The 121,896-nt window shown below is 37.4% G+C and overlaps 7 protein-coding genes and 1 pseudogene across 10 annotated transcripts; 2 read left to right on the plus strand and 6 right to left on the minus strand.

Moving 5' to 3' along the window:
* Positions 1 to 56,175: 56,175 nt before the first annotated feature.
* On the minus strand, positions 56,176 to 61,107 carry LOC306880226 (gap junction alpha-1 protein-like). Of its 2 annotated transcripts, none has more exons than XM_079433602.1 (2): positions 60,988 to 61,107; positions 56,176 to 58,967 (listed from the first exon to the last, which is right to left on the minus strand). In XM_079433602.1, the coding sequence occupies exon 2, from the start codon at positions 58,949 to 58,951 to the stop codon at positions 57,809 to 57,811; it is 1,143 nt and encodes a 380-aa protein (XP_079289728.1). In that variant the 5' UTR covers positions 58,952 to 58,967; positions 60,988 to 61,107; the 3' UTR covers positions 56,176 to 57,808. The 2 variants fall into 2 exon arrangements, with proteins under 2 accessions (XP_079289728.1, XP_079289729.1); XM_079433603.1 differs by having other exon boundaries at positions 56,176 to 58,981.
* Positions 61,108 to 61,564: 457 nt separating this feature from the next.
* On the minus strand, positions 61,565 to 66,320 carry gja13.2 (gap junction protein alpha 13.2). 2 transcript variants are annotated; one of them, XM_079433608.1, is made up of 2 exons: positions 66,059 to 66,320; positions 61,565 to 62,731 (listed from the first exon to the last, which is right to left on the minus strand). In XM_079433608.1, the coding sequence occupies exon 2, from the start codon at positions 62,700 to 62,702 to the stop codon at positions 61,866 to 61,868; it is 837 nt and encodes a 278-aa protein (XP_079289734.1). In that variant the 5' UTR covers positions 62,703 to 62,731; positions 66,059 to 66,320; the 3' UTR covers positions 61,565 to 61,865. The 2 variants fall into 2 exon arrangements, with proteins under 2 accessions (XP_079289734.1, XP_079289735.1); XM_079433609.1 differs by lacking the exon at positions 66,059 to 66,320 and adding an exon at positions 65,523 to 65,593.
* Positions 66,321 to 71,205: 4,885 nt separating this feature from the next.
* LOC306880145 (gap junction Cx32.2 protein-like) lies at positions 71,206 to 71,943 on the plus strand (the record flags this gene model as incomplete). Its single annotated transcript, XM_079433475.1, has 1 exon — positions 71,206 to 71,943. One exon carries the CDS (start codon positions 71,206 to 71,208, stop codon positions 71,941 to 71,943), a length of 738 nt encoding a protein of 245 aa, XP_079289601.1.
* Positions 71,944 to 73,226: 1,283 nt separating this feature from the next.
* On the minus strand, positions 73,227 to 76,138 carry gja12.1 (gap junction protein, alpha 12.1). The gene is made up of 2 exons (XM_079433610.1): positions 76,072 to 76,138; positions 73,227 to 74,654 (listed from the first exon to the last, which is right to left on the minus strand). Exon 2 carries the CDS (start codon positions 74,618 to 74,620, stop codon positions 73,865 to 73,867), a length of 756 nt encoding a protein of 251 aa, XP_079289736.1. The 5' UTR covers positions 74,621 to 74,654; positions 76,072 to 76,138; the 3' UTR covers positions 73,227 to 73,864.
* Positions 76,139 to 77,003: 865 nt separating this feature from the next.
* On the minus strand, positions 77,004 to 79,136 carry LOC306880230 (gap junction Cx32.2 protein-like). Its single transcript, XM_079433607.1, has 2 exons — positions 79,059 to 79,136; positions 77,004 to 78,322 (listed from the first exon to the last, which is right to left on the minus strand). The coding sequence occupies exon 2, from the start codon at positions 78,298 to 78,300 to the stop codon at positions 77,440 to 77,442; it is 861 nt and encodes a 286-aa protein (XP_079289733.1). The 5' UTR covers positions 78,301 to 78,322; positions 79,059 to 79,136; the 3' UTR covers positions 77,004 to 77,439.
* Positions 79,137 to 80,094: 958 nt separating this feature from the next.
* Positions 80,095 to 80,991, minus strand: gja11 (gap junction protein, alpha 11; the record flags this gene model as incomplete). The annotated part of the gene is made up of 1 exon (XM_079433606.1): positions 80,095 to 80,991. The coding sequence occupies one exon, from the start codon at positions 80,989 to 80,991 to the stop codon at positions 80,095 to 80,097; it is 897 nt and encodes a 298-aa protein (XP_079289732.1).
* Positions 80,992 to 85,691: 4,700 nt separating this feature from the next.
* Positions 85,692 to 88,088, minus strand: LOC306880228 (inactive hydroxysteroid dehydrogenase-like protein 1). Its single transcript, XM_079433605.1, has 4 exons — positions 87,677 to 88,088; positions 87,109 to 87,554; positions 86,492 to 86,710; positions 85,692 to 86,401 (listed from the first exon to the last, which is right to left on the minus strand). Exons 1-4 carry the CDS (start codon positions 87,894 to 87,896, stop codon positions 86,306 to 86,308), a joined length of 981 nt encoding a protein of 326 aa, XP_079289731.1. The 5' UTR covers positions 87,897 to 88,088; the 3' UTR covers positions 85,692 to 86,305.
* Positions 88,089 to 88,108: 20 nt separating this feature from the next.
* LOC306880387 (protein broad-minded-like) lies at positions 88,109 to 120,932 on the plus strand (annotated as a pseudogene). The gene is made up of 25 exons (XR_013785890.1): positions 88,109 to 88,455; positions 89,019 to 89,216; positions 89,307 to 89,467; positions 90,196 to 90,373; positions 90,529 to 90,600; positions 90,676 to 90,801; positions 91,916 to 91,929; positions 91,962 to 92,019; positions 92,141 to 92,202; positions 92,305 to 92,455; positions 92,758 to 92,761; positions 95,196 to 95,333; positions 95,434 to 95,523; positions 96,360 to 96,486; positions 97,201 to 97,326; positions 97,705 to 98,003; positions 99,444 to 99,487; positions 100,280 to 100,368; positions 106,014 to 106,136; positions 106,332 to 106,420; positions 107,870 to 107,982; positions 113,525 to 113,668; positions 115,031 to 115,171; positions 117,785 to 117,973; positions 120,432 to 120,932. The product of XR_013785890.1 is annotated as a protein broad-minded-like (transcript).
* Positions 120,933 to 121,896: the final 964 nt, after the last annotated feature.

A 121,896-nucleotide genomic window follows, 5' to 3' on the forward strand; every position in this document is an offset into this window, starting at 1 on the left:
CACAGGAATGTTTTTTTTTAAACTATATTAAAATAGAAAAACATTATTTTAAATGATTATAATATTTCACTGTTTTCTTCCTTTTTCTTTCTTTTTCTTTTTGGATTTTGGTCAAATAAATGCAGCCTTCACAAGCATTAGAGACTTATTTAAAAAAAAAAAAAGTACTTATCCCAAACTTTTCAATGGCAATATATATATATATATATATATATATATATATATATATATATTTATATACATATAATCTATATATTTATCTACAGTCGTGGTCAGAATTATTGACACCCTTGGTAAATATGATCAAAGAAGGCTGTGAAAATTAATCTGCATTGTTAATCCTTTTTATTTTTATTTCACAAAAAATTCACAAAAATCTAACCTTTCATTTGAGAATAAGAATTTAAAATGGGAGGAAATATCATTATGAAATAAATGTTTTTCTCTAATACACATTGGCCACAATTAACGGCACCCTTTTATTCAATACTTTTTGAAACCTCCATTTGCCAGTTTACCAGCTCTACATTTTCTCCTGTAATGCCTGATAAGGTTAGAGAACACCTGACAAGAGATCAGAGACCAATCCTTCATCCAGAATCACTCCAGATCCTTCAGATTCCCAGCTCCATGACGGTGCTTCTCTTCAGTTCACATCACTCATTTTCTACAGGGTTCAGGTCAGAGAACTGGAATGACCATAGCAGAAGCTTGGTTTTGTGCCCAGTGACCCATTTTTGAGGTTTGTGTTTGGATTATTGTACGGTTGGAAGATCCAAACATGGCCCATTATAAGATTTCTAACAGAGTCATTGGTTTTTTTTATCTGTTGGTATTTGATAGAATCCATGATGCCATGTATCTAAACAAGATGTCCAGGACCTCCAGCAGAAATATAGGCCCACAACATTAAAAATACAGCAGTATCTTTTATTGTACACATGGGGTACTTTTTTATGCCTGTGTTCACCAAACCCATCATGAGTGTTTGCTGCTAAAAAGTTAATTGTTTAGTTTTATCTGACCATAGAAGCCAGTCCTATTTGAAGTTCCAGTCGTGTCTGACAACTGAATATGCTGGAGTTTGTTTTTGGATGAGTGAGAAGAAAAAAAAAATAATAAAAAAAATAATAATAATTATCTGTACTGCGTTAGGCTAACCATGACTTGTAATAGCACTTGCACGTTATTGCTCTTTTGTTGGTTTTGATTGCTTCTTATGTCCTCATTTGTAAGTCACTTTGGATAAAAGCGTCTGCTAAATGACTAAATAAATAAATAAAATATTTTTTTCTTGAAACCCTCCCGAACAACATGTGGTGATGTTTGACAATTTTTTTAAGGTTTTCTGACCCCGAAGTTCAACCTTTCTCTACAATTCTCCAGCTGTGGTCCTTGAAGAGTCTTTAGTCACTCTAATTCTCCTCCTCACCGTGCATTAGGACGATATAGACACATGTCCTCTTCCAGGCAGATTCATAACATTTTCTGTTGATTGGAAATTCTTAATTATTGCCCTGATGGTGGAAATGGGAATTTTCACTGCTCTAGCATTTTTCTTAAAGCCACTTCACTAATTTGAGAAGCTCAGTTATCTTTTGGTGCAAATCAGAAATATATTCTTTGGTTTTTCTCATTGTGATGGATGATTAAGGGAATTTGGACTTTGTTTTCCCTCCTATTTATATTTCTGTGAAACAGGAAGCCATGGCTGGGTAATTTCATGTTCATAATCCCCCTGGAGTGCTCAAAATTGTAAATATGACTGGAAATATACTTCAGAGATATTTTACTCATAAGAATTTCTAGGGGTGCCTATAATTTTGTCCAATGTGTATTTGAGAAAAAACATTTATTTCATAATGTGATTTCCCCCCCATTTTCAGTTGTTTTAGTTCAATGAAAGGTTAGATTTTTGTGATTTTTTTTAAATAAAAGATCAAAAGGATTAATAATGCAGGTTTATTTTCAGAGCCTTCTTTGATCATATTTACCAAGGGTGCCAATAATTCTGACCACAACTCCATCTTTCTATCAATCACTTTATCCTTCCTTGAAAATGGCTTTGGAAATCAAATCATGTAACTCAGCTATGCATAAGAAAAAGGGCTTAATTAAGTGTATTGTGTAGGTTTCACATTTAATTAGGTTCTAATCATGGTCATTTCCAGTCAATCAACAGCTATTTAAAATGCGCAAGTGTTCCTCTCTGTCTTATGGCGCCTGGCTTTTAAAGTTAAAGCCTTTGACTGAGCTAAAGCCTATATTGACCCACATACTGTACATGGATGTCATGTGAGTGTAAATAAGGCCTAACTGCAGGGCCAAGGTCAGTATAATGTCTCACAATTATCCAGCTCTAGATCATTAAAGCCTCCTTAAGCCAGACAGGCAATGCTAGGAAGGACTTCACTAGGGCTGGCCCCTGGGATCTCTCCAGCAACCTGACAGCCCAACTCCACTCTCTCTAATATGTGCTAATTGCATTCCCTCTTACTCACTAGATGAGAAGAATGTACATGTTATTTCGGCACCAGGGCCAATCAGCAGATTCCAGCTTTGAAAGTAAAAACATAGCTGGTTGAGTCAGAAAGGTGAAGATAAGGTGCACTATAAAGCAATATCTTGTTGACTTTCTGTATTACTTTCTTTTTTTCTTTTGAACATAAATGAAGATATTTTGAAGTCCCCATTGACTTCCAGAATATGGTTTTAAAAAAATACTTTGGAAGTCAATGAGGATCAGCAACTGGTTACACACATTCTTCAAAATATCTCCTTTTGTGTTCAGTAGAACAAATTAGTAAATGACGACAATTTTCATTTTTGGGTGAACTATCCATTTAAGGTTTCAATAGAGAGATACTGAACGGTAATATTGTATTATCAATTATGGTGTTACGGGGCTGATGAGACGTGAGACATGCGGATCCATGTGCAAAGCTTTATTATAAAACATGGTCATACAGGCAGGGTCGAGAGACAGCAAACAGGTATGGCAGAGGCAAGACAGAGCAATCCGTGGAGCAAGCGTGGGTCAACGATCGGCGTACAAAATCCAGACAGGGCAAGGCAGAGAGAATAATCCAAGAACTCGGGCAGGGTCAGACACGGAAAGGAAAACAAGGCAAGGCAAGACTATGAAAACTAGGAACGCTTTGTAAGGTAGCACGCTAACAATACTCGGCCCTGAGCTAGAGCAAGTCCCAGGTTAAATAGTGTGTGTGATGGGGTGATCAGTGAATTCAGCTGTGTGATCAGTGTAATCAGCTGCGTGTCGTCAGTGCAATGGATTGTGGGTATTGCAGTCCAGAGAAGTGTGGTGTGAGAGTCAATGTGGTGAGTGAGTGACATCTGGTGGTGATTGTCCGGAAGAGCATGGACCAGATTCGTGACATAGCCCCCCCCCAAGGAGCGGCTTCCAGACGCTTCCAAATAATCCAGGAGGGCGGTGGAGCGGAGGCGGAACAGGGGGAGGGACGGAGGGCCAGGTCCGTGAGGAAGTGGGAAGACCGGGGACTGAGGCAGAACCGGCAGAGCAGGACACCCAGGCGGAACCGGAGACCAGGACAGAGCAAGAGCCCACCAGGGCGGAGTAGATGACCACCAGACCGGAGTAGAAGACCACCACCAGACCCGAGCAGAAGACCCCCACGGCGGAGCAGACGACCAGCAGACCCGAGCAGAAGACCACCATGGCGGGGCAGACGACCACCAGACCCGAGCAAGAGCCCACCAGGGCGGAGTAGACGGACCAGGAGCCCACCAGACCGGAGTAGAAGACCACCACGGCGGAGCAGATGACCACCAGACCCGAGCAGAAGACCACCATGGCGGGGCAGAGGACCACCAGACCTGAGCAGAAGACCCTCGCCAGGAAGCAGACTGGGCAGGAAACCATGGCAGAGTCTGAGATCTGGGGGAAACAGAGACAGACAACACAGGGAGAGCAGAGACATACAATACAGGGAGAGCATTCATGATCTCAGGGGGCGTGGCAGGGCAGGACGAGGATTCATAGACTGCGTTTATAGCCGTGACAGGACAAGGCGTGAGCTCACAGACGGCATCTTTAGCCGTGACAGGACAGGGCGAGAGCTCACAGACGGCCTCTTCGGCCGTGACAGGACAGACAGTGAGTTCAGGGGAGGCCTTCATGACCGTGACAGGGCAGACAGTGAGTTCAGGAACGGCCTCCATGGCCGTGACAGGGCAGACAGTGAGTTCAGGGGCGGCCTTCATGACCGTGACAGGGCAGACAGTGAGTTCAGGGGCGGCCTTCATGACCATGACGGGGCAGACAGTGAGTTCAGGGGCGGCCTTCATGACCATGACGGGGCAGACAGTGAGTTCAGGGGCGGCCTCCGTGGCCGTGACGGGGCAGACAGTGAGTTCAGGAACGGCCTCCGTGGCCGTGACGGGGCAGACAGTGAGTTCAGGAACGGCCTCCGTGGCCGTGACAGGGCAGACCGTAAGTTCAGGAATGGCCTCCATGGCCATGACAGGGCAGACCATGAGGTCAGGAACGGCCTCCGTGGCCGTGACAAGGCAGACCGTGAGTTCAGGACCGACCTCCATGGCCGTGACAGGGCAGACCATGAGGTCAGGAGTAGGTGCCACCACTTCGGGAGGTTCTGCAGCGGAAGCCGCCACCTCTGGAGGCACTGGAGCAGACTCGTGGACAGGAGAGGCCTCAGCAGTACACTCGTGGACAGGAGAGGCCTCAGGAGCACAGTGTGCAGCCCACACACTCAAAATGGCAACCGCCATAACGGGAAGCACTGAGGTCAGGGGAACGGTCTCTGTAACAGCCAAGGTTGAGGCCCTGGGAATGCCCGCTACTCGCACCGACATCAGTGGTGGGTCCAACACACTGGATATCATAACTCGAAGGACTGACCTTGAATCTGTGGTAACAGACTCTGGCTGAGGAGCTGAGGCGTGAAGTGACTCTGGCTGGAGCACTGAGACGTGGTGTGACTCTGGCTGGAGCACTGAGACGTGGTGTGACTCTGGCTGGAGCACTGAGACGTGGTGTGACTCTGGCTGGAGCACTGAGACGTGGTGTGACTCTGGCTGGAGCACTGAGACGTGGTGTGACTCTGGCTGGGCAGGCATGACGTGAGCAGACTCTGGCTTGGCAGGCATGACGTGAGCAGACTCTGGCTTGGCAGGCATGACGTGAGCAGACTCTGGCTTGGCAGGCATGACGTGAGCAGACTCTGGCTTGGCAGGCATGACGTGAGCAGACTCTGGCTTGGCAGGCATGACGTGAGCAGACTCTGGCTTGGCGGCGACAACGTGAAGGGGTGCTGTTGCTGCTGCCATTTTGTGAGTGAGTGAGGTGTCGCGTTCCTCCGCGACACCCACAGTAAAAGAGGAGCCCACACACAGTAAAGCATAGTCCATAAATTGACTGAGAGATGAGCGGGGACCCTCGCGGATTAACCTTGACTGGAGCGGCTGATTAATGCCCTCGCAAAAAAAATCTATAAGTGCATAGTCCGGCAGATCTGAAAAATAAGCGAGGTCTAAGTACTCCTGAACATACTCCTCGAGCGGTCTCGAACCCTGCTCGAGGGTTAACAACAGTAGTGCAGTGTCCATACCTGGCCAATGTCTATTAGAAAAGCCGCTGGATCCTCTTTTGGCCGAGTATTCTGTTACGGGGCTGATGAGACGTGAGACATGCGGATCCATGTGCAAAGCTTTATTATAAAACATGGTCATACAGGCAGGGTCGAGAGACAGCAAACAGGTATGGCAGAGGCAAGACAGAGCAATCCGTGGAGCAAGCGTGGGTCAACGATCGGCGTACAAAATCCAGACAGGGCAAGGCAGAGAGAATAATCCAAGAACTCGGGCAGGGTCAGACACGGAAAGGAAAACAAGGCAAGGCAAGACTATGAAAACTAGGAACGCTTTGTAAGGTAGCACGCTAACAATACTCGGCCCTGAGCTAGAGCAAGTCCCAGGTTAAATAGTGTGTGTGATGGGGTGATCAGTGAATTCAGCTGTGTGATCAGTGTAATCAGCTGCGTGTCGTCAGTGCAATGGATTGTGGGTATTGCAGTCCAGAGAAGTGTGGTGTGAGAGTCAATGTGGTGAGTGAGTGACATCTGGTGGTGATTGTCCGGAAGAGCATGGACCAGATTCGTGACATATGGCTTCGTTCATGGCATGGTTAAAACTTTTTAAAAGCATTTGAGTGTGATATAATCATCCTTATATTAAAATATGACTTGAGTAGTTCACCCAAATAAATAAATACTGTAAATAATGATATTTCTCTGAAAAACAATCAATGCATTATGAAAAAGAGGTTATTTATCATATCCAAGTTGCTATGAATTGGTTTCCAGTTCATATAGACTCTCTCTCTCACTTACACACACACACACACACACACAAAATGCAATTGCGATTTATATATTCTTAATCGCGATTTATGTATTCTTATTACTATTACTTTAATGGATTTTTCTTAGATTTTTTTCTAAATCACTTTGACTTTCAGTGCACAAGGACTTCCATTAAAGTTTGTTGAACCAGGGCAATTGAGCTTCACAGCAGAGGGATTTTCCAGTTATTTAACACATCTGGCTTACCTGACTCCTGGATTTACAGTAAAAGGTTTAAAGATCAAATTTAGATCAAGGGGTAATTACCTAAAATCATGCCTTTGTTGAAGGTAGGCTTATCTGGTGAAGGAAAGTATAATCACAAGCTTTTGTGATGTTAAGGCTTACCTACATTACCATGTTATCATGGCTCATCATGATGTCACAACATATAAGTGCTATGTTGTGTTAGAATTAAAGATATGACATGCTTCACTTTTAATGATGCCTAAATTTGTAAAGCTAATTTTAGTGAAATTAGTGGCCAAATATTTTTTTTTTAAATTGAAGGGTGGTCCCCACCAGTGACGCCTTTGTTTCCTAACAACCGAAGTCAACGTTAACTCTTATTCTGGCCATTTTAACATAATTACAGAATTTTGGTTTCTTAATTAAGTTTCTAGTTTCTAATTATTTCTTATTTTGTCTACCATGGTTTGGCTCTCATCTTCTGCTGATTTGTCAACAGGATGTGGGAGGGTTTGTCATATAAAAAAAAAAAGCAAATAAAACTGATTTGCCAACTTTATGACTTTCATAAATGTCCAGATGAGCACATAGCGTTGTCGTAAACTCAGAGAATAAAAGGATTTCTAGTAATAAACGTTAAATACAGCCGCTTGACATTTAAACAGACTCCCACAGTAAAACAGTTTTGCGTCTTTGACCAGCATGGTGCCATATTTTGTACTTAGTGATCCAGTGCACAAACTTTCCTCAATAGCAATTTGTCCAAATGAAACGCAAGTTTCATATTTTATTTTAGGCGAGTCTCGCTAAATTACAGACTGGTCACTGGTGCTGAAACAAAAATGCTGCTTTTTGTGTGGTAGCTGATTTTCTCAAACCTCTGTTGAAATGCTTTGCAGTTTATCTAATCTCAGATCTCTGCGTGCTTTCTCCAATCATCTAAGTGAGTGATTTGTACATACGCCAGTTCATTCAACTTCCCATGAAAATGTTTACTGAGCCATTGCTAATCTTTGTTAGGTGAGTGAGCTTTATTTAAAACTTGGAAAAAGCAGTCCTGAAACTTCTGAAGGAATGTATTTGTGGATATATTGTTCATGGATGATTTATATTTTGTAAAAATGGAACATGATAATCTTCTTCATTCATAGCTGTGTCATTATCGAGTGAGAAAGTATGGTCATTTACATACATTGTGACTGCAATAATCAACCATAATGTTTCTCAAAAGTGAAATCAAAACAAAACCATTGTCTGAACGCCTGCTTAAACATCCCTGAATGCTGAGTGCATTGTTTTCATAGCATGGATTTGTAGGAATCACAGAGCAGAAGCTCTTCTTAGGAGAGAGGATTAGAGGAAAAATGTGATGGCATTCCAGAGGTGTTGCTGTAGAAACCGAGGAGTTGGCCATTGTAACGGGTCAGCAGCTTCTGGACAGGTGATGTGCTCACACAGCAGCGAGGCCCATAGAGACTCTGAATCCCAAAGCACAACTAGCTCTAACAATGGCCCACAAATTCACGCTTTTACCACAAGATGCACAACATTTCTGTGGAAACCATCATACGTTTTTTGAAAGATTTGAAAGTTGGTGTTCTTATTATTTTAATTTTTTATATTATTTTATCCATCACAAATCACACTTTCTGTCTTAAAATATGAATTTTTATATTTAAAAAAAATTGAATTATTTAAATTTTTGTACTCTGATAATCTAAACTAAAATATTTATATTATAAATATATATTATTTGTTTGTTTGCTTTTTTCTGCATTGTCAGCATGCTGAAATATAAATATAAATAAATCAAGGTAAATTTGACACAAGAACAGAATATTTTTGTTGTGCATTATTTCAAGTCATTTTGTCAAATTATGAAAAAGTGTGAAAATATTATTTAAATTTGTGAGAAATTATGCTTTGGTTTTAAAATGGTTTTAATTATAGTTTAAGTTTTGATTGTAGTTGACTATAATAACCCTGATGATAACTATAAAATTAGACCAATGGAGTCCTATTTTATTATGACAATTTTTAAAATGTAATTTCCACCACATATGAAATATGGTAAATAGTTTGAGATATATTGGAGTGACATTTGTTAGTTTAGAAAAATGATTTAAAAAATTTGATAAATTTGGTGGTTTATTGGTATACAAATTAAATAAATTAATGAGAGAGTGTAAAAAACATTTCCTAAAGTCCACATTTCTAGTAGTGCCCAGAGTTGAGGGAACACCCAGCCACTTTTCACTGAACAAGAGAAAATGTCAAAGAGAATAATCTGGGATGGGTGTAGGAGGGTGAAGATGAAGGTGGGGGCAGTAGTTTGGAGTGGTGCACAGTCTGTCCTTCCTGGGAATTAATATGGATTGGTGATTCCCAGTATTGTGCGCCCCTCTGGAGCTAGAAGATTAAAAGTGTCCTGCTCATTCAGCTACCGCTCAGGAATCGAGAATAAACAGTAACACACAGCTGAGTCAAGAAGAGAGAGGAAAAGAGTGATTACACTTTTACGGGAACTCGACTCTTCAACCTTTTGTTCTCACAATGAAACTCTGCCTCCTAAGGTCTGTACTTGGGGGTCCGGGAGATGGAGGGAGGTACCTGGAAAAAAAAGACAGTGTATCTTGGCTAGCAAAACAATAATGGGAAGTCCAATGAGGTTGTCCCTGTTAGGGGTCTTTTTTACAGTACCAAAGACAAGGGCAAATAACAGAGGAAGTAAATTAACTTTCGCATACTTCCTGGTGACAGCTTCATATACATTCTAGATTGATTTGACTGCGAATATGATTCTTAACAGTGAGAGCAAAAGAAACAATGCTTCTTTACTGGAATTTGCAGAAGGGCCGACAGCTCACAGGAAGCCATTGAGGGTGTTTCGACAGCCACCAGAGTCTGATTCACCATTCCCACGCAGTCAATTGCTTAGGTGGGAATGTAGAACGCATAAATTTGTTCCTAAGTACCTTGACATCAGCATTAATGGCCCTTGGCGTATTGCATACTAAATTGATATACTTGAAGATCAAAGGTTGACTGGAGGTGTAACACTCACGCTGTGGTTTTTGCAGAGAGTTGTCACTAATGTGACAGTGACGTCCGTACCGGAGCTCAGGGGAGCAGTCAGGCCTGCTTATGTTTAGCTTCCTCCAGTATTGTCTCGATTGTGTACTCATAAACATGTGCTGACAAATAGTCTTGGCTCTGGATAAATTTATGGGCGGTTTGTAGCATTTTATTATAAACAGATTGAAGATGTTTCTAACAGATCAGGCTGAAAGAACATGGAAGGTCTAGAAGGGATGCACATAAATAAGGTTTAACAGTTGTTTGATTTATTAAGCAGTAGCCCCAAATGTATTTGGAAAAAGTCCACTTAAATCACACTCACACGCGAACAAATGACGCTAGAGTTTTCTCAGAGCTAGCTTGAGTTTTTAGAGACTTTTTTCAACTTTTAACTGTTTAACTTACTTATGATTTTTAGTGGATGTATAAAGTCAGGATGTGGATGTGTAGTTCACCCCATGGGTCAACTGTGGACATTTTCCACTAACATTTAACCATTAAACGGTAAAAAAACATGTTGTTTAAAAGGGGTGCTTGTGCTATATTATTCTACAGATAAATGTCACATGATTTAATATTTTATTATGTAATGCAGTCAAACTGAAGCACTATCATTAACATGTTTGGAGTCAGAAAGATTTTTGAAAAAAGACTGAAGACTGCATTTATTTCACTAAAAAATACAGTAAAAACAATACTATTGTAAAATACTATTAGAATTTTAAATAGATAATTTTCTGTAATATATTTGAAATGTAATTTATTCCTGTGATGGCAAAGCTGAATTTTCAGCATCATTACTCCAGTCTTCAGTGTCTCGTGATCCTTCAGAAATCATTCTAATATTATGATTTGCTGCTCAAAACATATTTCTTATTAATATTGAAAACAGTTGTGCTGCACAACATTTCTGTGGAAACCATAAATTTTTTTGAAAGATTTTTTTTAATGAATGCTTTGTGGCTGATGCTGCTGTTGATGTTCTTTTGTACCTAACATCTGAAAGATCATCTTGTGCTCTTTTTTTTTGTTGTGTGTGCCAAGGTTGACTGCAGTGGCCTTCAGAGTGGGCACAGCATTTTTTGAAGGGATTTACAGGGAACTGCAGGTGTCATGGGCCTGTGGGCTGTATGGTACTATTGTGAGAGGAACAATGGCGCAGAAAGCTTGGGAACCGCTGCTTTGCTTTGTTCTCGGCTATTGTCTGTTCCCAGGATGTCCTTCAGGAAAATGCCAAAAAAAGGTCAAGCAGCTGACACTCTACATTACCTTCACAAGACGATGAAATGATTGGCAGGGGAAGACAAAGGAAAATCTTGATTGGTTAATCTCACACCGTCAAAAATTTATGAACGTAAGTTTTATGTCTGAGAGAGATACACTGAAAAAATTGGGTGATGAAACAATATTTACACAGAATTTGCTAAATTGTAAATGTCACAAATAATTACAAAGAGACAGCAAGTAACACATTGAAAAATATATAATTTATTTATTTTTATTTTTTTTTTAAGTAGGAAGACCAAACGTTTCTTGTACAATGTACTTCAATAATCTTTGTTTTCTTTACAACTTTGGAAAGTCTTTTTTACAGTGATTCCCTAACGTTAATAATGCACTTTAAATGGAAATGTGAGTGCTGCTTTCCTGGACAAAACTTGCTGTGATGCTGCAGGTTTTGTGGAAGGTTGCCAGGGTGTTGCAATATGGCTGCTTAGGTGTTGTCTAAACTCAAGAACCCAGTCTGTCGGATTGAACCAATACACAGCTTCACTGAAGTGGAAGATGTGATTGAATCAGCCAATCATTACTTAATTCACATAAGGTTGCTAGGATGTTATTTCTGTGCTTTTCAGGGGCAGTCAGACATTGCAAACACACATACCAAAGCTGTACTATATTAAATTGATCAAAACTAACAGTAAAATATGTTTTATAATATTTTAATATTTATGTTTTATATTATTTTCAACATTGACAATCAGCATATTTGAATGTATACATGTAAGGACAAATGCAGCATCCCTTAGTGTGACACTGAGAAAACCCTCTGAGTGTCCTTGCTTTTGGAAGTACTGAGCATTGTTAGAAGACCTCTATTTATATTTTTTTCTCTTTTTTTTCCAAGGGAAATTATGCTTTTCACTCGTCAAAGCTATTTATAATTAGGAGTGACTGTTGTATGTTGGGAAGGCAATTACAACAGGATGTGACCCGTTTCCACGTTTACAGTTTTCAAAGCAGGGCAGAGAGAAGCTCAAATGAATCAAAACAGTCCTCCCCAGTAACAAGTGCCTGAAACCAAAGCACAGAAACTGGGATTGGGGTCAGAGGTCAGATGTTACAGTAAACAAATTTAAGAAGCTCATTATGAAAGAAAATGATGAAACATCAACTTCTGACAACAGCTGACAGCACACATTTCTCAGCATTTTAGTACGGGATATGTTACTGGCTGTTATTTGTCCCATTTAATCAGTTTATTAAAGTAATAAATTAAATTGATTGCTAAAAAGGATTTTTTCTTAATTAGTGTGTTTGTCCAAATATCTAAACCAAATATCTATAAAAGAAGATAAATTTTGAAGCTTAAATTTAAATTAAAAGCTTGCTTTCAAAAGAATCTACTTGTAATTTTATGTATAATACAGATGTAATTTTTATATATATATATATATATGTATATGTGTGTGTGTGTGTGTGTGTGTACGTACATACATACATACATACACACGCACACACACACACACACACACACACACTGTATGTATTCTATACAGTTTATTAAATGAAATTATAGGCTTGTTTTAGAGAATACATTTTTAAAATATATTTTTGATATGAATATGAAATTGAATTAGTGTCTGTTCTTTCGTTTGATCCCCCATAACAATTTAAAAAAAATCATCCAAAATGCTATGTGTGCATGTTATATAATGAAAGCTTGTGTAAAATTTGGTAGCATCTTTGAGTTAATGAATGCTTTGTTTTTTTAATTATACAGCTCCATGACCTTTAGCCCATATGCACATTGCTGTAGACCAAAAAATGGCTGCTGCTCCTCAAAACGTTCCTTATTCAAGCACAAGTCATAAAACTGAAAGACAAAACAAACACAAACAGTTGTGGGCGACTGACCTTGCCAAACTTTTAGGGAAAGACAGCTGGAACAGTAGGCCTGTCGTTTCAACAAAACGCCTTTAATTAGAAAATAGCAGCCTAAGAAACTGGATGGGGACATGGAACGTGAGCTTTGTTTGTTAAACATTGCCTCATCGTTTATTTATTTTTGTACATTTAGTAGCGCTAGATATCTTTTCATAATTGAAAGGAAGGCTAACACGACAAAAGCACAATTCCCTGGTGAAAATTGATGCTTCGGCACCAAAGAGTGATGGGAATGCTGGGACACACACCTTCGTCTAAGCTCTTGTTTGTGTCTGGCTATCATCAGTATCATTACAGTGCTAATCTGGGTGTGGTTGGCAGGAAGAGACTCGGCCCAGTGTACCCAAAACAAAGACTGGAGCAGCGAACCCAGAGCTTCAGCAACTACAAAGCAGAAATCTGTGCGGTTGATGAGTTTACTGTGAGTTTTTCCAAAACATTTTCTTCTGTACGCTTAAAAATAAAGGTTCCTAAAGGGAGGTTTCACAGTCGTGCTGTAGAGTAGTCATTTTGTGCTCTCCAAAGAACCTTTCAGAGAATAAAACTATTTCCTCTTAGTGTGAAGAACACTTTAGAACCTTTTTCCACTGTAAAGAACCTTTAGTTTAATGGAAAGTTCACATGGATGTTAAAGGTTCTTCGTGGCACTACCCAGCAGGCACAGGATGCCAATATAACGTCAGGTTGATGTTGGACATGACTTCGTGTTGACGTCAGTATTTGACCTCAATTTGATGTTGACTTTACGTTGGATTTTGGTTACACAACCTAAAAACAACAAATATCAACATCGGCTGACATCGGTATTGGACATCAATTTAACATTGACAATAGACGTTGAATCGACATTGAATTTTAGTCTTACGACGTTGTGTGCCTGCTGGGTATGAATGCCATAACCAGAACCATAAATAAGGACCTTTATTTTCAAGAGTGTAATGAACTAGGAATAAAGATGCTAGCCTCAGTGAATTCAGAGCATAGACACAGTTGCACACAGCTGGGTTGTATTTTATTATAAGATAAAATGGTAAACCAGTATAAATGCTGAAAATAGACAGGGAGAGGAGTCTATTGCAGATGTGAGATAAATGCTGTTCCTCTCAACGGAACCCATGGGATTAAAAGAGAGACATTTCTGGTTTGATGGCAGAGCCAAACCCTCAGAGACAAACAGCACTCCAAAGAAAATCTGCAGCCTGTTGCACTTACTCTCAGTCTTTGCAGTCAGAGGATGAAGTGAAATTATGAATTGAATTTATGCACACATTTTACATTTCAACCTCATAAATCTAAAGTATGTTCTTTCTGACATTACAAATGTATTTCATATCCTGTTTTCTCATCTTTGACCTTTCTTTTCCTGATTTTTCAGCGATTCATGTCACATCAATGATGTATGGAGGCTTGGTTCCACAAAAACGGTAACTGTGATTTTATTTCTTTTATTTGCACCTTTATATTTCAGGATTTTGACTTTATTTCTCATAATTGTGACTTAACATACTTTTAGTACTTTTAAGTTAGTAAGTGACATTGTTAGGAAAAAATATTTATTTAAATGAATGCAGTTATTTTGAACTTCAAGGAAGTATCAGTTTCCATATAAATATTAAGCAGCATGTTAAAAGGATTTCTGAAGTATCATGTGACACTGTAGACAAATAGAAAATTATTTCTGAAGAGAAATACATTTTAAATATATGAAAATAGAAAATTTAGTTTTAAATTGTAATAATATTTTACAATGGATTTTTAATCAAATATATTCAGCCTTGGTGAGCATAACAGTTTCATAACAGTTAATTAAAATTTTTTTACCAAGCACAAAGTTTTGAACAGAATCACAGAATTACAACTCGAATGACAACTTTGTTTCTCTTAATTGTGATTTTATATCTTTAATTTGTTCTTCCTTTTTCATAATTGCAGCTATATTATTGCGACTTATTTAAAACATATTTAAATCTCTATTTTATCTCACAACATCTTCTATTTTTTACTCTTGAGGCAGAAATAGGCTGCGCTTGTTTCTGATATCACAGAATATCTTGTTCTCTCCATAGAGTTTTTTTTTTGTAAGGTTGTGCCATTATAAGCAGACTCTTCTTTTTCCCCTGTTCTTACACAAACAACTCACCTATCAACTTCATATCAGGAAGTTCATATCCCGACAATGTGATAGCTAATGATATACAGGCTGTGAGCACTTCTATCCTTACCCATTTGTGATTGTTTTCAGTATGATACTACTAGAGGATAAAATATGTTTCCCTCTGCTTTCTTTACAATAACAGCGATAACACTGTATCAACATGATAACATTGACATATTGGATGTTGTGTCACCCTAGGGAGGCATGAATCAGATGTCGTTACATCCAGCTACATGAGTCCTCTACCTTGGAAACCTGCCCTGATGTATCGCACATCATCGGTCATGGCGTTCACTTTCATTTGTCTTCATGAAAATAGTTTAGACATGAATTTGCCAAACAGTTATGAGGGCTTTAGAATCATCTAAAAGATTTAGCGCCACACTGAGAGAAAATACCTTGAAAGAACAATTTCAGTCCGTACCGATCTACTAAAATGACTTTTGGCAAACAGGGGTGTGCTGTTTTGCTGTGAGTTGTGAAAACAGTGTGTCACTGATGGGGTCTGGCCGTGATCTGACATACTGGGAACAACAAAATCCTCTTAACGTCATAATTGCATTAGCTCTTAATGGGCCGAATTATGCCAATTACTTATGGAACAAACGACAAAATAAACAACGCAAGGTTCTTGGTGGTAATATTAGCGCACTTAAGACGTCATGTTATTGTGCTATAAACAAATTGAAAAATAATTGAATTTAGATTTTATCTGTGAGGAAAACTTGTTCTCACCCTACTATCTCATTTCTAGCGCTGATCTAACTTTCCGTTGTGATTTACATGCGGCCAGGAATGATTAAAATGAGTAATTCTCGAGCAAAAGTCCTGTTTATTTTATTCGAGTGTATTCAGAATATGAAATATGAATGGGATCAGGGCTATTTTGTCATGGAATTTTAGCTCAACACATAACAGTAGTGTAAGCTCTTCCGTTTGATGCTTGTAATGAATGCAGAGCAGACAGTCACCAAGTTGTGCTCACCTCTTATTGAATCAGTACATTTCTGTGTAATTGGCAAGAAGGGACAAGCAAAATATGATTACATGATTGAAAATTAAATCATACAACATTTCTTGGCTCCGTGGTTTACGTAACACTTCCTACAATGGTATGGGAAGTATCCTGTACAAACATTACATAATGATTATTTGAATTTAATCATTTTAATCATTTGAAGTTTAACACTGAGTGTTTTTTTTCTTATTTGTTCAGTGAAATCAAGATAAAATCATGGATGGATGGATGGATGGATGGATGGATGGATGGATGGATGGATAGATAGACACAAGTTCATTTATTATTTGCAGAGTATTGTTCTCATTGCAGAGGGTTTAAAAAGCACAAACTTGTTCAATAACATGATACAACATCAACATTATTTGGCCGATTTTCACACACAAACACTAATTTAATTTTGCTCACTTACAGTAACATGCCATGAGAGTTTTCCTAGCACATCAAATCTCAGAGTTTAATGAGTTTATTCCTCCCACACTCTCTCTTTCTTTCTCTGTTTATGATCGCCGGTCAGTGCCGTGGAGCTGTGTACATACAAATGATTGATGTGTGGTCACACACACACACACGCCCCAAACATAGCAGAGTGTGTCTGTTTGCTGTGGCGAGGGAGCGCTGACGTGTGTGGCACCAGTGTGTGAAGGCCGGTGGGCTGAGTGTGGCCGTTCCAGTCAAATGCGTACGACTCTGGAAAGGTAATGATGTGTCTAATTGGTGTTGTGTGTCTGTGTGTGTGTGTGTGTGTGTGTGTGTGTGTGCAGTCCAGCACGTTTAATGTACATTGTCTCAAGTGCACTCTTCTGCACAAGTAGTTCAACTTCCTGTGACTGCTCCTCTGTGGGAAGAAAAATAAAGCCCTGCTGCAGAAAAGGACATGGGATATGTCGGGGTTAAAGACAGACCTTTGTAGGAAAGGTTGTTTACACATGCACAAGTATCAAGGCCAAAAGAAGGCAAATGCTAAACATCTGAAACTGTTCTTTGCCAATTCAATCCCCCAGTTCAAGTATTTGTTCATCCTTTTGGTGTTTTTTTTGCAAGCTTTCAGTTAGCCACTTTCTTGTAGTGGTATTTTTGCACAGCAGAGTTTGAGGTTAAAACTAATTACTTGTCTTGAATTAATTTTGCTAAAAGAAAATAAAGCCTGATCTTAGGAACTTTTTTTTTTTTATGACGCAAGTATTTTTGCATTATGGTACTAATTTTTGTTCTGCCCTAATTTTTGTTCAAATTTATATTTTATTTTAAAATATTGTAGAAGATGAATGAATGAATGAATGAATACATGATTAAATAAAAATGTATTGTTTTGTTTGGTTACACTTTACAATAAGGTCTCATTTGTTAACATTATCTATTATGCATTAACTAACATGAACTAACATTGAGCTATATATGCTTGACAGCATTTATTAATCTTTGCTCATGCTAGTTAAAAAAAATACAGTTCTTCATATTAATTCATAATGAATTAAGTAATGTTAACCGATACAACTTTTGATATTAAAATGCATTATTCAGTGTTGAAATTAACATTATTAACAATATAAACACTACACTTTTATGTTGTAATAAACATCAACAATATAAACAACAATATAAACATATTTTTTTCTGTTGTAATAAATTAATTAACATTAATTACATATTAAATGGGAATCTGGATTTAGAATAATGGGAATTGCAATAAATAAATGTAAAGAAAATTTGGCTGGATAATTGCCCTGAAAATAAATTAATGAATTTTTGCGCAGCAAAGTTTTAGGTTATAGTTTGTCTTTTTTTTTTGTTAACAACTGTTTATTGAATTTTATTCTGTGGAACAGTAGAACAAAACAAAAAGCAGCTGTACAAATTTAGAACCCACCCCAACCCATCTCACCCCCTGGTAGACTTAAAAAGAATAAAATAGATAAATAAAATAAAATAAATAATAATAAAAATATATTAATTAATATTAATAGATAAACAAATAACAATAAAATAATTTTTACAAAGATTTTAGAAAAGAAGACAACATTAAAAGCTGAATGCCATGAATTAACAGTTTTCACGTTAGATCCATGTATATGAGAAGTAGAGAGTTCCATTGAGATAATGTCCAGGTTCGTCTGTCCATTGCGTGAGGAGGATTACAACGGTTGACCAGCAATTGTTTTGCTGCTGTGAGAGCAGCCAACAGTAAAGATCTTTGTTGGACCGACAAGGTGAAGTCCCAAAAGTCATTCATGAGAAAATGGTGCAGAGTCAAACATATCTCAGTACCCAACAAATATGATAGGTCCACTGATAGTCCAAAAAAGTGAGAGAGAGGGGCACTCCCCCCCAAAAAATGCAAAAACGTGCCTAAAACTCCTTGGGAACAGAGATTACACTTAGGAGAAGACGACAGATTCATATAAAAATGTTTAATTGGAGTCAAGTAAACCCTATGCAGCAATTTCCAATGAATCAGAATCAGAATGAACTTTATTGGCCAAGTATGTTTACACATACAAGGAATTTGTTGTAGTGACATAAGCTCCACAGTGCAACAGAAAGACAGCAACAGGACAGGACAGAAAATAAAAGAATAATATACAAATATCCAACTATGTATGTATAGGTCAAGTATGTGTAAATTAGAAATGAGAAATAAAAATAAAATAAGTGAGTGAGTGTGGTGAATGGATAATGTATTATAGTTGTGTGTTCCACATTTATTGTTGAGTGTTCATAAGATGGATTGCCTGAGGGAAGAAACTGTTCCTGTGTCTGGTCGTTCTGGTTCTAAAAACGCTCTGTAATGTCGACCAGACGGTAACAGTTCAAAGAGGGAGTGTGCTGGATGTGAGGGGTCCAGAGTGATTTTACCAGCCCTTTTGCTCACTCTGGATAAGTACAGCTCTTGGAGAGTGGGGAGGGTTGTACCAATGATTCACTCAGCAGTCCGGACTACTCTCCTTAGTCTTCTGAGGTCAGATTTGGTAGCTGAGCTGAACCAGACAGTTATTGAAGTGCAGAGGATGGATTCAATGATGGCGGAGTAGAACTGGTTCAGCAGTTCCTGTGGCAGGTTGAACTTCCTCAGCTGGCGAATAAAGTACAACCTCTGCTGGGCCTTTCTGACAATGGAGTCTATGTGAATATCCCACTTCAGGTCCTGAGAGATGGTGGTGCCCAGGAATCTGAATGACTCCACTGCAGTCACAGTGCTGTTCATGATGGTGAGTGGGGGGAGAGCAGGGGGGTTTCTCCTGAAGTCCACAATCATCTCTACAGTTTTGAGCGTGTTAAACTCCAGGTTGTTAAGACTGCACCAGACAGCCAGCTCCTTAACCTCCTGTCTGTAAGCAGACTCGTCACCGTCCTGGATGAGACCGATCAGTGTGGTGTCGTCTGCAAACTTCAGGAGCTTGACAGAGGGGTCTTTAGAGGTGCAGTCGTTGGTGTAGAGGGAGAAGAGCAGTGGGGAGAGTACGCAGCCCTGAGGAGCTCCAGTGCTGATGGTACGAGTGCTGGATGTGACTTTACCAAGCTTTACTAACTGCTGTCTGTCTGTCAGGAAGCTGGTTATCCACTGACAGACGGAGGTGGGGACGGAGAGCTGGGTTAGTTTATTCTGAAGGGTTTCCGTGATGATGGTGTTAAAAGTGGAGCTGAAGTCCACAAACAGGATCCTCACATAAGTCCCTGGTCTGTCCAGATGCTGCAGGGTGAAGTGCAGTCCCATGTTGACTGCATCATCCACAGACCTGTTTGCTCTGTAGGCAAACTGCAAGGGGTCCAGTAAGGGTCCGGTGATGTCCTTCAGATAAGCCAAAACCAGTCTTTCAAATGATTTCATGGCTACAGACGTTAGGGCCACAGGTCTGTAGTCATTAAGTCCAGTAATTTTGGGTTTCTTTGGGACGGGGATGATGGTAGAGCGTTTGAAGCATGAGGGGACTTCGCACAGCTCCAGTGATCTGTTGAAGATCTGTGTGAAGATGGGGGCCAGCTGGTCAGCACAGGATTTCAGACAGGCTGGTGACACACCGTCTGGGCCTGGTGCTTTCCTTCTTTTATTCTTCCTGAAGACCTGGCACACATCTTCTTCGCTGATGCACTGACTACCTCGTCGTGTGCCAGCTCCTCGTACATGGAGGCACATTAACAGAGCGTGGCTACCCGCGCCCCACCGAGGCGGGGTCTGGGTGGCAAACGCTCTGGGTCGGGGACCGCTAAGGCTAAGCCGGATCTGCGGACCGTACTTAAGTCGAAGAGGTCCTCGGCCAAGAAGCCCTGACGAGCGTGGCTCCGGGCTTACGAGGGCAGACCCCTCGGGGGCAGAGTGGGTGTCCGTCTTCCCCCAGTGCCCTCGGGAGACCAGTCTGCCAACCCTGCCAGGGTTTCAGGGCCCAGCTGGCTCCAGCAAGCAGTGTTCTCAGTTTCTTCCACCCCGAAGTGTAGCAGAGCTGAGAAGCTCGCCCCCCCCCTGCGGGGGTCTCGAGAGCTCCTCATGCCAGCAGCTCTGAGTACATCAGAGGCCAGTCTCGAGAGACTGGTTCCCTTAGTAAACCATCTGGCAGCATGGAAACTACTGCCAGATGTATCTCAGTGGGTCCTGGGTACTGTAGAGAAAGTCTATCGTATTCAGTTCGGCACTCTGCCGCCGCCTTTCAACGGGGTGGTTCCCACATGCGTGGGCCCCGAGCAGGCTCTGATCATGGAACAGGAAGTAGACACTCTCTTGAGTAAGGAGGACATCGAGGTGGTCCCTCCTCACGAAAGAGAGTACGGGTTCTACAGCCGGTACTTCATTGTTCCAAAGAAGGATGGAGGGCTCCGTCCCATTTTAGATCTGCGTCAGTTGAACCGCTCAGTCAGGCGACTGAAGTTCAGGATGCTTACACTCAAACAGGTCGTGTCTCAGATCAAGTCCGAGGACTGGTTTGTCACGATAGATCTAAAAGACGCATACTTCCACATCTCCATTCTTCCCACTCACAGGAAGTTCCTGAGGTTTGCATTTGGGGGCAAAGCTTACCAATATTGGGGCCTTCCTTTCGGCCTGGCACTCTCACCCCGCACTTTCACGAAGGGTGTGGATGCTGCTCTGGCTCCTTTGTGACTCCAGGGCATCCGAATACTCAATTATTTCGACGATTGGTTGATCCCAGCTCAATCGGAGCAACTGGCGGTTCGGCATCGAGATGTCGTTCTCGCACACATGAAAGTGCTGGGGTTGAGGCTGAATGCCAAGAAAAGTGGGCTTTCTCCAGTTCAGAGAACCTCTTATCTAGGCGTGGTGTGGGATTCGACCACGATGCAGGCACGTATGTCTCCTGCTCGGATCGAGTCGATCCTCACCTCAGTCAAGAGAGTGAAAGAGGGTCAGTCACTCACTGTGAAGCAGTTTCAGAGACTGCTGGGGCTCATGGCAGCTGCGCCCAACGTGATACCTTTTGGCCTGCTGTACATGAGACCCCTACAGTGGTGGCTCAAGACCAAGGGGTTCTCCCCGAGGGGAAACCCGCTTCGCATGATCAAGGTCACGCGGCGATGCCTACGTGCCTTAGACATGTGGAGCCAAGCTTGGTTCTTGTCTCAGGGCCCGGTGTTGGGAGCTCCTTGTCGCCGCGTAATGCCAGCGACGGACGCATCCCTCACCGGTTGGGGAGCGGTCATGAGTGGCCACCCTGCCCGCGCTCTGTGGAGCGGTTGCCATCTAACGTGGCATATCAACTGTTTGGAAATGTTGGCCGTGTTTCATGCACTCAAGCACTTTCTCCCAGACCTGAGAGATCACCATGTGTTGGTGCACACCGACAGCACAGCGGTGGTCTCTTACAACAACCACCAGGGAGGTCTGCATTCGCGCCCCTTATACAAGCTGGCGCACCAGATCCTTGTGTGGTCCCAGGGCAAATTTTGCTCGCTGAGAGCCATCTATATCCTTGGGTATCTCAATGTGGGAGCAGACATTCTGTCGAGGCAGGGGCTGAGGCCTGGGGAATGGATGCTTCACCCCGAAGTGGTGAAGCAGATATGGAGAGCATTTGGCCAGGCTCAGATGGACCTTTTTGCGACTCAGGATACAGTGCAATGTCCCCTCTGGTTCTCTCTAGTTCCTCCAGCTCCTCTGGGACTGGACGCTATGGTACAGGCTTGGCCGAGGCTTTGTCTGTACGTTTTTCCCCCAATCGCTCTGCTCCCGGGAGTTCTGGCGAGAGTGCGCCAGGACGAGGTCAGCCTACTGCTAGTAGCACCGTTCTGCCCAGGCCGAGTATGGTTCTCGGACCTGATTTCTCTCCTAGACGGCTCCCCATGGGAAATTCCCGTCAGGAGAGATCTCCTCTCACAGGCGGGGGGCACTATCTTTCACCCCCGCCCGGAAAAGGCTTGAGCATACAGTCTAAAATTAGGGAAAGAAAGACCTGCATGTAATCTACATCGTTGTAAGGTAGTCAGTTTAATATGAGGACATTTCCCATCCCATATATACCATGAAACACATGCATCTAGTCTGTTCCAGTAGCCAACCGGTGGAGCGAGAGGAATCATGGAAGAAAAGAAATTGATACGTGGGAGAACATTAATTTTAATCACTGAAATACGGGTGAAAGAAGTAGGAAGACGAGACCAATTTTCCAAATCTGAGGATACTTTGGCTAGAATACCATTATAGTTTTTTTAGATTATTTCCTGCAGGGAAGGAAAAACATCTATCCCCGAGTACTTAAAGTTTTGAACCAATGGAATACATATAGAAAGGGACATGGAATCAATTTTATAATTGAGGGGAAGTAAACATGACTTACTCCAATTAATTTTAAACCCTGAGAGAGATCCAAAATGGTCAAATAAATTCAGCACATGAGGCACAGAATGTGACGGCTTCTCCAAAAAACAATAAGTTATCATCAGCAAACAAAGAAATATGATGATGAGTATTCTGCATATTTATGGGAGAAATAGTTTCAGATTGTCGGACCGCTTAAGCTAAGGGTTCCAAGGATAGGGCAAATAACAGAGGAGACAGCGGGCAACCCTGACGAGTACCTCGATGTATAAAGAATGGGTTAGAGTGAACAGAACCTGTGAGAACTCTGGCTGCTGGATTGGCATACAGAACTTTTATCATATTTATGAAACTCGATCCTAGACCCAGATGCTGTAGAACCGCCCATAAATACAGGTACATCTAAAAAAAAAAATAGAATATTGTGAAAAAGGACAATATTTTTTGTCACTCATTTCAGAAAGTGAAACCCATATATTATATAGATTCATTACACAAATGAAATATTTCAAGCCTTTATTTCTTGAAATTTTTATGATTATGGCTTACACATAATGAAAACCCAAAATTCAGTGTCTCAGAAAATTAGAATATTACATAAGATCGATAAAAAAGGATATTTTAAACAGAAATGTCAGGCTTCTGAAAAGTATGTTCATTTCTATGCACTCAATACATTGTTGGGCCTCCTTTTGCATGAATTACTGCATCAATCCGGCATGGCATGGAGGCAATCAGCCTGTGGCACTGCTCAGGTGTAATGGAAGCCCAGGTTGCTTTGATAGCGGCCTTCAGGTCATCTGCATTGTTGGGTCTGGTGTCTCTCATCTTCCTCTTGACAATACCCCATAGATTCTCTATGGGATTCAGGTCAGGCGAGTTTGCTGGCCAATCAAGCACAGTAACACCATGGTCATTGAACCAGCTTTTGGTACCTTTGGCAGCGTGGGCAGGTGCCAAGTCCTGCAGGAAAATGAAATCAGCATCTCCATAAAGCTTGTCAGCAGAAGAAAGCATGAAGTGCTCTAAAATTTCCAGTGGACCAACACCGGCAGATGACATGGCAGTCCAAATCATCACTGACTGTGGAAACTTCACACTGGACTTCAAGCAACATGGATTCTGTGCCTCTCCACTCTTCCTCCAGACTCTGGGACCTTGATTTCCAAATGAAATGCAAAATTTACTTTCATCTGAAAAGAGGACATTGGACCACTGAGCAACAGTCGAGTTCTTTTTCTCCACAGCCCAGGTAAGATGCTTCTGACGTTGTCTCTGGTTCAGAAGTGGCTTGGTAGCCCTTTTCCTGAAGACGTCTGAGCGTGGTGACTCTTGATGCACTGACTACAGCTTCAGTCCACTCCTTGTGAAGCTGTCCCAAGTGTTTGAATTGGCTTTACTTGACAGTATTCTCAAGCTTGCGGTCATCCCTGTTACTTGTGCACCTTTTCCTACCCAAATTCTTCCTTCCAGTCAACTTTGCATTTAATATGCTTTGATACAGCACTCTGTGAACAGCCACTCCTTTCAGTAATGACCTTCTGTGACTTACCCTCTTTGTGGAGGGCGTCAATGTTCATCTTCTGGACCATTGCCAAGTCAGCAGTCTTCCCCATTATTGTGGTTTCAAAGAACAAGAGATACCCAGAATGTATACTGTATGGATGGTCATTTATTGAAACTAAAATGTAAATATTCAAATATTTTGAGATACTGATTTTTGACTTTCATGAGCTGCAAGCTCTAATCATCAAAATTAAAACAAAAAAACTTTTGAAATGTTTTACTTTACATGTAATGAATATAAAATATATGAAAGTTTCACTTTTAAAAAAAAATAACTTTCCATTCTAACTGGTCAAAAGCTTTCATTGCATCTAGAGATAATACTGCGCAAGGAGAGGACAAACTATTCTATGTTCTTAATTAATAATATGATATAACCTGCGTAAGTTATCCAAAGCTGAGCGAGATTTAATGAATCCTGTTTGGTCATGATGAACTAGCCTATTCATAAATTTCTCTAGACGACGAGATAGTACTTTAGCATATAATTTAACATTAGTCCCTATCAAAGAATGTGGCCGGTAACTAGAACAGGAAGTCGTATCTTTATCTTTTTTTAACAAGAGAAAAATAACAGCTATATTAATGGATGGGTGAAATGAGCCTTGAGTAACTGAAAAATGTATCATATCTAACATGAGGGGGCCTAAATTCAACCAAAAAGTATTATACAATTCAATTGGAATGCCATCTATGCCTGGGGATTTCCCCTTGTTCATAGATCGAATTGCTGACTCCAGCTCCTGAAGAGAGATCGGTTCAGCCAGGTATTCCGAATCCGAATCTGACAGCCTAGGTAAATCAAGGTTGGACAGAAAAGATGCAAAAGAGTCAGGGTCACCATCAGTGGAAGAAGTATAGAGGTTAGAGTAAAAAGAGTGAAAGGCCATATTAATGTCTTTTGGGTTTGTCATAATGAGCCCAGATTGGGATTTCACAGCTGAAATATTAGCAAACTTTTCATTGTTGCGTAATCTTAGGGCTAAAAGGTGGCTTGGTCTACTCCCTTGAAAATAGTAATTCTGCCTGGATCTTTGAATCAGGAATTCAGCCCTGGATCTCAGTAATGAATTGAGTTCGGACCTAACCGCCATGATTTTACTGAGTGTATTGTCTGAGAAACAACGCTGATTATCTCTAGTCAGATTCTGGAGCTGTGATTCCAGTTCAGCTATCTTTTTGTGTCGGTTCATCAGTAATCAGTAAGCGATACTGTATGCACAATGAACTATGAATTAAGAAGTGAACATTAAAGTGAACAGTGGAAAACAGTCACCTAACCATTTAGAGCATCTCTTCTCCAATTAGACAGCAAATGTCCAGCTGGAGTTCACTGAGACGTGAATGAATGGGATCTGAGAAAAGCTCTTGCTTCTTCTGGGTAGTGTAGCATTTTAGGTTCACCTTGATTGAGAATGACCTTCAGCGTTGCAGGATAAAGGAGAAAATTCTGGATGCCAGCGTCTCTCATCTCCTTCCTAATTGGCGCAAATGCACTTCTTCTTTTTGCGGTGACCAGAGAAAAATCTGGAAATAAAGACAGCGTTGCTCCGTCTGGAAGTTTTCACCAGGGCATGAAGTCTGGCGGCCCGCAGAATGAGCTCCCTGTCCGTGTACCGCAGCAGTTTAAAGATGAAAACCCGTGGTTTAGCGCGATCTGAGGAGAGCCTTGTGTACACGCGATGCGCTCGCTTCACTTCAATCTCTTTGCCCGCCAGAGCTATGTCGGTAGCGATCTTTTCAAAAAGCCCATAGGGTCGTCCTTTTCGGAATCTTCAGGCAATCCGACCAGACGCAGATTGCTGCGCCTATTGCAATCCTGCAAGTCCACAACCTGCTGCTCGAGCGTGGCTACTCGCCTATTGTGATCTGCAACAACTTTCTTTTGTTCTCTCATCTCCCCTGTAAGAAGATCCAGTTCAGCAACTGAACAACTGACATGTGAGAAGCGAACTCGTTCCGCGTCGCTGTCAACTCGGTTATTAGAAAGTCCTCAAAGTGTGTAACAGTGTTCGCCATCTTGTCCATCATATTGCTCGCGGTCGGTGGCTTGGATTTCTTCTTAATCGGAGAAGCCGATGGAGACAACTCCTGCTGTTTACGACTGCATGCCATCAGGTAAAGCACCACCAATGAATAAAACTTAAAACAAAACGAAAAAATCAGCAAAAAGAGGCCAAACGTACAGAGCTCTACTCGAGTGCGGCTAGGTTCATGAGCACGTCACATGACTCCAAAATGTTTAATCTTACAACCTGTCACATTTCATCTTAAGATCAAATGATAAAATTATTTGCTGAAAGAAAATGTCTATCTCAGAATATTTTCTGAAGTGTGACATTTTGATTATTTGATTGTCTATTATTTTACATTACGGTACAATTTTTTGTCTTTTATATCTACAAATTTGTATTACAATAATATTTTATCTTATTACATTTTGATTTACAGTAAAAATCACCACTGAGAATAATGGGAGAAAAAAAAAGTATAAAATTAAAATACAGCAGTAATACAGCACATATAGCAGTATTAACAATTTAGGTGGAAAATAATAAAAAATATCTAAATTAATTAATAATGAATTAGTATAACAATCGGCAATTAAAGGATATAATTCACTAATATGTTGTGTTTGTGAATGCAAGGCCTTTGTTAGAGAATGTTCTCACAGGATCTCTGAGGAATGGGGCGCTCTAGTTGTGTCTTTCCGGCCCCCATGAATTTAAGTGACATCTCTAGTGAAAGGCCATTTCAGTGCACAGCCGTTTTGCAGATTTCTGCAGCACAAGCAAATGGAAACCACACTGAACAGACACCGAAATAGAACACAAAGTGCAGGTGAAAGAAGCACTGTCATTTGAAAACCCTGACAAAGCACGCTTTTAAACCTCTTCCCTGAAGCAGTCCAGTAACATTTACATAGACATTCCAAAAACAGTCATTCCTGGCGAAAAAATATGGAGGCTTATTTTGGCCACCAGACCTTCTTGTCAAACAGTGAGCATGTGCACATCCTCTCTCTTGAGGAGTGCTGACGTAACAACACGTTGACACTTCACGTTCCAGCGACTGTCAGGCATCGACATTGGCTTAGTTTTCTTCCCATTACTCAGAGAAACCTGATCTTAGGTCAGGTGTTAAAGGGAGGACGTCAGCCAGGGAATTTAACATGTTGAGGAGATCTCGGCAGGACAAAAGTGTGTTTTCGGGATACTAAAGCATCAACACAGTCACCTTTCTGCTGTGCAACTTTTATATGGGACGCGGAATTGGGCCATGTATATGTTGACAAGCTGTAAAGTGAGATCCAAAAGCCTTTTCCCCAGTGTGGCTGTAGCTTTATTAACATTCCAGTTGCATTCTGGGAAAGCGCCGTTATTAAAGGCCACCCATTAGTCGTGGAGGCAGGAGCCGAGGACTTTGCCAGTCACGGCTGTTGCCTGGAGATGGTGTCTCCCGAGCAGTGGAAGCGGATATCACGCGTGCTGGAGTTTGTTGTTGGACATGAGAGGGAGAACCGACTCAATCCTCTTCCTGTTGATTCCAGTTAGGATCCCCAAACTGCCTCTTCCCACGTTGACACAAAGCCCATGTGACATCCTGTGTGGAAGAGCGAACAATAACGGACTAGTACGTCAAGACCTGGGAACTGTGCTGTGAGAGACGTACCATCACATCTCAAACACATCAAGGTTCTGCACTTTGCTCTTAAGTGTTTAGTGTCTCGTCACCAAGGTTCATTTCCTGCAATACTGGAAATAAATGTGTCAGCGCTGATTTTTATTTTTTCTTTCTGTGAATACTTCAGTGGCAGTATGAAAAACAAACTTTACAGAAATAATTTACTTTTTATATGTTTTAAAAATAATAAATGTTTTTCTTAGAATTTACTTACCCACATTTTTTTTTCTACAATAGCTAAAGATATTAAATAAAATTAATAATATAATAAAACATATTAAATAAATGCCAAGTAATTAAAATAATAAAAATGGCATTAAATAAAACATAATATAAATAAGAATTATAATATAAATAAAGACTTTAATATAATATCATATTTATGTTTTCTTATAGTAATTTGGGAATACCTCGACAAATGCAACACTACAGTTTGTTTAAGAAATATGGCCCTGGACCACAAAACCAGTCATAAGGGTAAATTTTTCCAAATTGAGATTTATACATCATCTGAAAGCTGAAGAAATAAGGAAAGGAAGTTGTTAGGATAGGACAAATTTACAAAATCTCTTCATGGATCATGATCTTTACTTAATGTACTGCTGAACTAAATACTTACATTTCACTGCTGGTTATACTCTGTATAATTGTGTATGTGACGAATAACAAAAAAATCTTGTATCTAATGTCCTAATGATTTTTGGCATAAAAGAAAAATCAATAATTCTGACCCATACAATGTATTTTTGGCTATTCCTACAAATATACCCCAGCGACCTAAGTTTTGTGGTCCAGGGTCACAAATAAGAAAATGCAATGAAAAGGGTCGAAATAATATTATTTCTTGAATGTCACAATTTGAAAGAAATATTACACTCTTGATAATGGTAGAAAATCATGTGTTAACAGGACTGCATGCAACATAAAACTAAATACTGAATACTAAACATGTTAAGTGAGATCCTTTTACAGCTTGTTTTTGTGGTATTACAGAAAGAGTAACATTTTAAAAAATTCCACTGAAATAATATTATTTGGAACCTTTCATTTTCATCATTAAAAAATAAAAACAAGAAAATTCAGTAGATAATGTTAAAATGATGGTATGAATTTAATTGCTGGATACAGAGTCAGGACAGGCCAAAATTTTAACTCCAGATACATTTAGGTTCATTTTATGTCAGAGAATAGTTTATCTAGCATATCTAATAGGTCTTATGGCAAAAAAAAAAAAATAGCTTAGCACATCTAATGCTTAAAAAAAAAAATCATGGGACATAGTGTACCGTAATAATGAAAATTGCCAGGTACATTATAATCACTGTTAGTTGTATGGATAAAAAGAACACATTTTATGCCTTAGTAACTGCTGAAAGTGTTCAAATGGTGAAAGCCACAGACCTTAACTACCCCTCAGTTGTTGGTACATTGCTTAATGCTCTAAAAACGTGTTAAATAACAGTGCTGGAGCCAGAGTACTTATGCAGTAGATTTTATCAGGAGCAATTAGCCTTTTATGCTAGATCTGCCAAGATAAACAACCTTGTGCTTCATTTGTTTACAGGAGTGGCAGTTTTCTTTCTACCCCTCTCTTTCAGTGCATTTCTCTTGTCTTTCTTTGATTCCCACTTTCTCTGTTTTGCTCTTGCTGTGTAGATGGAGTGGAAATAATAGTGCTAATGATTCTGGTGTATTTAGTCAGACTGACTTCTCCTTTGACCTCTAATGTCTCCCACAATAATGTCAAAACTCAGGTGGTCACTCCATGTTAAAGGATTAGTTCACTGAAAAGATGCTATCATCATTCCCTCACTCATGTTGTTCCAAGCCTGACTTTAGTTTTTCTGGAAATATTTAACATAATGTTCTTGATGTTTTTTCCAGTGACAGCAATGCTGACCATTCATAACATTGTGAACATTTGTTTTTCATGCAAGAAAGTCGTTCAGGTTTGAACTTCCTTCCAAAACAGCACATTTTGGCTCAATCTTATATTCTATTAATTTGAACTGCATTCCCATATTATACAAAAGGTCAGATTTATTTATTTAAAGACTTAAATAATCAGTAAAAATGCTAACAATTTATTTTTCGCACCCCAGTCTTTTTCATCATCACAGCATGTCACATCTGAAGAACATATTCGCATCAAACAGCTCTACCCAGATCTGTTATCCAGATTTGAGTTGGCCTGAAAGAAGCTGCTTTGCCTTTTTATCTTCGGTATTGGAACATGATAAGTGGAAGCACATCTCTTTCCCAGTCACGTTGGTGCAGAGTGAAGATGTGGCTTTTGGCTGTGATTCAAACCTCTGGCAGATGCCATTTTACATAACATGTAAGTGCTTCATTTCCGCATACCAGTATCATTTTGTAAAAATATGCTCTATATAACAATGCACGGGTGCCAGAATTTAGATGCTATTAAAGTTGAGTTCCTAAGGAGCAAATGTTTAGTATGACTTCACTGACTGCAGTTCATTATATATAATAGATATTATACATATATATATACATTATATATATCTAGTATATGATATACTAGAGCACGTAATTAGTGCTGAGGGAAGCATCACTGTTACTATCGCTTATAGGTTAGAAATTTCAACAAACCCCTAATTCTAAGTATTAAACATTAGTGCATCATTTTTGGTGTGGACATTAAATCATGTGGCTTATTGGCGAGAAGTATGTTGTTACTTTTCTTAGTGAATGGGTGTTTGATTTTTAACTGCTGATTGATAACACAGTAAAAGATCCATTAGACTTACATTGATGGAGGGACTTGAAGCATATTTAGTGACTACAATATCATACTCAGAGTTTCCAAGTGTTATGCTAATTTTGCATTTTAAAAAATGAGTAGAAACACCAAGATTTTAATCAATTATATGGGGGGGGGGGCATAGCTTAAATAAGTGAAAAAATATATATATGCAATAATAGAGTTAGAGTTCCATTTTCACCACATTTACCATTATGTTGCAATTAGTTTGAACATGCTATTTATGCTATTAAATAAGCTCCTCTGTGCAAATTATGTTCCACTAATAAAGATTGTTGGTTGAACATAATTTCATTAGAAGTTGCCATAAATCAAAAAGATTGATGCAATGTTCAATTTATTTATTTATTCATGTATTTATTTATTGCCAAATGTTAGTGTATATACTTTTTAATTGCTAGAAATACATTAATTTACATTAATTTAAATATGCACCTTAAAAGTGTATATATATTTTTAGTGCTGTCAAATGATTAATCGCATCCAAAATAAAAGCATTTGTTTACATAATATATGTCTGTTTACTGTGTATATTTATTATGTACACACACAGACATGCATGGATATATTTAAGCAAAATGTTATGTTTATATATAATACAAATATCATGAATATAAATATATACATGTAAATATATGCAAATATTTTCAAAATATATACTGTGTGTATTTATATATACATAATAAATATACACAGTATACACACAGTCTGTAAACAATTGTTTTTGGATGCGATTAATCGTGATTAATCGTTTGACAGCACTAGTATTTTTTAATTGCTAGAATGCATTATTTTCATTAATTTAAATATGCACCTTGAATGGAAACATATCAAATGAGCAAATGCACTGAACATAATTTAGTGTATAAACAATAGTAAAATACACTGTAAGCACCACTGTAAACCACATAGCAATGCATTTTTTTTTCCAAAAATGTCAAATCTACTTGTTATTAGTTGCTAAGTCTTGCATGTGATAGTTCCTCATGAATCTTGCAGTAGTAGGTCAAGTTCTTCCAGTATACTTTCCTCCAGTTGAGAGTGGACACAAGCCAGGTGGGAACAATCAGCCCAAGCGGTCACCAGCACATTCTTTCTGGGAATAATTGCCAAAGGTTAGTGTCCAGTGTGTATTGTGGTTTTTCGAGGGGCTTGACCCCGCAACCACAACAGAAAATTCTCAACCACAACAGCTGTTTGCCCTCAAATGGCCCTTCATTCCTCCGTTCCATAGTGAATGTACACAAGCACCAACAACAATGCTGTGCATTTCAGGATAGACAGATAATCTTTTTATCCTAAGTACAAGAAAAATGTTGAGCTTTCTTTTTCAAAAATGCAAAGCTCTAGAATGGGCTTTTCAAAAGATTATTGAGGAATAACATGCACATTTTAGCCTCACAGTTCTTTGTATCCTTGTGCTGTAAACATGGCAAAAATAAGCCTTTGATTTTAGGTTCAAAGTGAGAGCCGTACTGGACAAAGTCTCTCAGCACCCACCTCAAGCCCACAAGCTTGGCATTGACAATAAAGTGAATCTACTCATAGCTATACAGTTCAAAGTTAAAAACGCAACATTTTTAGGTTTAAAATACCACAGTCTATTGCGCAAAGTGCTTTTACAGTAAAAGAGAACAGAAATACACAATCTGACTTTCCCAATTGGATCACATGTTAATTAGTTTGGATTTGCTGAACTTCAAATTAACTTCAGTGGCTCTCTTTCTGTGCTGAACTTTTCAGTTCAAAGGAGCTTGTGAGGAGTTCTTTAAAGAACAGAAGATTTAGTGTCAGTTTATTTCTGAGGATTAAAGCACCTCCTTCTGTCCTCCCATCCCCCTCAGATACACTCTCAGACCGGCCCAGTGTCCACTGAACTGTTTCTTTTAAGAGGACAAAAGTGGCTTCTATTGCATGCATGGAAAAGTACAGTGGCATGCCTGAAGCATTGATTGTTTAAATCTAATAAGCCTATAGAAAAACATATGGTTAATGCTGAACTGTTTTGTACACTGAACCATGACATGATGAGTTTTTGAGAGGAAATATGTTTGGTGCTTAAGAAGGTGTTTTTTTTTATATCAATGTTAAGGACTGTTGTACTGCATAATATATATTTGGAAACCATTATGCATTTTTTAGGATCTTTTAATGAATAGAATGTTCAAAGGAACAGCATTTGAAAATGATTGTGAAACATGTAAATGTCTTTACTGTCATCATCATTTTAATGCATCCTTGCCAAACTAATGTATTCATTTATTAAAAAAAAAAAAAAAATAGTGAAACAAACCAAAAAAGGTTTGAAAAACGGAACTCAACAGGAACACACACGTGACAGATCGCCCCTCTCCCGGTAGGCGCCTGTAACAGTTCTACCGGTGAGAGGGGACGGGCGCCCTGTAGGCTGGAACAGGGCAGGATACTGGAGAGGCCTCCAGGGCGGAACAGGAGACTCGAGGGACCATGGCAGGTCAGGGGTCTCAGGCGGCCATGGCGGATCAGGGGTCTCAGGGAGCCATGGTGGATCCGGGAACTCGGGAGGCCATGGCGGGTCAGGAGTCTCAGGGAGCCAATGGCGGGTCAGGAGTCTCAGGGAGACATTGCGGATCAGGGTCCGTGGCCTTGGCCTTCGGCCCGGCCACAACGGCCATGGCTATATGCCCCCCCCCCATAGTTTTCTTGGGGTGGCTTAGGAATATAGGGGGGCGCTCTGGAGGAGAGGGCACTTGAGGGCGCTCTGAAAGCGCGGACACTAGGGGGCGCTCTGGAAGCACGGACTCTGGAGGAACTGACCCTGGAGAGGCGGGCTCAGGAGGGATTGGCCCTGGACAGGCGGGCACTAGAGGACGCTTGCAAGGAGCTGGTACTGGAGGGCGCTGTCGAGGGGCTGGCACTGGAGGATGCTCTGGAGGCGCAGACTCGGCACAGCGCCTTCGAGGGACTGGCACTGGGCTTGTGTGAGCAGCGAATGTCATTATATATATAAAGGCTTTAAGTAAAGTGTTACCAAAACAAAATCTTATTGACCCCTAACCTTTGAATGCTGGTGTATAAATAATAGATTTTTGTTACTTGTATCTTAGTATGCACTCACTGGCCACTTTATTAGGTACACCTTGCTAGTACCTTCAGAACTGCCTTAATTCTTTGTGGCATAGATTCAACAAGGTGTTGGAAACATTCCTCAGAGATTTTGGTCCATATTGACATGATAGCATCACGCAGTTGCTGCAGATTTGTCAGCTGCACATCCATGATGCGAATCTCCCGTTCCACCACATCCCAAAGGTGCTCTATTGGATTGAGATCTGGTGACTGTGGAGGCCATTTGAGTAAAGTGAACTCACTGTCATGTTCGAGAAACCTGTCTGAGATGATTTGAGCTTTGTGACATGGTGCATTATCCTACTGGAAGTAGCCATCAGAAGATGGGTACACTGTAGTCATAAAGGGATGGACATGGTCAGCAACAATATTCAGGTAGGCTGTGGCGTTTAAATGATGCTCAGTTGGTACTAAGGGGCCCAATGTGTGCCAAGAAAATATCCCCCAAACCATTACACCACCACCACCAGCCTGAACCATTGAGACCAGGCAGGATGGATCCATGCTTTCATGTTCTTTACGCCAAATTCTGACCCTACCATCTGAATGTCGCAGCAGAAATCGAGACTCATCAGACCAGGCAACGTTTTTCCAATCTTCTATTGTCCAATTTTGGTGAGCGTGTGTGAATTGTAGCCTCCGTTTCCTGTTCTTAGCTGACAGGAGCGGCACCTGGTGTGGTCTTCTGCTGCTGTAGCCCATCTGCTTCAGGGTTCAACGTGTTGTGCGTTCAGAGATGGTATTCTGCATACCTTGGTTGTAACGAGTGGTTATTTGAGTTACTGTTGCCTTTCTATCATCTCTAACCAGTCTGCCCATTCTCCTCTGACCTCTGACATCAACAAGGCATTTTTGTCCACACAACTGCCGCTCACTGGATATTTTCTCTTTTTCGGACCATTCTCTGTAAACCTTAGAGATGGTTGTGCGTGAAAATCCCAGTAGATCAGCAGTTTTTGAAATACTCAGACCGTCTAGCACCAACAACCATCCCACGTTCAAAGTCACTTAAATTCCCTTTCTTCCCCATTCTGATGCTCGGTTTGAACTTCAGAAAGTCATCTTCACCACATCTAGATGTCTAAATGCATTGAGTTGCTGCCATGTGATTGGCTGATTAGCAATTTGTGTTACCAAGCAATTGAACAGGTGTACCTATAAAGTGGCTGGTGAGTGAATTTATATATAGTGGAATATATGTACAAACCAAATTAAATACCATTTAGATCCATTACTCATATATAGGCCTATTAGCATTTCAAGAACACTGTTAAATATAAGAATGCTGGCACTGTCAAAGCGATTAATTGATCAGTGACTCAACCAATTCATTCAAAAGCACTGACTCACTGAGGAAGAAATTGCCTTTATGACCATGCCATTTAACAAAAACATTGATTCTGGAATGAAACCAATGACTAAGTGATTGGTGTAGTTGTTTTTGTTGAATGAGTCATTAAATGACTGACTTTATGGAACTTTTTTTTGAAAACAGTGATTCATTTAAGGACAAAACATTACAAAAAGCATTCTGCTGTGTTAATGCGTGGAACTATTCTCATCGGCACAGCAAAAATAGACAAAGTAACTGTCGATACCGTGTCTAAAAAGTCACTCAATATTAACTTATTTAATGAACTGTTGTCTAAAAGCAATATCACATACCAAATAATCACATGCCTAACAGAAATATTTGATTATCATTGGTCAGTCGCAGCATTCTGTGGTCAAATATTTTAGTGTGATGACCTTTATAACGTGACCAATTTCCTAGTCACTTTGCGGGGTCCTAAACATCCTGTCTGTGTTTGACAGTACATTTTCCCTCCCATATTTATAAACCAACAAGACCAAAAAAATGCTGCATTTGGATGATTCAGCAGCCAGAGCTTTAAAAGCTCTCGTAGCAAACATGATACTCCTCAGGATGTCAACCTTTAGCTCTCTCTCCCTCTTTTTTCCTCTCTTTCTCTCTCTTCAAGCACAGAGCCGCTAGAAGGAGGACCACAGCCAATCCAAGTTCTTTTTTTTCCACTGCCTCCTGTTTTTAGTGACCAATTACATCAAGGCTTGATCAGTGCATGTCCAAGTTGCCGCCCGCTTGCTTGGCCTCGCATGTGAGGACATACTGAACAAACACGACTCTATGCCCAATTATAAGGCCACCTTTATTAAAGGATGCTTCTGAATGGTAAGAGAAAAGACCTTTAAAATCCCACTTACTTCTATGTCATCATCTGGGACCCTGGAGGCTTTTTGAAGTATGTGTTTGGAGTTGTAAGTCATGAGGACGGGTACTTTTAATTGTTCGTGGTCATTCACTGCAATCACAGCCTGGCCTGTTATCCGTCCTCTTTTTATTGTGCAGAAATGCTGGCCTATTGTTCGTCTCCAAGCTCTGGAAATTTCTGATCAGTTTAGATGAATAAGCTCCGAGCAGCTCTCGTTCCCTATTGATTGTCGCATAAGCCAAAGGCAGTTAAAAAGAAATCCCTGGTGAACCAAATGAGGTGCAATTTGTTTGTTTCTCTTGAAGCTTGTAAAGTGGAACCATGTGAAACAGACTTATATCTCTGAAGACTTTGCAAATAATTGGAAGTCTCAATTCCTTGTTACCACGTTTCAAACATAATTGCAAGTTGCAGGCATAGTTTGTTTTGTCTGATGTGGTTCTTTCATTTGCTTGCTGCTGTTTTCAGCCCCCGAAATCAGCATCAATAAATTCAGTTTTTCATGTTTTATTTATTTACCCAACATAATGCCATGGCATAAAACTAAAGACCAAACAAAAGCAATCTTTAACACACTCTTGAAATGCATGATTGCACTTTAGTATATGGTTTGCCAAAGAGTCTTTTAGTTGCTTGTATTCATACTGTGAGAAGCAATAGAGAGTGAAATGCAGCAAACAGAATTGCTTTCTGATTTGGTGCTTGAGCAGAAATAGTGTGATCAGGTGATCAGTGATGACAGCAGTTGGATGTAATGATGCAGAAGACCTGGGGCAGATGTTGACCTCATGACATGAACAACAGACACTAAACCACACAGACAGTGAGACTCCTTACTAAATCACCCAATGCTCCAGATGTATATATCTTTATGACTGCAATTGGACAACACAATCTTAATAATTTATGGATAGACATTTGATTCATAAAAAACAATATTGACAATAGAATAGAATAGAATAGAATAGAATAGAATAGAATAGAATAGAAAACTCCATGGTAAATAAAACTGCAAATTTGCAATAGAATAGAATAATGTCAAATTCACGAAACTTCATAATAGAATAGAAAACAATAATAGTATTTTCCTATGAATGTTGCATGTGTGATGACTAGAGATTAAAGGTATAGTTCAACCAAAAATTCTGTCATCATTTACTCACCCTCAAGTTGTTACAAACCTGTATGTGTTTCTGTCTTCTGTTGAACATAAAAGCATATATTTTTAAGAATGTTGGTGACTAAACAGTTGATGGTATCTATAGACTTCCATAGTATTTTTTTTCACCATATGGCAGTCAATGGCTACGAAATGTTGCCTTATTAGCTAGTTAATATATATATATATATATATATATATATATATGAATGTCTAAGTCACTTCATTGTATGGATAAAAACACTTGAACAATTCTTCCACAGAGAAATAAAAGTCATATAGATTTGAAACAACTTGAGGGTGAGTAAATAATGACAGAATTCTTATTTTGATTGAAATATCTTTTAAGTCAGAATCAGTAAAACGGCATAGTCGCTTGTAGTAGCTGGTTAGTGAAATATCATCATTCTTTAGCAATGATGCTAAAGAATTCAAATTAACGCTCTGTAAGGTTCTAATGATCTTCATCAGCATTCGCCAGGTGACTGCAGGCTTAAGATAAACGCCCCTGACAGGCTGGTGTCTTTTTTCCTAAGAGGTCTCCCTCAACACAAGAAGAGGGTAATGGTGTGTGCAGCAGCCAGCGGCACTTACTGAAACGGATCATTTTCTTTGTTTCAGCTCCATAATGACTGCATGCAGGACAAACAGAGATCAGCTCTATTAAACAACCTCAAGTCCTTTTAGGAAGGTGTTCTGCATGAAACTCAGCGATAGGCATCGGCCACATGCAGCAGACGCCGAAACATTCTACATCTCTGTCCTGAAACTGGTGGCTTACTGGATATCTCAGATCTGTACGCTCAAGAGCGCTCGCTAAGAACAAGAACAGCTTTACCTGGCTTCTCTAGGAGCTCTTTATATCAGTTCACAGGGGACAAAGCGAAGATATTGGGATTTTTCTGTTGTCTGCAACATTAGTGTAGATTGCATGTAATAAGGCCATGGATGGCTCTGACAATCAGAGCCTGATTGCTCTGGCTGGTCATAAGAGTGCCAGCGCTGTTTGATGTGCTGACCAAAAAAGCCGGAGCTGCTCTCTGATGCCTTGCCTCATCACGATATGAGCGTTTAGCAATGTAGAAGTAATGGGGAGCTCTTGTCTACCAGGCCTCCAAAAGATAACCAAATAACAAAAACCACAACAGGAAAAAGTGACTTCTACATAATCTTTTTCTGTATTGTTATGTTGTTGTTGAAGGCATATAGGCATGTCTTCTGAGAAACTGTATGAGAGAAAGATCTTATTGGCGCATACAACTAATTAAAAGTGTCAGGCTATATAGAGAAAATGTTTCTATCCACAAGGAAAATCCAGGATCTTGGCCAAAACGCAATGCCACACAAAGAGCTTGGGAAAAAAATAAATGTGTAACTGAAAACAGATATTTGTCTCTGTAGCATCAATCAAACGGTCTGCGCATATCCAGGAGAATAGAATAGAATAGAATTTTAGCATTTTACAATAAGGTCTTATTTATTTTTGCTCTTAAAAACATATTATCAAATGTTGAAATAAGGAATAGTTCACCCCAAAATGAAAATTTGCTGAAGGTTTACTCACTCTCAGGCCATCCAAGATGTAGATGAGTTTGTTTCTTCTTTTAAATAGATTTGGAGAAATTAAGCTTTACATCACTTGAAAAAAACAAACAAAAAAAACTACAAGACATTTTTTCACCGGCTAAAGCAATATTATGGATAGATGACTTGCATTTTGGATTACTTGTAGATTATTGTGATGTTTTTATCAGCTTTTTGGACTCATTCTGATGGAACACATTCACTGCAAAGGATCCATTGGTGAGCAAGTGATGTAATGCTAAATTTCTCTAAATCTGTTCTGATGAGGAAACTCGTCTACATCTTGGATGGTCTGAGGGTGAGTAAATGTTCATTTTTCATTTTCAGGTTGAGGTTTCATTTTGTGGTGAGCTATTCTATTCTATTCTATTCTATTCTGGTGATTCTAAATATAATGAATATATTGATTCCATTTACAAATATAATTTAAAAAAAGAATAGATAAAACATTGCAAGAATAGGACAACATATTTAAATCAGTGCACTTTTAATAAGAAATAATTTAGAAATATATTTCAGATTCCTGCTACTTCTGTTAAAAAAATACATATATATATAAACAGTAAAGCAGCTTTAGAGTACAAAGTGAGTGTCTTCTCATACGCTTCTGAGGTTTCCAAGAGGAATGTCTACAACAAGCAGAAATGGCCCCTCAAACAACATAATTCTTATTTAAAGGGTAGATCACGAAGAAATGTATGTGTGCCGGCCCCAGTCCAGTTTACTTGAGTATCAAACATATTTAGACTATAAATCTTTGAGAAATGATTTGCATCTTTGTGTGTTGATGGATTGTGAGAGATTTAGACTGCACGTTTTTTTAAATCAAGTGTCTCTCAAGCTATTGTGTTGTGTTCCAAACAGACATGTCCTCACTCTCTGCTGACCACTAATTTACAACCGCATAAATAATGCCTGTAACGTTTAATCAAGCACAAAATAACTGCATTTAAAAAAAAGCAAACTCACCCCATATATTTTGTAAGGATCCCCTATTATAGCTGATTAACACATAGGCATTTTCTAGCATATGTAACTATAGAGAGGTTGTTGTCGGTGGGGTGTTTAGATTTAGTCATTAGTCATGTTCTTGACATCATAGTGCATAATATGCTATTATCCTGTATTGCATAATTGTATGTTAGTATAGAAGCCAAACCAGGTAGACATTACGATAACAACTTTAATTGGTTGTCTGGTGCCCCTGACTGCCCTGATTACCACTGAATAACAGATGTGAGTGTAGGGGAGTGAGGTAAGCTGTGCCACTTGTTCCCTTCTAGACAAAGAGAAAGCTGCATGTCAAGCGAACAGCTGTATTATATATAAATAATTTTAATCTAATTCATCTAAAATACAAAAATGACTTTATGCCAAAACTATCCCAATCTAACCTGTAATTTGGCTAGACATTATTTGCCTTTCCTTTTGTTCCCAAACCAGCCAGGACATGTTTTAAAATTCAAAAATACAGTTACCGAAGAACATACTGATTTTTGCAAACATAAAAATATGTTATGTAACCTTATGTTTCCTGAATCTTAGAAAACAAATTAAGAATACAAATTTAGATTTTTACTGGATTCAATCTAAGGTGCCGTTTTTCCACATTCTCACTAACAAGGTTAAAGGGAAATATGAAATGTTGATCCATGTTTGCATTTCCCCCAACTGTGTGTGTCAATATAATTTTGTGGGAAAAATCCTTGATTATTTTCTTTGAAAGTTGATTATTTTCTTTGAAAGGTGGGACTCTCTTCATCTGCTTATTTTTTTTGGTACTTCAAAGTGATTAGGATTCAGTTTCAAGTTTTTCCAACAACACCCTTGTAATAGTATCACCTGTATTTGGATAAAAAGCTTACCATCGCTGTTAGTTAAGCCACTGACACATTTTACCCAATTGCAACTTTGACACACTTTACTCCATTTTTGGAGAAAGAAATTTATATGCAAGAATGTTTATATCATTATATGTGTGTGTGTATGTGTGTGTGTGTGTGTATATATATATATTCACGAGTTCACACTTACATATATTTAGCACAAGTAAGGTAATGCGTATTTGGCGTGTATAGTAATGCATAGTTGGCGTGCTGTCCTGGGGAAGGGCTCCGGGCTCAGGAATGGCCCGAACCCAGAGTACCCCCCCCCCCCCCCCCCCCCCCAGTGAGAACTCTAGTGATACCTTCTTTGAGTGGAGAAGGGGTGGAGGAGGGATGCTGATTATCCGTCGAGTGAACAGAGGTATGTCAGCTGTATTTATAGCCGGACATTGATTAACTGGAGTGGGAACCTCCTGTGTTAATTAGGCTAAGTATCTTGCGCGCTCCTCCCAAACCTTGTTAATAAAACATCATTATATAGTATATACACTCACCTAAAGGATTATTAGGAACACCATACTAATATTGTGTTTGACCCCCCTTTCGCCTTCAGAACTGCCTTAATTCTACGTGGCATTGATTCAACAAGGTGCTGAAAGCATTCTTTAGAAATGTTGGCCCATATTGATAGGATAGCATCTTGCAGTTGATGGAGATTTGTGGGATGCACATCCAGGGCACGAAGCTCCCGTTACACCACATCCCAAAGATGCTCTATTGGGTTGAGATCTAGTGACTGTGGGGGCCATTTTAGTACAGTGTACTCATTGTCATGTTCAAGAAACCAATTTGAAATTATTTGAGTTTTGTGACATGGTGCATTATCCTGCTGGAAGTAGCCATCAGAGGATGGGTACATGGTGGTCATAAAGGGATGGACATGGTCAGAAACAATGCTCAGGTAGGCCGTGGCATTTAAATGATGCCCAATTGGCACTAAGGGGCCTAAAGTGTGCCAAGAAAACATCCCCCACACCATTACACCACCACCACCAGCCTGCACAGTGGTAACAAGGCATGATGGATCCATGTTCTCATTCTGTTTACGCCAAATTCTGACTCTACCATCTGAATGTCTCAACAGAAATCGAGACTCATCAGACCAGGCAACATTTTTCCAGTCTTCAACCGTCCAATTTTGGTGAGCTCGTGCAAATTGTAGCCTCTTTTTCCTATTTGTAGTGGAGATGAGTGGTACCCGGTGGGGTCTTCTGCTGTTGTAGCCCATCCGCCTCAAGGTTGTGCGTGTTGTGGCTTCACAAATGCTTTGCTGCATACCTCGGTTGTAACGAGTGGTTATTTCAGTCAAAGTTGCTCTTCTATCAGCTTGAATCAGTCGGCCCATTCTCCTCTGGCCTCTAGCATCAACAAGGCATTTTCGCCCACAGGACTGCCGCATACTGGATGTTTTTCCCTTTTCACACCATTCTTTGTAAACCCTAGAAATGGTTGTGCGTGAAAATCCCAGTAACTGAGCAGATTGTGAAATACTCAGACCGGCCCGTCTGGCACCAACAACCATGCCATGCTCAAAATTGCTTAAATCACCTTTCTTTCCCATTCCGACATTCAGTTTGGAGTTCAGGAGATTGTCTTGACCAGGACCACACCCCTAAATGCATTGAAGCAACTGCCATGTGATTGGTTGATTAGATAATTGCATTAATGAGAAATTGAACAGGTGTTCCTAATAATCCTTTAGGTGAGTGTATATATATGTACACACACACACATACACGTTCATGATTTGGAGTCACTGTTGATTTTGAGATATGAACACAACCAATATTTATGTATAGCTGGATTTGTTTTAGCAATTGTTTACTTGCACATAAGCATTGTATTCCGTGTTTAAATTTTAGTTTTGAAACCTATTTCCTTTCACATAAATAACGCGTGCAGACAAGAATAGCATGTAAGACAACCGTTTTTACAACCATCCGGTTTGCAAATGGTTTATAGTTTTCCACCAGTTGAAATTTGAGCCGTTCGCAGCTTTCTCTCCAGTTGATATTAATTTTACATTTCACACTTTATGGCCATTTTACACAGACTAATTCTGCAACAGCTGCACCATTAACTGTTCAATCACTCATGCCGTTCGGTGCAATAAAAAGAGCTGTGAGGCGAGACGCGCTGTAGGCTTGCGGTGAGGGTGACACATGGGAAGACCCGCTGTGGGCTGACGGAGTGGCATTCAACGCTCCCAGGCTTGTTTCTGGCTGGCCGCTTTTCCAAAACCCAGCTCTCCCAGCAGGTGATATGGGTAGCTACTGTTTATTAAGCTGTTTTGTGGGCAGTAAAATGCAAGAAGTGGCCTATTAGGCCTTGTCTATGTCTGACAGACTGTGGCCAAGCAGTTCACTAATTACTGCTTATAAACGTTTTAATTTCATTACTTATCGCTGAGCCCAGCAAAAAGGAAAGACATTATTTGTTCAAATCGACCAATACCAGTCATGTAAATCACAGTTTACTCTCCTTCCATTTGTCCAATTAGGCGCTCCTGGCTTGTGCTCAAATGACAAGCTCAGACGCATGTTTGCCTGCTAACCTGTGTTAACTCGCAAAAATAAACGAAAGTCTGACCCATTCTTTCATAAAGATTTCTTTCCCATGATGTGATGACATGAGACATCATCTGTTATTTTCAGTAAATGCATGGGAACAGCCAGTTGACATGCTAATACCATGTGTATGCTTTTAGACCCATTTAAATGTGTTTTCGTCAAAACACGGAACACCCAGAAAGTCACATTTCATATAATTTAGGAATTATAACTCATTTAATTTTGTCTGGGTTTAAGTGATTTCACTTAATTGTTTTTGATTATAGCACAATAGCACATTACTATTAATCAGAAGCAAATGTTGTGGTTATTTGAGGGTTAGACATCAGCAAATCTCCAGAACCCAGAAGGTTTCATATGGCATATTATATTCCAATAATTACTGCTGAAGTGTGAGGAACTTAATCTCCACTGTGCCAGACCGTTCTGGGTTGACTGAAACCAGATCATGCTTCAAACTGGTTTCCTTTCATTTTCGTATTTATTGGGTTGTGGTTCAAACCATAACCGCACATTTAAGTCATATCAACCACATTTTAAGATGTAGAAGGGAATTCATGAGATTAATCATAATTATTCTGTTCGAAATGACAGTCGTGGTTATTAGTGGTATCGAAAAATCACATTTAATATTTTTCTCATACAGTATAACTGGGACTTCATAGGCTGAAGACCTGAAGTTATATTGTTTTCATTATATTTTAGGAAATTGTATGTCATCGCATAATACTAAAAGCTAGCTATTGAAATCCTCTGCCGTCATACACAAGATGGTGCCTTTGTAAAAAAATAAAATAAAAATAAAACACGGATACGGGAAATGTAGCACTGGTTTAGATTTTCATACTGATACAGCGTTGCATTGAATGGCAGCGAATGTTACGAAATCCCTGAAGGCTGCGATTGACCAGTCAGAGTTAAGTATTATAGAGCAGTATAATAAGAGCATGCAAAAATGTTTACTGAACGCAACATCACAACACAATTCCTGATCATGTGGGCGGGTTCAGAATGATTGGTTACCAGTGGAATTTATTTACGTGAGATAAAAACCACAACATAAAGTGAGCTTCTTGAATAGGAATAAATTGCATAGAAATATGTGTATTTGCACTGAAAAGTACAACAATGACGTTAATTATTTATAATACTTATGTAAAGTTTATTTGTTGTCTGGTTAAGCTACAATGTTGGTGGTTATGCTGCAGACTTTTGCCAATTCATATGCCATAAAACAACTCTATAATATGGTCCTATGGTGATTTGTCAAACCAAAAGACAAAATACAGAATGTCATATAAAAGTTACTATTCGACTTTGAAGAGATCCACACAAAGATTTTCACAGACAGGAAGGAAGGACATAACATTGGAAGTAAAGGAAGAGCCAAATTAAACACTTGTCTGGTGCTGTTGGATTTTGCTATGGTTACCGCCTGGTAACGGTTCCAATGGCTTTGGGACCATATCCACAAAAAATGAGAACTTTATAAGCAAAAGTGAAACTGTACACAATACATCCAGACTTAAATCGGATGATAAGCATGTTTCTTTATGGGAATCTGTTTATACAGCCTTGTAGACCAACATCTGAATGGAGGTTCTTCATTATTAAAAACGTTCTCCCAGGTGAGCTTCAAATGATCATGACTCAAACACAACACTTCAGGCATCGACATTTAAATGATGTCAGCTTCATCTGAGCATCGAGCGGACTTCATTGCTTCTGGATTGCCTGTCTAATAGCCTCTTTAGCAGAAATAATTGCAATATAAATAGGCTGCGCTGATGAAATACATACTTTTGCATTTAAAGGTGTTTCTTTTAAAGCCTTCATAAAAGCATCCAGAGCTTGGCAATCTGTTTAAGTATGTGCCAAACTCTTTGTTGCCAGTATTACAGAGCCAGACTCAGAGACGTGGAAAGCAGAATTGGGTTGCATAGGAACTGAATTCCTCCCACGGACTCATGTGGTGAAAATTTGAAAAAGCGTTTAGTTGTGTGGGTTGGAGAGCGTGTCTTTTTGATGTTTTTGTCTTTGTCTTGTGTTGTGCAGCCTTTAAAATGGGAACACTGTGTATATGCTAGCGATAGACACAGTTCATTTCCGAAACTTTTTTAAAGTTGCTTTTTCCAAATGCACAAGTTCACCACCAGAACAGTGACTCCAGTTTGTATAATTTGATTATTGGAGGTTTATCGCTAGTGCTCTCATTCGGGCACATATGAGATTTTAGACATTCATTATTAGCTATGAACCTTGTGATCAAATGAGGGGGCAGCTGAGGGCAGCGCTGTACTGAAGGCTTTTTCTTTCAACTGTTTGAGCCATTGCCCTGTCCTCAACACAACCCCGTGCAAGCATTTGCATCAAGCCTTCATCCAATGTGTGGTGCACCAGAGGCAAAGAGTGCTTCAAATAGCACCTCTTTTCTGCTATTTTAGGTTGGAAAAATTATCTGTTCTGGCTTGGATCATTAGCTTAGCATTCATCCTAAACATTTTTTTGCCCTTTTTGTTGGTTAGTAGCTCTTAAACTTTGCGGGAATTGCAGATTAAAAACACAAAGCTGTGGGGATATCAAAGTCCGCTCCGCTTAGCCCGATGTTGTGCCATGTCCAAGCTCCTGCTAAAAGCAGCCCGTTCTGCTGTGAGCTGATTGCTAATTAGCACCCTGTTCGTTTTGTTTGTTGTTTTTGCTTGGCATGGTTACTGTGAGTTCTTTCTGCTTTGACTATGCAGAAACCTTTCCCAAATTCTCGTTTGGTTGCACTTAAATGTTTGCCTGCTAACAGCCATAATATGTATATATAACATGTTTGCATCCTTCTCATAATTTTCAATTTGAAGTTGTGTTAAGGGATTTTTGCACATGGGGCTTCCAGGAACTGATAAGTTTAAAAAAAAATAAGACGACAAAAAAATATTCATCAACGAACCTTTTTCCTGTGACGATTCAAGACGAGACGAGCTAAAACTAATATTTGATGATAAAAACTATGACGAAATTTATCAACAATTGATCAGTTCTCAGCGCTCAAATACACACAGCAGTCCAAATGTCTATCGTGTAGAGTCAGGGTATCTCACGTAAATACAGTCGGTTATGGCTTAAGTGAGCGTAAACAGGTGGGTGAAAACTGTCAGTATTACATGCATACCTTCCTTCTTAAATGGACAGCATTCCTAATTATCTGTGTCATCAATGTTAACCAACAAAATATGTTAAATAAATGTATACTTAAGTAAACCTAATGTATCTGAAAAATTAGTTTAATTTATATCTCTACCAAAACAATAAAATGTATTCCAGTTTTTCCAAATTCAATCCTTGATTCAAATTTCTCATAAGCTTAATTGATTTGGTCTAAAGAGAGAAGAATTGATGACTAGTTTGACTAAAAGTAATGACTAAAAGTTGACAAAAATGCAATGACTTTTCGTCGACTAAAACTATGAAAGACTCAAATGACTAAAATGTGACAAAGACTATTAAGCATTTTTGTCTCAAGGTAATGACTGACGAGTCATGGCCTAATGGTCGTGGCCTAATGGTTAGAGAGTCGGACTTGTAATCCAAAGGTTGCGGGTTCGAGTCTCCGGCCGGCAGGGATTGTAGGTGGGGGGAGTGAATGTCCAGCGCTCTCTCCACCCTCAATACCACGACTGAGGTGCACTTGAGCAAGGCACCGAACCCCCAACTGCTCCCCGGGCGCTGCAGCATAAAATGGCTGCCCACTGCTCCGGGTATGTGTTCACGGTGTGTGTGTGTTCACTGCTGTGTGTGTGCACGTTGGATGGGTTAAATGCAGAGCACGAATTCCGAGTATGGGTCACCATACTTGGCTGAATGTCACTTCACTTCACTTCACTTCACTAAATCAAAAATGCCTGCCGAAATTAACACTGCAACTGAGTTAATCAGTTAATCATTTATTTTTTATTCAGTTCATATACATGAACTGTTCAAATGAACTGATTCACTATGCTAATCAGGCTAGCCTATGCTACATATAAGAGCATTCTGAGACAGCATGCTTGATTTAAAAAAAATAAAAAATCGGCAAGTTAATTTAGAGAGCAGCTTCTGAATCAGGAGAAAAGGGAAATTATTTCCTAGGGGAGCAACAGTGGCCCCTGCCTAAAGACAGTTTGTCTTGATCCTTGAATCTGTAAAATTGAAGAAGAGCAATGTGATCTGCAGATGGAGCAAATGTGCACCTGTGTACAGAGACACATACACAAACGTTTAGAAGACAGCCGAGGAAAACTGCTATTCCTCATGAGCTTAGCAAGCTGCATTGTTACATAAATGAAGAAACCCTCTGTCAGTGAATTGCAACCATCCTCAGTGCTCAAACAGCCATTCATCAAAGCCATTTTATATTATAATGTACATTTTGGTATATAATCAAATGCAAAGTCAACATTGTCTGTTTTTACAATCACAGTGGTTTGAGAACCTTTTATGCGCTAGCAGGGAAAATGAAACAAGAACAGTTTAGGAAGTTTGTGGATATGCACTTACGTTTGTTTGTTGAATGTGTCTATAGCAGTTAAACGAGTGCTATGTTATCCTCCCCAAGCACTATTTTAAGTGTGCAGCCAGCAAAAGCGAACATACAAAGCCTCGTTTTTAACAAGGTTATTAGCTGCTTTAGCATTCCTGATGCGATTGTAAACATGCTTGTGAATTTATCTGGAGAGATGGAGAGCCAATGCAGTGGAGGTATGATCAAGGGCCGTATAGCTTAGAAGGAAAACCCAAAAGCGTATAGATTCTCACAGGGCTCAGATGTCCTGAACAGCAGTGGTGCAGCATGTCAGATAACAAGAATAACATTATTCTGAGTCCTGAAGGTTCTACAAATAAGAGGAAAGATCCCTCATGTGTGCATGGTCTAAATTTTGAGTGCAGTTTGAATTTCTTTATATTTAGAAAATTCTAATAATGTGCATTAGCATAACAAATTTGTCATGGAGCAAATTTGCCAACACTATGTTCAAAATAAAATAACATGGCTATTAATCAAAAGCAGCTAACTTGGAACTTTTTATTATTTTAAGATAAATAGATATTATTATTTTGCATGTTTATTCCACTTTGCAAAACAATTAAAAATTTAAATAAAACAATGGAATAATAATAGAAATTATTTCATTTATATAAATAAAAAACAATTATTTTTTTTATAATGCATTAAAGTTAAGGAAAAATGTTGGGTCTGTCTAAATAAAAGTCTAAAAGTTGCACTAGAGCTGTTTTGTCGCTCAAACAGTAGAGCATCACGAGTTCAGTTTTCAGGGAATGAGCACTGATCATTTAAAATGCAATTATTTCGGGGGGGAAAAGTGTCTAGAAATGCATTAATTATAAACAGTCATGGTTGATATTACTTTCATTTATTGTGTCACTCTAGAAATGAAAGGTTTAGTTGAGCACATTGGCAGACACCTTTATATTTTCACATTTATGCATTTGGCAGACATTTTTATCCTGCGCAACTTATATTGCATTCAAGGTGTACAATTTTTTCAGTTCATGCATTCCCTGAGAATCATGAACATGCTAGTGCTAACCACTATCCTAATAATAATAATAATAATAAAATATTAATTATTATTATTATTCATTAATAATAATATAATATTCATTATATTTAATGTAGATTATTATGAAAATGCTGTAAAATATATATGTAAAAAAGACATTAAAAATGATTAATAAATAAACACTTAGCTGCTTTGATACAATGTCTGTGTGGTATACAATAGTGCTACACAAAATAATAATGATGATAACAACAACAATAATAAATTAAAATTTATTCATTACTTTTTAATGCAGATTATTATGAACAAGCGATAAAATCAAATATATTTTTGAGAGCGCAGCGTTTTTTCCGTTTAGACCTGCGGTTGCAATGATACGGAATATCCGCTGAAGTAATGGCAGACGCATCGCGAATGAAATGTTTCTCCAAACATTATATTTCATAACAATATTATGGTAGTCCGGCAATTCGATCTAGTAAAGAAATAAATACTCGGAGACAAGCAATATTAACTTCTCCATTGTTGTTCAGCCGTAGTACAGTCGGTAGTCCCCCTCCTCCACTGTGATTGGTTAGCTCCCTTGTTGCAGATCCTCAGATGTTATACTACGTTCCTTCTTGCTTAGCAGCTGTTTAACCATCTACAGCCCTCTAAAATTATAGCAATGGCAAATACATATTGCCAAAAGAGCAGCGCTGAAAGTTATTCAGACTGCTGCATTCTTTGAATAGATGCTGGTTACAGTCAGGCGAATGAAATATATCTTATTCCCCATTCTTAGAATACTCCTGGCTTGATTTTCCCGATTTGGACCTCTCAGTGGAAAACCGGGGCGCATCTGGCTAAATTTAGAGTAATGACCATAGTTGACATATTGGACGTTTTGCCGTAAGTGAGAGCTGGTGTGGAAGTGAGGGGGAAAAACACAGAGCGTCGTTTTGGGGTGAAGCATGGAAATATTTTGCTTATGCCAGTCAACCCGCTATTGACTTTGGATGCGTGCTGCATAGTTTCTTCTCTCCTGACCTCTCGGTAACCGATGACAAGTCTTGTAATTTTAGCTTCGGTATGGACCCAGTATGCCCTTCTCTCCAAACCCCATCCACCTCAGTTGGAGGTATCGTACAGAGTCCCAGTGAACTTTGAAGTCTCTCGTTGAGACGCGCAGGAGCCGGCCACATTAACGATTTAATGGCCTTAACACTTGGACGGGGGAGCTGAAGAGCTAGTGCTATCAAAACAAAGGTGACGCTGGGTTACAGAGATCTGAGTGGACAGTGGCAGGACCACCGCATAATGCATCCCACATGGCCGACATCCTGCTCCAACAGCGACACACAAGGCAGAACCTCATGTTCCTTAAAAAGAGACTCTGTATCTGTTCTTTCATCAAGGCCTTTACTGATTCACTCCGGACAGACAGGAATATACTGCATGTGCGCATACGTCATGCAATACTGTTGCTTTTTCTGCTGCTCATGTTCTGGATTTGCACTTCTTTTTTCCTAATTCTCTTCATCTGCCTCATTTAATTTTCATGCATTCCAGTGCGCATCTGTCTATGGAGTCAAAACAATGCCGCATATATTTGCAAGAGAATTTAAGTATTGCAAAAGAAAATAAAGTTTTGCAAACGAAAATGAAAGTGTTGAGAAAAAATAATGTACTTTTTGTAAACAAAAATAAAGAATTGCAAAAGAAAATTAAGTATTGTGAGAAAATAATAAAGGATTGCAAATTATAAATGAAACCGAGCAAAAGCAATGATTTTGCATTACATATTTTCCATGGCCATATCTACTCATTTATTTGCGACGCTGCTTTTATTTTACGTTTCAGTCAAGTTTGAGCTTGCGATACCGTTTTCCCCTTTGCGCTTCACGTTTCTGCGCGTCTCACTTTGTGGCACTGTTTTGACATGGGGGTGGAGTCAAGGGACGGGGGCGTGTACAACAGGCCTGGGCATGCCTCCCTGGAAGTGACGTCATCGGCCCGAGACGCAGATCACAACTGATCCAGGCACCGTCATTGAGCAGATGTATATTGTTTCATTTGGTTAACTAAATGTGTATTAACAGTGCTTGTTTAAAATCTGTTAACCTGTGGGAGGACGCCAACACACAGCGTTCTTTGTTTACATTAGTTCAGAGTTACTGCTAGTTTTAATGTAAAAGAATGATTGGCCAACTGGCACAGTGCATTGTGATTGGCCGAACACCACAAGCCTCATCGGAAATGTAACGCCCCTTTCCATAATTGCGAGCTTCAGCATTCAAAATTAAAGTAAAGACAGTTAATAATGTCCTTAGTTTTACCATCAGTTCAAGCCCGAGAGGGGAACAGAGTCGCGTAACAGACACAGTGACGATGCTCATATGTGTTTGCAAACAAGCCGCATTTAAGACGATTTCTGACAGGCTGTACACTCCACTGTGATGTGACCCTGTCTCTCTCTCTCTCTCTCTCTCTCTCATACACACACACACAGAAACCACGATTAAGATAATGTGCTGTGATGTAACCGTCTCTCTCTCACGCGCGCGCACACACAAACACAAACGCAACACGCAAAACCCCGCATTTGAACAGTCAATATCAAATACTTAAACTAATAACAAAACATAGCCTACTTAAAGTCACTGATTCAGAAGCGCCAGATTGTCATAGCAAAGTCAGCATTACCTCCTCTCCTAGGTTCACGAAACTGTCGTCCGTAAAATGCCTAGAAAATGCCTAGTAAAATGCCTTTCGCCTAGAAACACACAGCTTCTCCCTGACAAGGCTGCATCAACACAATATTTCCACATCGTGACGTAGACATGTGGGGGCCGTGTTTAAATGAGCCATTTTAGGAGGGAGTGGCAGAGTCTTAACTTTGATAAAGAATATCTCTTTGGTTTTGAGACTAGTCTTTGGAACTTCAGGGATCTTATCTATGCACGATCAGCTTGTAACACTCCAAAGAGAAAGTCAAACTTGATATCGTGTCATATGACCCCTTTAAAATGTTTTTGTGCAGTTTTTAGGGTGTTCTGTACGGAAGTTCTAAGCGGCCATGCATTATTATAATTTTTCTGTCTTGTTTTCTCCTGATCATAACGAAAGTTGTTTTGTCGTTATCACGACTTAATTTTCTCGTGATCTCGACATAACGAAAGTTGTTTTGTCGTTATCACGACTTAATTTTCTCGTGATCTCGACATAATGAAAGTTGTTTTGTCGTTATCACGACTTAATATTCTCTGTGTATTCGGCATGATAAGCAGCATCATCGCAGCATCATGGATGATCGTATTCGCTTTACTTTGATCAGGGACTCACTCAAACTGAAATAATAAAAATAAAAATATGGTATACCATCCCAAATATTGAAGGTGTTGTGTGTGTGACCGACTACATTGATCCATGATAGAATACTTGTCATGCATATTCATACTCGGCCATTTTAGCTCTGTGTCTGTCAGTGATTGACAACTTACACATAAGCGTTCGACACTTGAGAAGGAGGCTGTCGGGTCTGCAACTTTATCGTCGAAGACAATATAGCGACCCTGATTTTCTCACAATAGCTACAATTACGTCGTGAGAAAACGGTTTTTAGGTTGAGATCAACAACTTTCGTTATGTCCAGATAACCACAAAACAAATTTTGTTATGTCGAGATCACGAGAAAATTAAGTCGTGATAACGACAAAACAACTTTCGTTATGTCGAGATCACGAGAAAATTAAGTCGTGATAACGACAAAACAACTTTCGTTATGTCGAGATCACGAGAAAATCAAGTCATGATAACGACAAAACAACTCATTATGTCATGATCACGAGAAAATTAAGTTGTGATCACGAGAAAACAAGACAGAAAAATTATAATAATGCATGGCCGCTTAGAACTTCCGTAGTTCTGAGTGGTTGCTAGGGCGTTTCTAGATGGTTGCCAAGGCATTTCTATGTTGTTGCTAAGGTGTTCTTACTGTTTTCAGTGCTATACAGTTTCAGGGTGTTCTGGGTGGCTGCTAGGGTTTTTAGGTGGTTGCCAGGACATTGCTTTATGGTTACTAAGGGGCTCTAAATCCTTTTTAGCACATTACTAGGTAGTTGTCAAGGTGTTCCAAATGGTTCTAGGCTCCTGTGAATGGTTGCCTGTACATTACTTTATAGTTACCAAGGTTTTCTAAATGTATTGCTTTAAAGATGTCAGGGTGTTCTGTGTGGCTGCTAGGATGTTTATTTATTTGCCAGGGCATTGCTTGTGGTTTCTAAGGTGTTCTAAATAATTTTAGTATGTTTTTATGTGGTTGTCAAGGTGTTCTAGGTGGTTGCCAGGGATTTGAGTGTTCTTGTTCTTGGTGGTTCTAACTGACCCAAGTCAGAAGTCTCTATAATATTTACTGCCATTTTATAGGTCATATTTGTAATTCTTACAGCTTAGAAAAGTAAAAGTCTCACCTCAATATGTCACATGACATTTTAGCAAGATAATTTAGCAAACTCCACTAAAAACACAGGTGCTAATAAAGGAAAAATGACAATGACAAAAAATGTTCTTATAGTGCTTGCATATCAGAAACTCCCGGTAAAACGGTACAACTTTACGTTGTTTTCCATGGAAGGAAATGGCAAAGCCTTGGGTCACATGCGTCAGGTCTTCCTGCAGACTTCCTGTTGGTACTACAGAGGCCTAACCTAGCAGGGAGGAGCTCATGTGAGCTCACGTGGCCTACAGGCAACATGAATTCACTTTGAATAAACAGCAAAGGAGTAAAACAAGGTAATATATGAGGTGAGACTGAGACTCCTGACAGTGTCAGCTGATGATGTAGTGAGAAATGAGAGTAGGAGAGAGTTAAATCCTTTTGCTGACAAAGAGAGTCTATTAGTGCTGAGTTCCTCTGACTCTGTGCATGTTCTTCAGCTTATTAGACATATTTGGGAGCTGCTTGTCCATGTTTAATAAAACCACAGCTTTTCTCTCAGCAGTCCCAGTCCATCCAGCAGTGGAAAATTTCAAAGAAAAATGCGATGAGGACGAATCCAATTTCTAACCGCACGGAAAGCTGAGACACCATTTGGGATTGGCAGCTCTCGCCATTGTAAAATTGGAAGCATCCTATTGTTTTGCTTTGCTTATGCTTATATAAACATCAGGGAATGGGCAGGTCTCTCAGGAAACATGACTGTGCATGATATCCACAGTGCCTGGAGGTGCAATGCGGCCAGTCCGTGACTGTTGACCAGCTACAAAGTATTGCACATTTTTCACACCCTGCGTGTTTGATAGCTGCATTCCACCGCTCTAGCTGAGCTCCAGGAAGAGCCGCCGGGCACATGTGAAGTTTTCGTATACCTATACTCAGAACCGCTGCCATATAGCAGCAGGAGAGAGATGCATCCAGAGGTTTAATCAAAACTCCGATCTTAGTGCTCTCAGGAAGATAATCATCACAGAAACGATGCCTTTTAGAATTACGGCTAAAATTCACCAGAACATTTATTGCAAATTCACTCTGCATGGCTATAGAGGGGGAAATAGTTTATTTCAGATTGTGAAAGACATGTCATTAAAAAATAAAGCCAGGCGGGTGTCCAATTTGAGATGTTACGAGAGAAGCACAGCAGCTGTTTTTATCAAACATGGGCGACGTCATATTAAAACGTCCAATGGCCATTTTTAGTCAAACTTAGCAACTTTAGCATGGATTCCCAGCACCACCCAGGCGTTGTGGTCTGGGTGGCAGTATGGGCACAGGAAATGTAACTCACACATCGAGGTTTCCAGTAGTCTGTGGGCAGAGGCTTGCTGTATATGGATTTTGACTGTCTTTACTTACGTCCCCATCTTCCTCTGTAAAAAAAAAAAAAAAAATTGTACCTCAGATATGTTTACCCATCCCTTGAGTGGTTTCTCTGACGTCCATTCCGTTTTATTGTTGTAATATTTTGTGGTACTAATGGTGACTCAGCATGAAGTGTGTAAATGGATAAAAAAATAAAATAAAATATATATAAATATCTATATATATACTCTATATATATATACTGTGTGTGTGTGTGTACATACACACACACACACACACACACACATACATACATACATATATTTATATACTGTATATACATACATACACATAAGCTACCATTAAAAAAATGGGCTTAGTAAGAATTTATTTATTCATTTAAATTCATACTTTTATTCAGCAAAGATGTATTACATTGATCAAAAGTAAAAGTAAAGGCATTTATAACATTACAAAAGTTTTCTATTTTAAATAAATGCTGTTTTAAATTTCTATTCAATAAAGATGTTTTTTTAAAAATTATGGTTTCCAAAAAAGTATTAAGCAGCACAACTGTTTTCAACATGGATAATAATAAGAATAAGAATTTTCTTTAGCAGCAAATCGACATATTAGAATGATATTCTGAAGGATCATGTAACACTGAAGACTGGAGTATTGATGCAGAAAATTTAGCTTTGCCATCACAGTAATAAATTACATTTTAAAATATATTAAAATAGAAAACTGTTATTTAAAATTGTAATAATATTTCACAACATTGCTGTTTTATAGTGTTTTTAATTTTTTTATGGCAATATGTGTGTTTATAAGACACTGGGCTTGAAAACCTTTTTGTTTTGCACCAGCTGATACTTTTCTTTTATCATGTCTTGATGAAAAACTGAATTTATCAGTTCTGCCTCTGGTATATGCAATAGCGTTGTGTGATAAATCTGGTTTAAAAAGATCTACATTAATTAGCACTAGATCAAAGTCTCCTGCTTTTTTTTTACGTTCTTCTGCTCTAGCCACATGTGGTCCACAGACTCGGCCCAGGCATATGGTTTTATTTAGCTTTGTGGAAAGGTTAAATAGGAAACTTGGATAAGAGAAAAGGCACTGAATCTTTTTATATGATTACATTTTTAAAGTTTCTGGGGCATTTTAAAACATACATGTAAAAACTTATCAGTCTTTTGGTTTGCAAGTTGGTCTTGGCGTAGACAGATCTTGGCCGTTACACTGCGTTTGTCTCTATTGGCTGTTTAAACACGGTGGTTTGTGTAGGGCTAATTCTCTTGGATAAAAAGCCTGCACCAGACTCCTTTAGATAGTGGCACCAGACAAATTACACTGCATTGTGTGTTTTTTTTTTGATAGTGAGCCTCTCGATGGGTGTAAACAAAAATACTGAAATGACTAAGTGTATATTGGAAACACAGTTTGAGCATTAGTGTGGTCGAAAAAAAGAGTTTGACTGAGGCACACCAATTCAAAATGACAAAGAAAAAATCTTTATTGGTTAAATTGCTTTTTCACAGATATGATAAATGTCTCTTTTTGTTTGATTGCTCGGTTTTTCCACTGTCATGCGCAACATACAACAGCAGATTCCCATGGAATGACATTACATCAGTTTTGTTCTGATTTAAAACCCAATTTGCACTATTTACCAGATGCAAAATCTTGCCTTAGCCACTCAACATCCCAAACCCAAGGATTCTGTGAGAGCACTGTTTAAGTGTAGTGATTTTACGCCTTGTAGTGTGTTGTAAAATAAATTAGTTACGTGCATAACAGAGAGCTTTTCGTCATTTTTGCATCAAATAACACCCTAGCCAAAATCTCAGTGCAAACACCATTGTAGCTGAAAAATCCATGAGCCTCTGCAAATGAGTACCAATATACTATGATGCACAATTTGAAAAATCAAAACAAAGAATGTCCATAATGAAATTTCATCTACTAGTGTTTGGTAGTTGTGGAGCTACGCTGGCATATATCTCTTAATATAACTGACTAAATATTAGTCCAGCTCTAAAAAGCAGTCTTCTAAAAAAACTCACATTTGTGTTAGCTTGATTTACAGTACTAAAACACTATCTCTCAAGCAGCAATGATTACATTGAGTTAAAAAGGTCATTCACTCCAAAGGTAAGACATTAATTCTACTCATTCTAATTCAAAACTACTGTAGTTCATTCCGTCTGCCCTCCAAAAAGAAACAAAAAGGAAAATGATATTTAAAAAAAGAGAACAAAGACAAAGCCTCTCTCTCGCACACTATTAAAGACAATTTCAGTAAAAATCAAAATGCAGAAAAGAACATCAAGCCGTGTAACAGTTGGTACAGCAGCTCAGTCCACAAATAAACATTTCTGTTTCATACCACCACCCAAAAAGCAACAAATATCATCAAATAACAAAAACCAACACCACATAAATTCAAAGTTTATCAGGAAAATGACAGTCCACTGTGATTAATAAACAACGGGAAAAAAAACGTATTTGCTGATGAATGTATTGCTGAAATTTGGATTATTGTCAATAAATATGCACTTGGATGGTATTAATTATGTAGACATGACCTTGAGTAGTAGTCAATCTTCATCTAGTGGTGGATATCCTGTTAATGGTTATGAATAAATAAATATTAATTCATGACTGTGAACACCCTGTTGGACAATGTGGATTTGAGGTCATGTGACGTAATAACCGGGATTGACTGTAGGGGGGTTAAAATGCAAATCTACACCTACTGTAGGAGTGCAACTTGTTAAAATGGAATCGTTGTGTGGCATTTTAATAAACCCAATACTAACAAGCACAACAAAATCAATCACATCACCAAGGCATATTCTGGTGGGCAGGTTTGGCCCCGTTTGTGCCCCTTCGAGTCTCCCCTGGCTGTTCGGTTGTTAGGACATGTTAGCTCTGCTAGTTTCAACATCATTATTAATGAATAGTACCTCCAGCAGTGTGAGTAATTTTATGTCTCTGTATCGACTAGAGTCTAGATTGAGGAACCTGTGCGGATGAAGCCCCGTCCCCTCAGTACAGGAAATGAGCGCATCTCATTGCCTGGGTCAGTCCTCTAGTGTTGTGACTTGGCACCAAGTCACACAGCTAGACGTCCAGGTCGTCAGGCCTCACTCGACTGCTCATTCGGCTGCTTGTGCGGCTGCACGGCCGAGCGTCTATCAACGCCAGCGGCTGCAGCTCGTGGCCCGGTGTCTGTTTCTTGTGCTCGTGAGTGTCGTCAGGGTAGTCGAAGGCCTGAGCGTGCGAATTGGAGATGGTGCTGCCGTTCTGGCCCAGACGGTTCTGTTCCGTGCTGTAGTTGGCCCAGTTCTGCTCGTTGGCCTGCTTGTTGTAATTGCGACAAGAGTTGGTTCGCTCGCCGGTTGCTAGCTTGTAGCCCGGAGGCGACATTGGCGAGAGCGGCGCGGTCGGTGAGGAGCAGCCGTTGTAGTAGGCGTATTTGGTCGTGGACAGTTCCTTTGGCGTGGGGCTCATGGTGCCGGTGGGGAACTGGTTTTGGCGGCCTTTCACACGGTCCTTGATCCGTTTGAAGAGCACATAGAAGAGCTCGAAGATGTTGAGCAAAAGCGACACAAGCGAAACCACCAGCATGAAGATAATAAAGATGGTCTTCTCCGTGGGGCGAGAGAGGAAACAGTCCACCTGGTGGGGGCAAGGCGAACGCTCACAAGTGTACACGGCGGACAGGCTGAAGCCGTAGATGTACCACTGGAGCAACAGGAAGCCCACCTCAAAGATGGACTTGAAAAAGATGCTGACGATATAGGTGCGCAGCAGGGCACCCTTCATCTTGACCTTGCCGTGCTCCTCCAGGCCGTGCTTGAACTTCTTGAGCTCGATCTTCTTGAGATGGAGCTCGACATCACCGCCATCGTTCTGCACGACCTTCAGCTCCTCCTCCCTGCGGTTGAGCTTCTCCTCCTTGCGCATCAGGTAGAAAATGTGCGCCAGGTACAGGAGCGTAGGCGTGGACACGAAGATGATTTGAAGCACCCAGAAGCGCACGTGTGAGATGGGGAACGATTTGTCGTAGCAGACGTTCTCGCAACCGGGCTGCTGGGTATTGCACTTGAAAGCTGACTGCTCGTCACCCCAGGCCGACTCCACTGCCGTTCCCAGAACTAGGATCCGGAAGATGAAGAGCACGGAGAGCCAGATTTTCCCTCCTGCCGTGGAGTAGGCCTGCACCTTGTCAAGAAGTCTTCCCAACACACTCCAGTCACCCATCTTGAGGGAGTTCTAGCTGAAAATAGAAAGCTGAGATGTAATAAAATGTATTTAGACACTTTTGTACACTTAAGTGACACTTGAATATGTCTGAATGTCATTGCATTAGATGCAAAATATCAAAGTGACAAGTCTGAATGGGTAATACTTCACTGTGAATTTTTTTCCCTATCATTTTTAATCAAACAGTCCATCACTTTTAGTAGATGTCAAATTAACAAACGAAGAGTTCGGATGCAAAAGCCTCTAAGTGTCGTCTGAAATTTTCTTCTAAAATGAGCATTTTTCTCAGGCTCCTATGTTTATGTTCAGTCATTTCACTTTAATGGCAATGAATAGAACCTATTTATTACCATTAAAGTGAACTTACTGAACATACACTATTACTGATAAAAATGCTCATTTTAGAAGAAAATTTCAAATGGCACTTAGAGGCTTTTGCATCTGAACTCTTCATATATATACACACACGCGCGCGCATGCACGCACGCACACACACATATAGTTATGTAATGCAAAGCAATTCATACATTTGAATTGTAGTGGCCACAAGTGGCCACATGTAGTGTATTTTTCTTTACATAAAGCACATGATGAAAGTATTAGTATCAGCACTTGCTGAGGATGTTATTATGAAAATAATCATGAAAAGTGACCTCAAGATTATCATAATATAAACTACACCTGGTCTCAGATAACAAACATATGGCTCACACACTTAGGGGTTTGGTTTGAGGTTGTAAAGATAACTGCCAGGACTTGCTGTCTTTTGCTTTGTGAAATACAATTTATCAAGCAAACGCTACCATGACAGAAAGTGAAGCATCTTAAATACTTCTATAACATGAAGAAAACATGACTAAGCAGCTAGAACATTGGAGAATTTAAAGATCAGATGGCGATCCTTCCACTCACATCAGAAATGTTTAAAATAATAAACAATAACATTCACTTGAAATCTGAATAGAATTGGGCTGCAAGTCTTTGATTAAATCCTCTGCACAGCATGGAAAATCAAAAATCATAAGGAACTGTTTAAAAACTTCTAAAGAACTGCCTGATTCATGTGGTACAGGCATGAAGCAGAGCATCCCTTCAATATCCTGGACAATTTGTGGGTCTCGTGGCACTAATAAAAAGTTTAAATGGGGAATGAGGTATGTGGAATGTATATTATGACAGTGTTAAAAGTCCATAAAGACATCAAGCGAGCAAAAAAAATTTACTAAAACATATATCTATATATATCTATATCTATATATATATAACAAATGGGCAGAATTTTTTTATTTGTGTCTGTAATAGCTCAATGTATGTCACATTCAACTGAACTTTAGATAGTTATATAGTAAAGTACATAGACAGAATAAAATAGAATTGCACAAAATAATGTAGGAATGTTTGGGAATTAGTTTAAAATCCTGCCACAGTCAAGCCGCTTAACGTTGTATTGGGGGACTGAACAGCGCCCCCTACTCGGCGCTATGCACGACGCAGGCGAAACAGATCGTTTTTTCACTAAAAAGTCGTATTAGAGTTCTAAAAACAAAGGAAGAAATGACCCAAAGTTGTTTTTCATATTATTCCAAGAGAAAAATTGTTGTTATAATTAGTTCCTATTAAATTCATGTTTTAAAATTTTTCTTCAGAACTTTTTTCCAGAAAGTTTTTTTTTTTTTTTAAATGCCCGTTATTTAATTTTTGTTGTAATTACTGACATGCCTATTAAATGACCTCTTTTTCACCGAACGTGTCTTGCACAGCAGACGTGAATAAAATGTGAAAATATGATATATTGAACCATATGACTCTAATATATTAGGCTATATCCATCATAGCATAAAGATTTCGATATTTCATTAACTTCTAAACTCACTCAAATTTTAAGTTAAAATGTAATATGGCATTTAAAACTTTACAATTCTTTAAAAGTAACTTTCCATTGTGCTGCTCAGTTCTGAATATTAGTGCCGCTATGAAAAAAATAAATAAATAAAAAGTTTTGAAAAGTTGTAAGACTTTCTGTAAAAACTTACCTGGAGAGAAGTAAAGAGAGGAGAGCCCTGTAGGGACTTACTCCGTCACCAAATCCAAGCAAGCGACTGTAGAGAAACTGAGGCACACTTGTCAAACTTCCCCTGCTTATAACAGACTCCGGAGGGAAGAAAGTGGAAAGCAGACGCACAAAGTTTGGCAAAGTCACATGTCTGGCTACGTCACGACAAAGTTTTGTGTCCTCCTCACGCACTCTTTCTCCTGGTGAGCTTCTTCAACTCAGACGAACAAAATGTTCCTCTCGAAAACTTGTCTTATTCACAATAATTGACAATCATAATACAAAATATAATGACATTTCCTTAAAAGGAACATTTGTTATTTTGAGGTAAAGAATATAAATATAAAAATGATATTGTCCTTGTTTACTTCCGTTTTAATTATACTGTAAAGTTGAAATATTAGGTTGTAAATATTTCATATATAATATATTATAAATAGTGTTATATATTATAAAAGCATGTGCGTGTGTGTATCTGCAGATTTTTTTATTAATAATTTAATAACTTCGTCCCTGATGTCCCTTCTATATAAGAAAGCAACTGATACATCTTCATCTACTTATTTATCTTACAATGTTTATTCTCAGTGCACAAAAAGAAAAAGTTGGTCAATCATATTTCGTGTTGCATGCTTTGCGAAAATAACATTTTTAAAAGGATATAAAAACTACAGTAACTCAGGCAAAACAATGACTGGCCATGGAGTGACATAAGTTAGGGGTTAGTGAGTGCAACTCAAGAAGATTACAGCGACATCTAGTGTGCAGTTAGCAAAAGTTACATTCAACATTTGCTGATTATATACATTTGATTATATTAGTTATGTGCATTTCATGTTACCATAATGACTTATTGCTCTATGGCTCAGGTTTGGCTCCATCAAGGCTGCCTTTGCTTTGATCCCACCTTTTCTGAAAGGCCACATTTAACTCATTGTGTCTCATTCCATGAGCAGAATCAAGTTCTACTGAAAAAGGTGAAGGATAATGGGAATTGCCAGCGTACATTACATTCCTATATTTCTTATTTCTCCCACTTATCCTCTTACAAAGCAAATAGAAGATTTCTAGAACATTTAAAGCCAGAGACACACATGCCACCACCAACATGAAGATAATGAAGATGGTTTTCTCTGTGGGTCTAGACACGAAACACTCTGTCTCCACCGTACATGGCGACTGCTTACAGTTGAATTTACGCTCCATGATAAATCCAAACAGATAATACTGTCCAACGATGAAAGCCACCTCAAAAATGATTTTAATAAACAGCTGGGTCAAGTAACTACCCAGCATGCTTCCTTTGATTTCAACCTTCCCTTTTTCGTTTGTATATTTTGGAGACTTTGACATCGGGTTTCTTTTCTGCTCCTCTCTCAGTTTGTTCTCTTGGTGGATGATGTGCACCACGTGGCCCAGATACACCAAAGTTGGAGTGGAAACGAAGATGATCTGCATGACCCAGAAGCGAATATGAGAGATGGGGAACTTCCAGTCATAACACACGTTCTCGCAACCAGGCGTGTTGGTGTTGCATACTAAGTTGGATCGCTCGTCACCCCACACATTCTCCGCTCCTGCTCCCAACACCAGGATCCTGAAGATGAAGAGGACGCTCATCCATATCTTGCCAATTACGGTGGAGTGGGACTGTACTTTGTCCAGTAAAGCTGAGAGGAATCCCCAGTCTCCCATGATTGCTTGCTCAGTTGCTCAGGGCTTCCCTGGAGGATAAACAGGAGATTTACACTGAATTGGTTTCGATATGAAACCATGGTGATCAAAACAAGTTGAGGGAGGTTTTCTTAATGCCATGTTATGAGCAAACCAGGTTCATGTTATAATCAAAAAGGCAAAGTAATATGGAAATTGTCACCATGAACATTGCAGCTCAAAACAACAATACAGAACTAATCAAATCTACAATAGCAGTTACACTCTTAAAAAAAAGGTTCTTAAATGGTTCTTTGGGAGGGTGTATGGTTCCATGAAGAACCTTTAATATCCAAAGAACCTTTCCATTGCACAAAAGGTTCTTTGTAGCACAGAAAGGTTCCAGAGACTAATTAATGGTTCTTGATGTTGAAAATATTTTTGTTTCTGGAAAGTGAGATCAAGTGAGCTAAATTGTCCTGTCTGGTCCAGAGCTCCTTCCAGACTCATTTTCTATTTGTTGCATTCAATTACAGTGTAATAAAAAGTATTAATTTTGAGTTATATAAATGTGTGGTGTTTATTAATTTAAAAAGACTGGTAGATCCTTTTATATATTATAAACATATCTAAGGCGCTATGAACTATTTGACTTGTAAGTAAATCCTCAAACATACACAACTGTTCAAAAGTTACAGATTACTATGATTTTTTTAAATGTTTTTTTGAACATGTTTTATGTAAGTCTTCTGCTCACTGCATTTATTTGATTAAAAATACAGCAAAAACAGAAATATTGTAAAATTTTATTACAATTTAAAATACCTCAGAAATATTGTAAAATATTATTACAAAGTAAAATACTTCTTCTATATGAATATATTTTAAAATGTAGTTGATTGCTGTGATCAAATCTGAATTTTCAGCATCATTACTCCAGTCTTCAGAGTCACACGATCCTTCAGAAATTATTCTAATATGCTGATTTGCTGTTCAAGAAACATTTCTGATTATTACCAATGTTGAAAACAGTTTTTGCTGCTTAACATTTTTGTGGAAACAATACAATTGAAACATTTGTGGTAAGAAAAGAGAGAAATTAATACATTTGTGGGGGGAAAAAAGAAAGAAATTAATAATTTTATTAATCAAGGGTGCATTACATTTATCAGAAGTAACAGTGACGACATTTATAATGTTGGAAAAGATTTCTATTTACTAAATTGTTTAATAAATTTAATAAATGCTGTTCATTGTTCTTTCTATTCATCCTGAAAATGGTATTACCATTTCCACAAAAAATGTTAAAAAGCAATTTTAAGAATAAGAAATGTAAAATTATTTTAATAGAAAAATAAAACTGCAAATCTACATATTAAAATGATTTCTGAAGGATCATGTGACACTGAAGACTGGAGTAATGATGCTGAAAATCCAGCTTTGTCATCACAAGAATAAATTTCAATTTACAGTATATTAAAATAGACAACAGTTCTTTTAATTTGTAATTATATTTTATACTATACAATATAACTAGTTTCTCTGTATTCTTAAATGGAGACTTAGTCAGCAGAAGAGATTTTTATTTATTTGTTTGTTTGTTTTTTCAAAAACATAATGTAATGTTTCTACAATTTTGACAGGTACTGTATAACATTGTTACCTAGTGCTTATATTGCTTAAATACCATTAATTGGATGCATTTGAGGCTAAAGATGCTGGGATAGGCTTCAGCCCCCATGACCCGAGAGAGGATAAGTGGTTTGGAGAGTGAATAGGTTTAGCACAGGTATAATGATGAAAAATGACAAACAAAGATAATGGAAAGGTATTTTTAAGATGAACAGCAGTAAGAATAGAAACAAAATCAAAGCAAGTCAAAGAATTTTGGAAGTTCATCCATCCACCTATGAAAATTAAGAAACTAATGAAAGTGTCTTTTTTTGTTTTTTTTGTTACAGGATCCTATGTACCCAGCCTCAACCATTCATCAAAAGGACCGTGAAAGCGGGAACTCTTTGACCCACCAGTGGCAGTTTCCACGGGATGAAAAAGGGCATACTAGTGGATGATGGGGGTACTGACATTAATCTGCTGTATTCACTGTATTACACACTAGGGATGGGTATATTTGTACACTTTTCATTTCAAGTACTGGTGGTTTTGATTTTGTCTGGATGGCATGCTGTCCTAACAATAACTAGTCAGAGCTCAGGTACCACCCAAAATGCTGCCATAACCAATCAGAAAAAGAGAAATATATAAAGTCAGGTGATCATCGAGTACTCAGACTTGACAGTGATGATTGATCATGAAAACGATGATTGCAGTGACTTTAAAAAATGATCAATCATTGCTGTCAAGTCTGAGTACTGTAGTACTTGTGCACATCCCTATTAAACACATACACACAGTATTGAGGTATGATGTATACTGTAAATGCAATAAACATTTGAATCATACATCTTATAGAAAATTTATAGTATGATAAATGTAAGGATATTGATATGGAAGAAATGAGGCCATAAAGAACCTATTCATCAGTGGTTCTTTGAAGAACCTTTAAAATGGGTTCTTTGTAACAGAAAAGGTGCATGGCACCAAGAAAAACACCGGTTCTTTAAAGAACCTTTCACAAAATGGTTCTTCAGGGAACCAAAAATAGTTATTCTATGGCATCACCGCGAAACCCCCTTTTTGGTTCTTCCTCGCAGCTTTTTTTTTTTTTTAGAGTGTACTGAGATTGTTTTATAGAATACTGCACACGGACCATCCTGCTGTTGTTTTCACTTCCCAAATATACTTCTAGTTTATTGAAAGAGCTTGCTCAACATCTTATCTGTTATGCAATTTCATACTCACCAAATTATATTATGGAGAAAAAATGCTGTCTTGTAATCTCAGAGTATTTGTTGCCACCCTATAAAAATTCTAAAATCACAGTCGCGGTTTAGAACAAAATCAAAGACAAGTTTTGTGGTGTTTTGGTTCATTGACTGAATAAACTAAAATGCTAAAATGCTAAAATGCTTTCTGTAAGATTTAATAAATATAAGATGGGGACTCCAGTAAAAATAAACAAACAGCTAACTAACTAAATAAAAACTAATTCTGTTTAATATATTAAAATAGTTTAAACTGTAAAATATTACAAATATATTTAATAATCACTTCATCTCAATTATTTAAATACATTTAAGATTCAATAAACTTTTGAAGAAAAGTTAATTTTGAGTGGTTTCTAAAATGTTTTATGTAAGATTTAAAGATATAAAAGAATGTATATCTACATTCTTCTAAATTTATATCTACATATATTTAAAGAATTTAAAGATAATATCGAAACTGCAGTTATAAAAAACAAAAACATGCTCCAACAAATCCCAAAATATTCTTACCTGAACAAATGGATCCGTGTGGTAATTTCCCGTAATGCTACAACTACTACAAATGATCCTAAATATTATTTTAAATAAGTATTTAAATAAACATATTTCCTTATTCAGCTTCCTGAAATTTAAAGTCAATTCTAAAACAAAACGTTTGTATTGTTAAAATGTGAATTATCTGTCGGTTTCAGTGAGGTCACAGACTCGCAGACAAATTTCGCCTGTTTTGATCAATCATCTTCTCTCCGTGAAATGTGATTTACCTATATCTGAAAGGACACTGAACGCTCCACCCATCTTTATGATAAGAAAACCAGTTAAAACCAGACATTTTCACTTCTCTATTTCTGTTCTTTTTCGAAGCACAGGCAATTAGTCACTTCATGAGCCATGTTTCTGCACACTTTCACACCCTGATGAAATTCAGCTAAATCATCAGCTTTATGTTGCTACGTGGAAGCAGTGTCTGTGATGGTGGTGTGGTATAGTGGCTAAAGTTCAGGTCTGGTAAGGTTACTGGGTCTGAGCCCCATGAGGAACAATCACTGTGCCCTTGAGAAGACACTTAACCACTTATATTTTCAGATACTTTCCTGAAAAAAAGAAGAAAGGTTTCTGCTAAATTAATACAAATGAACAATATGTTCACACTTTTTGCATAAATTGACATGCTTGATTGAAACTTACGCAAAATTATACTTACCTTACCTTACTGTTTAAGCTCTTCATTGACACTGTTGTCTCCTTGATAAATATGTACATTGATTTTTTTTGTCTTAAATAAATAAAAAATAAAAAATAAGGTGACTTGACTTTTGAGAAAATTGGTGCCAAAATTGGTAATTGTGGTGGAACCGGTGTTGCAATTGAGTAAGAGTCATAATATGTGAAATATATATATATATATATATATATATATAAAATTGAACTGTTTTTCATCAGTTTTGATTATTATAGTTTTAAATGATATCTTTTATAAGGAAACCTTTAAATCTGTTAGTTTCCATTTAAAAAATAATAATAATAAATCAACCCAACATTTAAAAGGCTTTTTAAATAAAAAATAAGCACTAGTCATATTACTTTCCCTAATTTGAAACAAGCCTTTATGAATCCCATCATTTAATACAGGAGATATGGAGGAAAACATATATTTATAATTTTCTGCATACACCACTTGACCCTGACAACCTCTTTCAAGTAACAGCTGCTTCAAGTAAATCCTTGTGTAATCTCCCAGTTAAAAGTAAGTTTTATTTCTCAAGAATTGGAATTCTTGTTTAATTGTGTGTAATTGTGGGAGAGAAATTTACAGTCAGTCATCCTCACAATGAACTTTTAGCCTGTCTTGAGTCTTGAGTAATCTTATAAAACACTGACGTGAGATCCAGGGGACATCGAAGGGACATAAATGAACATTTTTACACTCAGGTTCTGAAAAACTGCACCATAGAGTTTACCTAAACCTCATGGGGATCAAAAGAAATATTGTCTCAGGTCCTGACAGTACGGTCATCTTGCAGTGACAGATTAAATAAAGCCCAAATGTAGCCCTGGTATTGATGAATGGACCATCATGGACTCACTTATTGCCACTCATGTTGAAAGTGAAAACAGAGAGAAGTCAGGAAATTACAGAAGATCAAGATCAGCAAACTGATCAACAAACTCAGTATTTTAGGGAACATGTGCTTACCACTTACCAACTTCAATCACCCCCATATAGTGATGTTTCATCATAATATTAACTGAAAACTAATTAATAAAAATCTAAGAGCTAATCCTTTCAAACAGATAGACTGAAAGTAAATATTAACATTAATTTGGGGCAAATTCTCTGAAACCAGTAGGTCTGATTGCTATATGAAATGGCTGTCAGAATGCTTTCTTGGACATAGGCAATAGTGTACGATTCTGACTTAGCTACATTTTTCAGAAGAGATTTTCAGTGGCTCAAATGCATTCAAGCTAATTTTTCCAATAACAAGCTGCTTTCCCCCATAATATACCCTTCACAGGGAACTTGATTGACAGGCAATCTGACCAATCATTACGCCGAATCTGCCAATTTTATCCGACAAACAAACCAGACCGGAGAGTAGACTAGCATCAGTGCACTTGAAACATTTTGTGTATTGACGTCTTTTCACAGTTGAAACATGATACCTTCTTATTTTCATTCATGTTTATTTCATGCTATATAAAGGAAGATATGATCACTTCACACGGCGCTACGGCGATCTGTCACGACACATTAAAGAGCCACAAAATGGCATTTATTGTTTGATTTTCTTAAAAAACAATTACAAAATTTGAAAGCTGAGACTTTGTTTAATACCATAACTAACTGCAGAAAGACATCAATACACACCATTTTTCAAGTTCAAGTCCACTGACGGTTATCTACTCTCCTGTCTGGTTTGTTTGTTAGACAAAAATGGCAGATTCAGCGTTTTGATTAGTCAGATCAACTGTCAATCAAACTCCCTATGAAGGGTCAATTAGCAGTGTAGCGCAAACAAACATAACATCGCTGTTTATAATGTCGCACTGCAGTCTGCATCAATGAATGAGTTGAAGTAACCGCGTGCTCTCTACAGTGTTGGAAGGTTTGATTCATTCCAGTGAATCGGTTCGTCCAAGACAGTCCTCTTTCTCTCTCGCTGGAAAGTAGGCCTACAATTGATTCTCATGTATCGGTTCGTCTGAAATGGCCCATGCTCTCATATATGTAGTCTGATTCATTCTCTTGAATTGTTTAGTTTTAGAATTCAGTCACATCAGGTCATTTTTTTATTAATATTCATCAGGTTTATGAATAAATCAAGCATTATTCTAATATTTACATTTAGCCTATTTAATGTAAATGTAGGATATTTATTCAAATTTGACATTGTTGTCACGAGCTAGACTGACAAGTTCAAAGTAGCTTCTCTAACTGACTTTTGCAGTCAAAAATGGACGACGACAACAAAAGACATCTCTCATTTGACCACTTAAAATCCTCGTAGCCCATTCACAGCGGCCATAGAGACACATATAACCTCCATGGAAAATGATGTGATTGTCTTCTTTTAGCAGGATAAAGCAGTTTCAGTTATGATATTAAAGAGGATCTGGGTGACCTATAAATGGATGGTGAGGATGAGGAAATTGTTAGCAACTTTTCATGTGGTGTTTGTGTGTTTTTTCATTGAGTGGGAACAACCAAATCTGCACTGTACAACCCCACTTTATAGAACCTCAAGAAAAAAATCCTGTTTTCCCATTTTCTGCCATAATGATGGTTTCTGGAGAATGTAGTAAAATAGCTGTGGTGTAACTGTACATGATAACTGGATAAAGTTCAGACGTGCACGCTACACTGTAAAAAAAAAAAAAAACAGCTTCAGCAGATTTTTGAGTTCTCTCAGTTTATTTTTGTAGGAGATTCTCAACTTTTTGTTGTATAAACTTAAAACAACAAGTTGAAAAAAAACTAAAAAATCTGCTGAAGCTGGTTTTAAGTTGGCTCAACTTTTTTTTACAATGTACTTGTTTACACTTGTAGACAGTTTTAATTTATTCATTTGGTGAATGCGTTTATCCAAATAATTTCTTTAATTTTGTATCACAGTCAGACATTTATATTACAATTAATACTACAGAAATATCACATCTGCGTATTTTTTAAACAGTGCAATTGTATGAACCTATAACTGTACAAAGCAAAACCAGCAATAACATATTGTAATGATCATGGGCTTGGACTGCATCTTGAATGCTTTGGATTACATAAAATATTTTTACTAACTGAATTTGCAAAATTCAAACTGTCTTTCCCTTTAACATTGAGTATGTGTTTTTGAAAAGCACTGTCTATGGAAAGTGATTCATCACATATTCTTGTGATCATGTGGGAGGTGACTTTTAACATTTCTTGGTTTCATGTATTGCAACATTTTGAGTCAAAGCTGGACAATGTAAAGGGTGGTGTGATGTAAATCTGGGTGATTTTGGACTGGGTGTGAGTACGTGCTCAATGACCTGAAGTAAAATACTAATTTTTTTTTTTTTGTGGGTGGACACTAAATGAAAGCTACACTTATAAAAATTACAAACTTGTTGAAGGTCAGATCTTGAAAGACTGAAAGCTCTGATATCATCTTTTCACCTGCACACAAATAAAGAACTAGTATCACTGGACCTGTCATCATATGAAAGGTAGGTTAACCTTAAATATTGAATTACTTAAACTATTTTGTTTGAGTATTGGAATAATTTTTTTATGACTCAACAATTTTCATTTAGCTGATATATGCCAAATATTTTAATTATGATGATGTTGAACAATGTTTTGTGTATTACTAGTAAAACCCATACATTTGCTCATTTGCTTTTACTCTTACCTCAATTTTACATTTTAATGCGTATGAAATTAACAACAAAAAAACTGTATATATATCTTTGCAGATTAAATTAAGATACTAATATATATATATATATATATATATAGACACACACACACACACACACACATATAAATGCAACCCATCTTTGCAAAATTAAGATATAAATTTCTTTAAAAAAAAGAAAGAAAAAAATTGTCTGTCTCTATACTTTTGAAAGGAGGTATATATTGTTACAGAATATTTATATTTTAAAGCTGTGCTTTTTAATGTTTTATTCATCAAATCCTGAAAAAGTATCACAGCCCAATATTAATAATAAGCAGGACAACTGTTTCCAGCATTGATAATAAATCAGCATATTAGAATGATTTCTGAAGGATCGTGTAACACTGGACTAGAATAATGACTGATGAAAATTTAACTTTTTTAAATAAATTACATTTGAATGTAGATTATAATAGAAAACCATTATTCACAATATTAGAGTATTTTTTCTGCATTTCTGATTAAATAAATGCAGTCTTGAAGAGCATCAGAGACTTCTTTAAAAAGTATTAAAAGCTTTACTAATCCCAAATTTTTGAATGGCAGTATACTGTATATAAATTAATGATATTTATATATGTAAATGTTTTAATTTTGTAATGTTTGATTTTTTTTAAATATTTATTTTTATTTTCCATTTGAATAATTCTTAATATTCATGTAACTCCTGTTCTCCCATGATATAGTTTTCATCAAAAGTCTTCTCGTTTCCAGGTCAGCATGGGCGACTGGGGGTTCCTCTCCAAGCTTTTAGACAAAGTGCAGTCTCACTCTACCAATATTGGGAAAGTGTGGCTGACAGTTCTTCTGATCTTCAGAATAATGGTTCTTGGAGCTGGACTGGATAAAGTCTGGGGTGATGAACAGTCCAGTATGGTCTGCAACATCAAAACACCTGGTTGCTTGAACGCGTGCTATGACCACGTCTTCCCCATTTCCCACATGCGGTTCTGGGTGCTCCAAATCATCTTTGTGGCCACGCCAAGTCTGGTCTACCTCGGCTACGTTCTGCACGTCATCCACAAGGAAAACAAACTGAGGCAGCATTTACAAAACCAGGCAGAGAAACGGGGGGTAAAACTGCCCAAATACACTGATGACAACGGGAAGATTTATTACAAAGGGAACCTGCTTGGTTGCTATATGTTGAGTCTCATTGTGACCATTTTGTTTGAAGCAGGATTCATTGTAGCCCAGTACTATTTAATCGGCCTTTGGATGCCCACACAGCTAGAATGTAAGGTAGATCCATGCCCTGCAATCGGTCTGCACTGTTTTACATCCCGCCCAACTGAAAAGAGCGTCTTCATTGTCTTCATGCTCACTGTGGCATGTGTGTCTCTAGCTTTAAATCTAGGCGAGATATTCTATCTGATGGGTCGTAGAGGCAAACACAAGAGGAGGACACCAGCAGTGGCCGAGATGCAGAAATTAACCCCCACTGAGACATTTTGCTGAATGATTACATAGTTCCCTGTATCTACTAACTTTGCAATGTCAGCACTTTGTACTTGTTTAATAAAACACTTTTCTGTCGGTTTAATGAAACAAATGATGCATTTTCTCTAATCCAATTTTAGCTAGTGTTTACAACTACTTTAAAAATGATGCATAAGTTGATAACTATAATATCAGGGGTTGTAGCTGTTATTATAAACCCATCTCCACACATTCTGAGAGACTTTATTACTTTTCAAAGACCCCTGGATGTCTTCAGTCCCACTGTAACAGCAGGGTGATACCTTTTCAAAAGGTAAGCTACACCTTTTTATACCCTATTATGGTATATAATTCCATATTCTACCATATTTATCCATAAAGAGTGTTAAATCTTCACATTAGTGCCTAAATGGTACGTTTCAGTACCTAAATGCTGCAGAAAACCATTTATAAGCTAGGCCACCCAGTGACAGATTTTGTACTGTGATGTGAACATGTCATGTGTGCAAATATAAATACACATAATAACATCAACCAAGCGTGTTGTTTATAAGGTGCAAGAGAAATGGTTAGACGTTTCTAAACATTGTCCTATATTAATCAGGAAAAGTCTGGGAGATTTGCATTGCTGGTATATCTTTTCACCACAGGAGGGCGGATGAGGATTACAAATTATTTAAAACTCAGCAAACTCAGACACCACTGCATTTTCAATGCATAAAATAACACTTCAGACAGATCAATACAATATTTATAGCCGTGAATAACTGTTAATGTTGTGTCTAGAAAACAAAGAAAAAAAGTATTAATTTTTCTCTTTTAAACATTTTAAAGTTTTTATATTATATATATTATATGATATTTTTTTCAATTAAAAATATTTTTAAAATAAATGTTAAAAAAAAACTTATACTTTAAGGTGTTTTCATAGTTACCGTGCATTTTATTGATAATTTTTGTGCTTCAAGTATTCCCATCAAGGAATAGTTCTCCAAAAAAAAAAAAAAAAGAAAGCAAGAAACATTAATATGGTTTTTTTTCTTCCATAGACCACCAAGGGAAATATTAGGCAAGTAACAAGACACCTGACAGCGTTGGCTTTACTGATATTTGAATATTTACTCATATTCGAATATTTGTGAGTTAAAACCTTAAAATATGCGCATATTCAAATAGAACAAATTAGATTCCAACAGCACATAAGATGTGTGAAGTACTTCGATGATACCTTATGATCGTAGTTTGGGGAGTTTTGGAACAACATGAGGTTAGTAAATGATGCAATTGATATGTTTGGATGCTCCTTTAATTCTTTACAGAAATGAATGAAACTAACAATTCTTGAAATATGCCTATATGTCTACCCCGCACATCATTAGCTGAGCAATACTTTAATATACCTTAACAAGAAAAAGTATAGTAACATTATTTACAAAGGTTTTTAACACATTAACTAATAAAAACTGTTCATGATTAAAGCACAATGTGTACGTCATAAAATGCTTTTATGAAACAAATAATGTCATTTACTAACACTGCTCTTATATGGTTACATGTGGTTTGCTTTAACCAAACAGAGAGAGAAGAATGTATTTAGGAAAATATGAAAATATGTAGTGTTACATAATGAACTCTTGTCTAAGTGTTTTATTACAATTCTACTGTAAAACTATTAGAGCATCATAAAAATTTATAAGAAGAGCTAAATGATAAGTCATGTGACAAGACATTACCTTTATAAAGGTTAAATAAAGTCCATATAAAATTACCTGAAATTCCCTGCGGCACCATGCAGATGTTCATCAACATTCATTCTGGTGCAAACTTTGTTCAAAATACATATAATCTTTTCACAGCAAAACAAAATGATCACAATGAATTTGAATACCCAGATCAGGATAAGCTTACAACATCAAACATGATCTTTTTAGCCATAAGTTTAGGTAGAGTTTGAAGTTCCTGTAATGTACATCTTGGATCCGTTTAAACCTTGCGAGAACGTGCTCATCTGTGTGCCACGATGTCTCTTTGACCTGCGGCATATCAGGTAGAACATCTCAATCACGTTCAGAAGCAGAGAGATACATGACACCACCAGCATGAAGATGATAAAGATGGTTTTCTCAGTGGGACGAGACATGTAACACTCAACCGTATGAGGGCAAGGAGATTGGGAGCATTCTATCTTAGGGATCATTATGAAACCGTAAATATAATACTGGCCTACGATAAACGCAGACTCAAGCAAGATCTTAGCAAACAGGCTGGCTAGGTAACTGCCTAACAATTGGCCCTTGATTATAACTTTGCCATGATCGTCTGTGTATTTGTTACGTTTGAGACCTTGCTTTTCCTCATGGCTTTCAATCTGCTGTTTCAGTTTCTTTTCTTTGTGGAGGACATGCAGGACGTGGCCAAAGTATAGAAGCGTTGGCGTGGACACAAAGATGATCTGAAGTACCCAGAAGCGAACGTGGGAGATTGGAAAGGTGTGATCGTAACACACGTTCGTACAACCAGGTTGCTTAGTGTTGCAGATCATTTTTGATTGTTCGTCGCTCCACACCTTTTCAGCCCCGGCTCCGAGAACCATTATCCTGAAGACAAAGAGGACAGTGAGCCACACCTTCCCAATGACCGTGGAGTGAGACTGCACTTTGTCCAGCAGCTTGGAGAGAAAGCCCCACTCTCCCATGCTTGTGCTTTTAGTATCTTCTCTGCCTGGAAAACTAGGGGAGAAAGACAGAATTTTCAGTGGCTGGGTTTTGATCTTTTTAAAAATCAATTTGAGCTAAAAATGGATTTATTATTTATTCACCATCAAACCCCATATGCCGTGCAAATGAATTTCTTATTCAGTATGTTTGTCTTGTTTTCCAGTACAAATATCTAAACTTTCTTAAATTTAAACAAGAAAAGCAAAATGACTTAAGATATTAAGTCTTATATTCTAGAAAATAAAATTAAGTGAGTTTATGCTTAAAAGAAGAAAATAATTAACGTCAACGGGGTAAGCAAAAATAAAAAATTCTTAACCCATTTACATTTTTTTTCTTGTTTTGAGCATAAACTCTTTTTTGATATTTGAATTTTTATTCATTTTAAAACAAATAAAGTAATATATATTGATTTAAGAATTTTTAGATATTTGTAATGGAAAACAAGACAAAAATACTAAGAAAGAAATACATATTTTGCAGTGTGCTATAATTTTTCAGTTTACGTATTACTCAACTCCAAAAAGGAGGGAAAAAAAACAAAAACTTGTGCAATATATCTCATATATTTCATTATTAAATGATAATGTTCAAATAATGCATGAAATAACACTTCAGATTCATACAATACATGTAGCTGTAAAAATAAATGAATGTTGTGCTTAGAAACAAGTTTCTTTTTTTATATATATAATTTTTTTCTCAACACTGCTATTTTCCATAGGTGAAATTTTAGTGATTATTCAATGACCAATGTTTGCTGATTGCAATCAATTATGTCATAAACTCAGAAATATCTTTGAATCTACACATGCCTCACGCAATTTCGGTATGAGGGCAAGATTATCAGAGAATAATTAGATAATTATGTATACAAAAAAAAAAAAAAACCTTAACCAGAGTACTTTTGTGGACTGTGACAACAATCTGATGTTCAGAACATAAGAGCGTTCAAGGTGCTTTGTTAAAATCTTAAATCACATTATGCAAACAAAATATGAATTTGAATTGAACATCAAAGCATTTACTTAGAAAGAAATTATGAGTTGCATTCAGTTGACAAAACCAAAACACAGCATTGATTGCTGTCTATATTTATCCTTAAGGGATCTTTGACAATAAACAATTCTAGGCATTAAAGTAATTACATTTAAAAGAAAAGAATATGCAACTAATTAACAAGCAGATGTTTCAACATCAGCCCTCAAAATAGACAATGTTTTAACTATTTGACTTTTTCAGTCTAGCATTCAGTTTGAAAGAGTGAATGGTTAACATTCAGCAATCACCGAAATCCGTCTATATATAAGTACAATTTAACATGATTCGATTATAATCAGTTTTGGTACCTGTTTGATAAACAATACACAATGTCACATATAAAAAGAAACACAGAAGAATTTCAAATATGTAAAACGTATATTTTTACCTGTGACAACTCTCAGTGTGGGGCTGATTGACTGTGTTGCTCAATGTTTAAACGGCATGTGTCCGGTGTAAAGATTGAACTTCAGTGCACTGGATTTCACAATGTCCTTTTTTTTTTTTTTTTTTTTGGCTGCCACCTTCCTTTTGACGTTGGATTAAAGTTCCATGGCCATATTTGGGATAACAGGATAAAATTGAGCTCAAAGTTAATTATTAATCATGTTAGAGAATCTAAGAGAGATACGTGCATGTGAGACAAGATCCCTGTACCTTTGTATTCTCACGTACTCATGCGTATAAATAGATAAATATACAAGTGCAGTTCATTCACAAGAGCTTGATTTGTAATCATTGTGATTCATAACATTACTGAAATTTCTGAACACAATGAAAACTGTGAAGTAAAAACCGTTCTGTTTTTAATGTTTCATCAAGAGAATAAATATTCCCTTGGCATTTACAAGAGAAGGAGCTTTTATAACATAATGAATCCTTGAGTTTTAGTGCTTTAGGGTATTAATCTTCTGAGCTGTGGTTATTCTATGCTGGAATCAGTAAAAAGAACAGTGATAAAAATCAGCAATATGGACTTATTTGAGATATGTGAGAACAGCATATACCAACATAAAGATAATGCAACTTGCAGTGCAATACAAAGAGAAGAACTCAAAAAATGCCTTTTATGTGCATTTATATATGATTGTACACATGATTCTTAAATAAAAGCACCAGCACTGCATTCATTGTTTGAATTTGTAGAAATGCTAAAACATACTATGTCTTTAAGGTAAAGAGCAATTACTAAGACAGTTATTAGATGTAAGCAATCTTTAATTATTATTCTAATTATATAATTATGATTAATTCATTCTTAAATATTGTTATTTCCCATCACAAGGTTTTTAAACAGAGAAGATAAAAAAGAAACGTCTGTTGATTTTAAAAGTTTTATTTCAAAGAAGGATATTGTCATTATGCTCTCTGAATATCACTGACACCAGTTTACATTCAGAATGCACATAATTATACATTTATTTCATTGTAATGGAAAATATGGCCAAATAAAATTACATCACACAAACAAGACATGCAGACAGTACATCTTAATACATATATGTACACACAATATATACAATCATATAACAGTAAGTATTTATATCAAAACTCTCCAATTAAAAGTCAAACTTGTATTGTGTACAAAATGATCATAAAATAATTAAATAACACACTTCGTTTGAGGAGTATGATACCAATACTTTCTTTTTCAAGTGTGTAAATACTGGACCATAAGTTAAGGGCTACGGAAATTGTAGATATGTTTCTCTAAAAACTTGGCAGTTTGAGGAAATTTCTGAGATAAAGTCTACATCTAATGGTCTTCCATCAATTGTTTTTCTTCTTTTGCCTCATCCAGGCTTCCTCCAAGACTCTGTCCGCTTTCATACTGCTTGTTCCTTTTGTTTTGCTTCACCGCGTCCTCAGAGGTCATCCAGGATGATGGCAAACTTGTGGGGGTTTTAGCCGAAGTGATATTATGTTTCCGTCTCTTGCTGCTCCGGCATCCGACCCTGGTGCACAGCAGGTAAAACACCTCTATGACATTCAGTACCAGAGACACACAGGCTACCACTAGCATAAAGATGATGAAGATGGTCTTCTCTGTTGGTCGGGACATGAAACATTCTACAGTGTAAGGGCAAGGGGATTGGGAACATGAAAACTTGGCGATCATTATAAAGCCGTATAAATAATACTGTCCAACAATGAACGCAATCTCCAAGATGATTTTAAAAAACAACTGGGTTAGATAGCTGCCGAGCAGGTTTCCTTTAATTTTGATGTGGCCACTTTCATCTGTGTATTTGGGGGCCTTCAACTTGTGGCCTTCGCCAAGACTTTGTATCTTCTCCCTGAGTTTGTTCTCTTGGTGAATCACCTGCACCGCATGGCCCAGGTACACCAAAGTTGGAGTGGATACAAATATGATCTGCAAGACCCAGAAGCGGATATGAGAAATGGGGAATTGCCAATCGTAGCACACGTTCTCGCAACCGGGTTGCATCGTGTTGCAAACCAAATTAGACTGTTCATCACCCCAAACGCTCTCTGCCGCTGCTCCCAGCACCAGGATCCTGAAGATGAAAAGGACGCTCATCCATATCTTGCCGATGACGGTGGAGTGAGACTGTACTTTGTCTAATAACGCAGAGAGAAATCCCCAGTCTCCCATGTTTGCTGATGCTCAGACTTTCCTATATAAAAAAAAAAACATAAGAAAGAAAAGGAAGATGAAATACAAAGTCCACTTTAGGTCTAACTTAATCAATAAGCCTTTAAATGATGGTCTTCATTAATGGTATACTCTTAATAGATTAATATACTTAATAATTAATAACTCCAACAAGTTCAGTGCCCATAAAGAAAAGCTAAACATTAAAAAAATGTTATACAGGTAAAAGAGGTTTTAATTAATACATTTAATAAATGAATTTAAAAAACTTTAAGTGGTGTTATTAATAAATTAATACAGTATATATTTTATGAAACTATATAAAATGCATTAGTGATTGTAATACATTAACATATGGTGCAGGAAAAAATCTAACTAAACGTATAACAAATTGAATTTACAGAGGTTGTTACTGGATCACAGGGAAATAACTTAACTATTTCAGAATCGTATTCACTGACTAAACATCTGTGGCTACTGGTAAATCTAAAATACTTAAAAATTGATTTACAGTAAATGTATGTTAAAATCGCATTTACTGTTTTAAAACATGCAATGTTTTTAAGGTAAAGAACAATTACTTAATTAGATATTAGTAATTAAGCACTTAGCCGGATTAGTCGGATTCTTTTTATTTAATTAATTCTTAAATTATGTCTTTTTACACCACAAGGCAAACAGCTTTTGTATATGCTACATAAAACAATGTGTACTTGAACAAAAATATACAAACAATGTAATATTGATTTCACACTTACGTTTAGTGAGTTGTACCTCTTCCTATTAGAATCTAAGCCGCATACGAAGTGAAAGCTGAGAATAGTTGAACCTTGATTTTTGGGCTTTTCTAAGATTGCGTAATAGCTGAAAGTGGCCTGCTGTCACCTTGTCCAACGGTAAAAAAACAAGATCTTGAATGCAAGTACACAGGAGTGCCACATTAATGATTGAATGGCTTGAACAATAATATGTAATACTTAAGTCTCTAACCCACACAACTAATATTTTATTTTCAAGTTTATTTATTTTTTATTTTATTAATATTATACTGTATTCTAATTTAAAAAGTATCTATTCGTTATGTATATATATTTTAAAGTACTTTAATACTTTTATTCCGCAAGGATGCATTGAATTGATCAAAAGTTACACTAAAGACATGTTACAAAAAATATATATTTCAAATAAATGCTGTTCTTTTGAATTTTCTATTTATCACAGAATCCTGAAAAAATCACAATTTCCACAAAAATATTAAGCAGCACAACTGTTTTCAACATCGATAGTAATCAGAAATGTTTTTTGAGCACCAAAGCAGCATATTAGAAAGATTTCTGAAGGATCATGTGACACTGAAGACTAGCGTAATGGCTACTAAATATTCAAGAATAAATTGCATTTTAAAATATATAAAAATAGAAAACTGACTTATTTTATTTATAGAACTGTTGTTGATCAAAAAATGCAGCCCTTTTTTTTTTGCCTTAAAATACTTTTTTCCCTAAACACAGAAACTGAGCATAAAAAAAAAACAATGGCAAAAACAGTTTACATGACACAATTTGAAGATTTACTTTTATTGAACCTTTCTACAGAGTACAATTTCAGACTTAAATAATAAAAATAAAAAAAAGAGATAAGAATTTTCAGCAATACATTATTGATTTGTTAAACAGAGAGAGAGTCATAGTGTGCTTGAAGTTAGGGGGTCTCGACCATGCACGAGTCACTTGGATCAGTGGCTGTTTGCTCAAGTTGACCATGTGAAAGCCTTTGTGTACAGAGACCTGCTGATCAGATATGGACCTCTTGCATGTCAACACTGTGGTTCTCTGAAGCCACGCTCTTGGTTGCCTCATTGCCATGTTCCCTCCTCTGAAGCTCCACCTCACGGTTCATCCAGTTCTGAATCACCTGATCTGTAGTTTTGAAGTGCTTCCTGTTCACAACGGGGGTCACGGGAGTGATGGTGTAGTCCTTTTTGCGACTGAGACACTCGTTGATCTTCTTGACGTAAAGATATAAGATCTCAATTACATTTAGGAGTAGAGAGACACAGGCCACCACCAGCATGAACCAAATGAAGATGGTTTTCTCAGTAGGCCTCGACAAGAAACAGTCCACCTTGTGAGGACACGGAAAACGGGCACAGACGTATTGGGCCTGAAGAGTGAAGCCATAAAGGTAGTACTGGCCTAAGATGAAACCCACCTCTAAAAGTATCTTACAATGCAAACTCAGAATGTAGCTTCTCAAGAGACGCCCCCGAAGATTGACCTTCCCATTGTCCCTGCTGTACTTAGGAAATTTGTAGCCTTTCTTGAGGAACAGATTGATTTGCTCATTCTGAAGCTCTTTCTTCATCATCTCTCTCACTTTCTTTTCGACATGGATGACGTGGATGACGTGGCCCAGGTAGGCCAGAGTAGGTGTGGACACCGAGATGATCTGCAGTACCCAGAAGCGGATGTGTGAGATGGGGAACGCCTGGTCGTAGCAGACGTTCTCGCACCCCGGCTGCTCTGAGTTGCAGATGAAGTCCGACTGCTCGTCGCCCCACACTCTTTCGGCACCAGCGCCGAGGACTAGAATCCTAAACACAAACAGGACGGTAAGCCAGATTTTTCCCACCACTGTTGAGTGTGCCTGGACTCTATCCAGCAGTCTTCCGAGAAAGTCCCAATCACCCATCTTGAAAGTTAATTGAATTCCTGAAAGAAAAGACATTATCGTTAATTGGACAGAGCAGTTCGGCTGCAATTTATATGCAGTGATGCTCATAATTTGTTTTCACATATTTTATGCAACCACTTTTTATGGATTCAGAAAATACTGTTTGTGTCATCAAGTCAGGAGACAAACCAGGTTCTTTTCCATGACGTACATGGGAACCAAGGTTTTTGTGCTGAAAACCCAAAACATTGATAGTGATAGTAGCAATACTCTATATAGTCTTCAACTCAGCTTGGTGCTTTTTTGTATTCTGCATAAGAATGAATTTATAAATACTTTGGGACATACATTTCAGACCACATTACATATAATTTTTGGGGGGTTTTTTTGGAGGTGAAAGTTTTTTTCCCCTCTAAAATGGTGTTGTCGATAATACAACTTGTAAAGGAAAACTATATTAAATTAGACAAATGCAAAAAAAAGAAGCATTTGGGTAGATGACGTATCACTGTATCCTATGGTGTGACGGAAAAATGTAAAAAAAAAAAAAAAACTCTAACATCGAAGATAAACCTCTCTCGTGCTATTTGTAACTCTGAGAATGAAGATACATTTTTCTCATGTTAATTGTATGTTAAGTTTTTTTTTCTACATTTTTGCTATGTCACACTATAGGACACAGCCCGATTTTTATTTGTCAACTACCCATTTACACAAGAATTTACACATAATATCAGTACGGGGGTTTAAGATTAGTTATTTGGATTAAAGAATTAAGGTAATAGGTCTGGAGGTTAAGTTGAACATATGCATTTTCTTTTTTAATATGCAAATTTTTTTTAACCATGTTTGCCATTCAGAAGTTTGGGGTTAATAAGACTCTTTCATGTTAGTGAAATAAGTCTTATAGTTACCAAGGGTGAATTTATTTGGTCAAATATGCATTAAAACAGTAATACTATGAAATATTGTAAGAATTTGAAATTATAATGGCATAGATGCATTTTCAGCCTAATTACAATCTTACGCCTCACATGATCTTTCAGAAATCATTATAATATGCTGATTTGCTGCTCAAGAAAAATGATCTATGTTGAAAACAGTTGTGCTGCTTAATTTTTTTCAGAATTGATTTAAAATAAAAATTCATTTGTAACATTATAAATGACTTTTCATTTAAAAACCTAATCGAAACTTCTGAACAGTAGTAGAAATAAATAAAGAGAGAATATCATAAGTAGGCATTAGTAATAAATAATTATCTTTGCTTACCAAGTTTAAGAAGATTGAGATGAAGTTTCACCCGCTCAGTGAGGGCCCCAGGGAGATGTGTATAACAGGTTTTCTCTAACCTTCCTCTTCACATCGAAGAGGCAGCTTCTGAAACAAAACAAAGATTATAACATTATCAGTGTGTATACTCCTACCAGTTTTCAGCCTTGACATCTGGAATCGGAAGATTTATGTTCAAATGGGTTTCGTATGCAAGTTTAGGTGACATAGCTCGTTTTATACCTACGTATATTGTACAACCCGTATTCTGGAAATGTTGGGATGTTTTTTTTTTTTTTTTATTTGAATAAAATGAAAACTAAAATAATTTCAAATCACATGAGCCAATATTTTATTCACAATAGAACATAGAAAACATAACAAATGTTTAAACTGAGACATTTTATTTCATTTTTATGTTTATTTTATTTTTCAAATTTTATTGCTCATTTCAAATTTGATGCCTGCTATAGGCCTCAAAATAGTTGGGACTGGGGCATGTTTACCATGGTGTAGCATCTCCTCTTCTTTTCAAAACAGTTTGAAGACGTCTGGCCATCGAGGTTATGAGTTTCTGGAGTTTTGGTGTTGGAATTTAGTCCCATTCTTGCCTGATATAGGTTTCCAGCAGCTGAAGAGTTCGTGGCCGTCTTTGATGTATTTTGCGTTTAATGATGCGCAAAATGTTCTCTATAGTTGAAAGATCTGGACTGCAAGCAGGCCAATTCAGCACTGGGACTCTTCTACTATGAAGCCATGCTGTTGTCATAGCTATAGGTTTTGCATTGTCCTGCTGAAATACACAAGGCCTTCCCTGAAATAGACGGCGCCTGGAGGGGAGCATATGTTGCTCTAAAACCTTTATATACCTTTCAGCATTCATAGTGCCTTCCAAAACATGCAAGCTGCCCATACCGTTCGGGAGGAGCACGTTCAGATAATTAACTTAATTAACACGAGAGGAGAACAATCAGTAATCAACCCAGTTAACAAGATAAGAGGCGTATATATATATATATATATATATATATATATATATATATATATATACTGTATACACAGCAGACTTACTTCTGTTCATTGGCAGTTTTCAAGCATCCCTCAGCCACCCCTTCTCCTCACTTACAACTATTCCTGTCCTAACCTGTAGGGGGGTTACTCTGGGGTCGGGCCAAAATTCCAAGCTCGGAGCCCTCCCCTCGGGCAGCACGCCAAATACGCATAAACTTTATTCTATGTAAGTGTGAACTTGTGAAATGAGTCTTGGCCCACAGGACATGATGGCGCTTCTGGGCCATGTTCACATATGGCTTCCTTTTTGCATGATAGAGCTTTAGTTTGCATCTGCAGATGCCACGACGGATTGTGTTTACCGCAAGTGGTTTCTGTAAGTATTCCTGGGCCCATTTAGTAATGTCAATGACAGAATCATGCCGATGAGTGATGCAGTGTCATCTGAAGGCCCGTAGACCACGGGCATCCAACAAAGTTCTTTGGCCTTGTCCCTCACGCACAGAGATTTTTCCAGTTTCTCTAAATCTTTTGATGATGTTATGCACTGTAGATGATGAGATTTGCAAAGCCTTTGCCATTTGACGTTGAGGAACGTTGTTTTTAAAGTATTCCACAATCTTTTTATACACACTTTCACAAATTGGAGAGCCTCTGCCCATCTTTACTTCTAAAAGACTCTGCCTCTCTAAGACATCCCTTTTATAGCTGATCATGTTACAGACCTGATGTCAATTAACTTAATTAGTTGCTAGATGTTCTCCCAGCTGAATCTTTTCAGAATTTCTTGCTTTTTCAGCCCTTTGTTGCCCCCGTGCCAACTTTTTTGAGACCTGTAGCAGGCATCAAATTTGAAATGAGCTCATTTAGTGGATAAAAGTGTAAAATTTCTTCATTTAAACATTTGTTATGTTCTCTATGTTCTATTGTAAATAAAATATTGGCTCATGTGATTTGAAAGTGTTTTAGTTTTCATTTTAATCAAATTTAAAAACCGTCCCAACATTTTCGGAATTCGGGTTGTATTTTACATCTTTACATCTCTGCACTACTCCAATCCAAATATTGAAAATATTTGTTTTCAAAAAGGTTTCCTAAACATACTACATTGCTCACCAGTCTGTCTTGCCCCAAGCTCAGGCCACTGGTTGTGTGTTGGGTGTAAATAGCTGCGAAAAGTAATTTTTAGATTTAAAATTGATACACCTTTAATTGTCTATTTCTAAAATAATCTTATTCTCCATAATTTACTTCAGTTTTGACTATTGGAAGAATTCATGCTGAAAACCATCCTATTCATGGTAAAGGTAATTGTATTTGTTACTTATGACTTTTTTATGACTATTGAGAGTGTGCTTACCAGCTGCATCACTGTCTAGTATGGGGACTGTAGCGCTGCTGACCGCAAGACCCTACAGTGAACACAGCCGTAAAGATCATCGGTTCCCCTCTCCCCTCCATCCTGGACATTTTCCTCCCATGATGCTGCAGTAAATCGTGCGAGTATCGTGAAGGACTCCACCCATCTCTCCCACAGTCTCTTCCAGCTCTTGCCAGCTCTGTCATCAGGAAGACGGTACCGGAGCATCAGAGCTTGTTCTACAAGACTGCTCAACAGCTTTTTCCCCCAGGCTGTGAGAGCCCTCAATTCCAATCACCCCACCCCTCTCTTGAAACCTCATCCACAACCCTACCTGCAGGAACATCTCATCCCCACCCCCAAACTCACCACACCAAATGTAAACGGTAAAAAACCACAAACACTTGTGCAATTCTGAGTGTGCTACACACAGGTTGAGTGGGCTGGAAAAACCACCTGTAGCAACACACTCTTTTCTCTCTATATGCACCAGACACTTTTATAAACACTCCCTGCTACAAAGAATCAATAAGAAAACACAAATGTTTTACTTGCGCAGGCACCACAGATCATATTGCAGTACACACTACTTACCCTGAAATACCTCTTTTGCACAATATCATGTACAGTATTTATGTAAAGTACTTATAAGTATAGTTTGTCTTAGATTGTGTATGCATATAGTCAACTATTATATTATACATATAGTTAGACTACAGCTTTCAGTAGGTTAGCAATGCACTGTGTAGGTTCAAAATTGTTTCTTAATTCTATTGTTGTATGTTTGTATTTATGTTTAATAATGTAGCACCATAGTCCTGTGAGACACGGCATTTCGTTCCACTGCATGTCCACTCAGCGGAATGACAATAAAGCTCTACTTGACTTGACTTATGTTAATATGAGGGAGATTATGTGAGTAAAGTGCATTGTGTTCTTGGCATTGGAGACACAACATTTGACTTTATCTACACTTTCAAAGATAATACTGGCTGTCAGCATGACTGGAGTTTATACAATGGATTGTATAAACTGTAATCACGCTGACAGCATACATAAATCTTGGACCTTTTATCCATTACAAAATAATTTAACATTTATTTGATTATTACAAAATAATTTAACAACACTGAATATCAAACACTTTCATGCAGTATTAAACTACATTTCAGTTAATGAAGACGGTATATCAGAATCTTTAAATAAAAAAAAAAAAAAGTATTTTTATAAACATTGGAGCTTTTTATTGATAATTTCATAGATGCAACTACTAAATGAGGTACACTGCAGTAACAAAACACTGGCTATACAGTGGTGCAATGGAGATCTACTGTATTAATTACTGATGAACACTTCAAAAGGAATCAAGGAATCAAAAATAAATACTTAATTTACAAAACCTTGTTTTCTAAATATATGAATCTGACCTTTGCAAACTGCATAAAGAATGGATTAAAGAAAAAAGCAGTAGTAAATAAACATAGATTTGTCATCACGTTCCAACCATTCAAACCACTTGTATAATTGTGCAAACAAATATACTGAAAAACTGAGGCATTTCACTCAGAACTCAGTATTAGGGGTAAAGGGACAAGGGGAGTAGTTGATTTTCAGTTTCAACGCTTTCATCACTCTAAATAAGTTTGGTCAAAATAAACTCTGCAACACCAATTTCAAAAACTAGGTCTTTCACATGGAGGAGAAACATCCCTGCCAGGTGGCCCGTGCGAATACGCGTGATCCCAGCATCCATAGCCAGTCTGGCATGCACTGCACCAGTCGAAACTAGAAAAAGAAAAGCATAGCAATACTAAATACACACATACTTTGTTTTATTTATTTAAAATAAAATGTCCACAATGACTAATTGACTACCTGTATGGTGTGAGGCCAGTATCCCGTGGTTCGGTGAGAGATGCCCAGAGTTGAAAGAGCATGTCTGGCATACACTTGTGGGCTTGGCACCAGCCAGCCAGCAGGACTGTAACCCTCAGATCCTTGAGAAGAGACTCTAAAAGGCAGCAAACTCTGCACAAAGACTCCTCGATGACCATATTCACAGTGCAGAGAGCGACTTAATTTATCAAGAAAAGCCTGTGGGGAATTTAAAACGCGAGAGAATCAGAAGACAAATTAAAACACTATACAGTATGCAGGGATGCTGCAGGGATGACATTTTTGTAGTCCAAAACCCCAAAAAACGAGCATTTTAGCACTTCTGGTTCCATCGTGCTGAAGCAAATGTTTTTTTTTTTAATGGTTAAATGCCTGAAATAAGGTCTGTGTTTAATATAAGTTCAAGAAATGTTAATGTTTTATTGGCTAAATGGGCTACACAGGATGTCAGACATTAAACGTCATCATGCCACATTGGTAAACTCATCCTGTTGGGTTGTTGTCAAGAGAACCATGGTATTGCTCACTTTCCGATTGGTCTACAAAAAAATATCATCACAGCACACTAATGAATGGGAAAGGAATAGAGATCTGACCGTAGATGCAGAAAGAGCAGCCTTTCTGGAAGTTGGACATAAGCAGCGCCCAGAAGAAATGTTGACCACTGCTCCTTTTCCCTTGTGCACCATATTGGGCAGTGCCAGACGGGTGACAAGAGTGGCAGCTACTATATTTCTATTGATGGTGTCCCACACTACAGATTCAGAGAGGTCCATAAAGCCTTGAGAGGGGTCCAGAGACCCATCCAGACTGTTAACAATGAATCCAATATCTTTACCGCTGATGGCATCTTTAATAGGTTTGCAAGCCGAGGGGCCCTGACTGAAATCAGCTTCAATTAAAATGGCCTCTACCCCATAAGTGTCTGAAATGACGTGGGCAGTGTCAGCTAAGTTACTGATGTTACTGCTGATCAGAATCACACAGATGCCATGTCTGGCCAGTTCCTCTGCATATGCTTTTGCTATTGCCTCAGAAGCACCTATTGGAAAAAAGGAAAAAGGGACATTTATGTCTGGCAGATATCAGTTTGCAGTATTATAACATAAATTAAGGTTCAATGCATGAATTAGATAATCAAACATGATTCGCTTTTAAACCTACCACATATAAGAGCCCATTGTCCATACTGCTGACTAAGATCTCTATTGGACACAAGACGAGGAATAAAATGAAGCCTTATCAGGCTATAGCAGTCCCTCATAAATACCACAGCCTTGCTGGCTGTGTAACACGCACCCACGAGCGCCAGCGTTTCCACATAACAACTGCACGATCTGGCAATTTCTCTATACAAAAGTTGGAAGCTGTCAACAGCGGCCATTATAAGATGAAATCCGTACAATTATTTACTCTAACTGAGCTGCCAATGAAAAATAACTATTTTATATTCAACGAGTTAGTTAGTAATCGTATTAACAAACGTAGTCAAGCTAGTTGAGTACTATTTCATCAGATTCTCCTCTTCGGTTTGGTCAAAACAAGTGAAGCAGGAAACCCGGAACATTTAAAAGTCACGTGATACACTCGCGTCACGTGATCAACACTGGCGTCTCCAGTCAGCATCAAACAAATGCAGATATAACATTTCTTCGTATTTCTGTGGTTTTATCGTATTTATTTGGGCAATATTCGCTAACGTAAACGTTTAGACATCGGATATATTCCTACAGTTGTGCCGTGAAGATTATCTTTGCAAACAGCGGGTGTTTTATTGCGGATCATTCAGCTCAGCTGGGCTTGTTTCCATAGAAACGGGTAGTGCTAACGGATGCTAAGCTAATTTATACACAGCTCTGTGAAAACGACTGATTATGAAAGATTTATAATGTTACGGAAGCGACGTAGCTCTTCTGTTTGGACATGATGTGAAATTATTGCAGGTAATGTTTAAAACTGTGAGCTGTATATGTAACTGTTAATGTGTAATCTGTATAGCTGTAGCTATATTTGTTAATGAGAAATTATAAGCTTAATACCAACACTTGAATTCTGAACATCTCAAATTTAAGTAATTGGCTAGTGTGTAGTGCATTACTGCGATTGTTATTATTAGTGTATCCATGTTTAATATTTTTAGGGATATTAGTTAACGTTAGCCTTGTGTATAATATAGATAAACCAATCAAATTTGAGCACACTTGACATGATTCTATGTTTCTTATGATTTGGAAATGGCTCTAATGCTTGAAATTAGTTTAACAGACAAATACAATTTGTGGCTAGATATTATTATTATTATTATTATTTGTTTAACTGTAATGGATTGGGTCAGATACTGAAGGAAAAGCAGCAAACAAGGGTCCAGAATACATGAAAACTCCTTCAAAATCATTCCAGGAATCTAAATTTTGTGGGAATAAATACCACATAGACTGTCTATACATTCTACCACTGTTACTAAAGGTCAAACACACCTTACTTGGCACCTTGTTTTTCTAAGCAGGAGACCCCCTGTAGAGAAGAGCTGATCACACCCCTGAGAAGCGATGTCTCAGTTCTCCAGCGAGGATGAGGCAGAGCTCCAGAGCCTGCTGCGAGAGCTCCTGAAAAGTGTCAAAGACAGAATCTCAGGAGCACCGTCGGTGGAATGTGCTGAGGAGATTTTGCTTCATTTGGAGGAAACTGACAAGAACTTTCACAAGTGAGAGACTTTTCTCTTCCAGTACATGTTAAGTGTGATTGTGATTACTGTTTGTTTGATCTACTTTCATGCCCGCCCTCTGTTTTTCAGCTGTGAGTTTGTGAAGTATCTGCGGGTGTATGTAGAGAGCAGTTTGGAACTGTTATTGAAGAAGCGGCTGAGAATTTCACCAGGGGTGACGGTCATGCTATTGGGACGGTGCAGGACACCCTGGTCCACGCTGTTACGAAGAGGATGAGGGAGTCCGCACAGTATGTGTTTTTATGATTCCTGTTACCAAGTGTTTCTTTTTATGATAAGTGTGGATGTTTGCTCACAGCATGATGCAAACATATCTGAATCAATACAATGGAGAAAGTAAATATTGTTAGGAATCTTTTGAAAATTAAATGAATGATTTAATGCGATGATGAAAGTGAAAGTACCATGTGTTTTTCCGCTTTCTCATTGCATGACGCAAAAATATCAGCACAAATGTAATTTTGAAAGTAGTTTGATATGGAATATTTTCAGAGAAATTCAATTGCAGCAGCTGTTTTCACATTAATTTTCTGCATAAACATTTTCAAAATTCTTTCAATAAAAAGCTCTAAGCCATGAAACAATCCAGTCATCTTCAGAATAAATACAACATAATATCACAGTTATACATTTTTAAAATGTAATTTATTTCTGTGATGGTAAATCAGAATTTTCAGCATTCAGAATTTTCACATGATCATTCACAAATCATTGTAATATGCTGATTAAAAAAAAAGTAATTTTGTATTATTATTATTATAATATATTTGAAGAAAGTTTTGCTGCTTAATGTTTTTGTGGAACCTGATACAGTAGTAGTGTATTCATATTTATTCAGATTTGATTATGGTATTATCAGTGATTCATGGGAGTGATTTCTGTTTTAATTGCTTTAGTGTTATCTCTGAGTATGGGTAGTTTAGTACATCATATGTGCTTTTTTTTTTTAAATCTGTAGGTATAAACAGATGATGCAGACTCTGAAACAGACCATGATGGTGGTTGTGGAATCATTGATCAATAAATTTGAGGAAGATCAGCTGAAGCAAGAGGAAGTGGACAGAAAGAGCCAACATGAGCAGTCAAGCAGCCATTATACTGACAACTGCTCTGACAGTGACTCTTCATTCAACCAGGTTGTTGCTGTATAAGTTCAGATAAGTTACAGAGGCTACTATTGTTTCTTGGATATCAGCATATCACTGTGTTATCTCAGCCTTTCTCATACTATGACTGTACATTTATACCATAGACTGAATCACTAACTGATTTCTTTGATTTCAACACATAGAGCTATGCATTTATCAAGCATGAACAACTGCAAGTCATCGTGAAGAAGCTTGACCCCGGTAGACCACGAGAGGTGAAAACTCCTCTGATACACCCATTTCCCATAGTTTCACAGATGAAGCAGTCATCCTGATCTGTTTAATTGCAGGTTCGCTTGGAAGCTTTGTGGTCTTTGTGCTATGCCCCTCCCTCTGATGTCCTGAGCTGTGAAAGCTGGACTGGCCTGCGTCGAAACCTCTCTGCTCTGCTCCCTGACCCTGATCCTGAGCTCAGTGTAAGAGATAAGTGCTAAATAAGCACTGACCTTGGCCATGACCTCAACAGCAAAATAGTTTCCTTAGCTGCTTAATGTGGAAATACAAGGGCCAGCATTTTCAAGCAGTTTACAGAGAAGAGGTGTCATGTGAAATGGGAGGCTGTGACCTGTTTCACAAACCGTATTGAATCGCACAGTATGTGGGAGTTTATTAAATGTATTGTGAACCAGGGTTATTATAATTAAATAAAACTAAAAACAAACAAATCATTACTTGAAATAAAATAATTAACTGAAGTAAAATAAAACATAAAAAAACTTATTAAAAAATAAAAAATATTATTTTTAGTTTAACTTCCTGTTCTCCAGTAACTAAAAGTAATTGTATAAAAAATAAAATAATAAAATTGTATTAATAATATAAACTATATAGAAAACAAAATGAAAAATGCACAAAAGAATTACTGAAACATAATAGAATGTAATAAAAATGAATTTAGAATATTAATAAAAACACAGTATTATATTATCACAATAATGCTAAAATAACACTGTTGTTAACATGCTTTGCTTTCACAGGATAAAGTCCTTCAATTTTTTGCAAAAACGTTTTCGTCTTCTCCATTAAGGGGAAGTCGTGGCCTAATGGTTAGATCGAAAGGTTGCGGGTTCGAGTCCCCGGCCGGCAGGGATTGTAGGTGGGGGGAGTGAATGTACAGCGCTCTCTCCACCCTCAATACCACGACTGAGGTGCCCTTGAGCAAGGCACCGAACCCCCAATTGCTCCCCGGGCGCCGCAGCATGGCTGCCCACTGCTCCGGGTGTGTGTTCACGGTGTGTGTGTGTGTGTGTGTGTGTGTGCGTGTGTGTGTGCATTTGTTCACTACTCACTGCTGTGTGTGTGCACTTGGATTGGTTAAAACGCAGAGCACCAATTTCGAGTATGGGTCACCATACTTGACAATACGTCACGAAATAAAAAGAAATAAGAAATAATTAAATGTGACTAAGGATATCTACAGTACCATAGGTAATGGCTTAAGCTTATTTTAGCAGTATGAAGTATCTTTTAATATTCAGTATATAAGTGAATGTCAGTTCATTTTCATGAAGTGTCAACATCTCTTTTCAGCGAAAAGCTTGGAGGCTCATTTCCTCTACCATAAGTTGAGTTTTCCCAGTGGCTCTACAAGTATTGATGCGAACAGACCAGATATGGCCCGTCTTCTCAAACAAGTATGTGACATTTCCTTCCTCTGAATAAATATAAATAAAGTTTAGCTGGCTTGGATAAAAATATGAATAAAGTTTTGCTGGCTTGTATAAAGATGAGTTTCTTTCTTTCTGGTCATTCTAGATGCAATTAATGAATGACTTTCAGAAGGAAGTGACAACATTTTGGATACGACATCCTAAGAAGTGAGCTTTCACATTTCAAACACATTTCCCAAATATTGTATGCTATATCTTGATTGTGTCAGATTGGCTTGAATATAAATTAGTTTTTTTCTTGTGCTCCAGGTACATGGAGGAAATCATTGAGAACACCCTCTCTCTTCTCGCTCTGCATTCTGAACAGGGCATGAGCAGTCCCGGCTCAGAAAAATCCCTAGAGCCTATACACTTAATCTCTCTGCTAGATATCAAAGCCACCTGGTTTAAGAAATGGATGGTGAGCCAAGTTTTTATCAAAGAATAAAAAAATGAAAAAAATAACAACACACACCATTTTCTAAATGAGTATTTTTGAATTTTAACTTAACTTTCCAGTAAAATAAGGAACATGTCTTGATTTTTAAATAATAATAATTACATTAGCATCTACACCATTGGATGATAATATTTTTTTTTATAGTAAGCGCACATAATTTATGTTCTGTGAATAAGAATTTTTATTACCTGTCAATTTTATCGTTATAGTTTGGATTTTTAAACGTAGTTTGAGTATAGTTTTTGTTCCTTGAACATCAGCAGATTGGTACGGCTGACCTTTTGCCCATGTGCACATATAGTATCATACTTTATCTGACAGCTGGCTTATGTTTTCCCCTGGTGCTGCTACAGACTGTCCTCTCATGGTCAACTAGCTAGATTATCATTGCCAGAGATAATTCCAAGGGTTTGTGGATAGTGAAGAACTTTCCCAGAATTCTGATTCTGTATTGTATTTGGAAGACTCACTTGGAAAAACAAACACCAAAAAATACACACAGTATTGACCTGATCTTCTGCTGTATTCACAAGCCATAGCGACCAAACTTTCAAACCACCCACAGCTGTAAAACATTCATTACACATCAGCGGTATTCAAAAGACTCTTGTCTAGTTTCTAGTTTCACCCTTTTTTTCAATACTTTTTGAAACCTCCATTTGCCAGTTTAACAGCTCTACATTTTCTCCTATAATGCCTGATGAGGTTAGAGAACACCTGACAAGAGATCAGAGACCATTCCTTCATCCAGAATCACTCCAGATCCTTTAGATTCACAGCTCCATGACAGTGCTTCTCCTCTTCAGTTCACCTCACTCATTTTCTACAGGGTTCAGGTCAGAGGACTGGAATGGCCATAGCAGAAGCTTGGTTTTGTGCCCAGTGACCCATTTTTGTGTAGTTTTTGAGGTTTGTGTTTGTATTATTGTCCGGTTGGAAGATCCAAACATGGCCCATTATAAGATTTCTAACAGAGTCGGTCACTTGTTGATTTTTTTATCTGTTGGTATTTGATAGAATCCATGATGCCATGTATCTAAACAAGATGTCCAGGACCTCCAGCAGAAATATAGGCCCACAACATCAAAAATACAGCAGTATATTTCATTGTACACATGGGGTACTTTTTATCCCTGTGTTCACCAAACCCATCTTGAGTGTTTGCTGCTAAAAAGTTAATTGTTTAGTTTCATCTGACCATAGAAGCCAGTCCTATTTGAAGTTCCAGTTGTGTCTGACAACTGAATATGCTGGAGTTTGTTTTTGGATGAGTGAGAATAATTTTTCTTGAAACCCTCCCAAACAACATGTGGTGATGTAGGTGCTGTTTGACAATTTTTTTTTTTTTAAGGTTTTCTGACCCCGAGACTCAACTATTTTCTGCAATTCTCCAGCTGTGGTCCTTGGAGAGTCTTTAGCCACTCAAATTCTCCTTCTCATCGTGCATTAGGACGATATAGACACACGTCCTCTTCCAGGCAGTTTCGTCACATTTTATGTTGATTGGAAATTCTTAATTATAGCCCTGATGGTGGAAATGGGAATTTTCACTGCTCTAGCTCTTTTCTTAAAGCCACTTCACTAATTTGTGAAGCTCAATTATCTTTTGCTGCACATCAGAAATTTATTCTTTGGTTTTTCTCATTGTGATGGATGATTAAAGGAATTTGGGCTTTGTTTTCCCTACTATTTATATTTCTGTGAAACAGGAAGCCATGGCTGGATAATTTCATGTTCATAATCACCCTGAAGTGCTCAAAATTGTGAATATGACTGGGAATATACTTAAGAGATATTTTACTATATTTTAATTTCAATGTGCCAATAATTGTGTACGTGTATATAATAACGTGTATTTGAGAAAAACATTTATTTCATAATGATATTTCCCCCCATTTTAAATTCTTATTATCCAATGAAAGGTTTGATTTTTGTGAATTTTTTTTTTAATTAAAAGATCGAAAGGATTCACAATGCAAATTAATTTTCACAGCCTTCTTTGATCATATTTACCAAGGGTGACAATATTTTTTAGCCATGACTGTATATATGATTGTTCCATCATTTTCATGCCAATTCAGCACATTTCCATTCACAAATTCTCAGTAGTTTGATGTATACAGACATTTTACTGCTGCTTGTTTAAATTTATTTCTATTATTCATAATGAGGATTCTGATTAGATGATTGCAGTTTATTTATTTTAATCGGCATAAATTAAATAGGTATACCACCATATATCAATACTCAAAATAAATAAATACTATCATAATTACAGTATTGAGAATTACTTTTTGCATTATGGGAATCATTGGAGGAAATGCACTTAATTGTCATGAGGATTATTTAAAAAAAATACAGATTCTGTATTACAGAATAAAACAATATTGTTTAAATTTAAAATTAAATTTATATAATATTTATCTCCATTTTCTATATACAAATATTTTTTAATTGTCTTATGAATTTTAAGCAGAATATCATTTATTTATTTCTTCTGATTATAGAACCCAGAAAATAATCCTAACCACTTTCTTCTCTAATGCTTTTTAAATATTCAACCTTTCTGCACTGTTTTTTTTAAAGATTTAAATTTGTATTTCAGTGCTTATTTAGAAACAGGAGGTAACATGCAAAATAATGACTGAATCCATTTAGAGCATGCTCTGCGAATGAGATGTTCTTGTGTTTTGCCCCTCAGGCCCTGCTCGGAGAACTCTCTACACTTCTAAAGAGCTGGAGTTTGTTTATTTTGTTCACTCGCTGTGTGTGCTCGGGAGGCTTGTGATGTACACTAATGGAAGGAAACTTTTTCCCATTAAAGTGAAGAAGCGGAGAGGTAGGGTTAGAAGGCAGGAAACAAACCCAGGTTGTGGATAATGTTTGAGAAGATCAAGTCTGACTCACTAAACTATCTCCACATTTGTCACCTGCCTCAGATCCGGTAACTTTGACCGGCTTGGTTGTGATTCTAATCAATATCATGTACCAACACCCAAACCCATCCTGCGGTGAGACGGCACATGCAGGTGCGTCATAAGAGTACTATGAGTGATAAACTCTGATTGACTCTAGCTCAGAAACTCAACCACGCCTGTGTCTTAAAGTCTGAGCCTGTGATTTTTATGGCTGTTTTTATGTAGATGTTAGTGCTAATATGGGTGTGCCAATTCATCCATCTCACAGTGACTTCACTGAATTAGTACCAAGATAAGTTTCTATTATATCTTCTTCTGTTTAATGAACTTACTCACTTCTTTGGGAATATAAATGTCTCAGTCTTATAAAGAAAACTTGCAAGACTGTACATTATAAAGTTACAGAATGTTATTATGTGGGACTGATTATTAATTAGGATGTTTATTTTCACCAAAAATGAAAAATCTGTCATAGTTTACTCAATCTCGTGTCATTCCAAACCTATATGACTTTCTTTCTAGCATGGAACACAAAATGAAAAGTGCATTTTTGAAGAATATCCATGTCCCTTTTAATGTTTGAAACCTTCAATCCCCATCTATTGTAATTGCATCGAAAACATTGACCCTCAGATTATTCAACATTTCTCATTTCAACATTTCTGGGTCCCGCGGTGGAAAGAAAGTCTTACAAATTTGGTGCATATGATGGCAGAATTCTCATTTTCAGGTGAACCAGGCTTTAACCAGGTAGCATAAAGCACAAATCACATATTGAAGCACATAACATTTTTTTTAAAAGAGGTAGGCAGTTTGTGTTGAACTTTAAGTCATTCATTAACTGAGCTCTGCTTAAGGCTGATAACAACTAAGGTGTCCTGAAACTCCTAACAAGTTATCACAGAGGTGTGTATGTGTGTGTGTTTGTTTGTTTGTGTATTCTCTAGACTCCCTGTCCCCCACTAATCTTGTGATGGAGGTGTTAAGGACCCTGTGTGAGTGTGCTGTGGAGTGTCTCTACCAAATCCCTGTTATCTGCTGGCTCCTGTTATCACCCTGCTCAAAGGAAAGCTGGTCAGCACAACATGAACACTCCCATCAGCAAGTAATCAAGAGTGTAGACATGATTATGAAATCATTCTAAACTAGGCCCTATTCTACAATTTTATACAATTTGACTTTTTTTCATTGAATTGATATGAAAAATGTTGGCAATCTGTAGTACTGTAGTTCACACTCTCACAAAAGGAAACGTTTCTGAATACTGTATAAGCATTGATATACTAACACGGGAAGAATTTGTTAATGTGACATCAATTTCATTGATTTTTATTAATTTATTTTAACATTAATACATAACTTCTACATACTGTATATACATATTAGGGTGCAGCTATACATTTTTTAATATTGTTGAAAACGGTCTTTAATGTCACATTAGATCAGTTCAGTGCATCCTTGTTGAATTTCTAAACATTTGAACATTAGTCTACATGTACATCATTTTAGATATTATTTATATTGTACAATAACACATGATGGATTCTATACTAGCTTTGTGACAGCACATATAAGAAAATAATTGATGCCATTTCCTGATGTATCTTCAAGGAAAACCTAAACAGAATATGTTTTACAGTTATAGCACTACAGAAGAAGCCTGTTAATTTAAATCTTGAAATAAAACATTAACCTTCTATATAACATCTCATCAGAGACCTCATCTGCAGCATTTTATATGCATTATACTGTTCACCCCAAGCATTTTCAATTTGTCTTTTGTTGCAGCCCAAATTAAATTCCCTAGAAAGCGCCTTGACTCACAGCAGACACGCTGGCGAGGATCGCTACCACTGAACGAGGTTTATCACTCCTGCTTTATGACAGAAATCTCGTCTCGGCCGAGGGTGAAAGGTAAGTAAATCTAATTTTGCTCTCAGGTTACATTCATTATTTCTTCTTTCTGCTAGTGTCATCTTGAGCTAGTCGGCACTTGTGCCATATATATCATCAGCATGCATAGATAAAAAAATGAGCTTCTTAATAAAAGAAATGAACCTTTGACACCTGTGTCTTCAGTGAGATGAGTTGTAGCATATACTTTGTGAAAGAAATAAAAAGTTAATGTGAATAGAATAGAATAGAATAGCCCAGGTTGTCAACCACTACAGTTGTACCACCATTCATTTGGCCATAGCAATCCAGCAGTTAAAAGCGCAATTTTAACATTTTCAGAGTACTTTAATGTGGTATAATATTACTCTATTGTAATAGGTTCTGTTATTTCCACAGTATTTCAGCAGCACATGTGGTGGTACAGTTTACCCAGAGGCTGTTGGCAAAAGAGCTGCATGTGTTCAGCGAGCTGGAGATTCCTCCTGCCGTGAGCGGGGCCTTCATCTTTGTCTGTCGGCAGATGTACAACACCTGCGAGGGGCTGCAAGTTCTACGGCCATACAGCCTGCATGAGTGCATCCCTAAAGCCTGGAGAACGGTGACCTTTATGCACACTAGCCTCACTAATTCAGTTATTACCAGTTTACTCTATAGTTGGCTGTTTATTCCAGTTTTGCAATACAGTAACAGCAGAGGTAGACCGTTTTAATTCAAATGGAGTGTACAGTGATGCCCTTGTGGGCATCAGATGTTCGGTTATCCTGTCAATGATTATATAAAATCCAGAATTTCATCATATTTAGTCTTTTGATTGTCTGTGGTTGTGTGAGTGATATGAGGTCAGTGGCACAGAATTTTGGTAACTTTAATAAGTAATCCTTTAACCATAAAATAACTGGTGGAGTCTCTCATTGACTACGTTTACATGCGCACGAATAATGCGATTATTTCCAATAATCAGAGTTAGGACTTTATCGCATTATGATGTTTACATGTCAAGAGCAAAGCTCCCGTTTACATGCAATTTCCATTATTCTTATTATTCGCTAAGAATTGTGGTAATTGTTTTTTACTGCCATTATTCACATACCCCACTACACGGCACAAATGATGGACTGCTGTTTTAATTTATTTACGTCTAATACATAATGATTTTGTATGGCTGTATTCCACGCTTTTTCGGCGCCATAGAAATGTGATGGGATTTGCTTACCTATACATTTACTGAATTGTCTGATGAATTTGTGTCTGTAATGGAATAATGGAAAAAATTAAATAAAGCAAAAACTTGCTGACCTTAAACTTTTAATTAGTAGTGTATCTCTTGGCATAGATTCAGGTTAAAAGCTCAACTTAATTTGTGTTAAAAGAAAGTGTTCACTTTTTTTTTTTTTTTTTTGTAATCTATAATAAAATTTCACTAAAACATGTTTAGTGAGACACTTTAACAAAACATGAAATTCTGCCTATTGAAAATGTATGTTTTGTTATTATCAATCCTCCAAAATAAATTCTCCATTTTTAAACTTATTCTGGACAGCAGCTTTACAGCCTACAGTGTTTGTTCTCCAAGCAAAACAGTATTCATTTGGGAAGAACTGCTTTGCTATTTACAGTTATTTAGAAGCAAAAGCTACGCTTCATTGAGATTTTATGGATTTAGATAAGGCTTCGATTTCCAATTTCCACAGTGTTCCTGTAAAAGCTACACTGAGTAATTCCATGAATAAATGATTTTAGCAACACAATCAACCACCGACCACTTGAAAGTCAACATGAAATTACTTTCACAACCCATTTTACTTGATTAACATTATCCAGTGGCAAGTTATTACATTTTGATAAAAGGCTGTAAGCCTTAAAAAACACACACACACAAAAAATGAAATACCTCTTACATTATTTGGCCCAAAATATAAATAATATTTTTTTAGAAGGGCTATTTTCAAAGTGATTTCTTCAAAAATGTAATGAAAAATATCAATCTGAGGTGTCTATGAGTGAACTTTAGTGATTTATTTTTTTGTATGTGGGTAATATGTTTAAGGATGGCTTGAGTTATCTCTTTGATAAAAAAAAATCAATCTGAAGTGGCTATGGGTGCACTGTAGTGATTTTTGTGTGTGTGCACGCAGTCCTTCCTCTCTCTAGTGAATCTGCTTTCTTCTCCTCACGCTGTGTGGGAGCTGCTGGGACATTGAGCGCTTCCTAACAAGACAATCTGAGAGAGATGGCCACATCAGTTTTAGTGAGTACAATAGACTGGACAGCCTGCATCTCAAACCCATACTGGCCTATACATGTCTAGTCTCAACCCACAATCATGAACCGTCCACAGTCTGTTCACTGACCTTGATGTATTGAGTGATTTCTCAATACAAACAGACTAAAGGTAGAAAGTTATCCATGAAGAGTATATACATTACAATTTAAAAAAATGTTTCTATTCAGAATACAGTGAATACTTCAATTTAGTAAGAATGCATTAAACTGATAAAAAGTGACAGTAAAGACGTGCATGGTTACAATAAAACCTGCTTCCAATAAATCCCGTTCTTTTGAACTTTTTTGTACATCAAATAATCCTAGAAAAATGTATCACTGGTTTTACAAAAAATACAAAGCAGCACAACTGTTTTCAAAAAAGAAATGTTTCTTCAGCACCAAATCAGCATATTAGAATGATTTCTTAACGATCATGTGACACTGAAGACTGGAATAATGGCAGCTAGAATTCAGCTTTGCCGTTACAAGAATAAATCGTAAAAAAAATATATATATATTTATGTAATGAATGTGATGTTTTAGCTCAGATTTTCTAAATTTGCAGTTCTAATCATGATCATTTGAGGGCGTACTTTGACCGATGATGTACCGCATATCCCAGAACTAGCTGTGGTCTTTGTCACAATTATTTTGAAATCATGCATTTTTGATAATCAATCAATCACTCACTCTCTCTTCCCGTCAGGACCTGATAGACCGCCTCATCATTATTAACTCTGACGCAAAGATTCACTCCCTTTTCAACTATGAGCAGTCCCACACGTTTGGTCTGAGGTAAGATCAATAGTTCAGTCCTCTCTACCAGTATATGGAGAAGAAGGGCACAGAACTGATAGAGGTCCTTATAGAGGTTTATTATCTGATTAGCCTTTTTTTCTCCATTCATTCTTCTCTGGGAATCAATGGCTGATTGATTCCGCCCTTTGTGTTCTCTGTGCTATGATTATCCTGAATTAATGCCAGACAGGGTGATACCAGGATATGGATAAGTTCTCAGGCTCTCAAAGGAAGTAGAATTGAAAGACTGGTGTAATCCACCTACTTGTTTAAAAGGAGCACTTTTGATGCATTCGGTCAACATATATCAAGGAATTACCACAAAAATAAATTCTGTTTTTATAAGAAACAGAATGGAGTCAGCTCTTTAGATCAGTTACCGCAGGCTGAGATCACATTTACATAGATAAATAGTGCTGTGATGATTATTTCCCCTACCAGTGGTATTTATATTAAAAAGGATTGATGTCAATATTATCATTATGAGTATAACATACCGTAGCCCTCCACATTTCATAAAGAGCCTGAATCTAGGTCTCTAAAAAGAAAAAATATTTGAGTATTAAGAACAAGGTTGTAATAATAATTATGTATTAATATTTCCATGAACAGCCCGACAATATAATTTATTACATGATAGAACCTGAATTTTATACAGGCTCTCTTTTTTGCTGATTTACTGTGTTCAAATCCTGTTGTTTTTGAAAAAGTCAACAGACTTTCAGTGGTTTCATGCTGGTTTCACATGAAAAACAGGCAAACCATGTTTACGCTCACAGTAAGTGAGCTTATTTATTTCATCATGTTTTATTTTGTCTCGTGTAGTTTTATTGATGCTTTTCACGGATGAGGAGATGCCAAAGCAACCTGCCAATGTTGGCATCTGCCTAATTAGGCTAGTGCCAAAATACTGTAGAGGTCAATTGGATGTATGGCCTTTGACAGCAAAAGTTATTATTTGTGTTTAGCATTGTTTTTCCCTGTTGAGAACCACTGAGGTGGAGTAAAACCGTTTTTTTCAATTTCAGAAGATTAGGTTATCTAAGTATAAAAAATGTTATGGATATGAAAAGGTGTCTTTCTTGAGTATTTCAATCATTTTACTCCACACCGTGGAGCATGACAGCTGAGATCTTAGATTAAGGTCTCAATTTTGATTGAGATTTTAAATAAACATTCTGTGTGTTTCTTAGAGTGTGTTTGTGTTATTCTGCCTGAATCTAAATCTTTATATGGCATTTCGCCTCAGTGCAGAGGAAGTTGCCTTTGGCAATCTAAAGATCGATTGCGGTGATGAAACAGAGTGCTGTTTATTTGTTGCTGTCATGTTAGTTTTGCTGTCTTTCCCTTAATAAAGTCAAGATGTAAGTTGTGGCATAGACCAGAGTGAGATCCTAAGGCATATTCTGGTAAAAATATATATAAATGTATCATTTTCATAATTACCCAGCTTATCTGGAACAGTTCATAATAATGGGTAGAGTACATACATTGTTTAAAAGTTAGTGAAATGAAATAATGGAGAATAATGAGGAGAAATAAAGTGGAAGTACCAATTACCAACATGTTTATTCGGATGAAAATTAGTGTGGTGGCTTTAATATTTTGTTATGCAGTTGTTAGCATGTTCTGGGTGGTTGCATGTCAAAACAACTATGATGGTCTGGTCCCGAAATCATTTTCAAACCAAGCAGCTTTCTGCTAGTCAGTGTGGTGAATCCACATGACCAGCTTCAATACATTGCAAAACATGCACTGGGAAATCCTGAAGTCTGTTTACTAAGAAGTAACATTACCACTCCCTAACAACCTTAACCCACATCCACTAGGTTACACCATCCTAAAGGAAGGGAGACTAAGAAATGTGTCACAGTGTTTGATCAGCACATAATGTAAGCTTACCAGTTACCAAACAAACTCTTAACTCTTTTGAATTCTTGTCTACTTATCTAAGATAACAATTCTTAAAGTAACCATAAACTGTGATTTCCACTAACAAGTTTAAATGAATGGCATTCCTTGGAGTAATGATAACAAAAGCCAGAGAGTATATATATATATATATATATATATATATATATATATATATATATATATATATATAATTTTTTTTTTGTTTACTGCACATTTACATTTTTCACCTAAATAAATTATGGTAAAAATATTTCTGGTAAATACTCCTTTAAAAATGTTTTTTGATTTATAATTTTAGTATTAGTAGCAGGGCTCTACAGTGCATTTGCGACTGAAAACTACTGCGTGTGATTATGAAAAATATTTAGGAGCACCAGTGCGACTGACCCGATCAGCATATTTGTGTTTGTGCTGAGGGAGCTTTAAAGGTTTCTAACGTACTTGCGTGTTTTTGCAGCGTTGAGTAATGTATTACAGACGTATTCTCTCATTATAACAAAAAAAAAGTGTAGACTGAGAGTAAATAAGAGATTCATTGTGCAGTGTAAGGAGCTTCGTTGATTATAATGGAGTTTTGTGAGATCGCAATGAACTAAGATGAGTGACAGCTTATTATTAAGGGAGTTTGCAAATGTGATATTGATTTAATACAACAGTTCATTAAACAAGAAGTTAATATTAAGTGACTTATATTGTCTGACTACAACACTATTGCCTTATTTTGCTCTATATCATCAACAACAATAGTTTCAAACAAAGTCCCAGCCAAACCGCTGCGCATCTCCATTCAAACACAGCGGTGTTTCGTTTATGAATGAACTGTGTTTTTAAACCAATCTAGTGAGTCAATGATTCAAATACCCATTCATAAAGACAGTCACGTACTTCATTCCTGAATGAATCAGCCGTTCGAACGAATCAATTACATGAATGATTCAGTGACATCAAATCAGTTGAATTTTTAACTTTTCTGTTATTTAAATTATTAAATATTTCTACATTCAAAATGATATATTTAAAACATTAACCTCAACATGAATTGAATAATTTAATTGCATTCTGAGCCTCATTAAACATCTGAAAATACACCTACAAGCCACTTGTCTGTTCTTCTGTGCCACCTCTAGTACAAATTTATTCCTTAAATACTGATTTCATTTGATTGATATCTTATTCTACTTGTTTTTATTCTGTTGTTTTAATTAGAAATGATAAAAAACTTATATATATATATATATATATATATATATATATATATATATATTCATTTGAAATAAAAGATGACATACTTTTAATAAAGTGAGAAAAATTCCATTACAAAGGTAAAAACAAACTTCCCTGTAAATCACTTTTAAGGAGTCAAATATCACCTCGTAATGGGAATGTTAATTTTTGATCAGAATTTTTGATTATTGATTTGAAGGTGCTCCGAAATTTTTGACCGTGCTGCTAAATTTTTTAAATTAGGAGCACAAGCGCTCCTAAAAAGAAAAGTAAGCGTAGAGCCCTGAGTAGACTAGAACACGTGGATATGTTGTCATTCTTAAACTATAATACTGAACTTTGATTTCAGTGATTTGGACTATGAGATAGACGCTTGCTTCTTGCACTCGGTTTCACTTTACTTTTGCTTTAAAAAAAGGATTTCATAAAAATTTGGATTTCATTTGGTTTAATAAAATATTAAGTAAAATTGTTGATTTTTTTTTGTGGGAAATTAATCGTGTAGATTAATCGGCAAATTAGTCGACAGATTAATCGAAATAAAAATAGTCGTTAGTGGCAGCCCTAAATTACAATCATTAATAGATATCTGGTTGTAGGGATGGCAGGGATCGAGAGGTGAACAGTCACATAAAGCAACATGAGTTCTTGGGCGTGGGTCTGTGGGAAATGACAAAACTGTGACTGTTGTGTCTGTGGAGAGACCCACATGCTATATGAACCAATCCCCCACACTTGTGTTTATGTGGAATATGGTCCGTTTGTGAAATGTCAGCATGCAGTTCACGCCCTCAGCTACTGCAGGTGTGTTGTTAAGTCCTTCAGCTCAGGAATTTATTCGTAGTCACAATATCAATATCATATTGTGTATAGATAAATCGCCCCCTTGTGTCAGATTTGAGACCATGCAATATAAAAATAAATGTGCTTAACCAGTATTTTTAGTTATGTATCTGACCTGTAAAGGCGTTTGGTTTTTCTGTCAAGATAAAAATTGAAATATTGATTTAGTAATTGATTAATGGCTGCTGAAAATCCAGCTTTGCTATCACTGGAATAAATTACATTTTAAAATATATTTCAATAGAAACACACACACACACACACATATATGTTATGAACAAACGTTTAAATATTAGGCTTATATCCACTGCTGATATATTTCTGACACATAATGGATTATCGAAATCCCTTTCTCTTGCAGTTGTGAATCTAATCTAAAATCTTCTGCCCTTTGTGTTGCATCACAGAATCTTTCATCAGTGCAGTGTAAATACATCTAGCATTGCCTAGACTTTGAAGAGCTGAGTGTTGTTAGGATTATCAGTCTCCAAACATCTGACAGTTATTATGCTTTGGATAGTTCACTCATCCTTGTGATCACAGTCGCTGTCCATTAGCAGAGAATGGACTGCATCCAGAGCTAAGGATGCTTACTTCACAGCCAGCGTTTTTGTCTGAAGGCACATCTCCAGTTAACTGGTTTCAGGCACTATAACATCGTCTAATGATCGAGAACAAATTATAGTGAGCTTTAGACATAGGTAATGTCTAATAATGAGTCATGACTTTTATGAATTAATCTACTCCTTTCAACATGCCATTTTTACTCCTTCCACCTACCTGCAAATGGTTTATAGTTGTCTCTGCATTTTTAAGCTGAGATAGGAGAATTTTAACATAATAAATGATTTTTGATTGTGAATTTTAAGGTACTGTAGAAAGGTTATACCAGTTGGTCTAGTCAATGATACAGTGTTGTAGTATGCTAATACTTGAACATTTACTGCATGCTCAGTATTTACTTTTGGGTATAGTATGCAAATAGGCACACAGAGTCTCTGCCTTCTCAGTAGATGGAGTTTGTAGTAAAAAAATGTAGACTGCAAACTGTTGTAGATTTTAGCTGCAAACGAAGCGCTGATGCTGCACTGATTCAACCTCCGTCACAGTACAGTGCCATTTAATGGCTGCATTGAAAATCCTCTACAATCAGTTTTGCTCAGCTGCATTGAATCACATCATTAGAAACCATTAGAGAGGAAAATATGTGTCACCTCACCATTCTAGCAGCTCAGTCCCTCTGGCTTCTCCAGAACTGATATGTGTCACTATACTGTTCTCCACTCATACAGAATATCCTCATCTCATCAGTCCAGTGCAGGATTTCATGATTTATTTCTCTCACAGCTTTCATGCTAATTTCCCTGCTAATGTGTCATGGAGTTTAAATGTAATATTCTCCAATAGTGTACACACAACTACTGCTGGCTGTTTGAAAGACTAAACTTCTTGATCAAAAATGATACCAAAATGATGGTGCACACCTGATTTTAAAGGCAAATGTCAGTTTTTTTGCTGATGTCATGATGATGGATTGCTAAAGATTTTGGGAGACGATAAACCAACAAATTTCAGTTTTCAGCTATGTAAAATTGAAGTAATGTTGCTTGTTATTTGTTTTCCCGTGGAAACACTTGTTTATTCCATCTGTGCTCATTCAGGTTCTTGAGCGTGCTGTGCTGTAACCTGGATCCTTTTCTTCTGCTGGAGTCTCAGTATAACCTCTCTGAGTTACTGCTGCGGGGTCAGAGGGACAATGTCACAGAGCCGCCCTCAGGTGAAGGGTGAGTGACCATCTCTCACTTTCCTGTATTCAACCAACAGTCACTTTCCAAAAGTAATAGATTTAAAAAAACTGTTGTTGTTTTTTTCATTTACCATAGGTTTAGATAATTTGAATTGACAATGTGAACACGCTGTAGAAACAGTATGTATTGATTCTGTATATAGTTTGTTTTTACTGGCTTCATCATCCTCAGGCAATTCATCATTGATGGACTGTCTGTGGAAAGAAACCATATCCTAATTCGGATCGGTACAGTTGAATCCTCCCAGAGCCCTGCAGAAAGTGAGAGCATCTCCTTTTTCCTTCCTTATCTGTTGTATGTGTAGTACAATAAACTTTGTTGAGTTGATCATGTTGTAGATATAGTACCATGGAAGCAGTGTCACCGGATGTAATTTGGTTGCAATACACATTATTTTTTTATTTTACCATTTAACAGCCGTTTTATCCTGGATATTCGGTTAGGAAAAGGTATGTGAAGTGAGATTTAATCTGTTAACAGGATGCTTTTCACAATTTTGCAGTCATTGTAACAGTCCCCAGTCAATATTCTAGTTTTAGATGCCTTATCTACATCCCATGTTTTGAATTTAAGAAACATAAATGGGGACTAATATATCAGTATTCATATTATCAACATAATCTCCATGGAGGGGTTTACTGCTGCTTTGGCAGTTGGATTGTATTTCAGATGTCTCAGGAATCATGCAAGAAAAAATATTACAAATTGTTTACAAGATTTGTAAACAAGGCAGTAGATCCATATGTGACAGTTTGAGTGATGACAGAATTTGACATTCATGACTTATAGGATGAGGCTCTGGTTGATGTCTCAACACATCTTTAGGTGATTGTAGCGACTGGAACTAAAAATAAACCTGCACACTTTTGTGTTTGACAAACAAAGTCCTTGTGTGTTACTCCTTTGTTTTTCATTTGTTTTATACTGAAATTAGATTCTTGATTTGAAACTGCGATAAATATTTATTATTGTAGCAATGGGGGGAAAAAGTGTTTTGGCACGGTGAAAGGGGATGCTTTAAAAAAAAAGAAAAGACATTAGGAGGTCAGATTGAATTCCCTGAGTAAGCTGTCATTCAGTACTAGTGTCTGGCTTGTTTTGGACCAAAGGTTGGTGTGAAAATATTGATAAATGTGTTTTCCCCATACATTAAACATTTTTTATGTGGCAACAGTGTTGTGCTCGCGGCTGTAATACAGCTACCGTGAGTGTTTAGCAAATTAAAATGGGAGTTAAATTAAAATAATTTAAAATACACTAGTTACTACACTACTGCTTTTTTTATACACTACAGATTTTTTTGTTTTTGAATGTTTCTTAAGCTCATGAAGTTTGCATATATTTGATCATAAACACAGTAAAATAGTTATTACTGTATTGTGAGAAATATTATTTATTCCTGTGATGGGAAAGCTGAATTAGCATCATTACTCCAGTCTTCAGTATCACATGATCCTTCAAAAATCATTCTAATATGCTAATTTGGTGCTCAAAAATGTTTCTTCTTATTGTCAATGTTGAAAACAGCTGCTTAACTTAACTTTTTCTACAGCACATTAAATATCAGTTCAACAGAATATGCCCAAAATTACATAGTACAATTTTGTTATATGCATTAATAGTTTAACATTGCTAATAAAAACAGGAGATTTTGCCTTCTACAGCTTAAAAAATAATAATGGGACACAGCATACCATATTTATGGAAAGTGTCCCATCTGTCCCTTAGGGGAATGACCCTTACCCATGGCCAATGGTGTCTACATACCCTCTGCCTAAATATTACATTCTTGACGTGCCCAAGACGCTCCGCCCTAAACAGGGTAAGAACAAAGTTTTAAAGCATTAGATCCTGTGTGTGTGTGAGAGATATTTTTGTAATTTATGAGAGCAGTTCCCTTATTTAACCAGTAGTTTAATTCAGTGTTTTACATGGTTCTACTCACTTCAAGGACACATTCCCTCTTTATGACAGACTCATTTCTCTTCTTTACTGTTACAGCAATACATCTTTATTTCAGTGTGACGGCTTTTTCCAGCTCTAAGAGGTTCTTAATGCCTAGTAAACACTCTTCCTTTAGGTAGAAGCATGTGGATGAATCCCTATTCAGTGCCTCAGTGGTGTTTAAATGTTAGGTTTGAGACAGTATATTGTTATTTTGAAGGCCAAGAAGTTATACAGTTGGTAGTTACAAGTCAAGAGTCACAGATTGCCATAGGACATGAAATCAGTAAATTTGTTGTGTACTGTTCAAATGTTTTTGCCAGAAGACAATCATTTTGACTGTTAAAAAAATGGTATGACCCACATTCAGCTCTGTCTGAGATTCACAGCAAGATGCCCAGCTTCTCCAGTCTTATACTGAAGTTATACTGCATTTAAAGGGGTCAAAATGAGAAATCAGATATCTGTTTAAAACCATGTTTGACCGGTCACAGTGAGGTAATAAGGATGAAGTAGGATAACTACTAAGAGTGTCTCAGGCGCAGACCCTTCTTCTTAACGCCAGAAGAATGAACAATATCCTATCCTTTTCAGCAGCTATCCTATCCTACTACAGTTCTGTTCTTTTCAACAGCAAATTTCAGAGCAAATTGTTTCATGATCCTGCCATAATGTAATGCAGGCTTTGCAAAGAGGCTGTTGGTGAAGGACGGGGTAGCACAAAAACTATATCGAGTTTGACAGCAAAGCCGAAGCTCATGAGTCAGTGTTGTTACTCATTTCACATGCAAATAGGGCATTTACATAGAGCACCTAAAGGCACAACAGCACAAAACGGCCTGTTTAATTTTAAGGGTCAGAGAGATGGTGGAAAATAGTCATAAACTAAATTATGACTGCTTTGGCAAATTAAAAGTGGGCTGGAGGAAAAACAAATAAAAAAAAAAAAAAAATGCAGATATGACTGACCCTTTTAAATTCAAAACTGCTCTGTTGCATTATATGTTCCAACTTGTATTTATACAATTATGTATTCAGGATCTGTAAGTCTGCAAGACCAGTTTCTGTAAATGCTGAATAGATTGTTTACAATGTGAAGTGCTCACTTCATTTTTATACCAAAATGTTTTGCATTTATTAATAGTGTTCCTTGATATCTATTACTGTATATGCCTTTTTCTTTAAATTTGCCTTTAGATTTCCACAGGAATTAAAGACAATAGTTTTTTTCACTATATTAATAATAGAGCTGTAAAATCCTTTAAATCATTGTGTGTTTTTCTGGTTTAAAATAGTCAAATAACTCAAGGATTTCTTTCTGTTGTGAATGTTTAACATTGGCCAGTTTCATGCTGTTACTCTATGCCTGCCAATGTCTGATTCCGTGTAACACTCTGGCTTTTCTGTCTTAATTTAAAGTGATATTCGAGTAACAGTCACTCAGCATATTTTCTCGCTGTGTAGCCTGAGTTTTAAACATTGTTGGAGTTATGCATTTCAACAAACAGGAAAATACATGCAACACTAAAGAAATGAGATTACAAGTAAACTTTCTCATGAAAGATGTGTATTTAATCTCAGTGTACTGTGGCTCAAGACATTCTTTGATTTCTCTAGCATCCACTCCTTATATGAAAGAGGCTTGTGAACTTTTAATTTAATGACAAGCATCTTCTTTCATTTATGAAGTCCGGAGTTGGAGACTTTCTCTTTTTTTACTTAATACTTTAGTAAATATTTATTTGACTATAGAATGTAGACATAAAATGCAGCTTCTGGGTAAAGTTTTGAATGATAGCTTAATTGATGAGAATTTGCAAAAATCAGGTAAAAAAAAAAAATCTGACTTCTCAGCCCCCAAAACTTCCCAAATAGGATATATGGAGTCATGTTACTTTAGCATTCGTTTCCTCTAGGTCTGTATCCTCCCCTCTCATTTAGTAGAGTAGGGGTGACTTATCACACTTCATCTCACTTAGCCGTTCATGTCAAAATCGCTGACTGATGTGAGCAGCAGGAAGTATGATTTGTCATTCCGCCTAAACCCTTCTCTCCTATTGGTTCATTTGCCAGCCAGTCAAGACCAGTGACTTCACAAGGTGCACATCTATCTGCATTGTCATCATTACAATACTGACATTGTTATATTAATATAGAGGAATGGCCCCACAATTATATCAGTGGGCCCATTTCCGTCTCACCAAGGGCATTCACTCAATTAAGGCCGTTCTTAAGCATGATGAATATAGATCACGCAGCTGATGTTGATTTGTGGGTAAGCCGATGCTGAAATGAAAATGTATTATTTAACAGCACATTTTGCAGTGCTCTTTTGCTACTCTGTGCTCCATTTACTGAAATGGATATTTGAAGAGGAGGTGCAAATGGGATGTAATTTCTTCATTTTTTTGGTTTCAGTGGTGGACCACAGTGCAAAGACTCGAAGCCTGTCTTCTGTGGAGCAGTTAGGTGTGGGGATATCCCTTAGGTAATGTATATGCCATATCCAGGCAAAGCTTCATGCTAGGATTAAGGTTTGTGAATCATTGTTGAAGTGCTTTGTCAAAACTCTTTTTTTAACACTAGAAATGTATTATATACAGGGTCTTAAAAAGGTCTGACATCGAAGCAGAAAGTCTTGAAGTCATAGACACCATGGCATTAAATGTTTCACGCACTGCAAAAAATAACATCAAAAGTGAACAAAATAAAGCGAGTTGAAAATAAAGTGATGCTTGATGCAAAAATGAACATCTGTCAATGAGGTATGAAAAGTAGTTTTTCTTTTGAGCTCATTAGCAGATTTTTATTCTTTTTTAAACTCCCTTTCTTTTGAGCAATTTCTCAGTTGTTTTGCATCAGAAATAAATGCATCTATTGGAAAACTAAGACAAAATGTGGAGCAAGAACTTTTTACACTGTGGTCAGAATGTACAGTTATTTTCATATTCTATTTTCATTCATTAATTCCGTATTCTGGTTAACCTTTTTTTAATGAATTAAAAAATTAATGAAGATCTGTTTAAAAAAAAACTGTTAAATTTGCCTTCATAAAACATGATGAAACCCTGATATTACAGTATATTTTATTATATAGTATTTTTATCATGAAAGTAAAGCAATGTAATTATTATTAATACATGTATTTTGCTTTAAAAATGCTTAGATATGTGTACTGGAAGATAGGACAAAAATACTGATCAGGAAAGTGATTTTTGCAGCTTCACTGAAAGCCACTGGCATTCTGCGGTATGTCAGCACACTAGTTAAACTCAATATGAACTCATTTAGATATTTTGTCTTAAGGCAATCCACAATGACTGTAATCAGGCAATGCATTCTAGGGCTCAGCACATTGGGATAATTGTAACTCTCTGTTAAACTTCATTTGGTGCTGTTTCCCAGGGAGAGACTGTACATGCATGATAAAACTGAATTTAATTCGGCTGCAAAATTTTGTTCTTATTAGTCAAGAAATATTGCCTTGAGAAATTTCTGATTATGTAAATGTCCATAAGTTGGTGATTGGGGAAGAACATTTTAACAATGTATTTTCACCTTTGTTTAGCAAGGTCCTATTGAATGGGGTATTAAATGAAGCTGCCATGTAAAACAGTGCGTGTGTGTGTGTGTGTGTGTGTGTAGATATGGCAAGTTCCTAAAGCTATTGAGAGGAGATTCGGAGCAGGATCTGTGTCTTCTGCTCATGCACTGACTGTCAGGAGTTCCTCTCTCAACAACGAGTCAGTGTCACTTCTGAGCTCTGTATCCTTCTCATTACACTTTATAATATTAATCAAGTGACATGCAAATTATCGCAAAAAATCTAACTTTTCATTTGACTGTGCACAATATTCTTATTTGCTGTAGACCACGTATTGATTTATGTTAATGTGGATGAATCACTAATCTCAATGTTAATCTGAATGCCATTTTAACGGGTTAGTTCACCCAAAAATGAAAATGATCCTGTTATATTATATTATATTATATAAAAAATTGTCCTGGACCTTCTAAGCTCTATCATTGCAGTCAGTGGGTGTTTCTGTTAAACAGTCCAAAACATGTAAAATAAAGTGTGCAAATCCATAAAAAGCCATGCCTCACAGCTCCAGGGGGATGAATAAAGGCCTCCCATTGCGAATCCATGCATTTTTGTGTGAAAAATATAGATATTTCAAACATAATAAACATCTCTCTCACTTCATCTAACTGTCATAAGCAGAAGCCCTTCCGGGTGGATGACGTTGCATGATTTATGACGAGCGCGGAGAGAGAACAAAACAAAACATATTTGTAAAGAAAAATGTCAGAGGATTTCGATATAAGCCAAGAGGAGACTGGCTTTCATTTGGTAAAGAACGGAAACTTTGCTTTCTTTGCTCCTATAAACAAACGTTGTTTTTTGCGAGACGTCCTACGAATGCAGACAATGCAGGCGTCCTACGTCATCATCATTGTATGACAGATAATAGAAGTTACGCAAAAATGTTTATATCGTTTTACATATGGATTTATTGATTTTTTTTTTTTACAAAAACGAATCGATTCGCTACAGGAGGCCTATATTCATCGCCGGAGCTGTGTGATGCATGTTTTAAAATGGATGCATGTGCTTTATTTGACTACATTTGCACTGTTGAACATCTACCACCTGCCCATGCCATTATAGAACTTGAAAGCCAGGACAATTTTGAATACTACTCCGATTGGATTCATCTGAAAGAAGAAAGTCATATACACCTAGGATGCCTTGAGGGTGAGTAAAACATGGACTAATTTTCATTATTTGGTGAATTAACCCTTTAAGTTTCTTCGTGCTGTTTTCCTTTATAGATAAAAGTTTAGTATCAAATATGCATGAGTCAAATAGTAGCTCCAAAATCTAACACCATCCATTGATAGGACACATTTTCTGTTTCCAGTTTTTTTTTTTTTATGAATTTTTAATAATTAGCCCCAAAATATAATTGGATACACAAGCCATTTTTTAAAAAATATGAATGTCTTTGCATTATATAACAAATTATTAAACCAAATGGCATTCATTTTAAAGAAATACAGCACAAGTACAATTTTGGAGGGTTTTCATTAGGTTTTAAATGATAAAACAATACATAGACTGCTGTTCAGACGATTGGGGTTTAACATTTTTTTATATTTTTGAAAAAAAGTTATGTTCACCAAGGCTGCATTTATGTTATTGTTAAACATTAGTGGAACATATTTATGATCTGCTAGGATACTTCTAGACTTCATCTACTAAAATCACCTTGAGATCACTCACTCACTTGAGATCAATGACTTTAATGTTTATATATTTTTTGGCCACTATTTTGGCATCGTAGCTGTTGGGAAAAAATAGGTCAACCTCAGAATGTATTAAAGATTCCTTGACCCGACTGTCAGCCTATTCTCAGGGTGGTTATCCTGGTCACGATTGCTTTGCCTCCACAGTTTTTCTGCTCATGCATGGCGACGTTGGTCGTTCTCTGAGTCTGCTCTTGCGTTTCTCCCGTCTGCTGCTGTCTGCCTTCCTGTGGTCCCCAAGACTGCACAGCTCAGTGAGTTACAGCCTGTATCATTCCTCTCTTCCCATTCATGTCAACCTTTAATACTTGCTGGGGTTTCAAGTTAAAGTTGAAGGTTGCCCAAAAAAATCGAATTAAGTCATATAAATGAATACTTGTATTCAGCAAGGATGCATTAAACTGGAAAAAAAATCAGCACAACTGTTTTTAACATTGCTAATAATAATGATGTTTCTTGAGCAGCAAATCAACATATTTAAATTATTTCTGAAGGATCATGTCACACTGAAGTCTAATGGCTGCTGAAAACTCAGCTTTGGCAGGAATAAATTACATTTTAAAATATATTCAAATATAAAAGTTGTTTTAAATTGTAATAAAATTTCACAATATTACTGTTTTTACTATATTTTTGATTGTCTTGCTTTGTTTTGGGTGAACTATTCCTAGTCTTAAGCTTAGCCCATTTTGCAATTTTGTAGCACTAATAACAGCTGCATCACTCTCATGTTTAGTAATGTTCTGAATTTATATTATGTATATGCTTGTGTAGCTTTCATATCCATGTGCTGTAAACAAAACTCAGCATTTTGACCTGCATTATCATTCTAATCTCTATTTGCATAGGAAAAGTTCAAACTGGGAGGAAATGCTGGATATCATGATCTTACTGGGGCAATAGTCATTACAGTGGTTCCCATAAAATTTGGATGGAGCAATCTCTCTCTCTCTCTCGGAATAGCGGATAGTAAACAGAGCTCAGTTAATAGAGTTTCAGCTATAAAAATATGTGCGGGATATGATAATGCTCCACACACACACGAGTTTGTCTGATTACAGTTCCATATTTCTGTGCTGTCAGAGTGGCCGTGCATGTAAATCATTTAGCTGAGAGACGATGGTGACAATCAGGAAAAAGAGAAGACGCAGCCCTCACATTTGTCACAGTCCTCGCTAAACAGGAAGTTGCAGAGGCAGCTAATAAAAGCTTGGTTGTGTCATTAGCATGTGTGGTGTTCTGTTGTTTTCATGCCGTTGTCATACACTCTTGTTTCACCTGGAGAACACAAAAGGGGATATTTTGCATAATGTTTCTATTTTCAATAAAAATGAAAAGGGGATTTTCACTCTAGAAATGGGGGGAAAGCATCATAAAAGTGATTTTGTGTTTATGTACAAGTCTTCTCAAGTCATATCATAGCTTTGTGTCAAGAACAGACTAAAATAAAAGTAATTATTTGCTGAAGATCTTGCCCTTTGCAGAGTTCTCAAATCTCATTTGCACTTTATGATCAGTCATTACACGTAAGAACTAATGCAGCTCGGGATCATATACACTGCACCTTGCGCAATGCATCTTCATACTTTTATGGATTTATTTTTTCGTGTTTTTAGGTACATCTCCCTATAGAGATCGCTCAGTCAGGCATTCGTCCCATCTACTCTTGCACCACTCATTACGTCGAGATGTTGCTCAAGGCCGAGGTTCCTCTGTTTTTTTCCGCCTTCAGGATGTCTGGCTTCACTCCCTCTCAGGTGCTGTGTTTTAAGTACTTCGTTTTTAATTACTTCACTCCAGTCTTCTCTGTTGGTAAATAACCAAGCAGACTTGCCAACCTGTACGCATTTTGTATAGTAGATCTGGTATTTTTAGTGTTCCAGAGCAGCAAGCGTCTTCCCAAATTTGTAAGGAGAATTGTTTATCAATCTATTGTCAGCAAAAAAGAAGCTTTAAGGTTTGCATTTAATGAAAGCATTGTCAAAAAGAAGACAGACAATGTCCAACAGGATGTCCTGTATTTAAGCTCATCATATGTTACTTCGTCGCAAATCTTAAATCACTGACGGTGTGAATCGTGATCGCTGGGTGAATGAGTGTTACACTGCCAGGGTAGAAATATAAAGATGCAAGGACATTCTGCTATGACCCAAATGACTGACAATCGTCATAAACTAAATGCAGTGATTACTCAACGCTGCACTCTCTCTGGGGTTTATGCATGATCTCAAGTCTTCTGTCAGATTGAGTCAGATATGACCTTTTTCTAGCAGTCAAGGACAAACATTGAAGAGTAACTGGGTTTTCTGCGTTTAGTTTATTTTTGTATATTTTTATTCTTTATCCTTTGAACAATTTCAATAGGCCTGGATCTTGTATAATTCCTCTGACATGACTAAAAATGTATTTCTCTGTGTGCCTGAAATTCATTACTGTTGTTAGAATGAAAGATACTTTTGGTAGCTATATATATAAAGAGGGATAAATGAAAAAAGAGCATTTTTAAATGATAAAAACTCTCATACTCATAGACCCATCTAAAACTATAAAAATACAAAAATACGTTGAGCAATAAGCTTAAAATCTTCCTGAGCTACACGTTTCTCTTCTTTCTAAGGACACATGAAAACAAGAAGTGTCCCTGTATACAAAATTGTTGTTTATTGCCTTTTTTTACTTTAGCGTGATGTGAAGGGAAAGCGAAGTGAAGGGAGATATGCATTAACTCAAATTGGCCAAAGGCAACAATAAAGCAAACAAATAATTCTATTTCAAATATATGCTATTATTTCTATTTATATAGATGCATATAGATTATTTATTATTAATTTATTTATTTGCAAAACAGAGGATGTAAAATGGAGTACTTCATGTCACATGAGTTCATGAGAGATGCCACTTGAGCCATGGAAAGAAAAAAAAGACCTTTATTGTGTTTAAAAACAAAAACCAAAAAAACTTTCTCTTCAGATGTTGTGACAGGAAAATTATGTATACCAGACAGAAGTATTGATCTGCTAAAGGCTGCAGTCAATACATGATCAGTCATCAGTGTGCATATGAATTTTTACACAGCTCAGAGTAAAATGCAAAAAAAAAAAAAATGCCCATAGTTATAAAACTTATAACTAGTTTTGAATGGACAGAAACTGAGGGAAAGAAGATTTTCTGTTTTAAATTGAGTGTCACCTCCATCGTAGAGGGCGTCCGTGTCTGTGCACTCGGGGAGAGTGTTTCGAATTCTAGACAAAGCAGGAAGAGAGTCTGAAAGAGAGACACAGATGCTGTATAAATTGCCTGCTGGAGTGGTCTAAACGTACAGGAGGCATGTATGCGTGGCAGAACTGGAACGCCATCTACGATACCGCAGAATAATTGAACAGCTTCTAAGGGAAGATTATATGACCTGAACTTAGTTCACTGCCAGAGAAACAAAACAGAAATGCATCAAGCCTGTAGATGAAAGGCATTTCTGCATATTATGATTTAAGAGACTTGATTTATTTTTAGTCTGAGCTCAAGAAACATTTTCCTTTCATTCATACAAAATAATTTTTGTCTTGTTTTCCAGTGAAAATACTATTATAAGCATAAACCACATAAATAAACTTGCTGTTCAAAGGTTTGTGGTCAGTAAAATTTCCAAATGTTTTTGAAAAACCATGGCTGCATTTATTCAATACAAATACAGTAATAACATCAATATTATTACAATTTAAAATAGCTGTTTTCTATTTAATATATTTTAAATGTTACATTTTATGGTAAAGCTGAATTTTCAGCAGCTGACATTATTCCAGGATCCTTCAGAAATCATTCTAATATGCTGATTTGCAGCTCCGGAAATGTTTCTTATTATTACCATCAATTTTGATGTCCTACTGTTTAATATTTTCGTGGAAACTCTTATGTTTCATGTTTTATTTATGCAAGATTCTTCAAAAGAACAGCATTTATTTAAAATAGAAATTCTTTTGTAAACAATATTAAAGTCTTCATTGTCACTCAAATTGAATGTGTCTTTGCTGAATCAAGGTATTTGTTTCTTTAAAAAAATATATCTTGCAGTTTCACTTCTCAAATACATTTAGATATTTTTACTGGAAAATAAAAAGCTGATTAAGAAAGTGATGTGGTGATTTGTTTTGTGGTTAATTGTGACTCTTAACAGGTAATAGACTGCATCAGACCTTGAGGGAATCATGTTAGAATTCGATACTCAGAAGTTTTTGATCTCTCGTTTATTTTTCCAGCATCTCATATCGATTGATTTAAAAAACGTTATGGTGCAAAGGTTGCATTTTCTCAAAACTACTTTTCTAGCTCTCTCTCCTTTCCTCACTCTTTTTGTCCTTCCACCTGTTATGCAGACCTGTATTCAGTGGCTTGGTCAGTGCTTCTGGAACTACCTGGACTGGCCTGAGATCTGTCACTATGTAGCCACATGCGTTATCATGGGACCAGATTACCAGGTGTACATGTGCATCTCTGCCCTCCGTCACCTGCAGCAGGATATTCTGCAGCACACACAGACGCAGGACCTGCAGGTCTTTCTTAAGGTGCTGTATAACTTTTTTAAATGAAAATATATCATTCACTCATCCTCAATCCAAACCATTATGACTTTCTTCTGTGGAACACAAAGGAGATGTTTAGCTGAAAGTTCACACTGCTCGTTTCCGTTTAATGAAAGTGGATGGGGATCTGGGACAATCAAGCTCCACGATTGCAGGGGCAGTCGTGGCCTAATGGATAGAGAGTTGGACTCGAAGGTCGTGGGTTCGAGTCTCAGGTCCGGCAGGAATTGTAGGTGGGGGGAGTGAATAACTAACACTCTCTCCATTCTCAATACCACGACTGAGGTGAGACCCTTGCGCAAGGCACCAAACCCCCAACTGCTCCCCGGGCGCCCACTGCTCCGGGTGTATGTTCACTACTGTGTGTGTGTACACTTGGATGGGTTAAATGCAGAGTACAAATACCGAATATGGGTCACCATACTTGGCCACACACCACTTCCCTTTCCCGTTTCCCTTTCAAAAAGGACTAAACAGCACCATATAATCTCATAAAAGTGTCCCACAGAGGAAAGAAAGTATATTTCGAAAGAGGGTGAGTAAATAATAACAGAATTTTCATTTTTGGCTGAACTAGTCCTTTAAGGTGAGAAAATCCTGAGCCGGTGTTGTTTTAAGGAAGCACAGAGGTTTACAGTGTGCAAGCGTGTCTGCAGTAAATCAGATTAAACACACTCTTGTCCTTGTTTCACCCTTAAACGTTTAAAACTTTTCAGTCTTTGTGTGTGCGTTGGTGTATCCTGGACAATAGAGAAAGCATTTCAGACCATTCCTGAAAGGTTTCTGAGGATTTGTACATTACATAACTTATCTATATTTCATCTAAATTAAAGATCTGGATGGAAATTACTCGTAACAATCCCTCCCGATGTCACTCTGAAGCTGAATGCCAGGGTAAATGTACAATAAATCCATTTTGGATGATTCAACATTGCAGAAATCAAAGCCAAATAAAGTCATTCTTTGTTTGCAGGATTTCAAAAGCAATTGTCTGTCACTGCCGAATACATCCAGCACTTTGAAAACCATGACACAGTCTGGCTAGTGAGTTCAAAGCATCCTGCAGAACCATTTTAGGACTTTTTTCTTTGTTTTTATCAGTAACGATAGGCAGCGGAATAGTTTAATGTCTTTAGATAATGGGTACTTATAATTAAAATGTCATTTTTAGTGTTTAATTTTAAACACACCAGCGTGCAGCCATTTTCTAGTTTTGAATGGCTTTATAGGCAAAATACTTTTTTTTCAGCTTTAGGGAAACATCTGGACATTTCACAATCATTCTTCCTAATGGCTCTGTGGTTTTATGTAGCTGTTTTGCTACTCCACACCTGTCATTAATGGTGTGAACAAGTCCAAAAAGGAAAATGAAAATTCTTCCACAAAATTAGATATTTAGCAGAATCTCCAAGCTGCTTTTTGACACAACAAAAGCCCAAAATGTAATATTCAAACTTCATCACACCAGGTTTGACATCAGTGATACTACACACCTCCGGTACTGATGTATCTAATATTGTGTTCCTAGAAAGTAAGTAATTCTTACGAGTTTGGACTGGCTTGAAGGTGAATTAAGTTTGGGGTGAAGTATTCCTGCAAGTTCACCATAGAGTTGATGAGATGTTATAATAGGTCATGTTACAGTAGGTCATATGTAATCTAATTGAATGTGAAATTGTGAAGGAGAAGACCAAGGTTCTGTCTTTTTTAACCCAGTTTATGATCTTTATATAAGTGTTTACAAAGTGTTTATCATTTGTTTGTCATTAGTTTTTTGTTTGCTCTTAAAGCATTGTGAGCTTATCTATTTTGTTTGTGATTGCCATACCAACTGCTGTGGTCTGCAGTTATATCACAAAACTGCTTACACTGCAGGCATATTTTATTTAACGCAGCTAACTCATAAAGGTTTATTATCCTTTCTCTCATTTTCATCCATTCACCATGAACTGAAGTGTTCTTCTGTAACTTGAGGCACAGCTTTAGGACTTGCATTTGCTGACTCATCGTAAACAAAATGTAATTCATTTGGCTTTGTCTAAACAATATTATTTATCCCCAGCTAAATGTCAGAGTATATTAGCCGGTGCATTGTTTATTTAGTACCAGAACGTGTAGCCACATCTCACATAGCGACCTCTTGTTTCATTAATATATGCCATTTGTTACTGTAGGCAGTGAGACTTGGCACAATATTCATAATGTGCAAAATCTTGCGTGATTTCATTCAACAGTACACAATTTTCAGGGTGATTTTAGCCACTCTGTGTGCATGATTATCAGGATCTGCTCAGACTGGAACAAGAATATCAAACTCTCATCGAAACGGATTGAGCGCAATCTATTCTAAAGCTGTTATAAACCCGTTCTACCTCTTTTCCGCAAACTGGCTCTCTCAAACGCTGCTCATCAAATCTGTGCTTCTTTTGCCCGCTTGCAGGAGGAACCAATCCACGGCTTCAGGGTGAGTAATTACATGGAGGGGCTGGAGCGCAACTACAGATCCATGGTGCTCTCGGACATGAGGAGCATCTTACCAAGGAGCAGCTAGAAGGAAATAGACCACCGAAGATCAGCAGGGACTGAAAGTGCTTGTGGTACAAAATAATACTGAAAATGTTGCAATGATTTTATAACACAACATGCTCGATATGTGAAGAGGACACTGTTTTATCAAACACCATGTGAATATATCCCATTTGCTTTCAGTCTCTTTGATTTGTTGGGATTCTTATACTAAAGTATTCTCACTCAGGGAATCATAAATATAAGAACAAACTCTTCAAAGCCATATTGCCACTCAGTGGGATATATAAAGCATGGTAAATAAATAAGTGCTGTAAACCAGTCAAAAGTGATGTGCAAAAAGGATGATAAAGCAGACCTTTCTACATAGGCATTATAAAACTTCCCTCAACACAAAACATTTTCATGCATTGAATTCTGGGATGGATAATTGATTTTAATTGCAACATTGAGCTGTAATTACTTTGTAAAATTATTCTATATTTTACCATTGCATGGGTGCATATATATAAAATCACGTTTTATATCACATTTATCTGCTTTTCCTTGTAGCCTTTTGTGCCTAAAGTACAATTTTCCTGTCCTAGGCTAATTGCTGGACTCAAAGTATTGAATTGAATTGTTTATTAATCTTTTCCTCGAACAAAGTTCTGACAGCATATGTAATTTTGTATCTACAGTCCTGCTTGTGTCACTTTGTTGCTTGTCAGTAATGGTGTTGGAATATGACAGGATTGTGTCAGTGCTGTTAGCCATCGCAAAAACTATAGGATGTATATTGTACAGTCTAAAATAAGACCACTTAAGTCAAAAAAGTTTTTTTTTACTCTTACCCAAGATCTCAGTGGGCTCATATTGTTAAGTCTGAAAAGTAGCATTTATAGAGGCCAGACACATTTACCTTTTGTTCTGTGCATTTTCACTGGCAAAATCCAGTCATTTTCATAGGAAACCACGTGATTGGGTATTTTACATGTGGGTGAAAAATTTTCAAATGGGTTCAAGTTGATCACACGAGTCTGCAATGACCAACAGAAAGCTGCTTGGTTTAAAGTTTGAAGCTGTGCTTCATACATAATTCAATAGATAATGCAATGTTTTTGCCCCAAATTTCAATAATGCTGACCCCATATATAGGTGCACAAGTTGTTTACCAGTCTCAGCCTGTTATATGACAAGTAAAATATGAAAAATTCTAAGCTTTTGATGCTTGATTGCTGTCTTAATGGACAATCAAACATGAAGTATGTGTGATCTAACATGTCAACTCTTGAGTATACAGTGACTCACAGGCTTTTGACGCAGTCTTGTGTAGTGCGTGTTGGATTTTTAAAAAAGGCATATATTAACATCTGCAGTCTCTTATTGCCATCCTAAGG

This window comes from Barbus barbus (genome assembly GCF_936440315.1).
Source record: "Barbus barbus genome assembly, chromosome: 14".
NCBI classification, from domain to species: Eukaryota; Metazoa; Chordata; class Actinopteri; order Cypriniformes; family Cyprinidae; genus Barbus; species Barbus barbus.

Bases quoted from the DNA above. Each gene is read 5' to 3' on its own strand.
- gja13.2 (XM_079433608.1), bottom strand. From the start codon at position 62,702: ATGGGAGACTGGGGATTCCTCTCAGCTTTACTGGACAAAGTACAGTCC.
- LOC306880228 (XM_079433605.1), bottom strand. From the start codon at position 87,896: ATGGCCGCTGTTGACAGCTTCCAACTTTTGTATAGAGAAATTGCCAGA. The intron at 87,555-87,676 runs GTAGGTTTAAAA...TTTTTCCAATAG, and splicing joins ACAATGGGCTCTTATATGTG to GTGCTTCTGAGGCAATAGCA. The intron at 86,711-87,108 runs GTCAGATCTCTA...AATTCCCCACAG, and splicing joins CTGCTCTTTCTGCATCTACG to GCTTTTCTTGATAAATTAAG.
- LOC306880230 (XM_079433607.1), bottom strand. From the start codon at position 78,300: ATGGGAGACTGGGGATTTCTCTCTGCGTTATTAGACAAAGTACAGTCT.
- LOC306880226 (XM_079433602.1), bottom strand. From the start codon at position 58,951: ATGGGTGACTGGAGTGTGTTGGGAAGACTTCTTGACAAGGTGCAGGCC.
- gja12.1 (XM_079433610.1), bottom strand. From the start codon at position 74,620: ATGGGAGAGTGGGGCTTTCTCTCCAAGCTGCTGGACAAAGTGCAGTCT.